Below are 144179 nucleotides of genomic sequence, written 5' to 3'. Positions count from 1 at the left end.
CTTGAACCAGACCTTGGAGATTGATACAGATGGTGTCATGGCTATGGAGAAGAGGAATCCATTGAAATATTTCGAAAATTATACTGTAAGGAAAGCGACAGAAAGGAAGGTAAATTATGCCAGGTTCAAGAATATTGAACATTCTGTGGGGAGACAGGAAACCTTCTCTTTTCAAGTAAATAGCAATCATAAGAAGGTACTTGACAGACTTGGCAGTACAGACAACAATAGAAGCTTCTAATACTTTTATATAAAATAATTAATGAATAGTGATATTGCAAGGCTGGGACCACAGTATCGGGAAGGAATAGGATAAAGGTAAGGAAAGAAGGAAAACACATCAAAATTCCGCAACAAAAATTAGAATGCAATGACAAGTAAATTAATAAAACATTACCGTTTCAATAGGAAGTAAAATAACTTAAATTAAGTAGACGCCAGCAGATGCTCAATAGTCATTTACTTGTTGTAGAGTAGGTGTGTCAAACTCAATTTCATTGAGGGCCACATCAGCACAGCAGTATGGTTGCGCTCAAAGGGCCAGATGTATCTGGGGTGTGCTACATACAGAGTACAGGGTTCAGGAGTGTATTCAGGGCCGGATTCCCCACAAGGCCACAGAGGCCTTAGCAATTTGTGTTACCAAGCATTTGAACAGGTGTACCTAATAAAGTGGCTGGTGAGTGTAACTGAGACCCGGTTCACACAGGGGCAACACGACTTCCAACGCCACTCTTGGAGGCAACTTGGACACGACTTGTCAACACGACTTGGGGCGACTTACAACAAGACCTCAGGTCGCCCCAGGCCAGGCGACTTTTGCCGTGGCCAATCAGAGAATGAGCTCTCAAGGGGGAACTCCACGCCAAAAAAAAAAAACTACGTGGGTTCCCCCTCCAGGAGCATACCAGGCCCTTAGGTCTGGTATGGATTTTGAGGGAAACCCCCTACGCCAAAAAAACAGCATGGGGGTCTCCCCCAGATCCATACCAGACCCTTATCTGAGCACGCTACCCCGCCAGCCAGGAAAGGGGGTGGGGACGAGCGAGCGCCCCCACCCCTCCTAAGCCGTACCAGGCCGTGTGCCTTCAACATGGGGGGTACCTTGGGGAAACCCAAACCCAAAGCACCTTGTCCCCATGTTGATGAGGACAAGGGCCTCTTCCCGACAACCCTGGCCGTTGGTTGTCGGGGTCTGCGGCCGGGGGGCTTATCAGAATCCGTGAGCCCCCTTTAATAAGGGGGCCCCCCCGGAATCCCGGCCCCCCACCCTATGTGAATGAGTATGGGGTACAATGTACCCCTACCCATTCACCTGTAAAAAAAAAAAAAAAAAAAAAAAAACAACACACAAGGGTTAAAATAGTTTATTGCACAGCTCCGGGGGTCTTCTTCCGTCTTCGGGGGTCTTCTCGCCGGACTCCTCCGCTATCTTCTGCTAGCTCTTTTACTAGCGGAGGAGCCCGGCTTTCTTCTTCGCCGCCGCCCTCTTCTTCTGACTTCGGGGGTCTTGTCCCCCTCTTCGGTTCTTCTTGCCGGGCCACCGCGCCTTCTTCTAGCTCTTTTACAAGCGGTGGCCCAGACTTCTGTCACCCGCTGCCGCTGTCGCTGTCTTCTGTTCTTCTCTTCTGGAGATGTTGCCTCTTCGCTGTCTCCGGTCACAATAAAAAAGGGCACGCGGTGTGACTTATATAGGGACATCACCAGATGATGTCCCCGCCCATTATGATGTCACAGTCCCAGAGGATGCTAGACCCCGACAACCAACGGCCAGGGTTGTCGGGAAGAGGGCCTTGTCCTCATCAACATGGGGACAAGGTGCTTTAGGTTTTGGGGGCCGTGCGCCCCCCCTACCCCAAGGCACCCCCCCATGTTGAGGGCACACGGCCTGGTATGGCTGAAGTGAAGAAAATAGTTTGTTTTGGCCACCTTGGCCCAAATAATCTATTTAACGTGATAGCAAAGTTGGAGTTTGGCTTTAAACCCAATCCAAAAAATCTTATATAATCTTTAACATGTCAATAGAATCTTAAGAGTCCCCTTCACTGGAACTAAAGGGCCAAGCTCAACCCCTGAAGTACAACCTCACACCATAATTTCCATAATAGTTCTTCCAACCCAAACTCACTCATCCATGTCTATATGGACCTTGCTTTGTGCACTGGTCTAAATCATTTGGTGGAGGGGGAATTATGATGTGGGGTTATTTTTCAGGGGTTGGGCTTGGCCCTTTAGTTCCAATGACGGAAAATACCAAGACATTTTGGATAATTTCATGCTCCCAACTTTGTAGGAACAGTTTGGGGATGACCCCTTCCTGTTCCAACATGACTGCGCACCAGTCCAAAGCAAGGTCCATAAAGACAGGGATGAGGGAGTTCGGGGTGGAGAAACTAGACTGACCTGCACAGAGTCCTGACCTCAACCCAATAGAACACCTTTGGGAGGAATTAGAGCAGAGACTGCAAGCCAGGTCTTCTCGTCCAACATCAGTGCCTGACCTCACAAATGTGCTTCTGGAAGAATGTTCAAAACTTCCCATAGAAACACTTCTAAACCTTGTGGACAACCTTCCCAGAAGAGTTGAAGCTGTTATAGCTACAAAGGGTGGGCCAAGTCAATGTTGAACCCTACGGACTAAGACTGGGATGCCATTAAAATTCATGTGCGTGTAAAGACAGGCGCCCCAATACTTTGGTAATATAGTGTAAGTGAACCAAGCCTAACCTGTGTACAAAAGATGTGTATACTTACCCATTTTGAGCCCACTGTGGTCCAGTCATATTATCATCTGTGTTAGTCAGGGGAGAAAAAAAAAAAAACAGTAAAGTTAGCCCAATTTTTGCATAAAGTGAAAGATAAAGTTATAAGTAAATATATATTGAACATGCCACTCTTCAAAATTGCACATGCCCGTGGAATGGCGCCAAACGTCGCTACTTAAAAAATCCCCATAGGCGACGCTTTAAATTTTTTTTACTGGTTACATGTTTTGAGTTGCAGAGGAGGTCTAGGACTAAAATTATTGCTCTCGCTCTAACGTTCGCGGCGATACCTCACATGTGTGGTTTGAACACCGTTTTCATATGTGGGCAGGGCTTACGTATGCGTTCGCTTCTGCATGCGAGCACATGGGGACAGGGGCACTTTAATTTTTTTTTTTTTTTATTGTTCATTTTACTTTATTTATTTTAGTTTGACATTTTTTTCCCCAAAAATAAATTTTTGATCACTTTTATTCCTATTACAAGGAATGTAAACATCCCTTGTAATAGGAATATGGGGTGACAGGTCCTCTTTACAGTGAAATCTGGGGGTCAATATGACCCCACATCTCACCTCTAGGCTGGGAAGCCTGAAAAAAAAAAAAAGATTAGAGTATGGCTGGGTATGGCAATTTATGGCAGGGTATTGCAGAGTATTGGCGGGGTATTGGCGGGGTATTGGTGGGTATTGCAGAGTATTGGGGGGTATTGCAGAGTATTGGGGGGTATTGCAAAGTATTGGGGGTATTGCAGAGTATTGGGGGGTACTGCAGAGTAATGGCAGGGTACTGCAGAGTATTGGGGATACTGCAGAGTAATGGCAGGGTACTGCAGAGTATTGGGGGGTACTGCAGAGTAATGGCGGGGTACTGCAGAGTAATGGCGGGTACTGCAGAGTATTGGGGGGTACTGCAGAGTATTGGGGGTACTGCAGAGTAATGGCAGGGTACTGCAGAGTAATGGGGGGTACTGCAGGGTAATGGGGGTACTGCAGAGTAATGGCAGGGTACTGCAGAGTAATGGGGGGTACTGCATAGTAATGGCAGGTTATTGCAGAGTAATGGGGGGTACTGCAGAGTAATGGCAGGGTACTGCAGAGTATTGCAGGGTATTGCAGAGTATTGGCAGGGAATTGAGGGGTTAAATTCGGTGAGCAGCGATGTGGGCACTGCACATGCAGCCCACAGCGCTGCTAACACCGATCTCTTTCCCCTCCGCTGTACCGATCGGTACAGAGAGGGGGAGGGAGGAACCGGCGTCATAACATGACGGCGGTTTGTTTACAAGTGATCACTCCGTCATTTGACGGAGCGATCACGTGGTAAACGGCCGCGACGAGCGGCCGTTTACCGTGATCCGTGATGCGCCGGGTCCACTGGACCCGGCAGTCACGAATGATCTTGTGTGCGCGCCCCAGGGAGCGCGCGAGAGCAGAATTCTGGGAGGCCGTTAATTAACGGCCTCTCAGAGTTAAACAACCGCCCTGAAGCCGTTAATCGGCAATGGACGGTTGTTAAGTGGTTAATTATAAAGATATTGATGGGAAGGTGACATTACATACTACCCTTGGAACTATTGTTATATAGAATCAAGTAACATTGCACTACAATACTTCAATTATCTCTGTGCTCAAGCTGGACCTTGAATATAAATATATATATCATTGTCAAGGAGAAAAGAAGTCAGTATAATTGAATACACTGTGTTTTTCATATATTTATTAAAAGCAAAAATAAAACCCAAAAGCAAACATTAATTATATTGCAGATTAACAATTCTTAGATGTGATGGCTGCATTTGTTTTCTTTTTTAGGCTTTCTTTCTTCTATTTTAATTTGGTGAACCAGCCAGTAATTCTGTTGTTTTTATAAAGCACAAATGCTTTAGCTCTCCAGCAGAATATATCCGTTTACATGGATAAGACAAACTAATTAACACTGGCAGGTGATTAAATCAATCATCTTTTATTTATTCATGCAAAACCTTTATCTCAAGAAAAACAACTGTTTGCTGTAACTGATTATAAAGTGCGAGCTGGAGTTTGGCTTACATTTGTTAGTGTATCTAAATCTGCTAGTACATCTAAAACTACCCTCCCCCCCAGTCTGACAATGGGGCTGTCTGGTGTACTCAGTCATCAAGGGTTGTGTCTGACTAATATAGGAGGTGTGTACTGGCCAGATCACCAGGTGAAACAGAGGGAAAAAAGCCAAAGAAAAAAAAACGGATGCAGCCACAACGATTAGTAAGCAGCAATATATTTTTTGTTTTGGGCTTAATACCACTTTAACCACTTGCTAACCGACGACGTACCTGTATGTGGCTGGACTTCAAACAGTTATACCAGAATAATGCCTGCAGCTGGAGATATCTCCCTCCAGTAGGGCTGATGAAAAAATCTATTTAAATCTTGAATCAAGTTGAGAGGTCAAAGCAATTCAAGATTTAAGCAAATTGATTTTTAAAAAAAAAAATTTCACCACCGCGCCGGTCCTGACACTCACACCGCGCCGGTCCTGAAGAGCTGCGGGCAGGAGTTTTTAGGCGAGGTCGGACTCCACGGACTAGGCCGAAGCCGTCGCCGCGCCTAAAAACTCCTGCCCGCAGCTCCTCAGGACCGGCGCGGTGTCCATAAAAAAAAAAAAAAAAATCGATTCAGATAGTGAATCAAGTTTTTTATTATTTTTTTTTAAATTGCAGATTTTTTATTTTTTTTTATTTTAGGAAATCGCCCAGCTCTACCCTTCCGTACTGCTTTTTGTTAGAGCCGGTGTTCTGCCTAATAGAGTCCGGCCATCCATATGTGTCCGCTCCGTACTGCGCATGCGCAGTACGGAGCAGATGAAGCTTCGGAAAATCTCCGAAGCTGAACGGCGCCTGCGCCGTGAGTGGAGGAGGAAGCCCCACTATCCAAGCGGACATAGGGTTTAGAATTTTAGAGGGCCCCTCGCGGGCGAGCTTCGCTCGCCACGCTTCGGGCTCGGCCTCGCTCCGCTCGGCTCTTTTTTTATTCTAACTCTATGTCCACTTGGATAGTGGGGATAGAACCTGGACTCACGGCGCAGGCGCCGTTCGTCCTCGGCAATTTTCGGAATCTGTGCTCCTGTGTACTGCGCATGCGCAGTACGCAGGGGACAGCATCTGATGGAGGACCCTATTTCACAAGACACCGGCAGCTGGCTCTTTTGTAAAAGCAATCCTAGCGGCTAAGTAGCCGAAGGATTGCTTTTGCAAGCAGCAGGAGGGGATGTCCCCCCCTCCCGTCGCCTTCCATGGTTTGCTCGAGCTGTCCCATCCCACCAGGAGACCCAACCAGCTTTTAATAATGCTTAAAGTGAAACAATAAAATTGTAATATTCCTTGAAATTTCGTACCTGGGGGGTGTCTATAGTATGCCCATGCTTAGAACTGTCCCTGCACAAAGTGTAATTTCTGAAGGAAAAAAAGTCATTTAAAATCACTTGCGGCTATAATGAATTTTCGGCTCCCCGTAATACAGAGAACAGTCATTAAAAGTCATTGATAAAAAAAAGAAAAAGCGTGGGGTTCCCCCAAATTCAATTACCAGGCCCTTCAGGTCTGGTTTGGATTTTAAGGGGAACTCCACGCCAAATAAAAAAAAAAATGGTGTGGAGTTCCCCCTAAAAATCCATACCAGACCCTTTATCCGAGCACGCAACCTGACAGGCCGCAGGAAAAGAGAAGGGACGAGAGAGTGACCCCCCCTCCTGAACCGTACCAGGCCACATGTCCTCAACATTGGGAGGATGCTATGGGGTCCCCATGTTGATGAGGACAAGGGCCTCATCCCCACAAACCTAGCTGATGGTTGTGGGAGTCTGCGTACCCCTACCATTTCACAATGAAAGTGTAAAAAATAATTTAAAAAGACACACACACCATTGCAAAAGTCCTTTATTAAAAATAAAAAATAAAAAAGATTCCAGTGATAATCCACTCTTACTGCCCGGAGGCGTATGATCATCTCTTCGGGGTCCAGCGATGGCTGATCTGATCCAGCGATGGGTGATCTCTCCCTCCAGCGCAGCACATCCATCCTCTGTCTCCACCGGAGTCACTGCGGGAATCCCGGCAGCCTGACATTTCTTATGTCACCTGACGGAAACCTGTGTTACATCAGAGGGTGCGGGGTCACCCGTACATCACTGGGAAAGCCTGGCTTTCCCCTTGTGTCAGAGGGAGGCGCGATCAGGTGACGGGTGGCCCCGCCCTCCTCAGATAAGAAGTGTCAGGCTGCCGGGATTCCCGCAGTGTCTCCAGTGGAGACAGAGGATGGATGCGCTGCGCTGGAGGGAGAGATCACTATTCGCTGGATCGGATCATAATCCACTCTTACCACCGCTGGAATCTTTTTTTATTTTTAATAAAGGACTTTTGCAACAGTGTGTGTGTCTTTTTTAACTATTTTTTACACTTTCTTTGTGAAATGGTAGGTGAGGTCCCCTTGTTAAAGGGGGCTTTCAGATTCTGATAAGGCCCTTGTCCTCATCAACATGGGGACAGGGTGATTTGGGGGGACCCCAAAGCATCCTCCCAATGTTGAGGGCATGTGGCCTGGTACGGTTCAGGAGGTGGGGCACTCTCTCATCTCCCCTCTTTTCCTGTAGCCTGCCAGGTTGCGTGCTCGGATAAAGGGTCTGGTATGGATTTTTAGGGGGAACTCCACATCATTTTTTTTTTATTTGACGCGGAGTTCCCCTTAATATCCATACCAGACCTGAAGGGCCTGGTAATTGAATTTGGGGGAACCCCATGCTTTTTTTTTTTTTTTTTTTATCAATGACTTTCAATGACTGTTCTCTGTATTACGGGGAGCCAACAATTCATTATAGCCGCGAGTGATTTTAAGTGACTTTTTTTTCCTGTAGAAATTACACTTTGTGCAGGGACAGTTCTAAGTACGAGAAACATGCGCCCCTTTACAGGCATACTATAGACACCCCCCAGGTACAAAATTTAAAGGAATATTACACTTTTATTGTTTCACTTTGAACATTATTAAAATCAATTCTCCCGAAAAAAACGACAGTTTTTAAAACTTATTTTTGCATTGATACATGTCCCCTGGGGCAGGACCCAGGTCTCCAAACACTTTTTATGACAATAACTTACATATAAGCCTTTAAAATTAGCACTTTTGATTTCTGCAATAGACTTGTACAGGGTGTTCCATGGCTTTTCGAATTTGCCGCAAACACCCCAAATTGTTCGCTGTTCGTTGAATAGGCGAACAGGCAATGTTCGAGTCGAACATGAGTTTGACTCAAACTCGAAGCTCATCCCTAGTCACAAGGATGTTTATATTTCTTGTGACATTAATGAAAGTGATCGAAAACATTTTTTAATTAAATGAACAGTGTAAAAATAAAAATATAAAATAAATGAAATAAAAAAAAATTTATGTGACCTCATTGTCATGTTCAAGAAACCAGTGGTGAGATGATTTGAGCTTTGTGACATGGTACATTATCCTACTGGAAGGAATCATCAGAAAATGGGTACACTGTAGTCATAAAGGGAGGGACATGGTCAGCAACAATACTCAGATAGCAGGGGCGTAACTATGGGGGGTGCAGCAGTCGCGACCGCAACCGGGCCCTGTGATGCAGGGGGCCCATGCAGCCCCCTCTACATATGGCCGGCAGCAGCATAGGCAGCTAGGGGTACCAGTGCACCATGCACACGGGTGGCTGGAGGTGGAGGGTGACTAGCAGAGCCCCATGCTCGACTATCGCACTGGCTGCTCTTTAGTTGTGCATTCCCCGCATGACCTGTGTCCTCAGCCGTCTCCTCAGAGTACCCCTCTCCTGCTCCATGCATTGCCGCTCAGTCCGATGTCTGTTCTCCCCAGCCAGAGTCCCCTCCCCCCCGAGTCCGGACCACACTGCACTGCATACTTCTCCCGGGTAAACAAACTTTAAGCACACAGATGCAGTTCAGCCCTACGAGAGCTCCCCGGAGGACACTGCAGGCTTGTCTGCCAGCCCCCCTCCTCCCCCGTCATACACAGATGATGAAAGGTCTTTCTGGGAAATATGCTGATCACCCGTCCAGCACAGTCCAACATGGATGAGTGTGCGGCCTACAGCTTGGTCATGGTGAGTGAGAGGACCCCATCCCCCACACACCATTACATACCCCCTCCATCTCCCCCTGGGGACAGGGACCCCTTGTCAAGTGGGGACAGGGACCCCCACCTGGGGACAGAGACGACTTCTCACCTGGGGGCAGTAACTTCATCTGCCCTGGAGAAAAGGACCTCATCTCTTCTGGGGACGGGGACCCCATCCTGCCAAGGGACAGTCCCCCAATGGGGCACCTAAAAATAAAAAATAAACTTATAAAAAAAAAACTACTGATACCAGTGGTGGAACTACAGGGCTCACAAAGGTCATACCTGTGATCACGCCCTGGAGTTCCACCACCGGACTTGGAGGGAAGGGCCCAGGCTGGGGTTCAGGGGAGCCCTTCATGGTTTCTTGCATCGGGGCCCTGAAGGTTCTAGTTACGCCACTGTCAGATAGGCCGTGGTATTTAAATGATGCTCACTTGGTACTAAGGGGCCCAAAGTGTGCCAAAAAAATACCAAAAACATCCCCCACATCATTACACCACCACCTCCAGCCTGAACTGTTGATACAAGGCAGGATGGATCCATGCTTTCATGTTGTTTATGCCAAATTCTGACCCTACCATAGCCTCAGTTTCCTGTTATTAGCTGATAGGACTGGCACCCATGTGGTCTTCTGCTTCTGCAGCCCATCTGACATCAACAAGGCATTTTTATCCACACAACCGCCGCTCACTGGATATTTATATTATAGATCAGCAGTTTTTAAAATACTCAGACCAGCCCATCTGGCAGCAACAACCTTTCCACGTTCAAAGTCACTAAAATCCCCTTTCTTCCCAATTCTGATGTTCGGTTTGAAATTCAGTAAGTCGTCTTCACCACGTCTAGATGTTCAAATGCATTGAGTTGCTGCCATGTGATTGGCTGATTAGCAATTTGCGTTAAAAAGCATCTGAACAGGTGTACCTAATAAAGTTGCCGGCGAGTGTAAATCATTAGTTTATAAACTTGTAAACTTTCAAAAAGTAAATATTAAAAATACTTTTCCTTTAAATAGCTTAAAAATTGCTAAGAGCCGCTACAGACAGGAAGGCAGCTTAAGCCACGTTCAAGATGATTGAACATACAATGGTGAAAACAGAAAACCTTGGCGTTTTATGTATAGAACACGCACAGAAAGGCACTTGACAGATGTGTCTGTATCGATGACAATAGCAGTTTCCAACACTATTGAAATAATTAATCTATGCAAATATTGAGTGGCTAGTGCGATCCTTTTGGATGCAGCTCAGAGACACACCATAATGAATACAACACCTCAGTGAAAGCAAGTCAGCAAGGGCAAGGTTTGCAGAAAACACAAATACGTATTGCGACATTACTAGTTGTTTTCACTTAAGTGGACATTGAAGGATGAATAATAGAAATTAATTCTTGTGACTCTCGTAGCACTCAACAACTTTCATGGACAATCAGGAGTTTTATTCTAGGACAAACAGAGCCCTTCATGGTCATTCATAAGTCTTAGTAAAAGAAAAATTAGAACCAAGCTCTGCTAAAAATTGAGATTTCAGCTTTCCATGGAAAATAGTGAGTTGAGTTTCACACTGTTGGAGATACATGAGAGTTGCCTTTTTCAACCAGGGTGCCTTTTTGGGCTCCGCAAGGGTGCCACAAACATGGCGCTGTTGAGCCCTGGATTAGCAATATGTTCTTCATTGGTTCAGGCACCAGCACTTTAACAACTAATGAAGCTCTAGGTCAGCAACCTTTTTCCACCGTATTTATCGGCGTATAACACGCACTTTTTTCCCCTTAAAATCAGGGGAAAATCGCGGGTGCGTGTTATACGCCGATCCTCCGCGATTTCTGATTGAATTTTGGGCGCTGGGTGGTTTTCAGCCGCCTTCGGCCCTTCTCGCGGCTTTCGGCCGGCTTCGGCCCTACTCGGTGTCCGAAAGCCGCCGAGTACGGCCGAAGGCGGCCAAGAGCCGCCGAGTACGGCCAAAGGTGGCCGAAAGCCTAACGGGCGCCGCCAAGATACACAGGACATCTCGGCGGCACCATTTTTAAAAATAAAAGCCGACATCACTGAGGGGACAACAAGGCTGCAATGACGGACAGGCTGCATGACGGACAGGCTGCATGACAAGGCTGCAAATGACACTGACAAGGCTTCAGATGGACACTGACAAGGCTGCATGACAAGGCTGCAAATGACACTGACAAGGCTTCAGATGGACACTGACAAGGCTGCATGACAAGGCTGGAAATGACACTGACAAGGCTTCAGATGGACACTGACAAGGCTGCATGACAAGGCTGCAAATGACACTGACAAGGCTTCAGATGGACACTGACAAGGCTGCATGACAAGGGTGCAAATGACACTGACAAGGCTTCAGATGGACACTGACAAGGCTGCATGACAAGGCTGCAAATGACACTAACAAGGCTTCAGATGGACACCGATAAGGCTGCATTGATGGGCATTTAAATGTAAGTTTTTTTTTTCCTTAAATTTCCCTCCTAAAAGTTTTTTTCCTTAAAATTCCCTCCTAAACTTGGGGTGCGTGTTATACGCCGGCACGTGTTATACGCCGATAAATACGGTAGTTGTAAACCCATGAACAGAGGTGGTTATGGCCAGCTCAGTAGATTGCTTTAAGAAAGGCCTGGAATATTTCCTAAGTGTACATAATATAACTGGCTACTGACTTTTTTCAGCCTGGCTAGCTATGTAACTATGTAACAAAACAAACAAAATAAAAAAACCTGCAAGACAAAGGCATAATGAGCTAGGATGCATAGCATACTAGCTCATTATGTAATACTTACCTGAGATCAAAGCCCCCACAGTGGTCCTCGTTCACTGATTCGGCTAGCGAAATCGCTTCCGGAGTTACTTTCGGGTATCGCGGGCTCCGGCGCTGTGATTGGCCGGAGGCACGATGATGTCACTCCCACGCATGGGAGCTGCCAGTAATAGCACAGTCTAATTGAATCGACGGCACGTACGTGCCGTTGCTTTAGTGCGAATGTGCCAATGGTGTTGGCACATGCAGATACAGGGGATATCTCCTAAACCGTGCAGGTTTAGGAGATATCCAGGGTAGCTACAGGTAAGCCTTATTATAGGCTTATATGTAGCAAAAAGTGGTTGTAAAGGGCTTACAACCACTTTAAGGGCCAGATTCAATGTATGTGAATGCATGGAGGGCCACATTCACCTGCTAATAAATGAAAATAACATTACGTGACCCCCGCACCACTGGCCCCTTTATGTTACACAGCCCTGCACCTCTGGCCCCCCTTTATATTACACACCCCTGCACCTCTGGCCCCCCTTTATATTACACAGTTTCCTGCACCTCTGGCCCCCTTTACATTACACAGCTTCCTACACCTCTGGCCCCCTTTACATTACACAGTTTCCTGCACCTCTGGACCGCTTTAAATTACACAGTCCCTGCACCTCTGGCCCCCTTTACATGACAAAGCCCCCTACACCTCTGCACCCCTCTACAGTACATAGCCCTCGCACCTCTGGACCCCTTTACATTACACAGCCCCCCTGCATATTACAAAGCCCCCCCTGTACATCATGCAACCCCCTCTACCAAGCCCCCCACATATTACACAACCCCCCCTCAGCTGTGTAAGCACGAGGGATGTGGCACTTTAAATGACAATTTTTTTATTTTGTTTCTTATTTATTTAATTTATTTATTTACACTATCTTTTTGTAAAAAAAAAAAAAAAAATCACTTTTATTGGTGTCAGAAGGAATGTAAACATCCCCTGTGACAGTAATAGGTAGTGACAGGTACTCTTTATGGAGGGATCTGGGGGTCTATAAGACCCCAACTCTCTCCTTTGCACTTAAAAGCATTTAAAACACCAGGTTTGGCTGTTTTGAATATTGCAATTTTTAAAAAATTTGGTGCCTTTAAGACCCCTTTCACACCACACCGCCCATAGCGTCGGCGGTAAAACGCCGCTATTTTTAGCTGCGTTTTAACACCACAAATATTTTGCGGCGCATTTCGGCCGCTAGCAGGGCTCTTTTACCCCCTGCTAGTGGCCAAGAAAGGTTTAAAACCGCCAGCAATACGCCGCAATAGCGGCGTTTTGCCAGCGGTATTAAAGCACTGCCCCATTGATTTCAATGGGGAGCAGCGGTGGAGGAGCGGTAAACACACCGCTCCTTCACCGCTCCAAAGAAGCTGCTGGCAGCACTTTTCCCTGACGTCCTGCCAGAGCACCGCTGTAGTGTGAAAGTCCTCTGCCCCTTATTTCCAGAAATAAGTCAGCTTATAGTATTCCTATACACACACAGCTGAATATAAGGTGTGCAATTTAACACAAAAAAAGGATGCACACCACACTTTTCAAATAATTTTTTTTTATTATTATTATTTATTGGGATTTTATGTGAAAGACCAACACAAAGTGGCACATAATTGTGAAGTGGATGGAAAATGATAAATGGTTTAAAATTGTTTTTACAAATAAATATGTGAAAAGTGTGGCGTGCATTTGTATTGAGCCCCCCTGAGTCAATACTTTGTAGAACCACCTATTGCTGCAATTACAGCTGCAATTCCTTTTTTGGGGATGTCTCTACCAGCTTTGCACATCTACCTGTGGCCATGAAGGTGATTGGAGCCTCCATCCTGACGCCCATGATTTGGAGGGGTGTCCCAATACTTTTGGCAATGCAATTTACGAAAGGCAAATCCACTTTGCACTGCAAGTGCACTAAGGCCGCGTACACACGCGGGGACTGTTCGCCCAACTTTGTCCGTCAAACAGTTTCGGCAAACAGTCCGCTCAAAATTAGCATGGACGGACATGGCCACACACGACGAACGAACAGTTTGCTGAAACCGTGCGCGGTGACGTGAACGGCACGTACGACGGGACGAAAAATACGACGTCCTATACACTGCATTATAACTTTCGGCGTGTAAATCCTTTCTGAGCATGCGCGGAACTTAGTTTGACGAACAAGCCTACACACGAGGGGACTGTTCGCTGAAATTTTGTTTCAGCGGACAGTTTTTCGGAATTTCCGAAAAACCTTGTTCAGCGGACTGTTCGCTGAAACTGTCCGCTGAAAGCCCACACACGAGCGGACTGTTTGCCGAAACACTGTTCAGCGGACAAAGTTGGGCGAACAGTCCCCGCGTGTGTACGCGGCCTTAGAAGTGCAGTTGCTCTAAATCTAAGGGGTAGATCTGAAATGAGGGGAAGCTCTGCTGATTTTATCACCCAATCATGTGCAAGCTAAAAATGCTGTTTTTGATTTTCCTTGCATGTCCCCCTCGGATCTCCAGCAACTTTACTTCCAAGTGCACTTGCAGTGCAAAGTGGATTTGCCTTTAGTAAATAACCCCTAATGCATCTTGCAGATATGCCAGTTACATACAGTGCCTTGAAAAGTATTCACACCCCTTGAAATTTCCCACATTTTGTCATGTTACAACCAAAAAAGTAAATGTATTTTATTGGGTTTTTATGTGATAGACCAACACAAAGTGGCACATAATTGTGAAGAGGAAGGAAAATGATAAATAGTTTTCAACATTTTTTACAAATAACATATCTGAAAAGTGTTGCGTCCATTTGTATTCAGCCCCCTTTACTCCGATACCCCTAACTAAAATCTAGTGGAACCAAATGCCTTCAGAAGTCACCTAATTAGTAAATAGAGTCCACCTGTGTGTAATTTATTCTCAGTATAATGACAGCTGTTCTGTTAAGCCCTCAGAGGTTTGTTAGAGAACCTTAGTGAACAAACAGCATTATGAAGGCCAAGGAACACACCAGACAGGTCAAGGATAAAGTTTTGGAGAAGTTTAAAGCAGGGTTAGATTATAAAAAAAAAAATCCCAAGCTTTGAACATCTCACGGAGAACTGTTCAATCCATCATCCAAAAATGGAAGGAGGATGGCACAACTGCAAACTTACCAAGACATGGCCGTCCACCTAACCTGACAGGATGGCAAGGAGATCATTAACCACTTCCATACCAGGCACTTTCCCCCCTTCCTGTCCAGGACAATTTTTAGCTTTCAGCGCTGTCGCACTTTGAATGACAATTGTGTGGTCATGCAACACTGTACCCAAATTAAATTTTTTCATAATTTTCTTCCCACAAATAGAGCTTTCTTTTGGTGGTATTTGACCACCTCTGCGGTTTTTAATTTTTTCGCTATAAACTAAAAAAGACTGTCAATTGAAAAAAACTAAAAACTGATGGGCATTGATAGGCGGCACTGACGGCACCAATAGGTGGCACTGATAGGCAGCACTGATAGGTGGCACTGGATAGGCAACACTGATAAGAAGCTACTGACATGCATTATTGAGTGTCACTGATTGGCACTTTGATGGAGCACTGACCAGCACTTTTTTGAGTACTGATCGGCACTATTGTGGGCACTGACAGGCATTTATTATGGGGACAGGCTGGTAGGTGTTGGGCACTGTTTGGCACCTTTTAATGGGGGCTTTGCTGATGATCAATGTGCTGATTATCAGCACAGACCCCCTCTCTGACAGGGAGAGCTGCCGATCGGCTCTCCCTGTCAGCGGGAACTGGGGAAAGCCGTTTACTGGCATTTCCTGGTTCACGATGTGATCAGCTGTGATTGGTCAACGACCCTAAACATACAGCCAGAGCTACAATGGAATGATTTAGATCAAAGCATATTCATGTGTTAGAATGGCCCAGTCAAAGTCCAAACCTAAATCCAATTGAGAATCTGTGGCAAGACTTGAAATTTGCTGTTCACAGACGCTCTCCATCCAATCTGACAGAACTTGAGCTATTTTGCAAAGAAGAATGGGCAAAAATGTCACTCTCTAGATGTGCAAAGCTGGTAGAGACATCCCCAAAAAGACTTGCAGCTTTAATTGCAGCGAAAGGTGGTTCTACAAAGTATTGATTTAGGGGGGCATTCTAATATTATGTTTTTAATCCAGATGTCCCCATCCCTCTGAGGAAGATTTTGATTATTGCAATTGAAATGTGTTGGGGACTTTTTGGGCATGAATGCTGTTTTGGAAATTCCTATACAAAGTTTGTCACCTGCCATTGTCTAAGGTCATCATTCAATGTAGTTGGGGTTATATATACCAGAGCTCATATTTTAAACGGTATGTGTTTATGAATTTTAATATTTGTATCAATAAAAATGGTTAATTTTACTTCTTGGTACATTTGTTTGATTTTTTTGCTGCATTAACCACTTGACCCTTGTAAGATTTACCCCCATTCCTGACCAGGCAATTTTTTGCAATTATGGCACTGCATTATTTTAACTGACAATTGCACGGTTGTGCGACTCTATACCCAAACAAAATGTAAGTCCTTTTTTTCCGACAAATAGAGCTTTCTTTTGGTGGTATTTTATCACCACTGTCATTTTTATTTTTTGTGCTATAAACAAAAAAAGACTGAGAATTTTGAAAATAAAAAACAATATTTTTTACTTTCTGCTATAAAACGTATCCAAAAAAAAAAAAAAAACTGAAAAAATCGTCTTCATCAATTTAAGCCAATATGTATTCTGCTACATATTTTTGGTAAAAAATAAAATCCAATAAGTGTATATTGGTATATAAATACAAAAGTTATAGCATCTACAAACTATGGGATATTTGTACTTCTTTATACTTATTTATTTATTTTATTTTTTATTAGTAATGGCGGCAATTAGTTAGTGACTTATGGCAGGACTGTGATATTGCAGGGGACAGTCGGGACACTAACTGACAATTTTGACACTTTTTAGGGACCAGTGACACTATTATGCCCCATACACACAGAAATTCCGAAGGAAAATGTCCGATCGGAGTATGTTGTCGGAAAATCCGATCATGTGTGGTTTCTATTGGACTTTTTCTGTCGGAATTTCTGCCAGAAAAAGTTTGAAAGCTGGATTTAAAGTTTTGCGACAACAAAATCTGATCAGACTTTTTCCGACTGTGTGTAGAGAATTCTGATGCAGTGCCATGCATGCTCAGAAAAAATTTGGAGATGAAAGCTATTGGCTACTGGCCTATACGTAGTCCCGTCGTACGTGTATAACATCACCTCGTTCCGAACAATTGGATTTTCCAGCAACTTTGTGCGACCATGTGTATGCACGACAAGTTACAGCCAAAATCTGTCGGAAAATTTTTTACAGATTTTGTGGTCGGAATGTCCGACCGTGTGTATGGGGCAGTATCTGTGCTAAAAAATTTGCACAGTCACTGTACTAATGACACTGGCTGGGAAGGGGTTAAACATCAGGGGCGATCGAAGGGTTAAATGTGTGCCTAACCAGTGTTTTCTAACTGTGTGGGAGGTGCTTGTACTAGGGGAAGGCATTGATCCATGTTCCTGCTTTGCAGGAACACAGTATCAATGCTTTCCCTACTGGCAGAACGGCAATCTGCCTTGTTTACATATGCAGATTGCCATTCTGGCCTTCTGCCTAATGATAGGTGGGTGCCAGTGGATATCATGTCTGCGCTACCCACAGATCAGCTTCCACTGTGTATAATCACAGCGGGAACAGAGCGTTGGCAGCACGCATGCGCACCCCAGACCCGGAGGTGTCGGATCACGTACTGGGTACATGGTCCGATGCAGAGTGGCCGCCCTGCCGCAGTATATGTGCAGTGGGCGGTCCTAAGGTGGTTAAAGCCCTCAGGAGAAACTTTAGGCTCGGTTCACACAGGGGGCGATGCGAGGTGACACGACTTGCCTCGCCGCGACCTGCCGCGACCTCAGCGGCGACTTGCAAATGACTTCTGTATAGAAGTCAATGCAAGTCGCCCGAGGTTGCCCAAAAGTAGTACAGGAACCTTTTTTCTAAGTTGGAGCGACTCGAGTCGCTCCTCTTAGAACGGTTCCGTAGTACAGAACGGGGGCGACTTGTCAGGTCGCGGCACGGCAAGTCGTGTCGCCTCGCGTCGCCCCCTGTGTGAACGGAGCCTTATTGTATTTGTTGTATATTTAATAGGGCAAGCAGCACCCTCCCACCCAGGCTTGTGGGCACTGTTTGCTAACCTTCCACCCATTTCCCCAGAACAATGTTTCAGCACACAATATTGTGGTCTTTCATTGTGTGTAATAGGTACGCTTTTATTTTATGCGGTATAAACAACTATTTTCCTGTACGCATCAAGCTGCCTTTTATCAAACCAGATGCAAGAGAGATATCTTTATTCAATTTCTTTTTTTTTTTTTCTTTGGGTAGCTTGTCTAGTTGTGAAGTTTGCCTTAGCTGCTCCATCTGCTTTCAAGGACTTATCCTCAGTTCCCGCTATCTCCTTTATTATCGGGTTAACGTTGAAAATGACACGTTTTCGGCAGCTCAAGTGTTCTGATCTCATCCTGCGCTCAAGAGGGTGAGAGGAAGGAAACAGTCATATATGAATTTCTAAATTGTGTTGGATGGAGGGAAGGGTGTTCTCAGACCTGAGCCTTGCCTGAGCTCTAATACAGAAAAAGGGTGTCTTATCGAGTGTCACTTGTACTCTGTTAGGAAATGAAGGTGACAAAAAAATGGCGATGACAAGATAAAGAATGGCTTCTACTTTTAGACTAAAAGAGGACAACAGAGAGAAAAAAAAAAACTATGGTCTACTTAACAATAAGTAGAGGAGGCAACCTTGGCTTCATGTGTGCAAGGGTGGGTCTTTCTACTTTGGACATTCATTACAGCCTGAGCCATGAATAGAGAGTCTTAAGACATTATGGTCATGCTAGCAACACTACATAATAGAGGCTTTATAAGCTGGATGTGGCAGAATCCTAGACTAAGTTTGAAAAAAAAAAAAAAGAAACATTATTTAGATATTACATTTAAATATTAAATTTAAATGAAAAAAAATATAGAATATTATTTTATTACAGTGACTTGAAAAAGTATTCATACCCCTTGAAATGTTCCACATTTTGTCATGTTACAACCAAAAATGTAGACGTGTTTTATTGGGATTTTATGTGATAGACCAACACAAAGTGGCACATATTTGTGAAGTGGAAGGAAAATGATAAATGGTTTTCAAAATATTTTACCAATAAATATGTGAAAAGTGTGGGGTACATTTGTATTCAGCCCCCCTAAGACAATACTTTTGTAGAACCTCCTTTCACTGCAATTCTTTTTGGGGATGTCTCTACCAGCTTTGCACATCTATGCCGCGTACACACGTAGCGGACTATCCGACGGACTTAGTCTGGCGGACTCCCCTCCAGACTTTCCGTCCAACTTTCCAAACTGGCTACTTGCCCACACACGGCACTTTTTCAGTGGTCTAATACAGTGTACTAAGTCCGCCGTACTATCCGCCCTACTTTTGAAATGAACGAACTCGCCCACACACGTGGAGGAAAGTCCGCTCATTTCGAGCGGGTCTCCAGGTAGGCGGGCCCGCGAAGGAGACGTCGCTGGCCCCGCTATCCTGGTATGGACTTAAAGGGGAACCCCAACGCTGAAAGAATCGGCATGGGGGTTCCCCCCAGGTCCACATCAGACCCTTGTCCGAGCACGCTACCCGGCCGGCCAGGAAAGGGGGGGGACGAGCGAGCGTGTCCCCCCTCCTGAGCCGTACCAGGTCGTGTGCCCTCAACATAGGGGGTGCCTTGGGGAAGGGGGGCCTCATTGCCCCCCCACCCCAAAGCACCTTGTCCCCATGTTGATGAGGACAAGGGCCTCTTCCCGACAAACCCTGGCCGTTGGTTGTCGGGGTTTGCGGGCGGGGGGCTTATCGGAATCCAGGAGCCCCCTTTAATAAGGGGGCCCCTGGATACTGGCCCCCCACCCTATGTGAATGAGTATGGGGTACAATGTACCCCTACCCATTCACCTGCTTTAAAAATGCACTGATTACTGTGTAAATGACACTGGCAGGAAACAGGTTAAACACTAAGGGGCAATCAAGGGGTTAAGTGTGTACTAGGGAGTGATTCTAACTGTAGGGGGGGTTGGGCTTCCATTGACATGACAGCGATCACTGATCCTGATGAGAGGGAGCAGTGATCTGTCATATCACTAGGCAGAATGGGGAAATGCCTTGTTTACATCTCCCCATTCAGCGGCTCTGTGACACGATCGCCGGGACACTGGCAGACATCGAGTCTCCGGGTCCTGCGGGCGCGGTCCCGCTGTACGCAGTGGGCGCACATGTGGCCCGCTAGCCCAACCAATTAAAGGGGACATACAGGTACACCCATTTGCCCACTGCTGCCATTATGCCGACATATATTGGTGTGCAGCGGTGACGAGTGCTCCAAACTTAAAATTAAGTGCCAATCACCTGTCTTCCTTTAGGGGAATTGCAATCCCCCTGAGGAAGACACATGATTCCCTGTGTTGATACGCGTGGGGAAGGGGACAGGACGGTGTTGGTAGCAGCAGTTGCTGTGGGACAAAACAATAACTCCACGGATACATGCTGTTTTGCCTGTACTAGCTTGGTGAGCTTTAAGCACCTGTTACATTTTACCACTCTATGATGATCCAAGGACACCTGAGCAGCCCAGGGGAGGCTCATAAGTGTGTTAGACCAAACTGTGCGGTCTCACAGAGTCGAAGATGAGGGCACTACCAAAGGGGAGCACCTAAGTTTGTCACTTACTTTTAAGTTTGGAGCACTCGTCACAAGGATTTTTATAAACGTCTATCCCATAAGGAAATTTTCAGCGCATTATTCATTATGGACTTTCACCATTAATGCATGTTTTGCAGGTTGAATGCTATTTGAATATAGAGCACATGAGCACTTTATTATAAATATCTGTCATGAATTTTTTTTTAGGTACATGACATCATACCAGGATTACACCAATGTAGGAGGTTGTTTAGTCATCAGAGTATTAGTTCAGCGTGACACTTCGCTGTTTTATATTGGAGCGCAGGAGCACTTTATTGTATTTGCACTTTGATCCTACTTCAATGATAGTCAATGGGCTGAAGTAGGATGAAAGTCGGACCAAAGTAGTAGAAGGAGCATTTTCAAAGTCGGAGCGACTTGTGTCGGACCAGTTAAGATGGCTCCCATAGGGAAACATTGATTTTCACATGCAATAAGAGCTCCCAATGTCCGAGCGTTTGTCGTACCAGTGTGTACCCGGCCTTAAAGGAGGGTATTCCACATTATTAAGCAGAGCACCATTTCAAGCAATATGGGGAAGAAAAAGGACCTCTCTGCTGCTAAAAAGAATGAAATAGTTCAATGCCTTGGACGAGGTATGAAAACATTAGATATTTCATGCAAACTTAAGCGCAATCATCGCACTATTAAGAGATTTGTGGCTGATTCAGAGTTTGACGGGTTTCGTGCAGATAAAAGGCACATTAAGGAACATTTCTGCCAGATCCATGCATCTGATCAAGAGAGCAGCTGCTAAAACACCAATACATAGCAGCAAACAGATATTTGAAGCTGCGGGTGTCTCTGGAATTCCCACTGACATCAAGGTGTTGAGTCCTCCAGAGTCTTGCAACTGTGCAGAAACCTTCCATTTGGCTACCACTAACCAATGCTCACAAGCAGAAATGGCTGCATTGGGCAGAAAAATACATGAACACTAATTTTCAAACAGTCTTGTTCACTGATGAGTGCCGTGCAACCCTGGATTGGTTGCAGATGGATGGAGTAGTGGATGGTTGGTGGAGGGCCACCCTGTTCACACAAGGCTGCAACGTCAGCAAGGCAGTGGTGGAGTCATGTTTTGGGCCGGAATCATGGGAAGAGAGATGGTCAGCCCCTTTAGGGTTCCAGAAGGTGTAAAGATGACCTCTGCCAAGTATGTGGTGTTCCTGACCTTCCCTGGTACAGAAGGAAGAACTATACTTTCCGTAATAAAATCATCTTTATGCATGACAATGCACCTCATTCTGCGAAGAATACCTTTGCACCAATGGCTGCTATGGGGATAAAAGGAGAGAAAGTCATGGTGTGGCCTCCATCCTTCCCTGACCTTAATCCTATTGAGAACCTTTGGAGCATCCTCAAGCAAAATATCTATGAGGGTGGGAAGCAGTTTACATCCAAACAGCAGGTCTAGGAGGCTATTCTGACATCTTGCAAACAAATTCAAGCAGAAATTGCCCAAAAAAACTCACAAGTTCAATGGATGCAAGACTTGTGAAGCTGCTATCAAATAAGGGGCCCTATGTTAAAATGTAACGTGACCTGGTAAAATGTTTAAAAAGTTAAAATGTTGTTCAAAGTTTGATTGAAATAGCTTTTGATTTCAATAAATATGCTGCAAACATAACAAATTAAAATTTTCAGTTCTTTACAAATTATAAAGTGTTTTGAAACGTACTGTGCATAATAATTTGGAACAGTGCATTGTAAGTTTTTTATTTAGGAAAAAAAAACAAAAAACTTATCATTAGGAGGTTTGTTCAATACAATTTGAATTGTACTCTTGAGAATTATGCTGACTGTTGTTTACAACAATTATTTAGATAAATGAGAAAAATATCATTGGCATGATAATTTGGAACATGGTGTAGTTTTTGATTATTCAGCACAACATTTTTTGTTTATTTAATCTTTCCACTAGATTTTAGTTAGGGGTATTAGAGTAAAGGGGGCTGAATACAAACGCACATCACATTTTTGAGATTTTAATTAGTAAAAAAATTTGAAAACCATTTATCATTTTCCTTCCACTTCACAATTATGTGCCACTTTGTGGTCTATCACATAAAATCCCAATAAAATACATTTACGTTTTTGGTTGTAACATGACAAAATGTGGACAATTTCAAGGGGTATGAATACTTTTTCAAGGCAGTGTATATTATATTGTATTATATTATTATATTAAATTACAATACATTTTCTAAAACGGTGGGTTGGTTAAAGTGTATCTAAACAAAAATGTTATATATTGCAGTTTATTATTATTATTAACGACTTGAACAATTTTTTGCTATTTAGCACTGCGCTACTTTAACTGGTAATCGCACAATCATGCAACGCTGCACAGAAACAAAATATGTATACATTTCTTCACACAGATAAAGCTTTATTTTGGTGGTAATTGATCACCACTGGGTTTTTTGTTATTAAATAAACAAAAAAAAGAAAAGACAGTTTGAAAAAACAATATTTTTTTTACGTATCCAATAAAAATGTAAAAATATATATATATATATATATATATATATATATATATATATATATATATATATATATATATAATTTCTTCATAAATTTGGACCAAAATTAATTTTGCTACATGTCTTTGAGAAAAAAAATATATGTGAATAAGTGTATATTAATTGGTTTGAGTGGAAAGTGTCTACAAACTATATGGTATATATACACATACTGAAATTTGTATATATATATATATTTTTTTTTTTATACTAGTTATGGCTGTCATGAGTGACTTATAGTGGGATTGTGGTATATGTGATATGGGATTGTGATACTGTATAGTGCAGCAGGAAATCTAACACTAACTGATACCAGTGACATTAACATAGTGATAATACTATACAATGTCACTGTACTAATGACACTGGCTGGGAAGGGGTTTACATTTTGGGGCAATCAAGGGGTTAAATGTGTGCCTAACAAACGTTAATGTGTGTATTATGTGCTGCTTTTTACTAAAATGTATTTGTTATTTCTCCCTGCTTTGCAGGGAGAAATAGCAAAGAGATCATTCCCGCTGTACAGAGCCCTGATCCCAAAAGAAGTCAGTGACATACAAGTTTGTCGCTGTGCCTGTAGCAGCCGGTTGCAGGCGGTTGTTGGTCCTAAAGTGGTTAATTGTGGTGGCTGCATTGGTTTTCTTTTTTTCCCTTTACTTATTTACCTGGGGATTAAGCCAGTAAAATGCTTTTAGCCTTCGGCCACGTACACACGGGCAGACTGTATGGCCTACTTAGTCCGTCGAAACACATTTCAGCGGACAGTCCGCTCGTGTGTGGGCTTCACCGGACTTTTTCAGCGTGCAGTCTGGCGTACTAAGTATTTCGGAATTTCCGTAATTCTGTCCTTCATACTTTGGTTTCAGCGGACAATCCGCTCGTGAGTAGGCTAGTTCGACGGACTAAGAATGGCGCATGCTCAGAAAGGATTTACACGGCGGAAGGGTGCATTGCTGTGTATTGGACTTCCTATTTCTAGTCCCGTCGTACGTGCTGTACACGTCATCGCGCAAGCTTTCGACGGACTGTTTGGCTATCTGTGTGTGGTCAAGTCCGTTCATTCGAAAGTATGACGGACTGTCCATCGGATTGTATGACGGACTAAGTAGGCCATACAGTCCGCCCGTGTGTACGCGGCCTTAGGGTTACAACACTCACTTACCCTTCTGTATCAGGATCTTGGAAACAAGATAGGACTACAGATCCCACCCCACTCTGTTGACCAGGGAAATCCACCAATTAGAGAGAGAGAGACCAGGACAAATAGGGAACTCCTCTGGGGGATTCACAGCAATGTTCCCTCACCCTTCTGTATCTGGACAACAGAATTTAGGACTACAGATTTATTCCTTCTTCTATTCTCCATAATATAGGGGTGGGGCACACATCTGTAGTTTACAGAGATAGCTTAAAAAGGATCTTCAGTTTAAAAAATAAAAATAAAAGTCAGCAGCTACAAATACTGTACTGCTTACTTTTAAAATAAGGACACTTACCTGTCCAATGATCCAGTTTGCGTCCCCAGCACAGGCATGTTTACTAAGGGAAGCTGACTGCCACTCCTTGAGGCTTAACAGTCAGCTTCCCACTGCGCATGCATGAGCCATGCTTTATAAATGGTCCCACAGCCTTCTGGGACCTGTGACATATCCCTGAAGATTCCAGACAGGGGAGTGGGAGAACTTACCCTCCACCCGCCTAGGCAGTCAGAGCGGAAGTTGGAGTGGGTACCTGACAAAAGTGGGAGAGGAGAGGTGATCTGGCAACACTATATTAGTGAGACACAACTGTGGAGGAATGAGCACAGGATGCACAGTAGACAGGAGGCACAGCAGACAGCAGCATTCTCAGTCTGGGAGGAGTGGAGTGTTGGATGTATTCGTGGATTTAGATACACTAACACAATGGAGACAAACTCCAGCTCATACTTTATAAGCAGTTACAGCAAGCTTTTTTTTTGTTTTGAGATAAATGTTTTTGTTTAATATATAAAAGCAAATCACCCCTGCCAATGTTAAATGGTTTGTCTCATCCATGTAACCTGATACATTCTGCTGGAGAGCTTGTGCTTTTTAAAAACAACAGACTTGCTGGTTGGCTCACCAGATGAATATAGAAGAAAGCTTAAAAAAGGAAAATTCAACTATCACACGATCGGACATTCCGACAACAAAATCCATTGGATTTTTTCCGACGTATTTTGGCGCAAACTTGTCTCAAACTTGGTCACACAAAGTTGTCGGAAATTCCAACGGTCAAGAACGCAGTGAGGTACAACATGTTTGACAGGACTATGAAGAGGAAGTTCAATAGCCAGTAGCCAATAGATTCTGTCTCGTAATTTATTCCGAACACGCGTGGCACTTTGTGCGTCAGAATTGTCTACACACGATCGGAATTTACACAATCAGATTTTGTTGTCAGAAAATTTTAGATCCAGATCTCAAACTTTGTGTGTCGGAAATTCCGATGGAAAAAGTCAGATGAAGCCTACACATGGTCGAAATTTCCAACAACATGCTCCGATCGCACATTTTCCGTCGGAAAGTCAGACCGAGTGTACAGGGCATAAGAATTGGTAAGCTGCAATATAATATATGTGTTCAATACTGCTTTAAGTCTGCATTCACACCTGAGCATATTACTGGTGATTTGAAAGTTTTTTGTTTTTTTTCTCCAGGGGTATTCCAGGCACTTTTGCACATGTATCAAGCTTCAGGAGTTTATTTCCTGGGCTGGGCAAAGGGAGGAGAGGGGTGTTATAGTGAAATTGAGGTTTGGGACAGCAACCGTAGAATGGGACTTAAGGACCCTTACACTATAGTCTCCATAAGACGCTTAGAAGGAAGGGGAGTGGTGGAATAGCTTTTAAAGTGGTTGTAAACCCTTACAAACCACTTTGACCTACAGGTAAGCCTAGATTAAGTCTTACCTGTAGGTCCAAGAAATATCTCCTAAACCTATACGGTTTAGGTGATATTTACAAAAAGACAGGCACCGCTGTCTGCCCCGTATACTAGCTCATTATGAAATACTTACCTTTGGTTTCTGTGCAGAGCTGCACTCGATTTTGCACTTTCCAATTTTAGTAAATCAACCCCAATATGTCAACCCAAAAATCTCATATAAACTCATAATGGCGCATGGACACCACTCAACTCATTCATTCCTATGAATGGGACTGTACTCATCACTGATCCAGCCATCCATTGGAGTACTGACCCTTGCTTAGAAATGTATAGGGCAAGGGGCATGCATGCTCAGTGATGGATGATCTACCTGATAAAAGGTTGTCTCTGGAGCGGAGCTAAAAGCAAGTAATTCACAGTGAATTCAAACTCAATCTCAACTCACTTCCTCAAACTCAACTTGTCCAAAACCAAGCTCATAATATTTCCTACCCCACATGCCCCTTCCCCTGACTTCTCTATCAAGAGCAATGGCACAAACATCAACCCATCCCCACATGCCAGGATGCTAGGTGTTATCCTGGACTCTGAACTCTCCTTTCAGTCACTTCCTATCCAATGAAACCACAAAGCTTCTGATTCACTCCCTGGTTATCTCTCCTTGACTACTGTAACTCTCTCCTCATTGGCTTATCTTTAAATAGGTTATCCCCCTTCAGTCCATCATGAATGTTGCTGCCAGACTCATCCACCTTACAAACCACTCAGCTTCTGCTATTCTTCTCTGTCATTATCTCCACTGGCTCGTACTTACCTAACAATTTAAATTCAAAATACTAATAACTTGCAAAGCCATCCACAACTCAGCCCCCAGCTACATCACTAGCCTAGTCTCAAAATACCAACCAAATTGTCCTCTTCACTCCTCCCAAGACCTTCCGTCCTTTAGCTCCCTCGTCACCTCCTCCCATACTGGCCTCCAGGTTTTCTCCTGAGGCTCTCCCATCCTTGGGAATTCCCTACCCCAATCTGTCCAACTATCTCCTACTCTATCCACTTTTAGGCAATCCCTGAAAACCTTTCTCTTCAGAGAAGCTTATCCTGCCTCCATTTAAAGGGGTTGTAAAGAGAATAAAAAAAAAAATAACAAACATGTTATACTTACCTCCACTGTGCAGCTCGTTTTGCACAGAGTGGCCCCCAAACCTGGTCTACTGGGGTCCCTCAGCGGCTGTCTCAGCTTCCCTCCGCAAGTACTTCTCATGTTCATGAGAGCTCCCTCGCATGGTGAGAAGCACTTGCGGGCACGCTCCCGTGATACAGCTGGCGGCTATAGCCGCTCACTGTATCATTCGGCCCCGCCCCCCGGCGCGCTGCGTCATTGGATGTGATTGACAGCAGCGCAAGCCAATGGCTGCGCTGCTTTCAATCCATGCACTCCAGCCAATTAACAGCCAGATTGAGTGGCGAAGAGGACGTCGGGGGTGAGCACGGGACTTTCAAGGGGTGAGGTAAGTAAAACAGGGGGCTGGGGGGGGGGGGCCGGCACTATCAGATGTTTCTTCAACTTAATGCATAGAATGCATTAAGGTGAAAAAATGTTTACCTTTACAACCCCTTTAACAACTGTACTTTCATCTTCTTCATAAGCTCATCCCTTACAATCATTACCTTTTGTATCACTTGACCCTCCCTCTTAGATTGTAAGCTCTAATGTGCAAGGCCCCCTGATTCCTCCTGTATTGTATTTTATTGTATTGTATTGTGACTGTACTGTCTGCCCTAACATTGTAAAGATCTGTGCAAATTGTTGGCACTATATAAATCCTGTATAATAATAAAAATAATGTTATACTCGGGTAAGGAAGGGACCCTTGACACGAAAACATTACTAAAATTAAAGCGTAACTAAAAAAAAAACATTCCCCTCTGGGTGATCTATGTACATTGCAAGGATTAGAACAACCTTTGTTGCAGATTCCTACTTTTTGTTATTCTGAAGAAATCCCTGTGCATTTGGCCCCTTTCAGACGGGACGGATCAGTAATGATCCGCCCCGTGATGATCCACTCGCTCAGCGGGGGTTTCGCTCCGTTGTCCCCGCTGAGCCGGCGGCGGACAGGGCGGTCCCGGCACACTGTGCAGGGACTGCCCTGTCAGCTCTCTGCTCTCCTCTATGGGGGATCGGATGAACATGGACCGTCCATCCGTGTTCATCTGATTCGCTCTGCAGACGGATAGAAAAACAGGATTTTCCTCCGTCTGCAGAATCGGACAATTGCGGAGGCGGACAATAGCGGGTGTCTGCGGATGTTCATCCGCAGACACCCGCTATCCCATAGGGATGCATGTATGTCCATATTTCATCCGCAAACGGATGGATGAAATACGGACATAATGTCGGCATGTGTGAAAGGGGCCTTTGTCTTTGTCTCTGGGCCGAGTGGGTCTAATGGCAGGGGTTTCATAATTATCAGTCAGGTGTGGCAGCTGCAGGGCACTAATGAGGAAAGCTGCTGTGCCTGCATCCCTTTAGACATGTTCCTATTGGAAGTATCTCAACATCAATAACAATATGACTTGCATCGCAAATCTACAAGCTATATTCTTTTTTTTTTTATTTGCTATTTTTCCCCACAAAAGTGGAGTTACCCTTTAAACCATTTATGGGACCCCAAATGCCCTGTACACACGGTCGGACATTCTGACCACAAAATCCATCAGATTTTTTCCGACAGATTTTGTCCGAAACTGGTGTTGCATACACACGGTCGGACAAAGTTGTCGGAAAATCCGATCGTTCGGAACGTGATGACGTTCGTATGTTACGACTGGACTACGTTGAGGCTAGTAGCCAATAGCTTTGGTCTCGTAATTTGATCTGAGCATGCGTGGCACTTTGTCCGATCGGAATTCTCTACAAACGATCGGAAAAAGTCAGATTGGATTTTTTTGTCGGAAAATTTGAGTCAGATAGAGCCCACACACGATCGGATTTTCTGACAATATAATCCGATCGGACCTTTTCCGTCGGAAAGTTCCATCCGTGTGTACAGGGCATAAGGCTTCCCATAAACAGGAACCAACTTAAACTCATGCAGGAAGTTGGGTTGTGGGTTCCTTTATTATTTCTTCTGCATTGGATAAATAAAATTGTCTCTCCGGTGGCTCTAGCCATCACCTTTGCTTTCCTTCTGTTCTGTATACGTCGGGCTAAACATGTTCCCAAGCCACACAGCACTAGATTCATTCAAAAGCTCTGCATGTTCATTTTGAAGAATTAATCAAATAAAAATATGCCAAGTTCACCAGCAAAGTCAAGCCGGCATGTTCATCACCCCCCCCCCCCCCCCTTCTATCATTTAGACTCGACATCTGGAATCAGTGAAAGTATGCAATCTGCAAAAGTCTCTTCTTTGTACTTTTTTAACACTTACAAGGCTGAGATCACAAGAAGCAGGATATGTCCTGTAGCTGCACCTCTCCCCTGGGTGGCACGCAACCCCCCCCCCCACACCACCACCCCTTGCGCTGGCCCTACTGCCACTCGACTGTACGTACTTTTAATAATCTCCGTAAAAGCTTCATTTTCAATCCCCAGGCTCAAGCTGACAGTGTAAATAAAATCACCCAAATCCAGCGGGGGCCAGAAATGAAAATGACAAGGATTAAAATTTTGCCAAACCTCTTTCTTTTTTAAAATTCTGCTTCCCTTCCAATTGGATGGCGACCTTGTGTGCGCAGGGGCTTAGAAGCAGACGGTACGCTTTCACTTTTTCTATTGCTTCACAGCTGGCTTACAGTATTTAGTGAAAGTCTGTGAAGAATGTGGTCTGTGTGGAGTGTTAATACTTTAATCCCCTATCGTTGGGGTCATATGCTGAATAGGGGAGAAGAGTTGGAGAATATGTAGCCTACAATAGCGGGGGGGGGGGGGGGGGGGGCGGGGGGAAATGCATCAGCATGCTATTCTGTTAACTGAGCATTCATTATCAGCGAGCAGAAAGGGAATGAGGTAATAGAGACCATTAAGGGATCGGCTCGGCTGCTCCCTTGCTGAAAACGCGAGCCCTTCGCTAATCATATCGATGAGATATAAGCCGAGGCATTTCTGACCATTGTGAGCATGGCTAGAGTCTATGAAAAAGGTTGCGTTGACGCAACGCGTTAAAGGGCAGCTCAACGCAAAACTGAATTTTTAAGCCTGGCAGCTGCTGGTTAATTGAATCATGTGTTGACTTCTTGAACCCATTGGGCTGCTGTGGCTGTATATCGCTATAAGAAATCCCAGGCCATACACATGGAACCAATAAATTGAGCACAAGCTGGTAGGACCACCGATAGGGGGTAGAGCCAGTCCTCCTATACTGAGCTCATGGGGCCCTGGGCAGAGAGGGGACTCTTTAAAGCAGAGCTCCACCCAAAAGGGGAAGCTCTGCTTGTTTGCCTCCCCCCCCCCCACTGCCACAATGGCACCTTTTTTGACAGGTATCCCATCTCAACTTCCAGGAGACCTTGTTTTGGCAAGGTCCCTCAGAAGTTTGGCCCCCCTCCTCCTTCCCCCGTCGCCAGGCCAATCACAAAGTGCAGCATGCTTCGCACATGCAGACTGGGGAACTTCCCTTACAACGAATGGCAGCGGCAGCACCTGAAAGCCGAAAAATCAGCTGGGGTGCCAACATTGCAAGATCCCTGGACAGGTAAGTGTCCCAATATTAAAAGTCACCAGCTACAGTGTTTGTTTTTGGTGGGGGGGGGGGAGCTGGAGCTCCTCTTTAAATACTATGCACAGTAATCCCACAGATGATGGCTCCCAGAAGTTAAATAACTGTTCCCCAGTCTTTATTTAAAGTGGAATTCTGGGATAACCCACGCTACTCTTAAAGTGGTTCTAAAGGCTCAAGGTTTTTGTGCAGCCCCCCCCCCCAGCCCCCTCTAATATTTACCTGAGCCTGATCTTGATCCTGTGGTGTGCACAAGTGCCTCAGCTCTCTGGGGACTCTGCCTCCTCATTGGCTGAGACAGCAGTGGCTGCTGTCAATCACAGCTACTGAGCCAATCTGGAACAAGAGAGCGCAGGGCTGAGTTGCAGCTCTGTACATGAATGGACACACAGAGCATGGGCTCAGGAGTGCTTCTGATCTGGTGCCCCCATTGCAAGGCACTTGCTCTGGGGGCAATCATCAGGAGGGTGGGGCCAGGAGCACTGGTGAGGGACCCGAGAAGAGGTGGGACGGGCAGCTCTGTGCAAAACCGCTGCACTGAATACGTGAGTATACAATGTTTGTCATTTGAAAATAAAAAAAAGAGACCTTAATATCACGTCCCCTCCAGCCTCCTAACACCTATGCTTACTAACCTGTGCAAGAAAGAGGTCTATACTTATCTATTTTCAGGCCGCTCTGGTCCTGTCACATGATCCTACTCCCCAGTGTCAGCAGCGGCTGCTGTAGGGGAGAGAAGAGAGAGCCGACAATGGGTGGGCCACTGAAGCTTATGGGTGGCGTCACCTCTCCAGGCTTTAGTAGCCATTGTCAGAATGCTCCCTCCTCTCCCCTGAGGCCGTCCCTGGCTGACACAGGAGAGATCATGTGACTACACCCGAGTGGCTGGAATATAGGTAAGTTATAAATCTTTCTTACACAGGTTTGTAAGTATAGGTTATAGAAAGGGGGAGAGGACAATTTTAGGACTAGTTGGGTTTATACCAGAATTATACTTTTTGTGTTGGGAGCCACAGCTGGCGGGATTACTGTGTAAGCGCAATAAGGTGTTTAGGCGGATCGACTGTTAGGCAGAAGGGAAGTGGTTCTGTCTGGCAGCCTGTATGGGGCCCAACCACTTCTAATGAGGGCCCTGCATGCTGGTATTATGTTCCCCAGAGGAATTCAGAAGAATATTGAGAACAAAAATCATGTCTTGACTAAGCCCTGGTGACCAGGGCGAAACCCATCGGGGGCCTGGTTTCTTGTTGGAGACATGTACGCTGAGGGCCGGTTCACACTGCAGGCGAGGCGAGGCGACTCCGACTTGCCTCGCCGCGACCTGCCGCGACCTCAGCGGCAACTTGCAGATGACTTCTGTATAGAAGTCAATGCAAGTCGCCCCCGAGGTCGCCCAAAAGTAGTACAGGAACCTTTTTTCTGAGTCGGAGCGACTCGAGTCGCTCCTCTCAGAACGGTTCCATTGTACAGAACGGGGGCGACTTGCGAGAGCGAGGCGAGGCGAGTCGTGTCGCCTCGCATCGCCCGCTGTGTGAACCGGCTCTGAGGCTGCTCCATATTTCTATGCCACACTGGACAGTCAGGAGAGCGGCATATTTTATTTATTGCATGAGTGTATCGGCACGCCTGCACCTCTTTATTTCTGTGGGTCACGGGATCAGAGTCCCCAGCTTTGAGCAGCGCCCCAAGTTTACATTGAGAACAAAAATAACTAATAGAATTGTTAAATTGTATGAAAAACTCAAGTATATAAATGTAATATATTGCAGCTTACCAGTTTCTAGATGTGGTGGCTTCATTAGTTCTATTTTTTCAGGTTTATTATTTATTGGTGATCCCGCCAGAAACACACTTCCTGTCCTACTACTGAAGTCACTCCGACTTTAGAAAAGGTTCCTGTACTACTTCAAGGTGACTTCTATACAACTTGTGCCCATAGACTTTAATGGAAGTCACCTCATCTTAATTGATGTGATTTGGATCCAACATTACAGGAAAATTACCAAGGCATTCCCTGAAGTTGCTTCAACGTTGCTTCAAAGTCGCACTCAAGTCACCTGGCAAAGTCGCATACATCGCAGGACGTTCAGGTTGCGGCAGTATGTACAGAGCAGTGCTATGCCGCGTACACATGGTCGGATTTCCCGACGGGAAATGTTCGTTGGGAGCTTGTTGGAAATTTCCAACCGTGTGTAGACTTAATCGGACATTTTCCATGGGAATTTCTGAAAAACTAAATTTGAGATCTGGATCTCAAATTTTCCGCCAACAAAATCCATTGTTGGAAATTCCGATCATGTGTACACAATTCTGACGCCCAAAGTTCCATGCATGTTTGGAATCAAGCAGAAGAGCCGCACTGGCTATTGAACTTAAATTTTCTTGGCTCGTCGTACGTCACAACAATTTCTGACAACATTGTGTGACCGTGTGTATACAAGACAAGTTTGAGCCAACATCCGTTGGAAAAAATCCCATGGATTTTGTTGTCGGAATGTTCGATCGTGTGTACGCGGCATTACAATGTAAAAATTATTCATACACTGACAAACTCAGTTAAAATGTTACTTTTCCCATTTAACATATTTAACAGGGATCTTCCATTTTAATTGTTAGTTCTTTGGTGACGGATTCCATTTAAAGGGACCAGGTCATCAGAAAGTGATATTCTAAATATAGGTGTAGCCTGATGGGCTTAATCAGACCCTGATTTCTTATATGTCTAACGGTAAGAACTCCCTACCATAATTCCCAGCTCTGTTCAAATCACAAATCAGACAAACTGAAGAAGCACCAGAGGAAATGGTAAAAGAGTTTAAACTGCTTTAATGATTATGAGTTAAAGTGTTTGTTAACCCAGCATTTCATATTCATGTGCCTGCTTTACCATGTACTTACATGGAAAAGTATCATGTTCTCTTTGTATTGCTTCCTTTATGTGAAATCTCTGGTGTTCCTTTCAGTCCCTCTGCTTTCCTATTATAAACTGACCACACCAGGCAGGAGAACAGACCATGATCATTTCTCTAGCTATGCCCCCGCTGTACAGCCATTCACTTGAGTGTTCAGTGTGCTGTTTCTTCTCCTCCCCCCAGCTCTTATGCAGCTGAAAACAGAGGGAATGTGATCACTTCTAAAAAAACGGGAACAGTGTATTTTTTTATGTTTTTTTTATATATCTATACACAAATGTTTTGCCTTTCATTTCAATTTTAAACTGAATGGGTTGTTTTACAAGATGATCGTTTGCAATCACTTTAACAGAACATAAAAGGAGTCAACACATTTCAGGGACAAAACCCCTTTGTTAGGGCTACAAAAAAAGTACACATAATATTAAAATACAGTAAAACCTTGGATTGCAAACATAATTTGTTCCAGAAACATACTTATAATCCAAAGCACTTGTATATCAAAGCAAATTCCCCATAAGAAATAATGGAAGCTCAAATAATTCATTCCACAACCATTTATTCATAAGTCCTTCAGTTTATAGTCCATATAAAAAGATTATAGCAATTTAATAGGTTGTGTAACCATAAAATGTCCATCCACAAATGGAAGCCTCCACAAGGGGATTAGAAGCAAAATCCAGCAGGAGCTACAGAGTATAAAAGAAAAGAGAGGCGCCTCTAAGTGTAGCAATATGGTTACATTTAATGAAGGTAAAACATTTAGCAACTCACATGGTTGATTAAAACAGGCACATTTAAGTATGCAGGCATCCGGGGTAAAGCTGTCTACAATGGTGACCGGAAAGACTACCCTGCAGTACAGTGATCTGAAAGCAAGGCTTGAACGGCTCATGGAGCGCAGTGTGGAAGGGACGACGTAGATGGCAGTGGGGAGGACGATCTATGTGGACAGCTTTACCCCGGACGCCTGCATACTTACATGTGCCTCTTTTAATCATCAACCATGTGAGTTTCTAAATGTTGTACCTTCAAGAAATGTAACTATATTGCTACACTAATGCCGCGTACACACGACCAGACTTTCCTGCAGACTAGGTCTGACGGGCTTCTCGACGAACTTTCGGGAGAGTTCCTACGGACTTTCCGAAAGAATAGACTTGCCCACACACGAACGGACTAAGTTCTTTCGAAAGTCCGTTCATTTTGAACGTGATGACATAAGATGGGACTAAAAAACGAAGTTCAATAGCCAGTAGCCAATAGCTTCCCTTTGTATTTGGTCCATCGGACCAGCATACAGACGAACGCTTTTCCCGATAGGAATTGAGTCTGTCGGACAGATTTGAAACATGTTCTATTTCTAGGTCCGTCGGATGGTTATAACGAAAAACGATCTGATTAGCCCACACACGATCGGATTGTCTGACGGACTGATTTCGTCGGACCTAGTCTGCCGGAAAATCCGGTTGTGTGTACGCGGCATTAGAGACACCTCTCTTCTCTTTTATACTCAGTTGTGACATGACGCTACTTGTATATCAATCATCGCTTGTATATCAAGTCAAAATTTATTTTAAAAAAATGTTGCTTGTCTTGCAGAACACTCTCAGACCAAGGTTTTACTGTATAGAGATTACACAAATTATATACATTTTAAAAAATTATATACATTTAAAAAAATAATGTACAATATATATATACTGTAAATATAGTTCACTGTAACTAGTTTACATACTGTAAATGCATCTATAAAAATGGTTATAATAACATTTAGTGTATATATATATATATATATATATATATATGTGTGTGTGTGTGTGTGTGTATATATGTTAAATTATTTATATACAGTACTTTTTAAATATGCCTAATATGTATAATCTCTATCTTTCTAATTATCTGTATACTATTTGCTGCCTTGATGAAGGAGTTTGGCCCCTGGAGCATGTTGACTTTTTTTTTGATCTTGCTAATAATCATAAAAATGATTTGGGCTCTTTTACCATGTGGTCTGGTGCTCCTCCAGTTTGTCTATGATTTGAGGACAGCTCCCCTTGTGACATTCTCCATAGTATAAAATAAATAAATCCAACAGAAAGTATAGGAGTCCTGTATAGGTATGCAGACCTGGGAACTTGTTTCCTTTAGGACCTATGCACACTTATGCACTGAAGTAACCCACATTTTATTGCATGGTGCAGTGCATTGCAAAGTGGCTTGCACTGTGTTAAAATAAAAAGGGACAGTTTTTAATTTTTTTCTTTGTGCATTATTATGTGCTGCCAGCCCATTCAAAATAACTGGGTCTGCCTTAACACATGTGCATTAACACAACACAGTAAATTAGTAAGCCCTTAAAAATTAAGAGGTTAATAGGTTAATATGTAGTGAAAAGCAACTTTAAAGAAGCATTACATTTTTGTAGCAAAGTCAAAGGATCTAAGTTCATTAACCACTTGCTTACTGGTCACTTAAACCCCTCTCCTGTCCAGACAAATTTTCAGCTTTCAGCGCTGACGCAGTTTGAATGCGCAGTCATACAGCACCGTACCCAAATTACATTTTTATCATTTTTTTCCCCACAAATAGAGCATTCTTTTGGTGGTATTTGATTTTTATTTTTTGTTAAAAAAATTTAAAAGACCGAATTTAAAATGTATTTATTTGTTTTATATTTTGTCATAAAATTTTGCAAACAGGTAATTTTCTCCTTCATTAATGTATGAGGATGAGGTGGCAGTGATGGGCACCGATGGGTGGCAGTGATGGGCACTGATGGGTGGCAGTAATGAGCACTGATTGCTTACACTGATAGGTGGTAGTGATTTGCACCACTAGTGAGCATTGATAGGTGGCACTTGTGGGCATTGATAGGTGACACTTATGGGCATTGTGGGCACTGGCAGGTGGCAATAATAGGTAGCACTGGCAGGGGGTACTGATTGGCACAGATGAGGTGCCTGTGATGCTTCCTCTTCGGGACCGATGTCCCTTTAACATAAGCCGGCGATCAGCTTTTTTTCTCCTCACGCTCTCAGGAGAAAAAAAAAACGATTGCCGAGCTTTTGTTTACATCATGTGATCAGCTGTCATTGGCTGACAGCTGATCATATGGTAAGGGGGCGGGACCGACCTCTTACCCGGATCGGTGATCACCCAACTCAGGGACTCTGTGATCACAGCCTGCTCCCCGCGTGTCCTGCAGGGTGCGCACAGGGAGCGTGCAAAGGGGAGGACATCCTATGACGGCCTCCTAAAAATTGAGGTCCGCACTGTAGCCGTCATTCGGCTATGGCCCAGACCTCAAGTGTTTAACCGCTTCCTGCCCGCCCTATAGCCGAATGACGGCCTTAGGGCGGGCGGCTTCCCTCGCCTGGCCGTCCCTGGACGGCCTGGTGTTTACTTCCGCAATGCGCGCCGCCGAAGTTCTGTGTTTGCCGTGTCCCCCGGGGACAGGCAAACACAGATCGCTGTAAACGGCCAATCACAGCGGCCGTTTACAGCGTGATCGGCGTGTCCAATGGGAGATGATCTCATATGTAAACATATGAGATCATCTCTCAGCGCCGCTCTCCCTCCTCACACAGACAGCGTGTGAGAGGGGAGAGAAGAACGGCTGCAGCAGCCGTCAGTGTAAAAAAAAAAAATAAAAAAAAAAAGTAAAAAAAAAAGTAAAAAAAAAAGTGCCATCCTCCCCCAGAGCCATCCTCCCCCAGTGCCACCCCCCCCCCAGTGCCATGCCCCCCCCCCAGTGCCATCCTGCCCCAGTGCCATCCGCCCCAGTGCCATCCGCCCCAGTGCCATCCTGCCCCAGTGCCATCCGCCCCAGTGCCATCCGCCCCAGTGCCATCCACCCCAGTGCAATCCACCCCACCCCAGTGCCACCTGCCCGCAGTGCTATCTGTCCCCAGTGCCACCTGTTGTCAGTGCCATTTGTCCCCAGTGCCATCTGTCATCAGTGCCACGTATAAGTGGCATCTGTCATCAGTGCCACGTGTTATTAGTGCCACATAGTGCCATCTGTCATCAGTGCCACGTATTAGTGCCATCTGTCATCAGTGCCACGTATCAGTGCCATTTGTCATCAGTGCCACCTGTCAGTGTCACGTGCCATCTGTTGTCAGTGTCACGTGTCATCAATGCCACTTATCAGTGCCATCTGTCATCAGTGTCACGCGTCATTGGTGCCACGTATTAGTGCCATCTGTCACCGGTGGCGCGTATTAGTGCCACGTGTCATCAGTGCCACGTATTAGTGCCACGTGTCATCAGTGCCACATATTAGTGCCACGTGTCATCAGTGCCGCGTATTAGTGCCACGTGTCATCAGTGCCACGTATTAGTGCCACGTGTCATCAGTGCCACATATTAGTGTCATCTGTCATCAGTGCCACGTGTCATCAGTGCCACGTATAAGTGTCATCATTGCCACGTATCAGTGCCATCTGTCATCAGTGTCACGTGTCATTGTCCTGGTATTTCAAAAGTGTAATAAGTAGTCAACAAGTTAGATGTGTAATTTATGCTTCTAGAACACGTGATGGCGCTCCCTGCATGTTGGGCCTCTCTATGTGGCCAGGCTGTGAAAAAGTCCCACACATGTGGTATTGTAATACTCAGGAGGAGTAGCAGAATTTTTTGGGGGGTGTCATTTGTGGTATACACATGCCACGTGAGAGAAATAACCTATTACAATGACAATTTTGTGGAGAAAAATAAAGAAAATGAAAAATCTTCATTTTGCAAAGAATTGTGGGAAAAAAATGACAACATCAAAAAGCTCACCATGCCTCTTACTAAATACCTTGGAATGTCTACTTTCCAAAAAGGGGTCATTTGGGGGGTATTTGTACTTTCCTGACTTGTTCGGGTCACAAGAAGCGAGATAGGCCACCAGTACATCAGATGTGATCAATTTTGTGCGATTCGCACCACAGCTTGTAGACTCTCTAACTTTCACAAAGACCAAATAATATCCACTAATTTCGGTTATTTTTACCAAAGATATGTAGCAGTATAAATTGTGGCCAAAATTTATGAAGAAAAATTAATAATTTGCATAATTCTGTCACAGAAACAAAGAAATATGCGTTTTTTTTCAAAATTTTCGGTCTTTTTTCATTTATAGCGCAAAAAATAAAAACCCCAGAGGTGATCAAATACCACCAAAAGAAAGCTCTATTTGTGGGAAAAAAAGGACACAAAATTCATTTGGGTACAGTGCTGCATGACTAAGTAATTGTCATTCAAAGTGTGAGAGCACCGAAAGCTGAAAATTGGTCTGGGCAGGAAGGGTGTTTAAGTGCCCAGTAAGCAAGTGGTTAAGAAAGAATAAAATGTCCTCCTGCTCATAGCAGGTGGGTGGAACTGGGAAGGTATAGACATGACTATGGCTATTATAGCAACAACCGGAGTGCGGATAATTTTTTTCCACATAGACACCTCATTGCTGGAAGCACAGGGAAATTTAAAGCGGAGTTCCACCCAAAAGTGCAGCTTCCGCTTTAAAGAGTAACTTTTGTTGAGAAAAAAAACATTCCCCTCTGGGTGATCTATGTACATTGCAGGGATTATAACAACCTTTGTGGCAGATTCCTACCGTTTGTTATTCTTAAGTAATCCCTGTATGTTCCTCTGAGCCTCAGTGATGAGTGGGTCTAATGGGAGTGGTTTTATAATTATCTATCAGGTGTGCACCTGCAGTGCACTAATTAGTAAATCTGCTGGGCCTGCATCCATTTAGACAAGTTCCTACAGGGAGCTTCTCACCAAAAATTACATTTTTGTTGCAGGGAACGCCTGAAATCTGACTAAGGCTGGGTTCACACCGCTGCGGGGGGAGAACCGGATGTGATTCGCACAGCAAATCACATCCGATCTCCGTAGCACTGCGAGTTCAGCCATACAGATAGTATGGCTGAACTCGCAGCTGTCCCGCAGCAAACTCGCACAGGACCCTTTTTTGGGTCCGCAACGGAATCGGATCGCATGGGGGTTCACACCATGCGATCCGATTCCTGTGCGAGTCGGCAGATCGCACTGCGATATGCCGACGGATCTGGGGGTGTCATTAACATAACATTGACACCCCCAGCCGTCCGCATAGGGCAGTGTGAACTGCCGGCGGGAGGTGAGCGATGCGGGAAAACGCCGCGGATTCGCGGCGTTCCCGCATCGCAATAGTGTGAACCTAGCCTTATATCTTAGGCAGACTTCTGGGAAAATTGGTGAGCCAATCACACAAGCAGGAAATTATGTTTCTGGGAGTGGCCAGTACAAAATGTAGCCATTATGCAATGCATTCTCAGAAAATTACAGTGGCTGCAGATTGAGAAGGAAAGATCATTTTTAATAACATTCAATTACAATATGACTTGTGTCACAATTGTACACACTATATTATTTTTTCTTTATTTACAATTTTTCTTCCCAACGAAAGTGGAGTTACCCTTTAACCACTTCAGCCCCGGACCAATTAACAGCCTAAGGACCAGAGGTCTTTTTACAATTTCGCACTGCACTGCTTTAACTGGTAATTGCGCGGTCATGCAATGTTGTACCCAAACGAAATTTGCATCCTTTTCTTCCCACAAATAGAGCTTTCTTTTGGTGGTATTTGATTGCCTCTGCGATTTTTATTTTTTGCGATATAAATGGAAAGACCGAATATTTTGAGAAAAAAATATATTTTCTATTTTTGTTATAAGAAAAATCGAATAAACTAAATTTTAGTCATACATTTAGGGCAAAATGTATTCAGCCACATGTCTTTAGTAAAAAAAATGTCAATAAGCGTATATATTTTGCTTTGCACAAAAGTTATAGCGTCTACAAACTAGAGTACATTTTCTGGAATTTACACAGCTTTTAATTTATGACTGCCTATCTCATTTCTTGAGGTGCTAAAATGGCAGGGCAGTACAAACCCCCCCCCCCCAAATGACCCCATTTTGGAAAGTAGACACCCCAAGGAAATTTCTGAGAGGCATGTTGAGCCCATTGAATATTTTTTTTTTGTCCCAAGTGATTGAATAATGACACAAAAAAAAAAAAAAAGTTTACAAAAAGTTGTCACTAAATGATATATTTCTCACACATGCCATAGTTATATGTGGAATTGCACCCCAAAATATATTCTGCTGCTTCTCCTGAGTACGGGGATACCACATATGTGGGACTTTTTGGGAGTCTAGCCGTGCACGGCACCCCAAAAACCAATCACTGCCTTCAGGGTTTCTAAAGGCCCGTACACACGGTCGGACTTTTTGACAACAAACATGCAAATTAGCTGTTTTGGAGCAACATCCGACTGTGTGTACGCTCCATCGGACAAACTTTTTTCCGTTTTCATCGGACTTTTGTTGGCTGTGCGAACGGACAAACTTTCTGGCAACAAAAGTCCGATGGAGCAAAGTCCGACCGTGTGTATGCAAAAGCATCGGACTTTTGTACAAGGTACAAACACGCATGCTCAGCACCAATGCAAACGATCGAACTACAATACAGAAGTTGACCAAAGGTGGCGCTGGAGTCATTGAACGTCCTCTTTTGAAGTGGCGTCAGTACGTTGTGATGTCACTACCTTCGTGTTTGTTGTCAAAAAGTCCGATCGTGTGTATGCAATACAAACTTGTGGACCACGCCCTTTGTACAAAAGTCCACTGGAAAGTTTGTACAAAGTACGATCGTGTGTATGGGGCTTAAGGGTGCAAATTTTTGATTTCACTCCTCACTACCTATCACAGTTTCAAAGGCCATAAAATGCCAAAATAACACAAACACCCCCCCCCCCCCCAAATGACCCCATTTTGGAAAGTAGACACCCCAAGCTATTTACTGAGAGGCATGTTGAGTCCATGAAATATTTGATATTTTGCCACAAGTTGCAGGAATATTACAATTTTTTATTTTTTTTGCACATTGTTGTCACTAAATGATATATTGCTCACACATGCTATGGGCATAAGTCAAATTACACCCCAAAATAAATTCTGCTGCTTCTCCCGAGTACGGGGATACCACATGTGGGGGACTTTTTGGGAGCCTAGCCACGTACTGGACCCCGAAAACCAAGCACTGCCTTCCGGATTTAAATATAAAACGCTACCAAAAAAAACTGTTAGCGATCGCAGGGATCAGGCCTGACTCTGCAATCGCTGTAGTTATGTGTTTAGTGTTTTGTAAGTGACAGTGATCGATCGATACTGCACTTGGGTGGGCTGGGCGGAGGGGCAAAACGCAGGTGCTAGCAGGTATCTGGGCTGATCCCGCTAACAATGCGTTTTTTGGAACCCTAAACTGCTGGGGACGCTAGTAAAACCTAATTGATATCACCCGCCGGGTGATCAGGGGGTTAAACCTTTATTGGGTAATAAATGGTGGGTGCCCTATGCTATAAAAATCAAACTAACTAACCAGTGTCACCCGTAACACTTATACGGTGATCACTGGTGAAAGGGTTAACTAGGGGCAATCAGGGGGTTCAAATTTTTATTAGTTAGTATATGGGGGTCCCTGGCGCTATATAAAAACCTGACGGGGAACCTAAATAACGAACTGGATAACCAGCGTCACCAGTGACACTTATACTGTGATCGCTGGTGAAAGGGTTAACTAGGGGCAATCAGGGGGTTAAAACCATTATTGGGTAGTATATCGGGGTACCTATCGCTATAAAAACCTGGCGGTGAACCTAAAAAAATAACTAGCTACCTAGCGACACTAGCGACACTAATGCAGCGATCAGAAAAATGATCGCTTAGTGAAGCTGGCAAAAGGGGGTGAAAGGGTTAACTCTAAGGGCAAACAGGGGGTTAAATCTTTATTGGGGGGTGATAGGGGGCTACCCTGGACCTAACATTAACTGCCCTGACAGTTTTTACTTTTACAACTGACACTGAATGCAGTGATCAGTAAATAAATGATAACTGCAATCAGTGACACTGTGACTGGGGGGGGAGGGGGGGCGGGGGGACATCGGGGGGGTGATGGGGGGGGGATTTGTGTGCCTATGTGTTATTTAGTGTCAGTGTAGTGTTTGGTGCAGACTTACTGTGTCCTCTCCTTGTAGTCCGGTCAATAAGACCGCCCCGAGGAGAATGACATCACTTCCTCCCTGCCTGTGTATACAATACACAGTGGGAGGAAGCTTCTCATTCGCCAGGAGCGATTGAGAGGGGATGGCCAGAAACCAACGGCCATCCCCTCATCCCGGATCGCTCCTGAAGCGAACTGGACCGCCGCATTCCAGCAGGAGGGGGTCCAATCGGACCCCCCACCCGCTGGAAGGCAAGCACGTACATGTACGTGCTTGTGCCTGTACATGCCATTGTAATGATGTACAATGGCATGCGGCGGTCCTTAAGTGGTTAAGCACTTTTTGCCACATTTGGCACCTTGTTTTGACAGGTACCCAGCTCCCACTTCCTGCTCTTTTCGGCTTGCTCCCCCTAGGCTCCTCCCCCTGCCCCCCCCTCTGCAATCTTCTGGGACATGTCACAGGTCCCCGAACATTACCTGGCCACTAAGAGAGAGCGCAAAGTGACTCACGCACGTGCAGTGCACACCCGGCTGTGAAGCCACAAGCTGTCACAGCTGGGTGCCCACACTTGCAATGCCGGCGCCCCGGAGAGGGGAAGAAGAGCGAGACTTCAGCAGCCGCATTGCTGGACTATTGGACAGGTGAGTGTCTGTTTATTGAAAGTCAGCAGCTAAACTTTTTGTAGCTGCTGACTTTTAATAAACTTGCACATGAGTGGAACTCTGATTTCAGGAACCAACCGTTGTTAATGTGGACCTAGCATAAAATATAGTCATAGAAATCATGGTGCCTGTGCAGTTCTTGGTTGTTTTTTTCACAAATGTCTGACAAATGTCTGACACAGATCAACACCTACTGCAAAATTACAAAGTTTTAAGCTAATTGTTGAGAAGAGGAGACTGAGGAAATGTTTTCTACTGCCTGCAGCCGACTAATAATATCATCTTATCTCCACTGTGGTTCAACCAGTGGCGGCCGCTCCCCTAATCCATGCACCCGGCCACTAATCTACATGGAATGTTTTGTTTAGTTTTCGAAGCACATGATTAGAGCCTGAGGTTCTGATTGGTTTCAAAAAGGGTGGGCTCGGGGCACAGAGCAGTGTGCCCCAAGCCCACCCAGTTGTGTGACAATAGTGAATCAATATTTGCTATTGTCTTTCTGCTTCTCCTATTGGCCATTCAGGTCTTAAGCCCAGATTAGCCGAGAGGAGAAGTGAACATATTGGCCGGGAGTTGAAGCAGAGGGGAGGCCACCGAGGAGGAGATGCAGGGGGAAACCGCCAAAGCTGCCTGCCACCTGGATGGGGTAAGTGTGGGTCTGGTGGGCGGATGGCAAGTGATGGGGGGTGGGGTTTGTTCGCTGATCAACCAAGCCACAGGGGGGAAGGTGTGGTGGGGGATTTGACTTACCGACTGAACAGGATGGAGAGGGTGGTTTGTTTGCTGCCCCCCCAAAAAATTGAGCCGCCACTGGGTTCAACTATACATTTTTGTATCTCCCTCCAACCACAAAAGTAAATAAGGGCAAACACTATGACAATCACTAAAATTGGAAGATATCAGTTCTAATGGACTTATTCTTTATAGAACCCAAATCCCTGCTGTTTTTCTTTGAAGGTGATAGTTTTTAATCAGCACACTGGAACATTCACATGAAATCTCGATGGTTTGATACCCTGAGGTTGTAGTTTTTTTTAATGGTTTGTAGCATTTGTGTCTTTTCAATCTCTCCAGGATGTTGAGTGTCGTAGAATGGAATGGTTTCCTGGACTGGACTATTGACCCATGTTTCTTGTTCCTCTATTTGCTCTCCTGGCCAGGATGTTCTGTTCTTCACATTCCGGAAAGACAGATGGAGAGAGGCATCGAGGTTCTTCTCTTCCTGTATTGTAAGGTGTTTGGACAGTAGTGGCCCCTGGTTCATGTTGTATCAGCCTAGGTGTGTGATAACTCATGTGTGAGAAACTAAAAAGGAATTCCCCCTGGGACAATTTTTATACTGATAAGATAACCACCATGCAGTAATTTAGATAAACAATACCCTTTCTGTAAAAGAAAAAAAATCATTCATTGCTTTTGGGATCCTTGAGCTTCTCGTACATATTTAAAGGGTATCCAAGCGCAAACTTACCAGTTCTTAATAGCGGTAGCTGACTGATTTATTTTCACACACTTATAAGAACACACTTCCTGTTTTAGAGTGACAACTTTTACTCCTCCACTATATCTATGGAAAGAGCCAAGGTTGTCACCCCGGCTTGACTTCAACCATATCTTTCTCATTTAATCTCAATTAAGCCAGCCATAGATAATGCGATTTGCTTTCCTGCAGGAAAGAAAATAGCTTGATTCCCCCCATCAACACAGTCAGTGTTAATGAGAGAATCCCTTCCATGGAGCTATTGTGTTCTTCCGGTGGGGGGAGCAATTTCTGCTCAGAGAATATACAATGATCATTGCTAGCAGTTATAGCTGCTGGCAATAATCACATAGAAAATCCAACAATTGATTGTTCAACTTTGGTACAATCAGCTTGCCCATACATGGTTTAAATCTTGGCCGGTCTCTGTTGAACCACCCGACATTCAAGCAGTCTATGGTTGACTTTACATGGGGAGATAAAAGGAAGAAAGATAACATTGTATTGTATAGCATCCCTTACAGGTGAGGTGAGTGAGAACCCTCAGGTAGCTTGGTGGGCTGGCATTTCAACCCTCATGGCACAATTCTTGATAATTCTTTGTGGTTTATTAAGGCACAATAAAGGCAAGAGAAAAGATTAAGCCAAAAGATACCCTAAAAAAAGACAAACATGCAACTCAAAGCATCCCCACTAGCAACATTCATATAAATTATGGCCTTTTAGTCGAGACCAGCAATCAGTGTACTTTTCAGACAGTTAAGAAGCTTCAGGCAATGCAAATCATGGCACAAGTTGACACAACTCCTCATGCAATGTCCCCATTCGTATACCGAGCAGGGCACGTCTTCCTCATATGCTCCAGAAAGTTAGAGCCAAGTATTCTAGGTCTCAGACCCAGGCCCCTCTAGGCTGCAGGCTTGGGAACCATTGACCTCCAACACTGCCTCCTCTCCTGGAGCAAGGGGCAAGGTCCTTTCTTGAAGGTCACACCAAATATTTATATTCTTTCCCAGCATGCACTACTGGAAATAACCATTCAAATAGTTGACCAGGGAGACATAAATGGCAACTGCCCCAATTTATAACTATTTTTTAAAGTAGGATAAGAGGAAGAGCTTTTCAAGGAGCAAACAAAACCATTTTTTTCCCAGCACACTTACCAGCTAGCTAAGAAGAAAAACAAATTACGCTGTTTAACCATTTTCTTTAAAAACTGAGGTTTTAGTTGCATAATGAATATTTATAACTCAGCAATATATTTGTTATTATCCTAACTGCTGAGGAACACAATTCAATCAATTCAAGCTCAGGCTGATTACAGTCTAGCTGCAACATTAAATTTAGACTAGGAACACCCCAGCCTATGGCAGTGTCCCTACATTTGTTTTCAAAAACAAGTGACAAGGGCACTGCATTTTTGCCAATATCAGCAGGTATGTTCTTAGCCTTGTAAGCTGCAACTTACTACATTTTTGTTCTTGAGTTTAGTTATCCTTTAAAAAACAATGTAAAAACAACTACTAGCTCTTGCATGTCAGTCTGAACAATTGCCACATCCAGGTAATATGTGATGCGCATGTGTGTTCCTGATTGTGCCAAATTTCCCTTCAATTGTTTCACACTGTCCTCTTCCCAGACACTGCAGCTCCCAGTGGGAGGGTTCAATCCAGAAAGCAGTGGCCAGCACTAGGTGTGGACAGTTGGCAATTAACATACTACATGCTTGTTAACCACTTGCCGCTCCGCCACAGTACATTTACTGCGGTGGGGCGGCACATGCAGGCTCAGTCAGAAATGAGAGTCACGAGAAATCACAAATGACAGACATATCAGAGGTCTGCCTGCCTGATGAGGTGATGTGGAGCATTTCTGCTGGTGCAGTCCGAGGTCCGGCTGAGCAGTGGTTAGTAAATGGAGTGGATACTCCCTCATTTGGTAGACCCCATAAGAAGAAAGGGCCCAGGATACACGGCAACAGAAAAGACTCCATCCGTCAACCACAAAGTAATACAAGTTAAGGTACCTGGAAACAATAGTTTGGTTGCTGAGGGTAGCTTCAACAGGGTTGAACCTGAAAAATCACCAATGTTGCATACAACTGGTACAAATGTCAGGGAAGCCAGAGCAACCCCACAAAATGTGGAAAAGCCCAGGAACTCTGTGAAAAGTGGGAGAAGACTTAGTACAAAGGCCAGGATGACCTTGTACCTGGAAACACACCAAGAAAAAATGTTTGGCTTATATGGCAGGCACAGAGGTGTCCCAACTGCAATGGCGGGTGCAGGTGTCCACCCTCTGGATCCAAACAAAGGGGCTATGGGACAGTGTGAGGCCCTGCCACTAAGGAAATTGATATAGGAATGACACAGGGTGAAGGACTCCAGTATGTTTGTTATGAGCGGGGAAGACTGTGTTCAGCTTTCTCAGGGTTTGGAATCCTAGCTTAGGGCCTGGAGCTTAAAGGCACCAAATTGTCTTTGGTGGGATAAAGCCGTCAATCTTGTGTTAAAGTCTTCTTGGAGACCTGCAGTGTGTGTGAGTGTGCAGGTGTGCATGATTGTTATAAGTCGAGCCTGACCATAGCTGAAGGCTCCCGTTTGTCAGGGCTGGGCTCAACCCTTTCTTTTCTGAGATGCCTGCTCAGCTATCGGCTAATATCCAGCTTCTATCTCTCCACAGTGATTCACCTGTTGATATTCTGCTCATCAGTCCTGCCTACTTAAGCCGTCCAGCCCAGATGATCTCTAATTTCACCTTGGTCACATCTCTAGGGATGTGTTCCTGTTAAAGACTTGCTTGGCTGACATTCCTTCTGGCTCCAGATCCTGCTTGCTGAACTACTATGCTCATCTATGGCTCCCTGACATTTTGACTTGTCTGGCTATCCCTTCCAGTTCCTGAACTCTGGCTATATTTTGACTATGTTTACTTGGTGTCACTTACCTAACGGTAGAGCCTGATATGCAGCGGATGGCCTCTCTTGCACCTCTGATTCGAGGCCCCCCAGTAGAGCAGACAGGGAGCACAGGAATGCAGAGTCGCACGAGTGTCTGATTGGTTGCAGACTGTGGAATCCGAAGCAGCTGTAGGAAGAGCGGTAGCTCAGCAGGATTCTCCAGGCAGAAGAGAGGGATGGTACAGGCAGGCCGGGTCTTGCATAGTCAGGATACAGGCCGGGTCGGTAATGGGCTGGCAGTGAGGTAGCAGAAGGAGCAGGCAGGTGCAGGCAGATAGCAGGAATTGTCAGAGGCAAACCGGGTCGGGTAACAGGAACAGGTAACAAGATGCAGGTAGCAGGAACACACGAGAACGCTGTAGAGCAAACAGCACCGAGTCTGTGCACTGGCAGTTTTTAAATAGGTGCCAAAAGCTGTTACAGGGTGCGTGCACACGGCGTGCTGATGCGTGCAAAGATGAGAGCATGCGCACGGGTGGCAGTCTGACAGGTTGCCTTGGATTCTCATGGGCACGGAGGTGTTCTGACAGGGGCTGAGGTCACAAGTCATATTCTACGGCCGCTATCTTGGATATTGGCTAGCCCTTCCTGACACCTTGTTTACCTTTTTAATTATTATTAAACAAGTGAGATTTGTTTAGGGATAGGAGTGTTCTCCAGCCAACAGAGATGATCCACTTCGGTGACCGAATTCCATGTTGTGGGGATTTCTTGTCATGAATCTGGGGTTCTTGAGAAAGCTAAGGTGACTAGTGAGTCCAGGAAACTGGAGAAAGTCTGTATGCCTTGGGAGAGTGAGAGAGCCCGGGCTGTCAGGAGAACCCCTATCCAGAGGCCAGGAGATGGCCCATGGAGAGAGCTGCTGCAACTAAAGGCTGAGTGAGCCAGGAGAGCCAGATAGCTGGGAGTTACAGCTACAGGCTGATAGAACCAGGTGGCTCTGTATCTTCTTTTCTGTTTTTTTTGTTTTTTTTTGGTGAAGAAGAATCCCTGCATTGGCAACTGTGTCTGTGGGCTTTTCTTTTCTTTTGCTTAATAAAACGCTCAACACCACTGAGCATTATTACTATATATACACTGCTCAAAAAAAATTTAAGGAACACTTTGAAAACACATCAGATCCTGCAATGGGGAAAATATCATGCTGGATATCTATATTGATATGGACTGGGTAATGTGTTAGGATTGAAAGGAGGCAACATTGTTTGATTGAAATTAAAATGATCAACCTGTTGAACTGAATTCAAAGACACCCAAAAATCAAAGTGAAAAAATGATGCAGCAGGCCAATCCATTCTGCTGAAATTTCATTGCAGTAGTTTGTATGGCCTCCACGTGCTTGTATGCATGCCTGACAGTATCGGGGCATGCTCTTAATGAGACAACGGATGGTGTCCTGGGGTATTTCCTCCCAGATCTGGACCATGGCATCAATGAGCTCCTGAACAGACTGCAACCTGCCAGCATCAGATAGACCAGAGGTGTTCTGTGGATCAAGGTCAGGCAAGTGTGGGGGCCATTCAGTGGTATCAATTCCTTCATCCTCCAGGAACTGGCTGCATACTCTCACCACATGAGGCCGAGCACTGAACCCAGGACCCACTGCACCAGCATAGGGTCTGACAATGTGTCCAAGGATTTTATCCCGATACCTAATGGCAGTCAGGGTGCCATTATCTAGCCTGTAGAGGTCTGTGCGTCCCTCCATGGATATGCCTCCCCAGACCATCACTGACCCACCACCAAACCGGCCCTGCTGGATGGTGTTACAGGCAGCATAACATTCTCCGCGGCTTCTGAACAGCCTTTCGTGTCTGTCACATGTGCTCAAGGTGAACCTGCCCTCATTTGTCAAAAGCACAGGGTGCCAGTTGAGGACCTGCCAATTCTGGGGTCTAATAGCAAATGCCAATCAAGCTCCACAGTGCCGGGCAGTGAGCACAGGGCCCACTAGAGCAGTGGTCATCAACCCTGTCCTCAGGGCCCACTAACAAGCCAGGTTTGCAAGATAACTGAAATACATCACAGGTGATATCATTTGCTGCTCTGTGATTGCAGTATTCTAGTCTGCATCTCCCCAAGGTAATACATAAAACTTGGCCTGCTAGTGGGCCCTGAGGACAGGGTTGATGACCACTGCACTAGAGGATGTCAAGCCCTCAGGCCACCCTCATGAAGTCTGTTTCTGATTGCTTGGTCAGAGACATTCACACCACTGGCCTGTTGGAGGTCTTTTTGTTTGCTTATCCTGTTTCTCCTTGCACAAAGGAACAGATACGGGTCCTGCTGATGGGTAGAGGACCTTTTACGGCCCTGTCTAGCTCTCCTAGAGTAACTGCCTGTCTCCTGGAATCTCCTCCATGCTCTTGAGACTGTGCTGGGAGACACAGCAAACTTTCTGGCAATGGCACGTATTGATGTGCAATCCTGGAGAAGTTGGACTGCCTGGGCAAACTCTATAGGGTCCAGGTATCGCCTCATGCTATCAGTAGTGACACTGACCCTAGCCAAATGCAAAACAAGTGAAAAACAGTCAGTAAATATTAGGGGAAAAAAAAGTCACTGGCCTCCACCTGTAAAACTGTTCCTCTTTTGGAGGTCGTCTCATTGTTGCTTATCTAGTGCACCTGTTGTTAATTTCATTAACACTAAAGCAGCTGAAACTGATTAGCAACCCCCACTGCTACTTAACTAACAATATCCCAGGAGTTTAATTGACATGATGCTTTGAGCGATGTATATTTGTATGTGTAGCGCTGGCTCCTCACGAGCATGCGCTATATGTTTTTCAAAGTTAAATCTCCTGAAACCACATTTGGGTTTTGGGGCTCGTTTTACTAAATTTATGGTTTCAGTACCAGTCTGGCTGGATTGCACTGGGTTGTCCTTGGCCACAGGTGTCGCTGTCACCGCCGGCAAGGTTGAGAACGCAGTCTAGCTGGGTGTATCTTTCGGAAACGGCCCAGTGGGAATGTTCTCCTGCTGTGCATTCTGGGAGGTGGTATTTAAGGTGCTGACATCACGTGCTTCGGGGTTCTGTTCTGTTCTGTTCGGGAGATTGTTTCCTGTCTGTTTGGCTCTGGTACTCCTGACCAGCCCCCATGGCTCTCCTGGCCTGGGGTGCGGAACAATGCATTTCCGAGTCTTCGGGCTGGCTAGCCCGAGGCGACGCAACTGCAGGGACAGACCTGAATGGATATCAGGTCCTATTGATTCAAAGGTGGTCTGGTGCTGTCTCATCTAAGGGAGAGGCCCAGCAACTGGAGAAGCACCCAGGTGAAGACTCTTCAGGAGAAGGCCCTGCGCAAGGCTGGCTTCTCTGAAAGAGCCTGGAGGCTTAGTTGAAGGACACTTCATGGATCTACACTCATACGGTATTGCCGGATTTGCTGACAGATACTGGTACCGTATGATAGCTCTTTAAAATTTATCTATGTCCCTCAGTTACACTCCAGTCTGTGGCAGAGACTTTTCTCAGGTATTCTACATTCAAGTCCGTGGCACAGACTTTACTTAACACCCCACCGGTTGCTAGGCCTAGTGACAGGAGGTCTATCCGGGGGTTGTAAAATCCAGCTGTGAAACGGTTATTCTCTGGATTTCTTCTATAAGAGACTTGTCATTTTTGCAGTCCAAAGTACCTGAACTTCCTCCTAACCCTCTACCCTAAACTAAGAGACTCTGTTTATACTTCAAATAAATAACTCAAAAGAAGATTCAGTGTCAGTTTCTACATTTCTTTGGGCCATTAGAAACCCTAGACGGAGAAGCAGTCAAGAAGGTAACGGTAAGCCCAATAAAACCAGCAGCTCCTTCGGGGGTCAGTGCTACATATATATATATTAAAGTATTTTATTTTAGGGTCTTCTTTATTATTTTTTATCAAATAAAGCCATGCTCTTGTTTTTTTACTTTACTCAAGAGTCAAAATCAAAGTAATTTTTTTTTTCCTCTTCTGTCTATCACTTCCTTATTTGAACTGTGAGGTGTAAAGCAACACATCTGTTCTCCATGCCTTTCAACCTTGGAATGTTGCTTAAAGGAATTCACCAGAGATTACCGGAGTGTAGGATTCTGGGAGATTCCAGAGCTCTCATTGGTTGATTCCTTTAGTCACAGGAAACATTGGAACAACTCTTGTTACTTGAAACATATCAAAGAAACGACATACCATACTATATGACGATACTTGTGATATTTGTAGAATAGAGTCCTATTTTTGTTCTGTGAATTTATCCCCTTTTTCAATTCAACTTTCCCTTTAAAGCTCATTCAGGTATTATCGGAAGGTAGATTTCCTTTTGCAAGAAAGGAATTTAAATTCAAGATGTTCTGAACAACAGAATAGTGCTTTTTATTCAAAGCCATCAATGGATGTAACAAAGTCGGGTGCGCTCCTGTTTTGTGTCCATTATGCAGGTAACATTACAATCAAGCCTTTTATTAAAATGTCATAATTTGTACAGTGCTTTCACATCACTGAGCATTGAAAGATTTTATATGTAGCATTCCTCTTTCTTAGAGATGGTATAAGCAATCTTGATGGCCTTGAGAGGCAGATGGTAAACTATTTTAAAAGGTTTGGCGTAATGAGCAGCTCCATGTAATTTGTTCTGACTTGAAAAAAATTTATTTTTAGGAGTGCAACCTTGTGAGCTGAAGTCTCCTTCCTTGCTTCTCCAGTGATTTCTTTCTTTTTTTTTTCTTTCTCTTTCTTTCTTTCTTTCTGATTCCTCTATTCCTTCTTTCCTTCCTTCTTATCTTACAACCTGTTTACACCCATCCTTCCAGCTCTTTTTCCTTTTGCATCTCCTCTTCCCTCAATTTTGCCTTCCTTCCCTCCTTCTTCCCTTCCTCTCTTCCTTCTTCCCTGCCTACCTTCCTTCTTGCTTCTTCCTTCTTTCTCTGCTTTCGACCATCCTTCTTCCTCCCTTGTTACTTTTCCCTTCTTTCATTATTTAATTTTTTTTCCAATTTCTCCCTTCCTTCCTTCTTTTCTTCCTTCCCCTCCTCCTTCTATCCTCCAACCTGTTTCCAAGTACAACCCTTCTCCTTTTACACTGCCCTTCCTTCTATACTTTTCCCTTTGCGTCTTTCTTTCTTTCTTATTTTTTTATTTTTTTACTCCTGTTAGTTCTTCTCCGATTCCTCGGACTTCCTTTCATCTCTCATTCCTTCACGCCATCTTTCTTTCTTTCTTTTTCTTTTTCTTTTTCTTTCTTTCCTTTTCTCTTTCTTTCTTTTTTTTCTTTCTTTCTCCCTTGTTTTTTTTCCTTCCTTCATATTTTTTTTTTCCCAATTTCTCCTTTCCTTCTTTCCTTCCTTCCATCTCTTCTTCTAAACACCTTATAACCCTTCCCCTTTTTACGCTTTCCTTCCTTCTACACTTCTCCTTTTGCTTTTTTGCTTTCTTTTTACTTTTTTGCTCACTTCCTTTCATCTTTCCTTACTTCACTCCATCTTCCTTTCTTTCTTTTTCTCTTTCTTTCTTTCCTATTCTCTTTCTTTCTCCCTTATTTTTTGTCCCTTCCTTCATTATTTTTTATTTTTTTCCCAATTTCTCCCTTTCTTCTTTCCTTCCTTTCATCTCTTCTTCTAACCACCTTATAACCATTCTCCTTTTTATTCTCTCCTTCCTTCTACACTTCTCCTTTTGCTTTTTTGCTTTTTTTTCTCCTATTGCTCGCTTCCTTTTATCTTTCCTTCCTTCACTCCATCTTCCTTCCTTCCTTCCAACACTTATCATCTTGGATCAAGAGGCAAGAGTGCCAACCATTTAATTAACATGCTAGAACAAATATGCTGGGACAAAAACAATAAAGATTACTTCCACCTAATAACAGTATTTTCTTTTTGAATGGCTATTGAGGATCACATTATTTGACAGCTTTTCATATTCCTTTTGGAAATTCAGTCTTGGTATTTCCCAAAAGTAGTTTTGATTTCCTCCACCTTCCACAAGTCTAGTTTGATTATGTCTTGCGAATAGACTCTCCGGTTATTTATTCTACACTATTGGAAAGTCCAGTGAGGTAGAGTGATATCACCATTTGGCATTATTATTGCCATGGCAGTTGGCCAATGCTGACAACACTGTCTGAGATATGTTATCAAGACTTAAAGACATTAAAGCCGCATACACACTATTAGTTTTTGTGCAGATTTGTGTCTTCATATTTACCAAAACCATATAAAATGAGGTCAAACCTTTAAGCCCCATACACACTATCAGTTTTTCCTTCCGATTTACCAAACCCGTGTAGTGCAAGGGCCTGCCTGATTGCATAAAAATTGAAACTCCTAAGGTTTGACCTCATATTATATGGTTTTGGTAAAACTCAGCAGAAAAACTGATAGTGTGTATGGGGGCTTAAGAGTTTCAATTTGTATGCAATCAGGCAGGCCCTTGAACTACAGCACATGGTTTTGGTAAATCTGAAGACAAACATTTGCAGAAAATCTAATAGTGTGTATGGGGCCTAAGAGTTAAAAGAAATCAATGTAAGTTTTAAAGTGATGACAATCGAACAACATGAAAATATCACAATTGTATGAAGTCATCTTTAGTATTAGAAGTAAACAGACAGACTTGCTGAACCATTGGCTCTTTTTTAATGGTCTTTAATCCCCTGAGGCTTTATTATGGGACCTCTCAGTACACAGTAACTTTCTTCATCTCCATATCATTTTTTTTAAACAAAGGCTTTACTGTCAGCAGTTGAATTTGGGTCAATACGTTTAAAAGTCACAGGCTAAAATTTCTACATATTTAGTTACTAAGGATATCCCCAATAATGCAGCATTTCAGCCTAAAACATTTTTCTAAACATTTTTATTTTTGTGGAATGAGACGGATTAATATATACTTTAGTCAAGTGAAATGTTTCGTGTGGTTTAATTGTATTTGAGAGTGTTATTAAATAAGCCTGCGTAGCCTTTAATGACCAGCTGCTTTCGTCTCTTTCCATATGTCAGAAAGGGTTTCCACACTCCCATTTTCGGACTGTAAAATTGAGTAATTAGATAACGCAGGAATAACACTTGTATATTTTACCATATACGGTGGAGGTTTTCTTAATAACACATGATGATCTGAAGCCAGCTTGGCTCAGTGAATAATCGCAATCTGCCAAACTACGACTCATCTATACAGAACTATATGGTGCATTGTCTTTTTCTATACCCACGCCTTTCTTCATCACAGTGATGACCTAACGCTTAGTGCCTTGCAATGCCAAGGCTGGCATATATTGGTATTAATTGATATAGCACCATCATATTCTGCAGCACTTACTAACAAATCATTTCCTGTTGCCTAAGATCCTGTAAAAATGGCATTTAATGCCATAATGTGCACATGTGTCCAGTAACAACGTTACCTTTGCACAAGATTTTCTGCTAAATCAGCGAGGTCATTTATTTAGATCTAAAATGAAAGCATAGCTAAATACATCACTGGTACATCAAAAAAAAAGTGTGCAAAGACTTACAGCTCGTTTTCTTTAGTTGCCAGCTGTCGCCTCACTAGAAAAGCCTGTCCCCTAACAGAATACTGCAGATAAAGATCTTTGATCTTTGTGGGGAAGCAGTGGTCCCTCTGCAGAGGTCCTCCTGCTGACTTATAGCTAAAGCTCTGTAATCACTCTGTAATGCAAACATAGTACAGGAGATGGTCAGAAACTGCAAACATAGTACAAGAGATGGTCAGAGACTGAGAACATGATACAAGAGATGGTTAGAGACTGTAGACATGATAAAAGATAGAAGAGCACTACTGGAGCGGAGAGCACTGGGGGGTGGAGGGGGGTCTGGAGAGCACCATGGGGGCTGGAGAGCACTGAGGATCAGAGAGTGTGGGGGGTGGAGAGCACTGGAGGAGCGGAAGGGCACTGGGGGGAGCTGGAAAGTATGGGGGGGGGGGGTCTGGAGAGCACTATGGGAAATCAATTGCATCGGGGATAGGAGAGCCTGGGAGGTAGAGAGCACCGGGAGATGGGCGGTTGAAGATCATCTGGAGGCGCTGAGCACTGGGGGGGTGAACGGAGATCACTGGACGAAACTGAATAGCACTAGGGGAACTGGATATCACTGGGGGGTGGGGCACACGATGGCAGTGAGAACTCGCGGGGGCACCAAAGATCACTGGGGAGCAGGAGAGCACTGGGGGGAACTGGAGAGCACAGGAGGGGAAAGGGAGCACAGGGGGGAACTGGAAAACACTGGAGGGAAATATAAAGCACAGGGGGGTGGAGAACACTGGGGGGAACTGGAAAGCACTGGGGGAAACTGGATAGCACGGGGGGAGCATGATGGGATGGAGAGCACTGGAAAGCACTGGGGGGAACTGGAGAGCACAGGAGGGGAAAGGGAGCACAGGGGGGAACTGGAAAACACTGGAGGGAAATGTAAAGCACAGGGGGTGCTGGATAGCACTGGGGGGGGGGGGCACAGGGGGGTGGAGAGCACTGGTGGAACTGGAAACCACTGGGGGAAACTGGATAGCATGGGGGGAGCATGGTGGGATGGAGAGCACTGTAAAGCACTGGGGGGAACTGGAGAGCACGGGAGAGGAAAGGGAGCACAGGGGGAACTGGAAAACACTGGAGGGAAATGTAAAGCACAGGGGGGCTGGATAGCACTGAGGGGGGCACAGGGGAGTGGAGAGCACTGGGGGGAACTGGAAAGCACTGGCGGAAACTGGATAGCATGGGGGGAGCATTGTGGGATGGAGAGCACTGTAAAGCACTGGGGGGGGGGGGATTGGAAAGCACTGGGTGGGAAAGGGAGCACAGGGGGGCAGAGAACACTGGGGGAGATGAACAGCATGGGGGGGGGGGGGGGCAGCAACAGAACTAGATAGGAGGAATGGCAGGAGCAGCGGCATATAGAGAAATTGATCTTTCCATATTTATCCTGCGGCCACTGAATGCCTGCAAAAGGGACAGGAGGAGGCATTCAGCGGTTGCAGGGATAATCAATTCCTCTATATGCCGCTGCTCCCGCCACTCCTCCTATCCAGACACACAAGGAGGCTGCTGCATGGGCGAGCACCTACTTTTTCCCCATCTGGCTGGTGACAACAGGTGTATCGATCGGGATCCATCGCAGCAGCTCTTTCCCTCTTAACACCGTCATAGGGCAGCTGAGTAGTTTCAGCTCCCTGCCCCGCCTGCGGAACCGAATAGGCAGGATGAGCAGCGCGGGCTGAAGGAGCAACCCAGCTGCTTTCCCCAAATGGACATGAGGCCAGGCGGGCACCTCTGAGCGGCACCGGCCAGAAACCCCCCAATCTGTGGCACCCCACTGATAGCAGTCGCATCCTGCAGGAGGGATGCAAATGGCGTTAATGCTGCGTTAAAAGTGCATGAACTCCATTCCCATGCATTCCCACAGGACTCGACTCCTGGTTATAGGTGTTACTCAGCAGGGGACGTGTCAGACATTTGCAGACTACTGCTTCCATACAAAGACCAAAGGTTCTTCTTTGCAGTATGCTGGCAGGGTAGAGGTTTCTCTATTCAGGCTGGTGCACGCCTTTTGTTTTGATGTGTCTGAAATATATTTAGCTTACTGAAACAAAAAGTTTAGTGGTGAGTTGGCTGGATTACTAGAATTAGATGAAATTTACCTGGTCTCACAGAACTTCAGTTTTCAGTCACAAGACCTAAACATGGCATGTGGTCATATAGCATGCAGCAGTCCTGCTTTTGGGGCCTAGCTTTATTAGAATCTACATGGCTTTGATGGCAAACTCTACTGACATCAGTGATATTGTCAGTGACTACCATAGCATTAACCACTTACCTACTGGGCACTTAAACCCCCTTCCTGCCCAGGTCAATTTTCAGCTTCTTAATTTGAATGATATTTGCTCGGTCATGCAATGCTGTACCCAAATTAAATTTTTATAATTTTTTCACACAAATAGAGCTTTCTTTTGGTGGTATTTAATCACTACTGGGGTTTTATTTTTTGCTAAACAAACAAAAAAAAGGTTTCATAGTTTTTTTATAAAATTTTGCAAACAGGTAATTTTTCTCATTCACTGATGTGCACTGATGAGACTGCACTGATGGGCACTGATATGCACCGACAGACTCCGATAGGCTTCACTGATAGGCACGGATGGGCTCTAATAGGTGGCACTGATAGGTAGCACTAATAGGTGGCACTGATATGCACTGACAGGTGGCAATGATGGGCACTGATGGGCAGAACTGATGATGAGGCACTGATTGGCAGCACTGATCGGCATTGATAGGTGGCACTGGTGGGCACTGATAAAGCGGCATTGGTGGGCACTGATGAGGCGGCACTGGTGGGCACTGATAGGTGGCACTGATGGGCGACACTGAAGGCCACTAATAGGTGGCACTGATAGATGGCACTGATGGGCACTGATATGTGGCAATAATGGGCATTGATAGGCAGAACTGATGATAAGGCACTGATGGGCATTGATTGGCAGCACTGATCGGCAATGATAGGTGACACTGGTGGGCATTGATAGGTGGCAATGGTGGGCACTGATAGGCAGCACTGTTGTGCACTGGTAGGTGGTACTGGTGGGCACGAATGAGGCGGCGGTAGCTCTCTGTGTAAGGGACAGATGTTCCATTGACAGTAGCCTGTGATCGTGTTCTTTTTTTTGCTCCTCACGCTGTGAGTGTGAGGAAAAAAATAGCCAAATAGGGGCTCTTTTTACATCATCACTTGATCAGTTGTCATTTGCTGACAGCTGGTCACATGGTAAGGGGTCAGGATCGGCCCCTTACTCCAATCTACAATCAGTCGAGTCTCTGTACATGGATGCCCTTATGGCTATTTAGGCCCGCGCTGTAGCCATCTTTCATAACCTCATGGAAGTCCTCGATCACTTTAAGCTCTGATCCAATCTGAAGATCTTTTGCACCAAATATCTCACTACCTAAGGAACTAGCCAAGCAATGCCAGACTAACTTTCCTTGGAAACCAGATACTATCACCTATTTAGGTATACGACTCCCGGCAGACTTCTCAGAACTCTATAACAGGAACTTCTTGGTGGAACTGCAAGCCTTGCATCGCAATCTACAAAAATGGGATGCTCCCACCATCTATGGTTTGGGAAGACAGTCCTTCCATGCTTGCTTTATAAGTTTCAGACTATACCAATTTGCATACCTCCTGCCTTTTTTGCATTTTACAAATCCATGTGTAGAGCTTTCCTGCACGTATAAGTTGGTCAAAACTTGGAATGCCAAAGTCTTGTGGCGGGATTGGGTTTCCGGACTTGCAACGCCACTACTGGGCGGTCCACCTTGCCCGCGTGGTTGATTGGAGGGTTCATGCCCAGTGTAAAAGCTGGGTGACCCTGGAGCATTTGGTCTTGAATGCTGCTTTGCATGAGACTACTTGGCTCCCTAAAGACCATGCCTCAGCACAGCTTTACTCTCACCCCCTGATAGGAGCTACCCTTCTTGCCTTTGATAGAGCATGTGCCAAGCATGCAGTATCCACTAAAGTTTGCTCGATCACTCCAGTGTGAAACAACCCAGACTTCCCTCCAGGCCTAGCTGGGACCTTTCTAATGGCAGAATGGTTGTATGTGGAGATGCTGGCTAAACATTTTTTCTATAGAGGCTGATTCATAAGACTCAAGGAGCTCTATCAGTTATCCAAAACAAAGGCCTTTCCCTTCTGGTCATACATTCAACTCCAACATTACATGGATTGTCCATCCCACTTCACCAAATCTCAGTGTTTGAGTCCCTCTGCTCCTGATCTTGCCCCCAAAATCATGTGATTTCAAGACTTTATGCTACACTGTTTGAGAAACCATCAGATCTTTTGAGCACTTCCCACACATTCTGGAAGAATGCACTAGGGATCAAGTTAAATGAGGCTAGCTTGGAGCGCATCCATTTATATATCCACAAAGGATCCTTGAACGTCTCAACCCAAGAAAATGGGTATAAACTGAAGACCCAGTGATATAGAACCCCAGATCTGATTCACAAATTTGCCCCCTTGGTACTGGATTGTTGTTCAAGATGTAGCAAAGAGACAGGCACTCTCCTACACATTTGGTGGGAGTGCCCAATAATCCAATCTTATTGGTATAAGGTTCATGATACGATACTGGTGGTTTCATCACTTACACTGGAGTTTTATCCAGCCCAGTACCTTCTACATCACTCCAAGATATCTAAAAAGCGCTACTACAAATTGATTGCTATGCATATGATCAAGGCTGCAAGGTTATGTGACCCAGTAGATTGGAGATCCACAGAACCTCCCTCACTGAAAGAGTGGCTCTGGCATATTGACCGTATAGCTGAGATGGAGGAGCTGATCCATATTACTCTAGATAACATTTCCAAATACTCTGATATATGAATGCCCTGGACAACCTTTTTCGAGGTTCAGGCTCATCTCAAGATCTACAACAGTCTGCCAATTCATATGTCTGATTACACCAACACGACAGAAAATATTTCATCCATTGCATCCATACATTTGGCTATGATAGATGGAGAGGGCAGTTAGTTGTGTCTCCACCCCCTTCCCCATCCTTTACCATCTATTTCTTGCTTCCCCTCTCCCCCCCCCCTCCTTTTTTTTTCTCCAATAAGCCTACCTGCATGCTTGCAGTCTTCCTTAAGGCCCGTACACACAATCAGACTTTTTGACAACAAACATACAAATTAGCTGTTTTGGAGCAACATCCAACCGCGTGTACGCTCCATCGGACAAACTTTTTCGGTTTTCATCTGACTTTTGTTGGCTGTGTGAACGAACAAACTTTCTGGCAACAAAAGTCTGATGGAGCAAAGTCTGATCGTGTGTACAGAAAAGCATAGGACTTTTGTACAAAGTACAAACACGCATGCTCAGAACCAATGCAAAAGATCAGACAACAATACAGAAGTTGACCAAAGGTGGCGGTAAAGAGCAGAAAAAGCACGTGATTTAGTGAAAGTTGGCTGAAAAAGTCCTGCCGTGTGTGTGCAATACAAGTTCTCGGCCGACACCCTTTGTACAAAAGTCCACAAAAAAGTTTGTACAAAGTCTGATCGTGTGTATGAGGCTTTAGAATGTTAACTGAGCTGTCTATTACAACCTTTCAGGTCACACTGCGAGAATGAAAGCAAATCTCCGAATTGTAAACTGCCTTTTATTAAGACATTTGAAGTAATAATGTTCCTTATAGTTCTCTAGTTTCCAGGATTGGATTTGACAGCTGAATACCTGGACCTCTCTTGCATATAGATATAAAAGGACCTTTTAAAACTTCCCATGTTGCCTTTGCTCCTCAAATTTAAAGATTTGCTGAAATTTTTGGCCCTGAGAATATGTCTGATTTTCTGTACTGGTTCATCATGTCATGAAGTCCAATCTTTAATGTCTTCTATGTTAAACTTTTTCCTATTAATGGCCCACCAAGCATAATTTATAAGATGGTTTATGTAAAAGAGGTCTTATATTAATGGATATATATGTAAAGTTATGCAAACTGTCAGAGCAAAAGATCTTGAATGCAAGGTGGTGAAGTTTTCGAACGCACAGCTTCCTCTCTAGTAAGCCTCCCCTTGAAGAGTACAGTGATGCAAATAGTGCAATCAGCTACACAGCCCTGCTATTGGCATTAGACAACAAAAACAGCAATATACAAGAATTATGTGACTTCTTATGCCCCTCCTCAACATTTTTCAAGAGTTCAAGCAATGCAGCCCACTCAGCACTGTCATTGTCAACCTCTGAAATTCTAATTGTTTCTTTAGATGCTGATAGAGCCTGAAAACTTAAGGTATATCTTATCTCAGGCATTGAAAAATACCTAAAATAGTTTACCTTTAAAGTCCAACTAATCTGGTACTTATGGTGTTTTGGCCAGTGAGCAAGCAACAATGGACAAGAACTTTGCTGCCTCCTCTATCCATGGAAGCAGGTGAGTGGCTGACTTAGTGATCATGTCACTGGCGAGTCGTTACCAGACATACTGTGTAACTGGTGTATCCAAGCCATAGCCGAGAGCTTGACCAGGAAGCACTGTTGGCCCCACATCCTGATTTCACAAACTGAAGGGATGTCATTTTGGCCAGTGAACCCTAATGCCCTGAACACACGGTCGGACTATCCGACGGAAAATGAGTGATCGGATCTTGTTTTCTGAAAATCTGATCGTGTGTGGACTCAATCTGACTTTTTCCATCGTAATTTCCGACACACAAAGTTTGAGAGCAGGATCTAAAATTTTCCGACAACAAAATCCATTCGTTTAAATTCCGAACGTGTGTAGACAATTCCGACGGACAAAGTGCCACGCATGCTCAGAATAAATTACGAGACAAAAGCTATTGGCTACTGGCCTGTTTATAGTCCCGTCGTACGCGTTCTACGTCACCGCGTTCTGAACGATCGGATTTTCGACAACTTTGTGTGACCGTGTGTATGCAAGACAAGTTTGGGCCAACATCCGTCGGAAAAAATCAGAGGGATTTTGTTGTCGGAATGTCCGACCGTGTGTACAAGGCATTAAAGTTAGGCTGTAATTAAGCATTTTAGCAGCCTTCACTTATAATGCCCTTGAATGCAGAGGGCAGCATTCAATATTAGGTGCTATTAGGCTTCATGAGCCAATTAAAAATAAACTGTGGGTTGCAGAATTAAATAGCCTGTGGGGAGTAAGACTATAATGAATTGCCTATTTGCTCACCATAATCAGGCTCTGTAACCCCCAATAACACACAACTTCTCCAGAATACGCAGCTACTGTGGCAACCCCCCCCCCCACCCCCCTATTGCTACCGGTACACCAGTTCCAGGGGGTATACAATTGTCCTTAGGTCTTGAATGTCCCCAGTTGTTTGTCTGTTTTATCAGCACTACCCTGGATTACCAAACTGCTTTACTGAGGCAGTGATTCTTAGTTAGACTCTCTGTGGCTATAGCAACCTTTTTCAACCTGGGTGCACAGGCACCCTGGGTTGCCTTAAGATTTCTTCAGGGGTGCCTTGGCATAATGCCTAAAAATTGCCCCAAAATTGTACACAAACCCCAGGGTGGATGAAACCTGCCTTTTGGTTACACAAAGCCATAGGTTTTCATTGTATACCATTACAACCTTCTAGCTGCCAACCTCCTAACAACCAATTATATCATCAGTTGCCTGCATATCATCCTTGTATGACCCTCCCCTGTCTCTCTCCATCAGCGTTGGGGTGCCATTAGCTAAGTGATGGAGAAAAAATGAGGGAGAAGAGAAAAATTGGAATACCAGTCAGTACCAGTTTGCAAAAGTGTATTTGCTTTGGAAGACTAAATCACCTCTAGGGTTGGGTGTCCTACATGTACTGATGTTGCTGCATTATGTAAAAATATTAGAATAATTTTTACATTTTAGAATGGGGAATCTCAAGACTGTCCATAATTTTGGAGGGTGCTTCGAGATGGTCCATAATTTTAAAAGGTGCCATGACTGAAAAGAGTCTGAGAACCACTGGGCTATAGAGTCTTATATGGAGTAGACTGTGAAGAGTCCATATTTGAGCAGCTTTCATAAACTGTTTTGTATTATTATGTAGTATATACATGCTCTTTGTCACCTTGCACAGAGATTTTCCAGTTCACAGGACAGCAATTTACGTGCCAGCAAGACGGAGAGTGATGGTCACTAGGGGTCGGTTAACTCAACCGTTAAACTTCTATAAACTCAAACAATACAGCCGATGCCACCAAGTGTTTATAATGAAAACATACACCATTCACCGTATCTGCTGTAGGAATTCTGGCCTCTAGGAATTGTTTCTGACATTTACTGCCACACAGCCAAGAAATGTTTTTTTTTACCTTTGTGCAAATTGAGAACTGTCAGTTGGCAATTGTAACAGTTTGTTTTTTGGACCTGTTAGACAGTGTCACTGAGTCAATCCTCATCCAATCAAGAGCTGAGGGGTGGGAAGTAGGAGTGCTGAAACATTAATGATATTTCAGCAAACCCTCCCTCAGTGGCAGTTTTATAATTGTATCAAAGTTTCCAATCTGACAAACAACATGAAATCAGAATATGATAGATATCAAACATGATTTTGATCTAATGCCCATTCTCCTTAGGAGATGTAATATGCCCAACCCACCAACTATTTATTATAGCACAGGCATGTCTATCAAACTGATTGTTATTCTGTGATACGTTAGTGTAGCCATGAAAATTATACTTGTCTGTGGGCTCTAAAAATTGTTGTCCCTTGCTGGAGCACAATTCAAATGTAAATGTTTTGTTGTAGACTTTGGTACGGTGTGGAACCTGGCTTTATATTTCTCCTTACTCAGTTTGAAGTTCATTGGACCTCCATATTGTCACACACCTGGTTACAGGTAATTTAAAATTTGCATATGATCTCTTCTTCATTATCTAAGTCTAGCACCACTGTATTAGAGAATTGAAAAACCAAGCTCTGGTTATAAAACTATCATAATCTTACAGCAGCGGCAACTCTGTTGTTCATCACTGTGTCTTCAAACAGTGCCCGACACATGTCATTATCAAGACATCATTTGGGCTTCATAAGAAACGTGTTTTAATTTAGGCTACTGACACTTACATTAGATTAACATAAAGCAGCGCTCCCCTTTCCTCATATCACTCTTACTAATTGCCCCAATTCATATAATTTATGTACATACATAAAAATCATATATATGGACATTCAATAATATATGTGATCAACCATTAATAATAGTTTCAATATTTTACACAGTTCATATACACTGTATATACAGTGGGGAAATAATTATTTGATCCCCTTCAGATTTTGTAAGTTTGCCCACTTGAAGGGTCTATAATTTTTATCATAGGTGTATTTTAAATGATAGAGACACAATACCAACCAAAAACACAGAAAAAAACACATGATACAAATGTTTTGCAGTTCAGTGAGTATAATAAGTATTTGGTCCCCAAGCAAAACATGACTTAGTACTTGGTGGAGAGACCCTTTTTGGCAAGCACAGAGGTAAGACATTTCCTGCAGGTGGTGACCAGATTTGCACACATCTCAGGAGGGATTTTGACCCACTCTTCTTTATAAATCTTCTCTAAACCCTTAAGGTTTCTTGGCTGTCACTTGGCAACGTTTCAGCTCCATACATTTTCTATAGGATTAAGGTCTGAAGACTGGCTAGGCTACTCCATGACCTATCTTCAATGTTCTGGCTGAGGGAAGAAGGTTCTTATACAAGATTTTACAAAACATGGCCCCATCCATTGGCCCTCAATGCGGCAAAATCGACCTGTACCTTTAGCAAAGAAACAGCCCCAAACCATAATGTTCCCACCATTGCGCTTGCCTGTAAGGATGGTGTTCTTAGGGTCACAGTCAACATTTTTCTTCCTCCAAACACAGACTAGTTAATGCCAAAGAGCTCAATTTTGGTCTCATCTGACCACAGCACTTTCTCCCAATCCTTCTTTGAATCATTTAGATGTTCATTGGCAAACTTCAGATTGGCCTGTACATGTGCCTTCTTGAGGAGGGGGACTTGGCAGGCTCTGCAGGATTTCAATCCATGATGGTGTATTGTGTTACCAATGATTTGTTTAGTGTCTGTGGCCCCAACTGCCTTGAGATCATTCACAATCTCCTCCCGTGTAGTTCTGGGCTGATCCCTCATTTTTCTCATGTTCATCCATACCTCATGAGGCAAAATCTTGAATGGAGCTCCAGACCAAAGGCAATTGATGGTTATTTTGTATTTCTTTCATTTGCTAATAATAGCTCCAATAATTGTCTCCTTCTCACCAAGCTTACTGCTGATGGTCTTATAGCCCACTCCAGCCTTGTTCAGGTCTACAATCTTGTCCCTGAAGTCCTTTGACAGCTCTTTGGTCTTGCCCATAATCGTGAGGTTTGAATGGAAGGAAGAAATTCTGAGGACAGGTGTCCTTAGGTTAACCTTCTTAACCTCTTCCCGTCCACATTATAGCCAAAAGACGGCTACAGCATGGACCCACTTTGCTGGGAGGGCATCCAGAGATGTCTTCCCATGACCCTGTAGAGTGCACGTGGTGCGATCTGTGATCAGCGAGTTTATGAGACTCGGCTGATCACAGATCAGAGTAAGGGGTCGATCCCAACCCCTTACCACGTGATCAGCTGTCAGACAATGATAGCTGATCATGTGATGTAAACAGAGCCGGTAATCGGCTATTTTTTCTCCTCATGCTGGTAGAGTGAGGAGAAAAAAAAAGCTGATCACCGGTGGCTGTGAGAAGGACATCAGTCACGATCATGGAGATCTTCTGTGCCCACCTGTGCCACCTACCAGTGCACAACCAGTGCACAACAGTGCACCTACCAGTGCCCACTGGCACCAGCTACCATTGCCGACAGTACCACCCATCAGTGCCCACAGTGTAAGCTATCAGTGCCCACAGTGTCACCTATAAATGTCACCAATCAGTGCCTCATCACCAGTGCTGCCTATCAAAACCACCCACTAGTGCCTTTCAGTGCCACCTACCAGTGCCCATCAGTACCATCTACTGGTGTCCATCAGTGCCACCTATCAGTGCCCACCAGTGACATCTATCGGTGCCCATCAGAGCCACTCATCAGTGCCACCCATCAGTGCCCATCAGTGCCATCTTATCAGTGTCGCCTAATCTGTGCCTATCAGTGCAGCCCATCAGTGCCCATCAATGCAGCCTCATCAGCGAATATCAATGAAGGAGAAAAATAACCCATTTGCACAATTTTATAACAAACTATAAAACGTTTTTGTTTTGTTTTTCCAAAATTTCTATCTTTTTTTTGTATGTTTAGCAAAAAATAAAAACCCAAGTGGTGATTAAATACCACCAAAAGAAAACTCCATTTGTGTGAAAAAAATAATAAAAATTTAATTTGAGTACAATGTAGCATGACCGCACAATTGTCATTCAAAGTGTGACAGTGCTGAAAGCTAAAAATTGGTCTGGGCAGGAGGGGGGGTTAAGTGCCCAGTAAGCACGTGTTTAAATTGACAGGACTAATCTGTGTATCACATGAGCATATACTATAGACCAGGCATGTCCAAAGTCCGGCCCATGGACCAATTGCAGCCCACATTCTGGTTTTGAACGGCCTGCCTAGTTATTTGAACATATATATCCGGGGCCACAAAAGATATATATGCTGGCTGCCTTGGAGGGAACAGGAAGGAGGCAGGTCAACACACAGGAGTATTTCATTTATACACGGCAGCCTCTGTAATAGGAAGTCCCATCTCTGGCGCTGCCATTGGACGACTGTTCTGTCCATCAAAGGAGGCGGGACTTTCTATTAAAGAGGCCACCGAGAAAACAGGAGAATTTCCTGTATGTAATCTTTTGGCGCTCGTCATGCACCCTCCCTGTCCCCTCTGAGGCTGCAGATGGATGGGCATCAATCAGGCTGCACTGACGGCAATGGTGAGTCTGCATTCATGGCAATGGGGGTGCGGCATTCCTGGCAATGGTGGGTGCTGCATTCATGGCAATGGTGGGTGCTGCATTCATGGCAATGGTGGTGCTGTATTCATGGTGCTTGGGAGGCTGCAGATGGGCACTGATCCCTATTTTGCTTCACAATTCTTTATTTAAAACTTTCTTTTTTTTCCTGAAACTTCCCTCTTAAAGTGAAGGTGCGTGTTATACGCTGATAAATACGGTATATCCAAATAACACGCCTGAGATCATCTCTTTACTTACACACAGCCACAAAGGCAAGATAATTCTTGTTGGGTCATGTATTAGTGTTCGGACGAACACACTTGGACCGAATTTTAATGGTTCAAAGAATGTCAGGCAAAATGGTTGGCCCTCACACATGTTCACGTCATCAAATCTGGCTGTTTTTTTTTTTTTATCTTTATTTAGCAAAACATTTTTTACAATTCTTCTCATCCGACATTTACAGATTCATTCTCTGCTTCACAGTATTATTGGGATACATTTTATTTTACATAACTATCAATTACCAATCCTTTATTATCTCAGTTCCATTTATTGATCTTTTATTAATTCTGTAACTCTATTACTTATCTATCCCATTCATACTCATTCACCCCGCCCCCTTTCACACAAGAAAATAAAGAAACCCCCTCCCCCTCAATCTTACCCCCGTCCCCTCTCTCTTATACCTCTCTCCTCTAACTTTAACAGGGTTATCTTCTTAAATTATCACTAATAGTGATGATGTTATTTTGTATTCTTCCCATTTTTGCCATGCTGTCATTACTTGCCCCCTCAGACTTGTTTCAATTAACAATCTTTCCTCCAGAAAACGCATCTCGTGCATCTCTATTATCCACACTTGGACATCTATACCACCTCTATACCACCTCACTAATAATTATGTGTTAATGTAATTGCCTTATCCCATCTATCTTGAGGGATAACTATCCCTAGTTCTTCTTCCCATTTTTTTTATATAGCTCAGCTCTAACTCATTATTCAATATTAAATATTTATATACGTTGGATAGATTATGTATTGGTTTCTGTTCTTGCAAACATAATAATTACAGTGCTGTTGGTGCTCTATTTAGTGTCCCCATTTTCTTAAGGGCAATGATATATTCTTGAAGTTGCCTGTATTGGATCCATTTCTTTTCATGTTCCCTGCCCAGGGCTTCCAACCGGGGAAGTTTACCATCCTCCGTTGTCTGTATAATCCTTGTGTCCTCCCCTCTCTGCCATTTCAGGAAAGTCATGGCCTCTCTAGCTGGTGGAAATTCAAGATTGCTAAAGAGGGGTGTCATTGGGCCCACATAAGTGGATCCTATTCCCCGCTTCATCAAACCATCCCATACCTTCAGTGTCAACATAACCAGAAACTGCATCTCATTCCTTTGGGGACCTGTTCTCTCTCTTTATCCATGGCAGTGATTTCAATTTTATAGCCACAATTTCCTCCTCAAGTTTCACCCACTGTTTACAATCCCTATTGTGAAACCAGTCCATGATCCTGGCTACCAACACTGCTCTTAGGTAAAGCGACAAGTCTGGGAGGGCCATGCCCCCATCCTTTTTTAACCTAGTTAGGACTTCCCTATTTATCCTAGCGTTTTTACCTGCCCATATAAAGTTCCCAATAGCTTTGCGTAGGAAATTTAAGATATTTTTTTAAAGGAAAAATCGGAATTGTCTGAAAAATATAAAGTATTTTTGGCAGTATATCCATTTTTATAATATTTATACGGCCTGTCCATGAAAAACGCCCCCCATCATACTGTTGAAACAGCTTAAAATGTTATTCTTTATTGGAAGGTAATTATAATCTTAGAGTTTCTCCAATTCTGCAGGTATATAAATACTGAAATATTTAATTACATTATGCTGCCATTTAAAGGAAAAATAGGATTTTTATATACAGCTTACCTGTAAAATCCTTTTCTTGAGAAGTACATCACGGGACACAGGAGCTTCATTACATAGTGAGTTATATAGGCACCTCTGGTGATTGGACACTGGTTAACCCTCAATTAAGGAGAATTTCTCCCCTATATAACCCCTCCCATATGGGAGGCACCTCAGTTTTGTAGCAAAGCAATAAGAAACCACGTAAAACCCAAGAGGGGCAGGAGCCCTGTGTCCCGTGATGTACTTCTCAAGAAAAGGATTTTACAGGTAAGCTGTATATAAAAATCCTATTTTCTTGATCATACATTACGTGGGATGTCCCAAAGCAATGCTCAGTTTGAGGGGAGGGAGACACAGATCAGAAATATAGACAGCCATGGACCGGAGGATCTAAACTGCAGCCTGCAGTACACTGTGCCCAAAGGCAATATCCTCTTGCCTTCTGACATCCACCCGATAGAATCTGGTGAATGTGTGGACTGATGACCAAGTTGTAGCCTTACAGATCTGAGCCAGGGAGGCCTGGTGATGCACTGCCCAAGAAGCACCTACAGCCCTGGTTGAGTGTGCTTTCACTTGAAAAGGAGGAATCTTCCCCTTTACACTCTAGGCTTGAGAAATAACCTGTCTAATCCACCTTGAGAGAGTGGATCTTGATGCCGCTTGGCCCTTCCTAGGGCCTTCCGGCAGAATAAATAAGCAATCAGTCTTTCTTATCTGAGCAGTTGCCTGAAGACAGGTACTGATTGCCCTTACCACATCTAAAGTGTGCAAAGATTCTTCTGCGGACTGTGGATCCGGAAAAAAGGATGGTAGGATTACATCTTGATTCAAATGGAATCCCGAAACCACCTTAGGCAGAAAGGACCTGTTGGGACCCATTACCACCCGGTCCTTATGAATAATTAGATACGGTTCCTTGCAGGAGAGAGCTGCTAGCTCTGACACTCTCCTAGCTGAGGAAATGGCTACCAAGAAAACCAATTTTTTTAGTCGAAAGAACTAATGAAGCGAGATGCAAAGGTTCAAATGGTTGCCCCTGCAAAGCTGAGATAACCAAATTCAGATCCCATGGGCATACCGGAGGTTTGACTGGCGGTCTTATCCACATGGCCCCCTGGATGAAAGCCCACACCAGGGAATGTGATGCAAGTGGCTTCTGAAAAAACACTGACAAGGCCGAAATCTGCACCTCGATAGTGCTTACGGCCAAATTCATTTCTAGGCCTGACTGGAGAAGGGCCAAGATCCTGCTAAAGACATACTTTCTAGGATGCCATTCCCTGAGTTCACACCAGGAAACATATGCCTTCCAGATTTTGTAGTAAATAAGCCTGGAGGCTGGCTTTTTGGCATTGACCAGAGTAGAAAGCACTGGCCCCGAAAGCCCGCGATCCCTCAGAATGTGGGTCTCAGCAGCCAAACCGTCAAATTCAGACTGTGTAAAGCAGGATGGTAAATTGGACCCTGTGAGAGCAGATCTGGCCGGAGAGGAAGGATCCATGGCCTGCCTACTGCCAACTTCATGATCTCTGCGTACCAAGGTCGCCTGGGCCAAGCCAGGGCTACCAAAAACACTGACTTTGTTTCCCTCTTGATTCTTCCCAGGAACCGTGACAGAAGCGGGCAGGGAAACGGCGGGAAGGCATAAATTAGATTGTACTGATCCCAGGGAACTGTCAGAGCATCCGACCCCTGAGCAAGAACATCTCTTGTCCTTGACACGAATTTGTCCAGCTTTCTGTTGAATCTGGACGCAAACAGATCTACATCTGGAGTACCCCACCTGCGACATATGTTCTGAAACATGTCGGGGTGCAGAGCCCATTCTCCTGGTGGCGGCTCAGAAAATCTGCCTGCCAATTTTCCACTCCTGGAATGAAGACTGCAGAAAGGGATGGAACATGCCTTTCTGCTCAGGCAAGTATGCAATTCACCTCTTTTTGTGCAACCAGACTCCTGGTACCACCCTGGTGATTGATATAGGCCACTGCTGTGGCATTGTCGGACTGAACCCGAACAGGGAGACCCTGTAGTCTGTAAGACCACTTTATGAGAGCCATATAAACTGCCCAGATCTCCAAGACATTTATTGACAATAGCTTCTCGATCGCAGACCATTTCTCCTGCGAGCACGTCTCCTCCAACACTGCTCCCCAGCCTGTCAGGCTGGCATCTGTCGTAATAATCTTCCATGGAAGAGGAAGAAAAGTTTTGCCTTTCAGCAAATTCTCGGTTTGTAACCACCAAACGAGACTCTTGCGTGTCCCTGGGGACAGACACATAGGAAGATCCAAGGCCTGGGGCTTCCTGTTCCCCGCCACAAGGATGCATCTTTGCAGAGGCCTTGAGTGGAACTGGGCGAATGGAACGGCCTCGAAGGAGGCGACCATTTTCCCTAACAGTCACATGCACAACCGAATGGGGGAAGATCTTCTGCCCAGAATTAGGCGCACCAGACCCCCAAAGGCCAAGGCTTTTGGCCTTGGTAGAAACACCCCGCCTTGAGCGGTGACGTTGACGATACCCAGGTACTCCAACCTGGTAGCAGGCTGTAGGGACGATTTTTCTAGGTTTCTAATCCAACCTAGGCGTTCCAGTCTAGTGTTCTGGTAAAACTGTGGTTCAGGAGCGCTACTGTTTTCTCTATGAGAAGCAAATCGTCTAGATAAGCCATGACGGCTATACCTTGAGCTCTTAGGTTTGCCAAGAGAGGGTCTAGAATCTTTGTGAAGACTCGAGGAGCCGTAGCGAGCCCAAACGGCAAAGCCACAAATTGAAAATGGCGCCGCTCTACCGCGAACCTTAGATACTTTTGGTGTGCGGAAAATATTGGCACATGAAGATATGCATCCTTGATATCTATTGATGCCATAAACTCTCCCCCTTGCAGGGAGGAGACCACAGCGCGTATTGACTGCATTCGGAAGGACCGGATGCGTAAAAACCGGTTCAGATCCTTCAGATCCAGGATAGGTCTGACACCTCCATTTGGCTTTGGAACGGTGAAGAGATTCAAGTAAAAGCCTGAACCTTGTTCTTTTGGGTCCACTTCCACTATCACCCCCGGGATAGTAAGTGATCTAAGGCCAGGAATAGCGGTCTTTGCTTTACTGGATCCCTGGGGATCCTTGACCTTAGAAAGCGAGAAGGTGGAATCTCCTGAAACTCTAGCTTGTAGCCCAGAGATACCGAGGAGACTACCCACTTGTCCCGGTTCTCTTCCCGCCAGGCTTCTACAAACTGCAGGAGCTTTCCCCCCACTCGGCCGAGCGGAGGCGCCCCTTCACAAGGAAGCTTTTGGGCTCTGCTTGGCAGGCTTTTGCCCTCAAGTCTTTTTCTGCCCCTGGGCCCGGCCTTTTCCCTTTCCTGTAGAGGGAGGTTGGGAAGGCCGTCGCCACTGCTTAGAGCTTGATGCTCCGGGAGAGAGAGAACGCCTAAATGATGGACGTTTGCTCCTTTTGATTGGAAGGAGAGTAGATTTACCCCCTGAAATTCTTTGGACGAACTTGTCTAATTCTTCTCCAAATAAACGTTCCCCCTTAAACGGGAACCCAATCAAATGCTTCTTGCATGATAGCTCAGCTGCCCAATTTTTTAGCCATAGGGCCCTTCGCATGTGTACCAAAAAGAGAGACAAATGAGATGCTTGTTGGACAGAATCCAAAATCGCATCAATCATAAAACACAGAATTTGAGGTATTTCTGCATAGTTTTCCACTTCCTCACTGGGAAGGAGGCCAAGCATCTGCTTAACTTGTTCCTTCAGGAACTGACACAACCCCACGGCTGCGACTGTAGGTTGCACTACTGCGCCAGTCATGGAAAAGGAGGCTTTCAATAAGGTTTCCAGCTTCTTATCAGTTGGATCCTTAAATACCTGAGCATTATCCAAAGGACAGGTCAGGTTTCCATTCACGCAAGAAACAGCCGCACCGACAGATGGGACCCCCAATTTCTTGGCGAAACTTTCCTCCAGAGGATAAAGCATAGAAAACCTTTTAGGAGGAGCAAACAGTTTATCGGAATGTCCCCAATCCTCATACAACAATTTATCCATTAACCACTTGAGATCCGCGCTATAGCCAAATGACGGCTACAGCGCGGATCTCCTTTTCTGGGACTACGTCTATTGTCATCGTCCCGTGCACGAGCGGCCTGCGCGCCCGCTGAGTGGAGCGCGCGGCGCGCTCTGTGATCGGCGGGTCCATGAGACTCGCCTGATCACCGATCCGTGCAAGGGGTCGATCCCGACCCCTTATCACGTGATCAGCTGTCAGCCAATAACAGCTGATCATGTGATATAACGGAGCCGGTAATCGGCTATTATTCATCCTCGCGCTGACAGTGCGAGGCGAAAAAAAAAAAAGCCGATCACCGGCGGCCGTGATCGGGACATCAGTCCCGATCACGGCCAGCCCTGCTAGTGCCCACCTGCCCCCTGCCAGTGCCCACCTGCCCCCTGCAGTGCCACATGTATTAAAAGTAAGTGCCCCCCGTCAGTGCCACCCAGCAGTGCCCATAGTGCCACCCAGCAGTGCCCACAGTGCCACCCAGCAGTGCCACCCACAGTGCCACCCAGCAGTGCCCACAATCTGCCTCAAAGGTGCTGCACCCCAGTGCCACATATCCGTGCCCATCAGTGTCATCTACCAGTGCCCAGCAGCGCCGCCCATCAGTGCCCAGCAGTGCCACCTATCAGAGCCACCTATCAGTGCCACCTATCAGTGCCCATCAGTCCCATCTATCAGTGGTACCTATCAGTGCCCATCCGTGCCACCCATCCGTGCCACCCATCCGTGCCATCTTATCTGTGCCCATCTTTGCCTATCAGTGCCGCCTTATCTGTGCCCATCGGTGCCGCCTTATCTGTGCCTATTAGTGCCACCTTAACTATGCCTATCAGTGCCCACCAGTGCAGCCTATCAGTGCCCACCAATGCAGACTATCAGTGCCCACCAATGCAGCCCATCAGTGCCCACCAGTGCAGCCTATCAGTGCCGCCTAATCAACGCACTTCAATGAAGGAGAAAAATGACCCGTTTGCTAAATTTTATAACAAACTATTAAACATGATTTTTTTTTTTTTGCATCTTTTTTTGTTTGTTTAACAAACAATAAAACTCTGAGCTGTAATTAAATACCACCAAAAGAAAGCTCTATTTGTGGGAAAAAAATGATAAAAATTTCATTTGGGTACAGTGTTGTATGCCCGCGCAATTGTCATTCAAAGTGCATCAGCGCTGAAAGCTGAAAATTGGTCTGGGACTGAGGGGGGTTTAAGTGCCCAGTAAGCAAGTGGTTAAGGGATGAATTGGAAAGGAAAAGGCAGTCTGTGGGGTTTTCCTGACCCACAGGGAAGAAACAGAGGATGTTGCGACCTCAGCAACAGGCATTCTGAATGTGGTACGCACCAACTCAGTATAATATTGCACCTGTTTTCTGAGCGCCTGGGAGGAGGGGACTCTCTCCTCTTCCTCTGATTCATCCAACTGCTCATGATCCCTGTCCCAAGATAGGGATCTCTCCTCATTGTCAGAGGTGTCATCTGAAAGAGGAATCTCAGCAGAGGGAGGAGATCTACCCCTTTTCCTGCTATCTTTTAGGGAAGCTGAAATAAAATTCATGATTCTCCCTTCAAAACCCTCCAATGTAGCCCTAAGGGAGTCCTCAGTGACACATACCGGGGCTGAAATATTAGGGGAGGCTGCAAAACCTGACAGGAGCACTGACTCATCCTGTGAGGCTGGCTCCAGTTTTGCAGGGGGGGGGATGGTAACCTACAGGCATTTTTAGAACCCCTAGACCTAGGCGGTGATTTACCAGTGCCTTTGTTACCCCCCTCCGAGACCCTCTTACGAGGAGACATAGTCCTAAGCTACAAAGCAGAGGTACTAGTACAAAGTGCAATCACTGTTGTGCTCAAAGTCTCACAATAAATATATATGCTTAAACTGCACAACCTGATGCTGAGTAGGTGTCTTAGGTTTGCCTGGATCCAATCCCTTAGGATGCTTACTGCCCACAGCTCCTGTGTCTTCACTTACAGCCCCCTGGTGCTCTGGGCTTTTTTTAAATTGCCGCATGGCGCCTGCGCAGTACAGCGCCGTGCACACCGACGTGCACGGCTCGCAGCCACACTCCCTCCCTCAATTAGCACGGGAGCGCACTTAGCACGCGTGCACGAGGACCACCAGACGTCCTGGGGGTAAGGGGACCACCATCTGAGCTGCGCGGGACCCCCAAACTACGTGGGACCCCTGTATTACCTTTATTGTGGCAGGGAGTGCAGTGCAAACGTGAGTCATCTGGAGGAACCAGGCTTCACTGAGCGTGTGTATCTGAAAGGCATGTAAGTATGCATCAGGCTGCTCTTACTCCCTCTAGTGGTGGAAACCAGGTAAGACATACAACTACTCAATGAAGAAATCCATAATATACATTTATATAGGATTAACTTCCCTTACCTGTCCTCGCCGCAGGAATTGCTGAAACAGACAGATTCCAGCCTTCACCCATCACGGCGGGCAGAGTTGTGCCAACCTTCAGGATTTTTTGGGGTTCCTTCTCAGAGGAACCTCCTTCCTGGACCTTGTAAAAGACTCTGCCAGAAACTTTCGTGCCACTATGTAAATAGTACACCAAGTCTGGTTTTCCCAGAGCCCAGTCTTCCAATAGGAGAGGACTTACAGGCAAAACCTTGTTTCTTCGGATGACGAGGCCCGGGTGCCATGCCATCTTGGGAGTCAAAAAATCGGCCCGAGATATGGATCCAGTTTGTTGTAGCCCTTAGGCCCCCGCAGGTACCTGCACAGAGCTTTCTTCATAGCACATGTTTTACGTGACCAACCACCAAAAAACTGAGCTGCCTCCCATATGGGAGGGGTTATATAGGTGAGGAATTCTCCTTAATTGAGGGTTAACCAGTGTCCAATCACCAGAGGTGCCTATATAACCCACTATGTAATGAAGCTCCTGTGTCCCGTGATGTATGATCAAGAAAGTTCTTTTTTAGGTGTTCAACAGTATTAGCGGGAGTGTAATATTCAAGGCTTCAGATTTGTTATAATTAACCTTAAAATTACTTAATTTGGTGAAACGTTTGAACTCCCTAATTAAATTTGTTATTGTTACTATTGGGCTTGTGATATATATTAGCAGATCATCTGCATATGCTGATATTTTATATTCTTCAGCTTTTACCTTAATTCCTTGTATATCCTTGTTGTTCCAAATTGCTGTCATCAGGTGTTCCATGGCTAAAACATATAAATTTGGCCCTCTTTTAAAAAAGTTTGGACACCCCTGCTGTAGACAGTCTGTGGGAGCACAAATTATCGTTGGGTGGTAAGGGATCAAATATAGAAAAACAGTATCTCACCAAAGTGAATACACCCTTCACATTTTTGTAAATATTTTATTATATATTTTCACGTGTCAACACTGAAGAAATGACACTTTACTACAATGTAAAGTAGTGAATGTACAGTTTGTATAACAGTGTAAATTTGCTGCCCCCTCAAAATAACTCAACACACAGCCATTAATGTGTAAACCGCTGGCAACAAAAGTGAGTATGTAAGTGAACATGTCCAAACTGGGCCAAAGTGTCAATATTTTGTGTGGCCACCATAATTTTCCAGCACTGCCTCATGAAGTTCACCAGAGCTTCACAGGTTGCCACTGGAGTCCTCTTTCACTCCTCCATGACGACATCAGGGAGCTGGTGGATGTTAGAGACCTTGCGCTTCTCCACCTTCCATTTGAGGATGCCCCACAGAGGATCAATAGGGTTTAGGTCTGGAGACATGCTTGGCCAGTCCACCACCTTTACCCTCAACTTCTTTAACAAGGCACTGGTCATCTAAACCCTTGTACACACGGTCGGACATTCCAACAACAAAATCCGTCGGATTTTGTCCGAAACTGGTGTTGCATACACACTGTCGGACAAAGTTGTCGGAAAATCCGATCGTTCGTAACGTGATGGCGTTATTTAGTTATGATGGGACTATGTTCAGGCTAGTAGCCAATAGCTCTGGTCTAGGAATTTGATCTGAGCATGCGTAGTACTTTGTCCGATCAGAATTCTCTACAAAAGTATCATGTTATCGGAAAATTTTTATATCCAGCTCTCAAACTTTGTTGGTTGAATATTCCGACGGAAAAAGTCAGATGAAGCCCACACACGGTCAGATTATCCAACAACATAGTCCGATCGGACATTTTCCGTCGGAATGTCCGACCATGTGTACAAGGGCTTAGAGGTGTGTTTGGGGTCGTTATCGTGTTGGAATACTGCCCTTCAGCCCAGTCTCCAAAGGGAGGGGATCATGCTCTGCTTCAGTATGTCACAGTACATGTTGGCATTCATGGTTCCCTCAATGAAGTGTAGCTCCCCAGTGTCGGCAGCACTCATGCAGCTCCAGATCATGACACTCCCACCACCATGCTTGACTGCAGGCAAGACACACTTGTCTTTGTACTCCTCACCTGGTTGCCGCCACACACGCTTGACACCATCTGAACCAAATAAGTTTATCTTGGACTCAGTAGACCACAGGACATGGTTCCAGTAATGTATGTCCTTAGTCTGCTTTTGTTTGTGTGCTTTCTTGTGCATCATCTTTAGAAGAGGCTCCTTCTGGGGCGACAGCCATGCAGACCAATTTGATGCAGTGTGTGGCGTATGGTCTGAGCACTGACAGGCTGACCCCCCAACCCTTCAACATCTGCAGCAATGCTGGCAGCATTCATAAGTCTATTTCGCAAAGACAACCTCTGGATATGACACTGAGCACGTGCACTCAACTTCTTTGTTCGACAATGGTGAGGCCTGTTCTGAGTGGAACCTGTCCTAATAAACTGCTGTATGGTCTTGGCTACTGTTCTGCAGCTCACTTTCAGGGTCTTGACAATCTTATAGCCTAGGCCATCTTTATGTAGAGCAACATTTTTTATTCAGATCCTCAGAGAGTTCTTTGCCATGAGTTGCCCTGTTGAACTTCCAGTGACCAGTATGAGAAAGTGAGAGTAATAACACCAAATTTAACACACCTACTCCCCATTCACACCTGAGACCTTGTAGCACTAATGAGTCACATAACACCGGGGAGGGAAAATGGCTAATTGGGCCCAATTTGGACATTTTCATATGCCAGCGGTTTAGACATTATTGGCTGTGTGTTGAGTTATTTTGAGAGGACAGCAAATTTACTCTGTTATACGAGCTGTACACTAACTTTTTTACAAATTAATATGTGAAAAGTGTGGGGTGCATTTGTATTCAGCCCCCCTGAGTCTAAACTTTGTAGAACCACCTTTCACTGCAATTACAGGTGCAAGTATTTTTGGGGATGTCTCCTCTCTAGATGCTTTGCACATCTAGAGAGTGACATTTTTGCCCATTCCTCTTTGCAAAATAGCTCAAGCTCTGTCAGATTGGATGGAGAGCGTCTGTGAACAGCAATTTTCAAGTCTTGCCACAGATTCTCAATTGGATTTAGGTCTGGATTTTGAATGGCCCATTCTAACACTTGAATATGCTTTGATCTAAACCATTCCATTGTAGCTCTGATGGTATGTTTAGGGTCGTTGTTCTGCTGGAAAGTGAACCTGCACCCTGGTCTCAAGTCTTTTGCCAGGTTTTTTAAAATGATTGCCCTGTATTTGGCTCCATCCATCTTCCCATCAACTCTGACCAGCTTCCCTGTCCCTGCTGAAGAAAAGCATCCCCACAACATGATGCTGCCACCACCATGTTTCACGGTGAGGACGGTGTGTTCAGGGTAATGTGCAGTGTTAGTTTTCCGCCACACATAGTGTTTTGCATTTAGGCCAAAAAGTTTGATTTTGGTCTCATCTGAACAGAGCATCTTCTCCTTCTTCCACATGTTTGCTGTGTCCCCCACATGGTTTCTCACAAAGTGCAAACGGGACTTCTTATGTCTTTATTTCAACAATGGCTTTCTTCTTGCCACTCTTCCATAAAGGCCAGATTTGTGGAGTGTACGACTAATAGTTGTCCTGTGGACAGATTCTCCCACCTGAGCTGTGGATCTCTGCAGCTCCTCCAGAGTTACCATGGGCCTCTTGGCTGCTTCTCTGATTAATGCTCTTCTTGCCCGGCCTGTCAGTTCAGGTGGACGGCCATGTCTTGGTAGGTTTGCAGTTGTGCCATACTCCATTTTCGGATGATGGATTGAACAGTGCTCTGTAAAATGTTCAAAGCTTGGAATGTTGTTTTAGAACCTAACTCTTCTTTAAACTTCTCCATAACTTTATCCCTGACCTGTCTGGTGTGTTTCTTGGCCTTTATGATGCTATTTGTTCACTAATGTTCTCTAACAAACCTCTGAGGGCTTCACAGAACAGCTATATTTATACTGAGATTAAATAACCCACAGGTAGACTCTATTTACTAATTAGGTAACTTCTGAAGGAAATTTGTTCCACTAGATTTTAGTTAGGGGTAGCAGAGTAAAGGGGGCTGAATACAAATACACACCACATTTTTCACATATTTATTTCCAAAAAATGTTGAAAACCATTTATCATTTTTATTCCACTTTACAATTATGTGCCACTTTGTGTTGGTCTATCACATAAAAAACCAATAAAATACATTTATGTTTTTGATTGTAACATGACAAAACGTGGCAAATTTCAAGGGGTATGAGTGCCTTTTCAAGGTACTGTATATATGTATATATATATATATATATATATATATATATATATATATACATATATATATATATATATATATACATACATATATATATATATATATATATACATATATATATATATATATATATATATATATATATATATATATATATATATATATATATATATATATATATATATATATATATATATATATATACATATACAAATATTGTAACCCAGTCTTTCATTAAAATCAGTCTATGCCAAGCAAAATCCGAAACCATAGTGATATATTTGCAATCTTCTTTTCAGCATAGTCTACCTGCGTGCCACACAGTGGGAGTAACACCGCTCATTTAACAGAATGATATTCCCCCTTATCTCTAAGGAATAGATATGTGCAGTTTGTTTCATTCTGAATGGAAATTCTCCTTTTTTGAAAATTTGGATGTTTTTTTGAATTTCCAAATTACAACAGTCCGGAATTTAAACGAATCCGAAATAACGAAAAAAGATTTGGATGGAATTCACATTTTTTTAAATCAATTAGAATAGTTTTCAAATCAATTTCAAACAGTTTTTGATTTTGAATAGTTTTACAATTTACAAAGAGAATACAATAGAATAGAAAATAAAGGAATATAATAGAAAGAAATAAAATAGAAAAGGATATAACAGAATTTGAAAATATATAACAATAGAGTATAACAGAACAAAATAGAAAAGAAAAGAATAGAAAAAAAAATGAAAAGAATAGAATAGACTATAATAGGATAGAAAATAATAGAATTACAAAAAAATGAATAGACTAAAATAGAAAGAATATAGATATTTCCCAAAATTCAAATAGAATTAATTTTAATTTTAATAGACTAGAAAAGAATAAATTAGAATAAAATAGAAAATAACAGAATAGCATAGAAAAAACAACAGAATAGAAAGAACATACGGTAACCATCAAATTTGAATATAATAAATTTGAATTTGAATAGAAAAGCATAGAATTAAATAGAATAGGATAGAATAGAAAAGAATAGAAAATAAAAAAAATAGAATAGAAAGTAATAGAATAGGATAAACAAATAGAAAAGGCATATAATTAAAAAAAGCAAAAGAATAGAATAGAAAGAATATAACCATTTCCCAAAACTCAAATAGAATCAATTCAAATTTGAATAGAATAGAGAAGAATAGATTAGAATAGGAAGATAGTTATATTCTTTCTATTCTATCCACTTCAACCCCGGAAGGATTTGCCCCCTTACTGACCAGGTCATTTTTGGCGATACAGCACTGTGGCGCTTTAACTGACAATTGTGCGATGTTATACCCAAACAAAATTGACGTTCTTTTTTTCCCCACAAATAGAGCTTTCTTTTAGTGGTATTAGCTCATCTCTGCAGTTTTTATTTTTTGCGCTATAAACAAAAAAAGAGCGTCAATTTAAAAATAAATATCCAAAAAAAGTAAAAAAAAAATGTCTTCATCTGTTTAGGCCAATATGTATTCTTCTATGTATTTTTGGTTAAAAAAATTGCAATAAGCGTATAATGATTGGTTTGCGCAAAAGTTATAGGGAATAGATTTATAGCATTTTTATGGGATTTTTATAATTTTTTTTTACTAGTAATGGCAGCGATCTGCGATGTTTAGCAGGACTGCAACATTGCAGCGGACAGATCGGACACTTTTTTGGGACCAGTGGCATTTATACAGCGATCTGAGCTATAAAAATGCACTGATTATTGTATAAATGTCACTGGCAGGGAAAGGGTTAACACTAGGGAGTGATCAAGGGGTTAAATGTGTTCTCTATGTATGTTTCTAACTATGGGGGGATTGACTAGAGGAGGAGCCAGATCGTGTGTTCTTAGTAGGAACACACGATCTGTCTCTCCTCCTCTATCGGAACAGAAATGTATGTGTTTACACACACAATCCCCGTTCTGGATCTCGTGCCTGTGATCGCGGGTGGCCGGTGGCAATTGCGCATGCCTGCTATGGCTACATATATAGCTATTAGCGCAGGAGATCCTGCTACCTTATAAGTATGGAAGCCGGTCGGGAAGGGTCTTTTCTTTTCTGTGGTTTTTGTCTATACTATTCTGTTATTTTCTGTTATATTCTCATCTATTCTTTTCTATTCAAATTCAAATTTCTATTCTAGTCTATTGTTTTTTTAATTATATTATTTTCTATTCTATTCTTTTCTATTTGAATTTCAGAAGATGGTTATATTCTTTCTATTTTATTCTATTCTTTTTTTATTCTATTTGTTTCTATTCTATTCTTTTTTGTTCTTTTATTTTCTATTTTATTTTTTTCTGTTTTACTCTATTCTATTCTATTATTTTATTTTCTGTTATAATTCTGTTAAACAGGTTAAACATATTTAACTAAACAAATCTGTGTAAATAAGAATCGAAATGAAACGGAACACATTTTTTCGTTCTGCATATGTCTACTAAGGAAGGTCATAAAAAACACTGACCCCTGCTATGTTCTTTGCCACTGTCCTGCAGTTCAAATGCTCATTCCATATTGCAGCACCACATATTAAACTATGAGAATTATCCTCATAGTGTAGTAAATAAAACAATGCTTTATTAGCATCCAGGGTAATACAATCAAATTCAGTATACTTGTTAAAATCACTCCCAACCCATATACTTGCGTCTGCTTTGTTCAGGTGGGCAGCATCTGACATCACACGTAAGCCCCACCTTCAACGCATTTCGTCCAGTGGACTTTCTCAAGCGGTTGTATAAATATATGAAGATTCTTAACATTGTCTTTGTCCTACTAGGGACATTACCCTTCAAGTCCTGCCCTAGGATGCCTCTGTTACCAACAAGGGGACTGTTGCTGTCTGAATATCTTCAGTTAACCCATTCTCCTCACGCATCACTAATTTACTAACTCACATATCAGTATGGATATCACACTTCAACTTAATCTTTTCAAAATTGAGCTTATACTATTTTCTCCCCTTTATGTCCCCTACCTGGACTTTTCCGCCCAGATCTAAAACGCATCTCTCCTCATACCAGAGTGCTAGGCGAACTCTCCTCCAAATTCAATCCCTGTTAAAATCTTGCAGACTTAACCTCTGTAACATTTCCAATGTATTCCCCTTCTTAAAGTGGAAGTAAAGTTCACTTTTTAACTTCTACCTACAGGTATTCCTTATTACAGTAAATATCTGCTAACCTTGCATGCGCTCTGAAGGGATGGCATACCTGTGCCATCCCTTCAGAGCTTTGTGCCGGAGCAAGAGTAATGTAATTGTGGTCCCAGCCATTCATAGAGCCAGAATTCTGCAAACCTGGAAGGAAGACCGGGTGAAGACGGAAGCGACAGGGAGCCGTGACAGCACTGTACTGGAGGTCTCAATGTCCAGGTAAGTCTGTCATAATGTGCTAGCATGTGGCGCATACTAGTATATTATGGTTTAACATAACTCCCAACTTTCTGAGATGGCAACGAGGGACACCTACTAGCAAAACTATGTAGGCATAGGACACACCCCATGCCACAGCCCCTTAAAGGAGAAATACACAAAACAATTATTAGTTAAACCCACAAGTGCTTTTTGTTTACCACTACTAATCCTTTATACTGTCTTTTAAAATTTACAAATGCAGCAATTTAGAAATTGGATGAAAGGTTTAGCACTGGGAAAAACTTTTTGAAAGATAAAAAGTCAATTTTTATACAACTATATAGATCAGACCAAAATGAGGGACAAATGAGGAGGAAAGACATGTACACAAATATTTTGTTTCAGAATTTAGTTTTCGTCCGAAAAATACATTTAGTTCGTTACTCCCGAAATTCGTTTTTATTTATTTAGTTTTTCGTTAAAAATTGCTTTCATCCGAAAATCCAAATTAACTAAGCTTGAATCTGTCATTGAAGGCTTATGGTGTCTGTCGAATGTTCAAAGACAATTCGATGGAGCAGCTAAACTGTATAACTGTGTACTCCATATAGTTTAGCTGCTCTGTCGAATCCTCTTAGAAATTTCAACAGACACCATAAGCCAAAGATTCAACGTTTGTATGTTTTTCTCTGCTTTGTCGAATCTTTGTCGTTCATGTTGAATGTATATAGTTCAAACAGAAAATGGACTGGTGATAGTGATCACTGATCAGACAGGTAACAAAATAGGGTATATAGAATCTATATAGAATCTCAATCTATAATATAGAATCTATAATAATAAATCCCCCCCCCCCCCCCCCCCCACAACACGGGCAGCCTCTGAGGCTATCACAACACTAGCAACACTAGTATCACTATCAAGTTCACAACACTAACACAATAGCAGCAGATTATTATGAAAAGGTTAAGTTGAACTGTAGCTTACTTCACTATTGTTCTGCTGCTGTGCTTATGCTTAATTGCTAAATAATTTAGGTTCTCTGACAAACGGACCAGCTAAAGCCGCGTACACACGGGCGGACTGTATGGCGTACTTAGTCCGTCGAAACACATTTCAGCAGACAGTCCACTTGTGTGTGGGCTTCAGCAGACTTTTTCAGCGTGCAGTCTGGCGTACTAAGTATTTCGGATTTTTCGAAATTCTGTCCGTCGTACTTTGGTTTCATTGGACAATCCGCTCGTCAGTAGGCTAGTTCGACGGACTAAGAATGGCGCATGCCCAGAAAGGATTTACACGGCGGAAGGGTGCTTTGCTGTGTATTGGACTTCCTATTTCTAGTCCCGTCGTACGTGCTGTACACGTCATCGCGCAAGCTTTCGACGGACTGTTTGGGTATCCGTGTGTGGTCAAGTCCGTTCAGTCGAAAGTATGACGGACTGTCCGTCGGATTGTATGACGGACTAAGTACGCCATACAGTCCGCCCGTGTGTACGCGGCATAAGATTGACTGTCTTCTGAAATGATTCAGTGTGTGTGTCTCTCTCTGCTAGCAATTGTAAGTGAAAGTAAGTTGGCTGTACGTGTGTACTTAGTTCTAGCTATTTTACTGCTCCTCCTCTTTGGTTACAATCAGCCAATAGCATTCATCATCATCATTATTTTTATTTTACTTCCCCCACCCAATTCCAGGAATAATCTTTTCTCTCTCTGTCGAATCTTTCTCACTCTCAAATCTTTTCTCTCTCTCAAATCTTTTCTCTCTCTCAAATCTTTTCTCTCTATGTAGAATAATCTTGGACTAATAGAGTTAAGGTTAGGCACATTCGACCACAGGTTAGATAGACACAGATTGTTATTGTCAGTGTCATGTCGAATCTTCTATCTATATCAAACTGTTGTCACAACGAAAGCGAAAATAAAGCATTTATTTATGTCGGATCTTTCATTTTTCGGATTCTGCACTTTGATATTACCTGAAATTCGGACAAAGACAAATGCACATGTCTAGAGGAAAGAGGGACAGGGGGACTTTGTTCCAAATCAGGGACAATCCCTCGAAATCAGGCACAGTTGGGAGCTATGGTTTAATCCTTCAGGTGGGCCCAATTTTTAGAATTTTTCTGGTGGTTTACTAGCGCTTTAACAAATAACACCACAAAGCTACTAATTCATTCCCTTGTTGCCTCGACTATTTTAACTCCCTCCTCATTGGCCTACCTCTACAGAGCTATCCTCTCTTCAGTCTCTAAAGAATGCTACTGTCAGACTCATCTCACTCGTATTAATTGTCCAGAGCCCCCCACCAATCCTTCCACTTGCTTCTGATTGCCCAACAAACAAAATTTAAAATTCTAACAACAACATACAAAGCTATCTGCAACTCTGCGCCAAGCTACATCACCAGTTTTGTCTCTAAATATCACCTAAACTGCCCTCTCTTTACTCCCAAGACCTCCTGTTTTTAGCTCCCTCATCACTTCCTCCTAAGCTTGTCCCAGGACTCCTTTAAAGCTTCTCCTGTCCTCTGGAACTCTCAACTCCATTCTGTATAATTATCTCATTCTCTGTCCACCTTCAAGCGAAAACTCATCTCTTCAGGGAGGCTTATCCTGCCTTTACCTAAAAATAAAACTTTTACTTTCTACGCAAAGTCACCCCCACACTGTTTTTGCATCTTTGTATCACTTTCCCTTAGGTTAAAAACGCTTACAAGCAAGGAGCCAAGGGCCGTTTGAAGGAATTTGGGGGCCCAAAGCAAAATAGACATGGAGGCCCCCAACCCCCCCCCCCCCCGCATGCACGCATGCACGCACGCACGCACGCACGCACGCACGCAAAGCCTACAGGAATCACAGCATAGCCATACAGTTTAAGTTCACCAACACTTTATATAAATAAAAAAGGTTTACAGTACAAATACTGCTGTTGCATATAATGTGAACATTTTCAACAATTGAACATTTGCACAAAAAAAAACACTGTACCGTAAAATAAAATATACATTAAAAAAGTGCACAATAACTAAATCCAACATACTTAAAACACACACACACACTCACCTTAACAGATTCAGTTTTCTGTTCCGAGCCGGCCAGACTGAAAGGAAGTGAGCACTCAGTGTGTGCACTTCCTGTCAGTCCGGCCGGGAACAGGAAACTGAATCTCCTGTACCGCACAGACAGGGTCGTTGTTAGAAATCATGGGGCCCCGCACAGCCTACCCGACGGGGCCCCTTTTAACCCTATCCTCGACCCCACCCCAGGCTCCTTACCTGACCCAACCTCTGCAGATTTGTCACTGTTTACATATGCATGCATACTGTGTCCCAGGAACTAGATGTTGCTGCTCACATCTTTAATGGGACCCCTGAGGGCACGGAAGAGCCCAGTAAAGGTGATGGAGGGACGGTGGTGGAACCCCCTTCCACTGCCTGTAAAAGTAATCCAGGGGCTTCTTAGCCACTAGAATTACTTTTACTTTGTGCAGACTCGTCGCGGCTAAAAAAATTATATCTTGATCATTGCTGCAGTGATGACAAAGATATCACCCTTCCAAACCAGCAATGTACCAGTATGTTGCTGGACAGGAAGCAGTTAAAGGGGGTGGTTGGGGGGCACATGTTTACTGCCCCCCACTCCCAAACGCAAGTGTAAAGTAGCATCACACTATGTCTTATGATTATCAGCATTATGATACTAACGCAGGCAGCACAGTCAGCATGTGCTCTGTCATGGATCTCACAGTGTCACTTGGCTTTTGGGAGCTGACTTTGTTAACTTATGGTTGTACTGTGTGTTAAAAACTATAACCCAGTACAGTCATACCAAAGTAAGCACCAAACAGCAATAGGACACACTGTAACAGATCCATGACAGAACACATGCTGACTGTGCTGCCTGGATGAATCATAACCTGCTATGCTGTGTGTTAAGCCCAAGTGAGGCACAGTGAAGGATTCAACTTCTGTGCTCCACTCACTGTGTGCAGTGCATGTGCAGCCATGCATCGCTGTCCTCCAGGTTCTTGCTCCCTCTCTCTCATCCACTGTCACTTCGCCTGAGTCTCAGCAGTAGGCACCTGAAAACGGGAGGCAGAGCTAAGCAGAGCCTCGTAGTATCATTCCGCCAGGGACGGCTGTGGGCAGTGGCAGCTGGGACTAATTAACTAGCAAAACAATGTGCGGGGCGGCTTTATGTACATGTGCCCGAAAAAGGCGAAATAGTCTGAACGCTGCGCTCATCTCCTGGGCCCCTCTGTCTACCAGATGGGGCCTAGGAAAATGTAATTAGAACCCCCCCCCCCCTTCTCTAAGCAAGTAGTAGCAGGGGTACAATTTTAATATGCATAAATTAACTGTAAAGTTGCCCGGGCCCCTCTGTGGAGCTGATGGGGGCTGGCCAGGTACAACAGGGCTGGTTGTACTGCCCTATCAGCGGCCCTGTGCGCGGACTGCAGGAGGAAGGAAGAGGAGCACGGCCACGCTACAGGCTGCCTGCAGCTTATAGGAAGCGGCGGCCGGCGGCGTGGCTGGGGCCCCAGGCCAGCTCGGGGCCACAAGAAATTGCTTGTTTTGCCTGTCCTGTCGTGACGGGCCTGAGGGCACTCCTTACACTCTTGTCTTGTATTGTATTGTAACTGTACTGTCTCTCTTTATCTTAAACTGCTGCACAAACTGGTACACAATATAAATTCCTGTATAATAATGACAATTATGTAGGACTGGAGCAGTTTTAAATACAAAATGTTTTTTTGATTGGAATATGAAGCATATTTACAACGTATATTGTTACATCTTATATGTGAAAACTCTATATCCAGACATACAGTAAAAGCAGTAGAAATTACTTCATACAGTTCTTAACAACTGCCAGAAATATGGGCTACCTCACCTAAAACCAACAAAACCCAGGATCACTCACCTCTACTCGAATGGTCTAAACCCAGTGTTACTTACCTCTACTCAAATGATCTAAACCCAGGGTTACTCACCTCAACTGCAATGGCCTAATCCCAGGATTACCCGCTTCTACTCCAATGGTCTAAACCCAGGATTATTCACCTCTACTCCAATGGTCTAAACCCAGGATTACTCACCTCTACTCCAATGGTCTAAACCTAGGATTATTCACCTCTAATCCAATGGTCTAAACCCAGGATTACTCACCTCTACTCCAATGGTCTAAACCCAGGATTACTCACCTCTAATCCAATGGTCTAAACCCAGGATTACTCGCCTCTACTCCAATAGTCTAATCCTAGGATTACTCGCCTCTACTCCAATGGTCTAATCCCAGGATTACTCGCCTCTACTCCAATGGTCTAAACCCATGGTTACTCACCTCTACTCCAATGGTCTGAACTCAGGATTACTCAACTCTACTCCAATGGTCTAAACCCAGATTTACTCACCTCTAACCCAATGGTCTAATGCCAGGATTACTCACCTCTACTCCAGTGATCTAATCCCAGGATTACTCGCCTCTACTCCAATGGTCTAAACCCAGGGTTACTTACCTCTACTTCAATGGACTAAACCCAGGATTACTCACCTCTACTCCAATGGTCTAAACCTAGGATTACTTGCCTCTACTCCAGTGGTCTAAACCCAGGATTACTCACCTCTACTCCAATGGTCTAAACCCAAGATTACTCGCCTCTACTCCAATGGTCTAAACCCAAGGTTACTCACCTCTACTCCAATGGTCTAATCCCAGTATTACACGCCTCTATTCCAATGGTCTAAACCCAGGGTTACTCACCTCTACACTAATGGTCTAAACCCAGGATTACTCACCTCTACTACTCCAATGGTCTAAACCTAAGATTACTCACTTCTACTCCAATGGTCTAAACTCAGGATTACTCACCTCTACTCCAATGTTCTAAACCCAAGATTACTCACCTCTACTCCAATGGTCTAAACCCAGGATTACTCACCTCTAATCGAATGGTCTAAACCCAGGGTTACTTACCTCTACTCCAATGGTCTAAACCAGTAACCTACAAACTGTGGGCCAGATGTGACCCTGTGCTTGCCTTTATCCTTTCCTTCAGACACGTATCCTCCAACTGACAACAATGATGGGGCACCATTCCTCCACTGACACCAACAACGATGCACTATTCCTTCCACTAAAGCCAATGATGGGCCATTGTTTATTACCACTGACACCGGGGCATTTTCTACTTCCACTGGCCACCTAAAGTCTGAAGGGCAGTAAACTGTCCCTTTGTTTATAAAGTTTGAAGTCCCTGGTCTAAACCCAGGATTTCTCACCTCTACTCCAATGGTCCAATGCCCATAAGGTCCCCCACCATCTTTTCCCCAGTTTCTTTCAGGTGCTGGTCTTTGGCCACCTGGATTGGCTCTCACGGAAAGGCATCACTCTTGCGCTTGCACAAGAGTCATTCATCCTGGCACACTTGTACCATGCCTGAAATATAAACTGAGCTGCGCTTATGCATTTTGCATAACATTGAGAACAGGCAGGTCTGTTTATTTTATTGGAGAAGAGACATCGCGTGTCTCTCCTGCAATAATGAGCTGCCTGTTCATTATTTTATTTTTTTCTGATTTAGTTCTGCTTTAAGTTGCACATTAAATAACTCCTGTTTTGAATATATTTACTTTGTAACCATTATCGTAAATGATCCTCACAAATAAATAAAGAAATATTTTAACTCAGGAACATGCTGCATTTTTCCAGTAAATAATAACAATCTGGCCCAGTAAAAAGATTGCCATACTTTTACTTGAGAATTCCGTCAGCCTTTCAGAGGGAGGGAGGGGAGACTTTGCTTGTTTTGCAACAGTTTTTGTTTAAGCTTGAATTCCCAACGACTTATTTATGTGCAAGCAATGACAGCTGTAATCATGTTTTAAATCTTGCTTTGTGTCCTTAGTTATAATGTTGTTCAATTAATATTCAGTATAATGGAAGTGATGCACCCCTTTGAACGAGACTTGAACGCGGGCCAAAGCTTTGGGAAGCTGATTCTCCAGAGGATTAATCAGCATTTAAAACTTGCATTAATAAAAAATCTCATCTTGCTCTGTGTGGCACACATAATACTTTCGGTTTTTAAGCATTTTATTTTAATAGTGTTGCATCCTTTTGTCCTGATTTTTAAAGGGATTGCAAAATATAACTCCTTCAAATCAATGCTGCTTTGATGGAATGATAATATTTATAATAAACGGACTTTAAAATGCATAGTAGGCAAGTGGATTTTTTTTTTTGTCATGATGTAAAATGGTTCCCACTGCATATTTAAAGGGGGAGTCTAGTTGAGAATGAAAACCAAGAATTTTAATGATCTTGCATCATGACTCTTTTTTTTTTTTTTAAATTGCAAGCTTTAGTTCTGACATTATGCCCCATGTTACAGCTGCCTTCGCCTGCGTGCCTTGGAGTGACACCAATTCTCACTGCCTGCCATTATTATGCAAAACAGTTTCCAGCAATTTTAAAGGAGAACTCCAATGAAATATTGAATTTGTAATGGTCACAAGTCTAGCTAGTAATCCCAGGAGCCAGCATTCATTATACCCGGTCTCCCACAGTACACAGAACATGGAAATGCAATTATTTTAATGAATATAAACTGCTAATAACCTTTTCTCATCAGCAGCATATAGCAGTCTTGTGAGTTCTATCGGTGTCTGCTTAAAGCTTGTAGGAGGAGTTTTCATTCTACTCTGACTGTCCTATGACTGCCCTAAGGCTGCAGGGCCCCTGACACTCTGTCTGAACAGTGCTGATTGGCCCTGTGCTGATCACATGCACTCTCCCAAGAAAAAAAAAAAGCTCTAGCAATACACACCAAACTGAGCATGTACAGAGTGACTCCAAAGGCTCTGTACTTTCAGGAGATGGATTGGGGACAGTGGAAGAGGGAGAGGATCAAAGAAGACAGGATCAAACAGCCTTTTTACACAATGCAGAGGATCCACTCCTTAGGTTCCACCGTGAGTATAACGAGCATGCTTTACTGCATATACAGACTAATTTTACTGTTGTTGTATTAGTAACAGTTTAAAGCATTATTAAACCCAAAAGCAAACATGTATTACATTGCAGCTTACCAATTCTTAGATGTGATGGTTGCATTCGTTGTTTTTTTTAGGCTTCCTTTCTTCTCTTTTTATGTGGTTATCTGGCAAGTAAGTCTGTTTTTTTTTCAAAAGAAAAGCTCTCTTGCCAGTACAAGAATGAGCCAAACAACGTAACACTGTCAGGGGTGCTTAAAATGATCAGTTTTTATTTATTTATGTAAAACTTCTATCCACGAAGGAAATATATCGTTTGTTGTAACTGATTATAAGGTGTTAGCTGGAGTTCAGCTTCAATTTGTTAGTGCATTTAAATCTTCTAGTACATATAACACTCCCCTCCCCCCAAACTGACAATGCTGCTGTCCAAAGGTGCCTCCTGTGCTCATTCACTCAGAGTGGCATATAAAATAGAAGAGGTTGCATGGATCTGCTTAAAAAAGGCCACATCCCTGGTATGAATAGAGAAAGAAATCCCCCCTCAGAAAAATTGGGACATTTTAGGCTCAAGGAATGTGCAAAGGTCAGGAATAATAATATTAAATATATTGTATTTATTGGTATCAAAAAAGTATTTAACAGAAATGAACAGTATAAAACATGCATACAAAGGCATGAAATATGTAGCCTGTGACTACAAGGCAAAAAAAACACTAAATGTGAGTACAAATTCTACATACTGTAGCTACATAGTAGGTGAGGTTGAAAAAAGTCCATCAAGTCCAACCAATGTGTGTGATTATATGTCTGTATTACATTGTATATCCCTGTATGTTGTGGTCATTCAAGTGCTTATCTAATAGTTTCTAAACTTTTTTAGTTTTTAGAAACTATTGATGCTCCCCGTTGAGACCACCATCTGTGGAAGGGAATTCCACATCCTTGTCGCTCTTACCGTAAAGACCCCTCTACGTAGTTTAAGGTTTAACCTCTTTTCTTTTAATTTTAATGAGTGGCCATGTGTCTTATTAAGCTTACTTTCGTGAATTTTTTTATCCCTATATCAATCATTGATTGGTTTACATACATTTGTACTTAAATTTTTCATGTCTTTTGTATGCATGTTTTATACTGTTAATTTATTTTAAATACCTTTTTGATACCAATAAATACAATATATTTAATACTATTATTCCTGACCTTTGCACGTTCCTTGAGCCTAAAGAGTCAAAATTTTTCTGAGGGGGGAATTTCTTTCTCTATTTATCCAGAGTAGGGACACTGTAATAGAGGAGATATGTTACTGGCCAGATTACAAGGTAATAAAAGAGGGAAAAAAAAGAAAGAAAACCAATGGCGCTACCACATCTAATGATTGGTGCGCTGCAATAATTATATCTTTGGTTTTGGGTTTACTACTGATTTAACCACTTGACCTCCGAAAGGTTTTACCTCCTTCATGACCAGGGAATTTTCTGCTATTTAGCGCCTTGCCACTTTAACTGGCAATTGCTTGGTCACGGAACATTGTACGCAAATGACATTTATATCTTTTTTAACACAAATAAAGCTTTCTTTTGGTGGTATTTCATCACATACTAAAACTTTTGAAAAAAAAACATGTTTTTCTTGTTTCTGTTATAACATTTTGCAAATAAATAATCTTTCTTCATAAATTTAGGCTAAAATGTAGTCTGCTACATTTTTTCGGTAAAAATAACCCAAATCAGGTAATGAGATTACCTGTTACAGTGATGATAACTTTAACAGCAATCGTTAAAACTGTTATGAATGGCTTTCATTCATGATTGATTGTTTACTATTGTGATGCTGTGATTGGCCCACAACTATCACATGGTACAGGATGCTGTGATGGCCCATGTACTATGTGATCACTGGTGACCAATCACAGATCACACGCAGTAGTAATAAATTATGTTTACTACATGACGTGGTCGCATAGCGGCCCAATACCCAGCACTTCAATCCGTTGTGACGGGTGGACAGAGTGTACTGCTGCATACCCCAGGGGAGGTGAACAGTGGACATGAGCACTGTGGCATATGGGTATGTTATGGTGCCTGGGGTAGCCGTCCGCCAGCAATAAATGTCCTGTTGGTGGTAAGCAAGAGTTTAAGCAACTTGAAAAAGAACAGTGCTACCATTGACCAGCGGTAGTAAATCCCGCCTTGTGATTTTTACCTACAGATAAGCCTATAATAATGGGCAATGTTTAGGAGATATTCAAACTGGATGCAACCAATGATGTCCCTCACATCCCATGCCAGACCTTCAGAGCATCGTGCTGGAACTGAGGGCTACTGCGCACACGCGCAAGAGCGATGTCATCGCGGATCCGGCCAATCACACAACCGGTGTCCACAAACCCAGAAGGAAGACCTGAGGAAAATGGAAGCCATGTCAGGGGTGACAGCGTGCTGTTGAAGGGCTTAATTTTAAGGCAAATATTTCATAATGCCATTACACCATTGTCTTTCAGGGGAAAGTCTTTTGTTTTTTTTAATGCAGCAGTTTACAACCAACTTAATTTGAACCTCCACAGGCATACTAGTGATGTAGAGGCCAGAAGATGGAACCACAGCATGCAGCAGGGGACCCCGACATCCAACACATGCAGAAGTGTCAGATACAGAAGACTCTAACGGAACATGTAGCATTCCGGTAGAGTCTTCTGTATCTGACACTTCTGGGTGTGTTGGATGCCGGGGTCCCCTGTTGCATGCTGTGGTTCCATCTGGCCTCTATATCACTAGAATGCCAGTGAGCTCCTCACTGGCAGTACTTGGGCCTAGTGGCCAATGGCCAGGCCCAATTTGTGTCTTATGAAGAACTAGATGTCATCGATCCTTCTTCCCCTACAGCTGATAAATTGAATCTTTTCTCTCTTGCAAAGATAGCCCTTCCAGTAGAGTCTTCAGAATCTGATGCTTTCAGGTGTGTTGGATGCCTGGGTCCCCCTCTGCATGCTGTGGTTTCATCTGCTGGCTGCTACTTCATTAACCACTTCAATACCGGGCACTTAAACACCTTCCTGCCCAGACCAATTTTGAGCTTTCAGCGCTGTCGCACTTTGAGTGACAATTGCGCGGTCATGCTACACTGTACCCAAATGAAATTTTTATCATTTTTTTCCCACAAATAGAGCTTTCTTTTGGTGGTATTTGATTACCTCTACGGTTTTTATTTTTTGCACTACAAATAAAAAAATATCGAAAATTTTGAAAAAAAAATGTTTTTTTTGTTTCAGTTTCAAAACTTTGTAAATAAGTACGTTTTCTCCTTCACTGATGGGCACTGATGGGGCTACACTGATGGGCACTGATAAGGCGGCACTGATGGGCACCAATGATGTGGCACCAATGAAGTGGCACTGATGAGGTGGCATTGATGGACACTGATATGTGGCACTGATAGGCGGCACTGATAGGCGGCACTGATAGGCGACACGGATGGACACTGATAGGTGGCACAAATTGGCACTGATAGCTGGCACGGATTGGCATGGATGGGCGGCACAGATGGGCATGGATAGGCGGCACAGATGGGCATGGATAGGCGGCACAGATGGGCATGGGTGGACACTGATAGGCGGCACAGGTGGGCACTGATAGGCGGCACAGGTGGGCACCGATAGGCGGCACAGGTGGGCACCGATAGGCGGCACAGGTGGGCACTCATAGGCGGCACAGGTGGGCACTCATAGGCGGCATTGGTGTTATACTGTACTAATGGATGCCAATCAGTGCCAAACAATAATGCATGCCAATCAGTGATGCCCATTGTGGGCACTGATTGGCATCCATTATGGGCACTGATTGGCATCTATTGTGCTGACTGGCATCCCTGGTGGTCTAGGGAGGATTACCTTTTCCCTGGTGGTCTGGTGGCATCCCTAGGTGGTCCAGTGTGGGCATCCTCGGGGGGGGCTGTGCTGATAATCGATCAGCACAGACCCCCCCTGTCAGAGGAGCAGCCGATCGTCTGACAGACGCGAGTGAGGAAAAGCCGATCACCAGCTCTTCCCATTTACACTGTGATCAGCCGTGATTGGACACGGCTGATCACGTGGTAAAGAGTCTCCGACGGAGACTCTTTACCGAGATCGTAGTTGCCGGGTGTCAGACTGACACCCCGCAACAACGATCACCGCGATGCGTGCCCCCGGTGGCGCGCAGCGGCTCATAATCCTGATCACGTCATATGACGTCCGATCAGGATTATGAAACCACTTTGCCACCGTCAATTGCCTATAGGGCGGGCGGCAAGTGGTTAATGTGTGCCTGTTAGCTGCTCATAAGATGCAGTGCTTGGGCCTAGTGGTGAAGAGTCAGACATCATTAACCCTTCATAAAATCCGACACCATTTAATAAGGAGCTCACAAGGGGTTGACTAGGACAAGGGGTTGAAAGTTTTTCTTTGAGTCTGCCCCCTTTTTAAAATTTCTAGTTAGATATATACATCAATGTATTTTTTTTTAAATCACATTTTTTTTATTGATGTGTTTAAATTCTTTTTATTCATTTTTCTTAAGAAAAACATTGCAAAAATAACATTCAAAGTCTACATATATATATATATATAGTACTCCTAGAAAAAAAACAAAGAAACAATGGCGCTACATGCAAGTAGGCAAACAGTCAAGTGGCAAACAATCAATTTTTTTATCACGGAAATACCAATTCCTCCATATACTTTCATGTTCTGCTCACCAATCCATTATTGTGCTGATTTAATAAAGGCAAATAGGTTGTTCACTTTCCGATGGAAGTTGCACTTTGCAGGAGACACAGCTTGGCGAATGAGGTGAAGCTCTGCAGATGTTCTGCACATGATCCTCCAATCATGTGCACATGATTTTTTATTAATTTCAAAGTGAAATTTCAAAACATTCACTAAACTCTGCAAAAAATTCCCTTTGCAAAGTGCACAGCCTTTAGTAAATCAAATCAAATGCCTTTAGTAAATCAACCCCCTAATGCGTGCGTGATGGTGGATTGGGGAGAAGAACATCAAAGCATATGGAGGAATTGGTATTTCACTGATCAAAAAATGGACTGTTTGCCTTTCCATGTCATTGCTTCTCCTTGCACTGCCACTGTATATAATTCTTGGTACATCGATTACGTCCTTTGGGTTATATTTATGGCTCATTTCCAGCAAAACAGCACTCTATAGGCAGAGCATTAAATTTACAAGCTATGCAAAGTTCTGATTGGGTGGTGTGGCCAGGCTACGATTGGATGGCTCACCCATTTACTTTGCTCATTATTTGCATAATTAAACAAAACAATGGACAATCTGTTCAGACTTTCCTTGATGAAACAGCAATTAACATTCTTCTAACTGATCAGTAATTACAGTATAATCTCAATGTAATGAGTAATGGAGACCCTCTGCTAGAGCATACACACCACGCAATGAATTATTGGAGGTGCCTACAGGCACCTGATAATGACGTGCCGAGCTCTCAGTGTCAAGTATCACCACTTTTCATTATTGATAAGAAGTGATAGTGAGCACGGTCCAGTTGGAGAGCCTTACTGGCCATACACTGGTAGATCCTGCTCCTTCATATTTTTTGTCACAAAGGCCAAAATAAATGTAAATTTTACTCTACTATCCAAAATCAAATTTTCATTAAACTAAACATCTCAAATTGAATTCTCCTTGTGCATGGCCAGCCTAATAGACCAGTAGTGGACTGTTTAGTGGTTTCAGGGCTTATCTCTGGAAGGAATGGTTTTGTCTTGGAGCAAAAATCTGGGGCTGTGTACAGCAAGACCGCAGAACATAGGAGCTCCCCAGGTGCACAGAAAATGGTCTTTGATGTATCTAAATCAAAAAATCCAAAACATTATGTATTACAGATTTCTTGTCTGTAGATGTGGTGGCTACGTTCGTTTTATTTTTTCAGGCATTTTTTACTTTATTTTCACCTGGTGATCCTGGGAGTAGCATATTTCCTGTCTTAGGGGGCAATGCTCACTCTTTGTACTGTATCTCTATAAGAGCATTGTTGTCACCCTATTTTTATAAAATAATTCAACATTATGTATTGAAAATATGCATGGTGCATAATTAAATCATAACTACACTAGGCTATCTAATAAATTTTTAATTTTCAAAGAAAAATCACCCATCCATCCATGTTTCCATGCTTTATTTTGAAAAACACACCCTAGTATTTCTGGTGGTGGCCATCTTAGGGCAGATGATTCAATTAAATGTGAATACCAAATATATAAATAAACAAATGTAAACCAAATAAAAAAAGTCTCTGTGTGAGTTCTTTATACTGCTTCAATTGCTTCTTCACAAAATTCATGCACAACGTACTATATATTTCCACCTTTTACTATCACCGGATTTGGATTCCACCAAATGTGCAAGAGGGTCCCAACACCTTTAATATATTACTCTCACCTTCCACCATGGACTCGGTCTTCCATCAGGTCAAAAGCACTTTCGCTTTCAAGGACCTATCATATTCCACTTAAGGAATGATAAACACAGTTGTCTTAACTCCGGTATGTTCCAATATGATAATACCAACAATGCAAATTTTCACTATGTACACCCCTTTAAGAGCTCAGATATCCAAATGAGCTCCTCTATAAAGAACTTTGGAAAACCAAGGGACTCGTAGTGTTTTAAAACTTGCATATTTTGTAATAGGAGAAGTATAGTCAACGCTCATTTGGCTGTACTTCTCCTGTGGATAACATGAGTGCAGTTCATTCTGCACTCCTGTGACCCCTTTTCAGCAGACAGCAGACAGCAGGCCGAAGCCCGCTGTCAGCTGACATCACAGAGCCAGTCCAGACTCGGGCAATATAACGACAATGAAGTCAGGATGAGAGGCTGAGGCACACACCCCCCCACAGCCCAGCATTTCAGTGAGAGAGGAGGGGGCAGAACAGAGAGCAGTGACTGACAGTTACCATCTCTTTGCTCATGGAGCTCAGTGTTAGAGCCGGCGGGGGGACAGATGCAGCTTCAGGCCGATGCTGCATCCACCTAGGTAAGTATAATTTTGCAAAAAACAAACCACATACTCTTTTGAAAAAATATATTACAATTACAATAACATAGTAGTTTGGTTCAAGCGCCACTTTTGTTTTTTCACAAATACATCACTGGGCTCTGTCCTACGCGTGTCGTCACACACCACACGACTTCCTCTCGGGATCCGCTGAGAAAGTAATGGAAACGGAAGTGGCGACAGTGCAGGGTCTACCTAACTCCAGGAAGCCTTACCTTTGCATGTGGACCAAACAGGCCACATTCCACTCCTCATTGCAGATGCTGTCGGCATCTTTCAAGTCTACAGATCGCTGTTACAGTTCGGAAGTGGCTCTGGACGGTCATGTCTACCCACCAGGTCTAGCTGTACTGTGTTGAACCTTTCTACAATATATTGATCTTGACTATCTTGGACTGTGTGTTTACTGCCCACTGCACCACTCTGCACTTTTCTCACATATGGAAAAAAATGCTCTGCAGAATATTTCGGGATGGGCATAGAAGTATGCTCGGTATAGAGGATTGTCACAACTGAGTGTATGTTTAAGAAGTTTATTGGAGTTGACATTAAAGTATAACTAAAGACATTTTTTTCTTTTAGTTTTTGAGTGGAGAGTAATTAGAACACCTGTCCATATTCATTGCTGTTTGTGCCCCTGTTAGGGAGATTCATCCTTTCTACTTGTCTTGTTTAACATTATCACCGAAAGATAAAGTAAAAGAAAGGTTTTGGGTGGTAATAGATAAATGATAATAGTAAAAGAGGGGGACTCTTCCGATGGGGACACTAGTTCCCCTGACCCTGGTGAGAACCAGGAATTCCTTCACTTAGGAGGGATTTCTCATAATTTCCTGTATTGACTATGGGACAGGACATGAAGGGAAATCTCCACAATAAGACACAGATTGCAAAAAAATGAAAATAAATGATAGGCTTATAGCCTTCTCATACTTTACTATACTATATACTATACTATTCAACATGAAAAAAAAAAAACATGTCACTACTGGTTTGGATACTCTGTATCTCTGTACATATGTTATTTTGTTATCTTTTGAAACTCCAATAAATATACATTTTAAAAAAAAGTTTTTCCTTTAGTTCTACTTTAAAATTACCCTCAACCTTCTACACTGAGCATGCCTCTTTACCTATGTAAAAGTGTTATGTCTCTTAGAGAGGAAGGAAAAAATCCCACTGACATGACACAGAAAGCAAAAAAAAGCAAAGATGTTTTAACCTAAGAAAGTAATAAACAATTATGACTTTAGATTAACCTAAAATATAATAGCAGAAAAATATAATAACAGAAAGAGAGCTACTATTAGTGTATACCAAAAGAGAAGACCACACTTTTTCAGTCTACCAACCTAAGTATAGCAAAATAGGCAAAAACAAAATATACTTTAAATCAATCTGAATAGTTCAGTCTGATGAAAAACTCATTTATTTTAAATAATATTATTATTGTATAAGAAAATAAATAAATAAAATTAAGCCAAATAAGACAGACATTCCTAGCCGCTAAGCAGTTAATAAAGGCAAACTAAGGCTAATAATCATTTTCTGGTTCAACAGGATATTCTAATTTTTTAATGGAGAAAATGCATTCTTAATTTAAATATGCACAATAAGTAGAGCCAATAATAAGAAAAAAGTAGTATACAGTGGGATGAATGCCGAGCTCTGTGCAAAAGGCATATAAAAGCTTGGAATCTGTAGAAATCAACGCAAGAAGGGGAAAAAAAAAGAGAGCTACATAATGTTCACAAATTGTCCATAATTGTATGGATTTTAAATATAAAAGTTGGCGGTGAAAAAAAAAAAAAAAAAGCTAAAAGCCATTAGGAGAGACACTATTGTGAAATACATCAGCAACATCAATTCAAAATCTTATTAAAAAAAATACTATCTAGAGATTTCTTTTTTTTTAAAAAATATTATTTTTTGATAACTATACTTAAAAGTCTTGTCTCGATGTTTACGACAATGCCAATATTGTTCGGATTGACATGGCCTAATGCATATATGAATCATATTTGAATAGAGCTACTAATTAGCATGAATAGCCTCCTTCCCTATGAAGGTCGTTCGTTTTCCAGAGGAACATTGCAGAAGCAGTCACCCTTAGTAACAGTGATTTGGATTGGAGACTTAACACTCTCTTATCTTCCCCAATACTGGGTCAGCTGATTAATTAAAACAAGGACAAAGGGCAAAGGAAAATATCTGTATGTAATAAAAAGGATGTTTGTTCTTCCAATGTTTCAGAATTTGCAATTATTTTTTTATAATTATGTTTTCGTGACGGTGTCTCCTTGATTTGATTAAGGGAAAGCAATTGTAAGGTTGACTTTTGCTGACCTCTTTCTGGAAAACTTAGCTGCCTGGTTGCCTCTAATTTAGAAAAGTGAAGTTAGAACTCCTGACATAAAGACATGGTTCAGGGCAATGACTCATAAATACTGAAGCCATTGGACCAGAATGTACAGATCACCGTTCACACTGTCCGCACTCTAAACCACAGCCAACTTTAGTTTTCAAACCAACTTTATTTGAAGTGACATTCCATTTGTGTCACTGTACAGCAGCGCAGTGTGTTGCACTGCTGTACAGTGACATGCAATCCTGTCTTTTGCTCTGCAATAAAATGCAGCGTGTCTGTATTTTATTGCAGCTCACTGCAACGCACCTCTAGGGTGCTTTACAGTGTGAATAGGACACATGAAACCCAATTGTTTCCTGTGTGTCCTAGCAATAACCTGTGTTCCTCCAAGTTCATCTTTAAAAAAAAAGAAACTACAATTATAAATATAAATATTATAATATTATTATATTATATATTTTTTAAATATAAATTTATAAATAAATGCATATTTTTTAAATTGTAGAGTCCCTGGAGACCATTAGGTGTGGGTCAACACATTTCGCGGGACAACCCGCTTCCTCAGGACCTTGGATCTCCACCAATAGAATAGTCATTACAATAATATCAAAAAAACACACATTAAACATTTTACAAAAATGTGTGAAAAAAACATTGCCCCCATGAACGTTTGTGTAGGACTGTATGAGGGTATCTTATAATCATTAGTAAAACAGACAGTTTTGTATTTTAGCAAAGCTCACTGCAACGCACCTCCGGGCTGCTTTGCAGTGTGAATAGGCCACAAGGGGGGTTATTTACGAAAAGGCAAATCCACTTTACACTACAAGTGTAAACTACAAGTGCAAAGTGCACTTGAAATTGCACTGAAAGTGCACTTGGAAGTGCAGTCGCTGTAGATCCGAGGGGGACATGCAAAGAAAATAAAAAAAACTGCATTTTAGCTTGCACATGATTGGATGATAAAATCAGCAGAGCTTCCCCTTGAAGTAGAATAATAACGTATGGATCGAGGCAGGACTTCAGCAATGCAGGTTTATTAACAGTTGGTAACATACTGGTTTATGTTCAAAGTATTACAAGATACAGGTGTAATTTATACAGTTTCTTACAATGCAAGCATATTAGATATAGGTATTATTGTTGCTCTAACCAAATTGAAACAATTGTGAATTGTTCTCACCTTGAACCAGAATGGGTGTTTTCTGCCAATTCCTGGGAACCCGTCACCTGATAGGGACCAGTCGGTTGACCAGTGGTCCGGTCCCCTCACAGAGGGTTCCAGCTTGACCAAGTTTGTGAGGGAAATTCACCTGAGACCACACTCTGGAACATGTTAAGAAGTTTTCTCTATTTGACTCGTATGAGGAGACAAGTTACAACAAAAGGACAGATATTTGCCTATTGGTTCTGACTGTCTTTCGCCCGTGCAATAGGGCTGCATAGACAAACAGTCAGCCTGATAGACGCCTATCTGAACAGATAATTGTCCACTGGTTCTGACCTCTATGATCCATGCAATAGGGCAGCATACATAGAGTTCAGCCTCATGAGCTCCTATCTGACTTTTCTGTCTACCAATTGTAGAACTTGCATTTATATACCCTTTTACAAGCCTTATCTTAACCATCTCTCCTAGATATAATTGGTTGCTAAAATCTATGTCAATGTAACTAACTATAAATCTGACACCTGTTCTACAACCAGACAAACTTATTCATTCCCTGAATGTTCATTAAAGTGATTTATAACTGGTTTTGTTCAATTAAAAACACCTGTGTAGAAGACAGTATGGCACCCAGCTGTGCTAAATCAAACCCTCCTTGCTCTGATAAGACAGATTTACAACTTTGGGAGAATGAACTTTCAAAAGCCCCAGCTTTATGTTATGTCTTATTGTTTCTCACTATGCAATCCTATGTGCATGTATACCTAATATGGGTTTCACAAAAAAGTACTGTATCATCTACATAAAAAATAAAAAATAATATATATATATATATATTTTATTTTTATTTTTATTTTTATTTTTTTTATACAAAGTCTTTATATTATACTTTATTCAATACTGTCAGTATTTCCTTGTTCAATGTATTTTAACAGTTTTAATGTGGGCATAAGCAGACCTTTGTTTAACCCTGTCAAACTTCATTTACTGTAGTGTACATAACTTTCCCATTCTACATAATTATTTCTAAACCACCTGTATAAGATGTTCTTATCTTATCAGGCTGTAATTCATCTGCTGCCAAGTGTTTTCTTTTCTAATTAGTGCTTACATAAAAACTAAAAATGAACTATCCTAATGAACTTTCACCCAGTAAACTATCTTATAAAAATATCAGAAAGAAGCAGAGAGGTCATCTAAAGTTCAACATTTAACAATTAAGATTTTCTATATCTATGGAAAACAGTATACATTAATAAAGTAGTTGATATGGATAGGTGACAGTGTCAACAAGAAGGCACCACCATTTCTAAGCAGAATGTATATATAGAGGGGTGATTTAATGGGACTTTCAGGGTGCCTGGTAAATAGGATGAACTGAAAAAATGCAAAAAAATATATAAAAAGATATCAACATTTATTGAACAAAGAACAAAAGTTTTTCTTAAAAACAATAATGTTGGTTATACAGACATTACACAGACATGAGTGCACATCTAATGAACGGATGAAAAAAAGTCTTTCAGCAATAGTTTCCTGACATGTTTCACCCTCTAGGGCTTCCTCAGGGGATGTTTGTTGAGAGACAGAAGTAGATGTGTCATTGCATAAGACAAAATACAGTTAAGAAAGTACAAAACAATATACAAAGATACAGAAGAGTGTGCCATTGACCGTCCAAAGCCAATGTTCATTAGCCACCCACCAACCGGTGTTTACCTGTGCACTGATGTTAAGCCAAAAAAAGAAAGATGGACACTGAGCTGCATACAGAGAACTGGCCAGGAGGAGCCCCAGGACAAGGCCAAATGCCAAAATCTACCCACTAAAAAAAGGAGAATGAATAGAGATCCACAAAAAAATGTAAGGAGGGAAGGGGGGGGGGGGATGCATGGGATAGAAAGTAAATAAGAGGTGCTTGGGTGGTGCAGGAGGTGAGAGTGGCTAGAGTGAAATAGAGAATAGAAAAGGGTGAAAGGGGAAAAGGGGGAAGGGGAAGGAGAGGGAGGGGAAAGGGAGAAGGGGAAGAGAATATGGGAAAAAAGTAAGGGACGGATAGGGAGAAGTAGGGAAAAAGGAACGGGGGGAAGGAAAGGAAAGGGGAAAAAGGGAATGGGAAGGAAAGAAAGGGAGAGAGAAAGGGGAATGTAGAAGGGAGAAAAGAGAGAAAGAGGAAACTGAAAGTAAAAGTGAGAAGAAGGGGTAAGAGAAGGCAAAGGGAATGAGGAGGGGAAGGGGGAAAGGAAGGAAGAGGGAAAATTGTTTGGAAAATGGGGGGAAGGGAGAAGGAGAAAAAGGGGGGAAGGGGGGGAATGGGAAAGGGGAATGGGGGGGAGAAAGTGGAAAGAAAAGGGAGGAAACGGGAGGGGAAAAACAGTGAAGGGAAATCAAAAATGGATGAACTAAAGAGTGGTGTAGTGAGGGTGGGGGGAGCGAGGATTAGTGAAGTGAATGTGAACCAAGGGCAATCGTGAACAAAATAGTGCAATGTAATGTACTTAGAGACCACACAGCTGGGTCAAAGAAAGGGCCAGGGGTGCCAAAATAGAGCAAAGTGTTATCTAATTTAGAGTATATATAAGCCAGGATAAAATAGAAATTTTAAAATTGATTCCATGAATAAGGAGTATCTGTTAAATGTGTATTGTAACGAAACAATCAATTTGATAGTAACCATTCTCAATAGCTATATAAAATGCACATATATGTATTTTGGTCATCTTTTATATTTAGAGGACCATGTATCCTATATACAGATCGTCTGTCCCCACTAAACAAAGGTGGGGAAAATTTAATTCAGACATAATAGATAATTAAAAATTGGTTAGATACCATGCATATATTGGCTAACTTGGTCAAATGCAACAGCACTTACAAGGGAAAACAAAAGGACGAGAAGGCAGGCTCAGAATAGTAAAAAACAAAAAGTGCTGGATTGGATAAGCTACCTCAAATGAAGAGATGTGTCTGCGTGGCAAACCCATCCAGTTTCTAACAGATAGAAGTGTGGGGAGTTGCTTTTATGTGTGTACACACTGCACATACTACAAAGAGTGACGCTGGGTAGAGAACTACACTACCCATAGAGCCTCGCGGCCGGTGAGCGGTATACATTAATAAAGATTAATAACTATTGCTATACTTATTGAATAATAATATTGATAAAACCACTACTATATAATAATAATAATATCAATAATAATATCAATAATAATATCAATAATAATTATATTATTATAATATCAATAATAATTATATTATCAATAAAAAATATGCAAATTAATATGAATAACATTAAATTCTACTACACCCTCATTTCAGATCTACCCCTCAGATTTACAGTGACTGCACTTCCAAGTGCACTTTCAGAGCAATTTCAAGTGCATTTTGCACTTTTTGTTTGCACTTGTAGTGCAAAGTGGATTTGCCTTTGGTAAATAACTCCCATGGAACACAATTGTTTCCTGTGTGTCTTAGCAGTGACCTGTGTTCATCCAGTTCAGTAAAATGCAGGTCACTGCACTATATGTGACCAGGACCTAAAGGTTATCTTTAAAAAAATAATAAATGCATACTGTATTTATCGGCGTATAACACACACTTTTTCCCCCTAAAATCAGGGGGAAATTGGGGGTGAGTGTTATACGCCGATCCCCTGCTGTTTGTAACCCTTTCTGCCCCTCTCGGCGGCTTCCAGGTATTTTCGGCTGCTCTCAGACGTTCTCAGCTATCTCCGGCTGTTCTCGGCTACTTTCGGCCATTCTCGGCTATGTTTTCGGAAAGCTGAAAGCCACTGAGAACAGCCGAGTGTGGCCAAAAATAGCTGAGAACGGGCGAAAATAGCCGAGAACGGCCGAGTGCGGCCAAAAACAGCCGAAAGCCGCCGAGAACTACAGAGCGCCGCTGAGATACACAGGACATCCGCTCTGTATCTCGGCGGCACCATTTATAATGTCAAAGCCACAGACAAGACTGCAAATGACTGACAAGGCTAAATGCAAGGCTGCAAGTGACTGACAAGGCTGGAATGGAAGGCTGCAAATGACACTGATAAGGTGGCATTGATGGGCATTTAAATGTAAGTTTTTTTCCTTAACCACTTTCAGACCGGACCATTTTGCTGGTAAATGACCAGAGGTCTTTTTACACTTTGGCACTGCGCTGCTTTAACTGGTAATTGCGCGGTCATGCAATGTTGTACCCAAACAAAATTTGCGTCCTTTTCTTCCCACAAATAGAGCTTTCTTTTGATGGTATTTGATTGCCTCTGCGATTTTTATTTTTTGCGATATAAACGTAAAAAGACCGCAAATTTTGAAAAAAAATGATATTTTCTACTTTTTGTTATTAGAAAAATCCAATAAACTCAATTTTAGTCATACATTTAGGCCAAAATGTATTCAGCCACATGTCTTTGGTAAAAAAAAAGTCAATAATTGTATATTTATTGGTTTGCGCAAAAGTTGTCACATCTACAAACTAAGGTACGTTTTCTGGAATTTACGCAGCTTTTAGTTTTACGACTGCCTATCTCATTTCTTGAGGTGCTAAAATGGCAGGGCAGTACAAAACCCCCCCAAATGACCCCATTTTGGAAAGTAGACCCCCTAAGGAAATTGATAAGAGGCATGTTGAGCCCATTGAATATTTTATTTTTTTGCCTCAAGCGATTGAATAATGACAAAAAAAAAATTTTTTTTTTTTTTTTACACAAAGTTGTCACTAAATGATATATTGCTCACACATGCTATGGGCGTATGTGAAATGACACCCCAAAATAAATTCTGCTGCTTCTCCTGAGTACGGGGATACCACATATGTGGGACTTTTTGGGAGCCTAGCCGCGTACGGGGCCCCGAAACCAAGCACCGCCTTCAGGCTTTCTAAGGGCGTAAATTTTTGAGTTCACTTCTCACTACCTATTACAGTTTTGAAGGCCATAAAATGCCAAGATGGCACAAAACCCCCACAAATGACCCCATTTTAGAAAGTAGACACCCCAAGCTATTTGCTGAGAGGCATGTTGAGTTCATGGAATATTTTATATTTTGCCACAAGTTGCGGGAAAATTACAAACTTTTTTTTTTTTTTTTTTTTTTTCACAAAGTTGTCACTAAATGATATATTGCTCACACATGCCATGGGCATATGTGAAATGACACCCCAAAATAAATTCTGCTGCTTCTCCTGAGTACGGGGATACCACATATGTGGGACTTTTTGGGAGCCTAGCCGCGTACGGGGCCCCGAAAACCAAGCACCGCCTTCAGGCTTTCTAAGGGCGTAAATATTTGACTTCACTCCTCACTACCTATTACAGTTTTGAAGGCCATAAAATGCCAAGATGGCACAAAACCCCCACAAATGACCCCATTTTAGAAAGTAGACACCCCAAGCTATTTGCTGAGAGGCATGTTGAGTCCATGGAATATTTTATATTTTGCCACAAGTTGCGGGAAAATTACAAACTTTTTTTTTTTTTTTTTTTTTCACAAAGTTGTCACTAAATGATATATTGCTCACGCATGCCATGGGCATATGTGAAATGACACCCCAAAATAAATTCTGCTGCTTCTCCTGAGTACGGGGATACCACATATGTGGGACTTTTTGGGAGCCTAGCCGCGTACGGGGCCCCGAAAACCAAGCACCGCCTTCAGGCTTTCTAAGGGCGTTACAGTTTTGAAGGCCATAAAATGCCAAGATGGCACAAACCCCCCCCAAATGACCCCATTTTAGAAAGTAGACACCCCTAAATTTAGGGGTACACTAGTGAGACTAGGTAATAAATGGCGGGTGCCCTGAAACTATAAAAAAATAACTAACCAACCAGCGTCACCTGTAACAGTTATATGGTGATCACTGGTGAAAGGGTTAACTAGGGGGCAATCAGGGGGCTTTATGCGGTAGTATATGGGGGTCCCTGGCGCTATAAAAAGCTGCGGCGAACCTAAATACCTACCTGCCTAACTAGCGTCACCTGTGACACTAATACAGCGATCAGAAAAACGATCGCTTATTAGGCTGGGTTCACACTGGAGCGATGCGGGAACGCCACGAATGCGCGGCGGGTTCCCGCATCGCATGCCTCCCGGCGGCAGTTCACACTGCCCTATGCGAACTGCTGGGAGTGTCAGTGAAATGTTACTGACACCCCCAGATCAGTTCGCATATCGCAGTGCGATCTGCAAACTCGGATCGCATGGTGTGAACACCCATGCGATCCGATTCTGCTGCGGGCCAAAAAAAGGGTCCCGTGCGAATTTGCGGCGGGTGCGGCGGGTGTGGCGGGTGCGGCGGGTGCGGCGAATGGCTGAACTCGAATCGCACAGAGATCGGATGTGATTTGCACTGCAGTGCGGTGCGAATCACATCCGTTCTCAAACCGCTGCAATGTGAACCCAGCCTTAGTGACACTGGCGACGGGGGGTGATCACGGGGTTAAACCTTTATTGGGGGGGTTAGGGGGGTACCTTAGAACTAAAGGGGGCTAACCCTAACTGCCCTAACAGTTATTAGTCACAAATGACACCCGCCGGGTGATCAGGGGGTTAAACCTTTATTAGGTAATAAATGGCGGGTGCCCTGAAACTATAAAAAAATAACTAACCAACCAGCGTCACCTGTAACAGTTATATGGTGATCACTGGTGAAAGGGTTAACTAGGGGGCAATCAGGGGGCTTTATGCGGTAGTATATGGGGGTCCCTGGCGCTATAAAAAGCTGCGGCGAACCTAAATACCTACCTGCCTAACTAGCGTCACCTGTGACACTAATACGGCGATCAGAAAAATGATCGCTTATTAGGCTGGGTTCACACTGGAGCGATGCGGAAACGCCGCGAATCCGCGGCGGGTTCCCGCATCGCATGCCTCCCGGCGGCAGTTCACACTGCCCTATGCGAACTGCTGGGAGTGTCAGTGAAATGTTACTGACACCCCCAGATCAGTTCGCATATCGCAGTGCGATCTGCAAACTCGGATCGCATGGTGTGAACACCCATGCGATCCGATTCTGCTGCGGGCCAAAAAAAGGGTCCCGTGCGAATTTGCGGCGGGTGCGGCGGGTGTGGCGGGTGCGGCGAATGGCTGAACTCGAATCGCACAGAGATCGGATGTGATTTGCACTGCAGTGCGGTGCGAATCACATTCGTTCTCATAAACCGCTGCAATGTGAACCCAGCCTTAGTGACACTGGCGACGGGGGGTGATCACGGGGTTAAACCTTTATTGGGGGGGTTAGGGGGGTACATTAGAACTAAAGGGGGCTAACTCTAACTGCCCTAACAGTTATTACAGTCACAAATGACACCAATGCAAAAAAAAAAAAAAAAAAAAAAAAAATGACATTGGTGTCACTGTGACTGGGGGGCAGGGGTAATTGGGGGGGTGATCGGGGGGTAAAGGGGGGGTGTGAGTGTGCCTGGCATGTTCTACTGTGTGTGTAGAGTGTTGGTGCAACTCACCGATCCGCTCTCCTCCGTGTCGGAACGGAAAATACCGACACGGAGGAGAGAATACATCACTTCCTCTCCTGTGTTTACATTACAGGAGAGGAAGTGATGTCACGGGGGATTTCCATTCGTCGAGAGCGATCGCGAGGGGGTGGCCATGAATGAATGGCCGCCCCCTCATCCCGGATCGCTCTCGAAGAAATGCCGACCGCCGCAGGCACCGGGGGGGGGCCCGATCGGGCCCCCCACCCGCGGGCAGGCAGGGACTTATATATACGCCCATATGCCTGCCCGTGCCATTCTGCCGACGTATATCGTCGTGCGGCGGTCGGCAAGTGGTTAAACTTCCCTCCTAAAAGTTTTTTTCTTTTAAATTCCCTCCTAAACTTGGGGTGTCCATAAAGCATGGATAAGCAAGTTTGGGGTGGAGGAACTTGACTGGCCCGACCTCAACCCGATAGAACACCTTTGGGATGAATTGGAGCAAAGACTGTGAACCAGGCCATCTTGTTCAACATCAGTGCCTGACCTCGCAAAAGCCTTCCCAGAAGAGTTGAAGCTGTTATAGCTGCAAAGGGTAGGCCAACTCAATATTAAACCCTACAAACTAAGAAGAGGATGCCATTAAAGTTTATGTGAGTGCAAAGGCAGGTGTCCCAATACTTTTGACAATATAGTGTATAACACGTTGCAAAAAGTGAAGTAAGCCATTATAGCCTTTTAAACACAATTAAAATACATATACGGGAGCTGTATTACTTGTTAAAGTGTTTCTATTTCTGCCTATCCAGTCCTGAAACGTACACAGCTCTGCCACACAAAACAGCCCTGTCTGGCAAAGGGAGGCGACCTGGTCTTTCTCTTTTGCAGTTATATAACACTTACAGGTCTAGTCCCTCCCCCAGCTTGTTACTGGACAGTAAAAGGAGAAGCAGCAGACTGACCATCTCTCTGTTACTCTATGCTCCAATCAGCATGTCCCTTGCTAACATTTGGGCACTACATCAAGGGTGACTGGCTCCTTTTGCTGTTTCTTCTTCTCTTAATCTGAGCTCTGCTCTACAGAGGATTTCAGGAGGCTGATTCCATGAAGGTATTAGTAAATGCAGAGCTGCATTAATTTGTGTCTTTTATATTTGGCCAGACTTCAACTTTAACAGGTAGTAGATCATCTTTTCTTGACTTACATTGTTAAGCAGTCTTGCCCCAGCCTGGATGGAAAAGCAATCAGATAGAATTTTCTTACCTATCTGATTGCTTTGTCCCCCATGACCAAAATATTTGTATAATAAGAAGGACTTTAAATATATCTCCAATGTATTTACAGAAAAAGGTTAAACATAATTAAACGTAATAATACATCTTTATCAATACATTAAAATCTTTTAAAATGTGAATTTGCCACCAGTTAGATTGTAAGTAGTGTAGGGACTTAAATTATAGAGTTCCCAGAGACCATTAAGTGTACTTAAAGCGGGAGTCCGCCGGGACTCCGCGTTTTTTTTTTTTTTAAAGCCAGCAGCTACAAATACTCCAGCTACTGACTTTTAAAATAGTGACACTTACCCGCCCAGCGCGCCCGCGATGTCGGCACCCGAAGCCGATCTCTCGATCGTCTCTCGGGTGCTGGGCCGCCATCTTGGATATGGGAATCAGGAAGTGGAGCCTTTCGGCTTCATTTCCCGGTTCCCTACTGCGCATGCGCGAGTCGCGCTGCGCAATAAGGATGGTCCCCGCTGTCTCTGGGATCCGTGTGTTTCCCAGCAGGCAGCGGGGGACTTTCGGAAAGGGGCGTAATCCCGGAAGTGGGTGCAGATACCTGTACTGTACAGGTATCTGCACCCCCCTCCCCCCTGAAAGGTGCCAATTGTGGCGCCGGAGGGGGGGAGGGTTCCGATGAGCGGAAGGTCCACTTTAGGGTGGACCTCCGCTTTAACATACTTTACGTACTTAAAGTACACTTTCTTTTTGGATACATTTAAAGCACAAGCCTTTCAACTGGACTGTAGGAGTATTTAGGTTCTACTGTTCATGAGCGTCCCAGGTAAAATAGTATGAGGGTTCCACCATAATTCATAGCAGGTCCTTCAGCTCTGGTTAAAATTTTGTGGGGGTCCCCAAGCAAAAAAAAAAAAAACTGCTTGAGGTGCCCCAAATTCTAGATTGTAAAGAGGGAACTCCATGGAGAAATAAAAAAAGCATGAGCATCTCCCCAAAAAAATTCACACCAGACTCTTATGCAAGCATCTTCTGGGCAGACTTGTGTTTGAACCCAACCTTAAGCTCATCTCAGGGAGAATGGATAAGGTACTACAAGATTCAAAGAACCTCCTCAAATTCCTACATTTACTTAGGGCCAGAGATGTGGAAAAACCCCATGCTATTCAGTATCAGAATAGTTTTTTTGAAAATAGGTCCAATTTTTGTGGGGCTGCCCCCTTTCGAAGCAATCACCAAAAGGTAAAAAGCATATAAACTAGTATCAGTATGGCACTGAACCAACATGACAAATCGATTCACTGATCCCTATACCAAACCCATGTGCATTTTGTTTTATTTATATTTTTCACAGATCTCTCTTGCAGCTCAGAACTGCAGTCTGCCATGAATTATATAGATGGCTGCCTGTTTTATATGTACGTATGGGAACGAGTCACTGTCATCTTTAAGACAAATAGTAAGAGGAGAGGTCCCTGGATGCCCTGAATGGGAGCAGATGTCTAAATGAGAGCTGCTCCACTAATGCCCTCTTGGATTTTCATTCCTCATCCTCTATAAACACCACATTTGTATCACTTAGTGCACAATGAAGCTCTCTCAGTTTCCTTTAGATCTTAATAGGGCATTTTAAGGCAGAGAATGAGGAAACTTGCGGATTAATAGGATGCCAGTACAGATTCATAATCTGCCTTGATGCCATCATCCCCAACCACGTGAGAATCAAAGCAGATAAGCCCACTACTAAACTGAAAAGATTGTCTAAAGCTGGTCATCGATATTTAGCTGCTCAGACATCTTAACTCTTCATTTTTAACATGTTGAAGCCCAGTGGGTAAGTATAGATTCAGACATAATTACAGACATCCAAAACTGCCAGATTTATAAAAGTATTAATGTAACCATCCACTAAAAACCCAACCCCACTTTTCTGAACAGTTTTAATTTAACATAACATTTTACATGGTTTTGCTGTACTGCTTAAAGTGGTTGTAAACCCTTACATATACACACTGAAGTGACTAGCGCCAGGTGATATAGAGAGAAGAAGCAAATTCTCCTGCATAAGTTGTACCTGTTTTTCTGCAGATCTCCCTCCTCTACAGCTCTTTAAAGTATTCAGATCAAAGGCTATTTCTCAAATCCAGAAAGCAGGAGGCGGGAATATAAAGTCACACACTGCACAGCATAGAGCAGTGTTTCTCAATTTTTTTATTTTTTTTATTTAAGGCACCATTTAAAATTATAAAATGATATTATCATCACTATGGTGGTGCTTCCTGGATGTCAAGGAAGCACCAACAAGGCATCCGCATTGGAGGTCAAGGATCTGTCTGCAATGCTAGAATTACAAAGTGAACTTACCTTAAGCTGGTAAAGCAGTATGTATTTCATGTATTGGATGATTGTCTAGAGTTCAGCTTAAATGGATAATAGCTTAATATTCTTTTTTTATTATTATTATTATTATTGCTATTAGGACATTTTAAGACGAACCCTTATTAAAGAAGAAACATACAAGATGCCGCCTATGGATTTTAACATAGCAGCCTCGATGCTCTCAGAAGGCGCTAATTAGCATCCTAGTTTAGAGAGGAATCCAGAAAAACTTAACTGGCATTTAAACAATTTTTATTTATGTCAGTGACAAATGTAGAAATTACAGATCCGTTGCTACTTAATGCTGCTTACATTCTTGACACGTTTGGCAATGAAGGGATTGAATGAAATTTTAATTAAATGTTTATGTACTCTGGGGCCAATTTAGATGGAATTTTCAGAAATAAGATGCTGTACAGGAAAAAAAAGGCAGGAAAAATAAATGTAGTGATCTGTTAGCCAATAACTGTAATGAACAGTGCACATTTTTTAAATGTTGGGCTCAATAATGTAGCAGTATTGTGAAATAAAACATATTGAATATAAAACACATAAACAAGTACAATTAAAAAAGCGCTTAAACGTTAAATAACAATAATGACCTAAAAGCCAGAATGAATTATGCCTTTATACCGGAGAGCTATTGACTTCCACCGATTTGTTTATCAGTACTGGCATAGTCGGACGGTTGGGCCAAAAGTTCTGTTTCCATGAATCATTCGATGTACTAGAGGATTTTGGCTTAAAGGTACACTTCAGTCAAGACATTAACATTTAAAGGGAATGTACTGTATATTTAGGTTACATATATTTTCTTTACTTAGTTATTTTAGTCAAAACTACAGAAAATATAAAAAAATATATATTTTTTTTCCGGTAAATGTGAACTATTGCATAAAAAATGTAATAAATGTAATAATGTAGTATAAAATAAATAAATGTAATATTTTCCCCAGCCAGCAGATGGGTCATCAGGTTCCTTGTTATGGTTCCCTCTCTCTCCTTATTAGCTGTTGGGAAAAGGCTGTTGTTTGTGGAATTCAATAACTCAAGGTGACATTTACACACACAGGAATCAGGAATAAGTTAGCAAAGTGACTTATCCATGATCGGATTCCAATCAGACACAGCAAGCCTAATAGCAGGCAGCCATAGTTGTGCTCTCTTTAAAAATAACCCAGAATATGCTGGAAGTAGAGGAAATTTTAAAACCTAGGGCTCTTTCATGTGTGAGCGGATCCCCCACTAAACCTGAACTGAACAGTATGGATGTCAGTTTTTTCAACTGTGCCCATTCAGTTTCTCTGCATTTTGACAGTGGATAAACCATAATGGCTGTAAGGGTAGTTAGATGTAAGCAGACTTGTGTTCATTTCTATTAGGCTACCTCTAATCCATCTAATTTAGGCTAGAGGATGCAATCCTTGTCCTATTTCTTTTCTGAATCTGGATGGATTTGGAGGTAGGCGGGTGTACACGGACACAATTCTGTTTATATCAGGCTGCCCATAGTCCCACGAGGCGCCACTGATTAGGTCCACCTGAAAAATGGATAAGCAGACCTGATTGGAATGCCCATGTGAAAATGACCCTTATTTATTAAAATGTATAAAAGGTGTGGCTAACTAGTCCTTAGTTGTGGTGGGTGAACCCACTTTCATTTTTTAGACTAAGAACATTTTCGGCAAGTACAGAAAATACATTTTGATCTTGCCAGAAATGTGGTGCCCTTATCACTTCCCAGGAGCCTAAAGAAAGAACTTTATTGTGTAAATTACTAGTCCTATCAACCCACCCATGGCATGAGGATGAACATGTGTGAAATATAGCCAGTGTGCCAACCAGTATTACCTCCATATACACAATAAAAAAAAAAGCATAGACGCTAAGGGGCAGGAAGTGTGTTATTCACATGATTACAGAAAAACACCTGAAAAAATAAATAATGCAGTCACCACATTTAAGGATTGGTAAGCCGCAATATATAACGTTTACAGTGCCTCGAAAAAGTATTCATACCCCTTGAAATTGCCCACATTTTGTCATGTTACAACCAAAAATGTAAATTTATTTTATTGGGATTTTATGTGATAGACCAACACAAAGTGGCACATAATTGTGAAGTGGAAGGAAAATGATAAATGTTTTTTCAAATTTTTCACAAATAAATATCTGAAAAGTGTGGTTTGCATTTGTATTCAGCCCCCCTGAGTCAATACTTTTGTAGGACCACCTTTCACTGCAATTACAGCTGCAAGTCTTTTAGGGGATGTCTCTACCAGCTTTGCACATCTAGAGAGTGACATGTGTTCCCATGCATCTTTGCAAAACTGTACATATTGGGTTTAGATGCACCTCAAAACATATGTGTGAGAGCAACCTTATCTTTATATATACAGTAGATAAATAGATAGAGAGCTACAGTATATACTGTAGCTATAGATTTATATATATATATAGTATTTATAGCCTTACTGCAAGAAAACCCAACTTCTTTGTCTTTGTCTATGTTTCAGCCTTGTAGCAGAGATGGTTAATGTCTGGCCAAAATACCTGACAATCCATATATAACTCCTCCCCTCAGTCTAGGCACAACTGCTTACCAGTTTTTGGTTTCACCTATGTGAATTTTTTTTACCACTCCTCCTTGCAAAATTCCTTAAGTTGCACAACATTTGTGATTTTCTTGCATGAACTGCCCATTTCAAATCCCTCCACAACATTTCAATGGGATTTAAATCAGGGCAATGACTATGTCAGTCCATAATTCTCTACTTTTTCTATTTAGTTCATCCTTTGTGGAGTTTCTATTGTGCTTTAGATCATTATCATATTTAGGGATGCATTTCTGATTTAACTTCAACTTTTGGACAGATGGCCTCACATTCTCATTAAGCACACTTTGATATGCAGTATATTTAAATTAAAGCTGAAGTCTGGGAGAACCGAAAGTTAACTAATGTCTAGGGAGAATTACCTGATCCTCTGCTCCCACAGACTACTTTGCGCCACTAGACCGGTCACTACAGCCTCTTCCCCATGGCAGTTCAGCAGTCTAAAGCCTCGTACACGCGATCGGATTGTTGGCCAAAAAAGCATCAGACTTTAGTCCGAAGGGTGTATGCCATGAAGTTGTCTTGCATACAAACGGTACACAATTGTTGGCCAACAAACACGAACGTAGTGATATACTAGGCGTACTACAAGCCGATAAAGAGGAAGTTAAATTGTAATGCGCCACCTTTTGGGCTCCTTCTGCTAATTTCATGTTAGTAGAAGTTTGGTGAGTGTTGATTCGCGCTTTTCATTTTGTGGTTATCAGTTTGTTTCTGAACGGCCATTCGTCAACCAGCCATGTTGCGGAAACGGAGGAGAGAACATGCTATTATTGGCCTTGGAGTTATTGCTTTGACCCAATCCAGGAACAGAAGGAGGAGGAGTTATTGGACCAAAAACTGGTTGCTTAATTGTGACCAATTATGTCATGTGCCTTTGCTGTGGGAGCTTCAGGAGAATAATCTGGATGATTTTCGGAATTATCTCCAGATGACGGACCCCTGCTTTCACCAACTCTTGGTGTTGGTGACCTCCCATATTACGAAGCAGGACACATGAATGAGGCTTACCGTCACTCCTTAGCAAGGCTCATAGCCACCTTGCATTATTGGTGATGGGGAGAAGTCTCCAGGACCTCAAGTTTACCACTGGGATCTCCCCCCAGGCTCTGAGACTCATTATTCCAGACACCTGCTCAGCCATTATTTAAGTACTGCAGAAGTACTATATTCTGGAAAGTTTTTACCTTTAAGATCATATGCTATGTATTAATGTTTGCTAATTAGGGATGAGCCGAACACCCCCCGGCTCGGTTCGCACCAGAACTTTCGAACGTACCCCAAATTCGTACGAACTTTAGAACCCCATTGAAGTCTATGGGACTCGAACGTTCGAAATTAAAAGTGCTAATTTTAACGGCTAATATGCAAGATACTGTCCTAAATAGGGTTTGGGGACCTGGCTCCTGCCCCAGGGGACATGGGTAAATGCCTAAAATGTTTTTAAAAATGTCTGTTTTGGCGGGAGAACTGATTTTAATGACGATTAAGGTGAAAAAAAAGTGAAATATTCCTTTAAATATGGTGCCTGGGGGGTGTCTGTAGTATGCCTGTGAAGTGCCACGTGTTTCCCGTGTTTAGAACAGTCCCTGCACAAAATGACATTAAACGGAAATAACATAATTTAAAACTGCTTGCGGTTTTAATGTTATATCTGGTTCCTGCAATATGGTTGAAAATCATTGAGAAAAATGGCATGGGTAGCCCTCCCTGCCCATTACCAGCCCCTTTGGGTCTTGTACGCATATTAAGGGGAACCCCGTACCCATATTAAAAAAAGGAAATGCATGTGGCCCCCCGGCCCTATATACTCAGAATACCAGTATACAGGTGGTGCAAACAAGACAGGGACTGTGTAGGTTTGTTGTGTTAAGTTGAATCTGTTTGCTGCTGCTGCTGATGCTGAGTGCCAGCCTCCACCTCCATGCTGACCCAATCATCCTCCTCCTCCTCTTCCTACTCCTCATCCTCTTCCTGTGTGATGGGTGGCGCAGCAGGAACACTGTCTGGATAAAGGGGGCCTTGAGAGGCAAGGAAGTCCTCCTCTTCCTGCCTCTGTTCTGCCTCAAGTGCCCTGTCCATTATTCCACGCAGCGTATGCTCCAAGAGGTGGACAAGAGGTACAGTGTCCTGCTTGCCCTTCAGACACATTCACTTCTAGGAATGTACACACTGCAACTACTCAGTACTACTCAGTAATCTTGGCCCTGGTGCCTGGGTCTCCAAAACTTGGGTACCTAGCAAAAATGATAGCTTCTTCCACAGCTTCCTTCTACATGCTAATGTTAAGGCACTACATACTTTGCTAATGTGTGGAGTATGTGTTTCGTTTGTTCAGATAAACACTCGTCATGTAGACACATTTGAAGCCAGATTCCAAGAATAATTACTTGCGAAACAAGAGGCTCCCGAAAACTTTCTTCCTCTTTGGGGTTGCTTTGGCCCTCAGTGTGGCATCAGGGGATTTGCCGTCCAAAACAGACAGGTCTGTGCTGGGGCCAGGAGTCAGATCCCATGCCTCAAAACCAACATCCTGGGTGAGATGGCCACACTCATTTTCCTCTAAAAAGAAACAATACACCATTCTTTAAGCCACCCCTAGTCCCATCTGTTTCTAGCATCCATTTTGCTACATTAGTTGACCATCCTTGCACTTGGTCTGATGACAATGTTTGCTCCTGACTAGTGGACTCCACCATGCTGCACTGGTTTTTTTTTACAGTGAAAAATGCATAGAAAAGGGAAGGTGATGTCATTTTACAGAGGGCAAACACTGGACAAGTGCCAACATTGAAAAAGTCCTGCAGTTGCCCCCCACCCCTCTTGTCTCCTATGGGATAGGGGTTATATGATGAGCATTCTATCAGGCATGACTCTGTGTGACTGTGATCCCTGGGGCCTCTCCTCTAGCCACGTCTACACTGGAAAGGCTGCATTAATGGGCACTGATGAGCCAGGCAGCAACCAGAAAGTGTTCTTTACCCCTTAATTTCTTCCCTAAGCCCATGGCCTTTGGCCCACCTTGAATCACCCTGTCACCACCCTGTCAGTGGCTAAATGAGTGTGTTTGAAGTTGTCACTTACATTTTTGGTGTGAAGATGGCTTTGTTGCCTCCTCTGGTGGGGCCTGAGCTGGGGGTACCCTCCCTTCGCCCCTTCTGGTGGCTTGACTGGAGCCTCATTTTTTGGTGACTCCCTGTTGAAAGAAAAGAAAAAAATGATGTCCAAAAAAAATAAAAGCTGGATAAAGCACATATACAGACAACTAATCACACATATCCACACGTATCCATATTGGTTAGCTACAAATATTGCTTACTTTTTTTGATGATCTTATGTATGGACTCCATCTGGTCTTGCTCACAGTGTTTGAGATCAGACCATCGTTTTCTGATTTGGTCCTTTGTTCGTTGCCCCTGAAAATTCGCCCTGCAAATTGCCGATGATCTTCTCCAAAATGCCATCCTTTCGGCTGTTGGGCCTTTCGTAATTGCACAGCTTGCAGTCGTAGTCGTGCTTCTCGAGAATGTGCACCATCTCCACCATCTCATCCATGCTCATGGGGGTTGCTTTGTGCCTCCTATGAGCTACACCACTGCGGGGCTGCCTGGAATTCGTCAAATCCGCCATGTTGTCCCTCCCAAATGTTCCTCTGTGTGTGTTGCATGCAGAAGAGAGATGGTCACGCCCCAGAGTCATGACGCACTGAGAGCATTTTTTCACACATGCACAGTGTATATAAAGCCATAACGCACGGTCGATGGAACAGCCGTAGGAATGATCTTGGAGTAGAGGACAAACAAGGCCATCGCCAACACACGAAAGGAGCCAGAAAACGAAGGGACAATTAGAAGCAGCTTATGAGTTAGGCCAGACATTATTTTTTGTCTTATGTTCTGTCTTGCAGGCATCATATCATTTATCATAAATTTACTGCGCCTAATTTTTTGCCCCAAGTCATTGACCTGTACCAGGAGCTGCCCTGTCTCTGGAAGGTCAAGAGTCGAGACTACTGAAATAAAATCTCGAGGAAGTCAGCGTTGGAGAAACTGCCTGAGTTGGTGAAGCCAGTGTTATCCAGGGCAGACATCAACTATGTCAAGACCAAAATATCAAACCGGAGGAGTAATTTTAAAAGGGAGCTCAACAAGGTGATGGACTCACAGAGATCTGTAGCATCAGCAGATGACATATATGTCCCCAGGCTGTGGTATTAATACAACCTGCGGTTTTTGTCAGACAGAACCCAGGCCATCGCTGTCTACAATCTCTTCAACGTCTGCTGAGGCCACAGCTCCAGAGGTCCACCCAGGTCCTGCTGCACAGGATAAAGATGTGGAGGAGCCCAGCCTGACCCAGGTATAGCATCGTTGAACATATTTGTATACAAATTACAATGATGATAACTAGACGTTATTGTTAAAATATTTCTACCATAACAAAGGGGTTTCCATATCATTAGACAGTAGTGACCAAAAATGATTTGTACAAGAATAAAAAATGCTGGTGTCAGAATGAATTTGCAACAGTGAGGAGCTCAAAATTGTGTGTGATTGATGGTCAAACCCTAAAAAAGTTTCTAATTATGTCCCATTTTCATACACAGGAAAGTGTCAGTCAGGGGGAGCCCATGGCCAGCATCCAGGCAGAGTCCCAGATCCCTGCCCTATGCCCTCCTGCTAAAAGGGCCAGGAAGAGCAGGAATCTGGATGAGGCCACAGCTACCTTCCTCAGCCAGGCCACTAATGCCATCAGGACAGACCCAAATGAGGTTGAGGGATTTGCCGTGGTGACTGCCAATAAATTAAGGCAGATGGATGGTGAGTAAAGGAGCAGGTGTGAGGAACTAATCCTGCAGCTCCCTTAACAAGGGGGTGAGGGGCCAAATTAAAGAAAACACACACCTGTGTGATTTTGTGGCCCCACATCCAGCACCTCCACAGCCACACCACCCACCACAGCAGCATGGCGGACAGTGGCAATACCAACCACAAGACCCCCAACAAGGCCACTGGACTGGGGATTTTCAGCCCTTCACAAATTACTAATTTCCTTTTTTTGTTGTTTTGGAATAATGATTTTATTTGTTATATTTTCTCTATTTTGGTTAAGTTCTTTATATTTGTATGGCCGATAGCATCTCTAATTTAACTTTTTTTTTTTTTAATGTACAATAAAAAAATTGTGTAAAATAATACTTGGCTATGTGTTTGACTTCAAATGACAGTTTGGGAGTAGGCAGTTACATTCAAAAAAATACAATGTAAAATTAACGAGGGACACCAACATGGTTGTATCTTTGATCTTAAAAACTATGGGATAATAGTGTTGTGGTAACTTGCACAAAAAAAAAAAACAACAAGCATAATAATATTATTCTTGATATCACTAGGAAAAAAAGCCTTTGAAAACTCGTTTGGCAGAACTCCATCAGTATCACCAGCAAAGCAGCTTCATTATTATCCCAATAAAGAAGAAGAGAATTGCACTGCATTTCGAGATTTCATAATTTGCCGCATCACGAATGTTAATTCTCCATTACGAATACTAGCTTACAAGACCGACTGCTTCTGTCCTTTGCTTCCGAACATGCATGTTTGTACTTTGGACTTTTGTGTGACGGGCTTGTGTAAACACGAGATGAAAATCTGACAACAGGTCGGTGCCCACCGAAAATTTACTAGCCTGCCATCCAGCATTTGTTGGCAGAAAGTTGGACATCAATTGTCTGATGGAGTATACTAACAGTTGGATTTTAGGCAAACAGTCTGTCATCACATAATTCCCGGACCAAAATCCGATTGCGTGTACAAGGCTTAATGCTCCGTACACAGATCGGACTTTCCTCCAACAAAACCGGGGATTTTTGTTTGAAGGATGTTGGCTCAAACTTGTTTTGCATGCACACACTCACACAAATGTTGGCCAACAATTACGAACGTGGAAACATCATGACGAGCCACGAAAAAGGAAGTTCAATAGCCAGTATGGCTCCTTCTGCTTGATTCCGAGCATGCGTGAACATTTGTGCATCGGACTTGTGTACACACGATCGGAAATTCCGACAACAACGTTTTGTTGGTGGAAAATTTGAGAACCTGCTATCAAACATTTGTTGGCATAAAGTCTGACAGTAAATGTTCCATGGAGCATACACACGGTCGGACTTTCAGCCAACAAGCTCACATCCAACATTTGTTGTCAGAAAATCCGATCGTGTGTACAGGGCATAAGAGTTACTTGCATATCCCTCAATCACATTTTGGTGTTCTTAAAGACATTTAGCATCAAACCGTTCTTGGGCTGAATTTGCTGGGTCCTGGACAAGTTGGCAGTCATTTGAAATTTTCCTTATAGTGGATTGATAGATTTCAAATAATTTGTCAACCTTTTTAATCCCTTGCCATAATAATATTCAATATCCACAACCTTCGTTCTGAGGACCTTAAGCCCCTTACACACGAGAGGACTTATGTCCGACAGACTTCCGAAGGAGTTCCGTCGGAGTTCTGCCGGAGTTCCGACAGAGTTCTGACGGACTTTTCGGCTGAGCGGACTTGGCCACACACAATCACACTAAACTCCGACGGATTCGAACGTGATGACGTACGACTGGATTCGAATAAGGAAGTTCATAGCCAGTAGCCAATAGCTGCCCTAGCGTCGGTTTTAGTCTGTCGGAATAGCATACACACGAGCAAATTTTTCGAAGGGACCGGGTCCGGCGGAGTTCCTTCGGAAAAATTTGAAGCATGTTCCATATTCTAAAGTCCTTCGGACTTTGGCGAGTCAAAAGTCCGTTGCAGCCCACACACGATCCAATAGTCTGACGGACTCAGTCTGTCGGACTTTGGATGTTGAAAAGTCCGCTCGTGTGTACGGGGCTTAAGAGTGCTCTTTTGACCTTGGCATGATGACATCATACATGTCACTGCAAAGAGAACACCAAACCCTAGATTTACAGAATGTGGTTTTAAAAAAAAATGCAGATTCTACCTTCTTACTCCATAAGGAGGTTGGATTTGAAATGGTGGTAAATGTAGGGGCAAACTTACCTTTTGCATGTGACAAATCAGTTTTTTTTATTTATTTAGGTTATGACAATGAGTACACCACATCAGTTGTATGTGTTATTTGTCCAAGGTTACCACTTTTATCTGTAGGCCCTGTTTGAATGAAGATCTAATTTGTCATTTAAAATATGATGAAAAACATTAACAATTTCCTTTGGGTGTACTGTACATATACTGTACATGACTGTAACTACATATATTTATATATATATATATATATATATATATATATATATATATATATATATATATAAAGATTCCAAATAAGCAATTAGGACACATTCCTTTGAGATTTCTTCATGCAAAATGTAATGTTCTTGTGGGGTTGCAGTGAAGTATGATGGGTCCACAGATGCAGCTTTAAGTTAGGAAAGCGAATGTGCTCAGCTGCAGTAGAACCTTCAAGTCCCAGGGGTCCATAACTCCTATTCACACAGATCAATTGAAATCGCCTTTAATGTCTCAAAACAAAAAATGAAGAATTAAATAGAACGTTCAAAAATACAAACATACTGTACATGTATATTTCTTTGTATACATTTGTTTTTTATTATTCTGGTTAAAATATATATATATTTTTAAGTTTTACTAAACCCACAACAGTAAAATCAGTCTGTATATGCCGTAAAGAATGCTTGTTATAGTCACTGTGGAACATAAGGGGTTAATCCTCTGCATTGTATAAATAGGCCAGTGATGGCTAACCTTGCCACCCCAGATGTTTTGAAACTACATTTCCTATGATGCTCATGCACTCTGCAGTGTATTTGAGCATCATGGGAAATGTAGTTTCAAAACATCTGAGGTGCCAAGGTTCGCCATCACTGAAATAGGCTGTTTGATCCTGTTTTCTCTCACCCTCCTCCTCTTCCACAGTCTCCAATCCATCTTCTGATAACATAGAGCCTTTAGTGTCACTCTGCACATGCTCAGTTTGGTGTGTATTGCAAGAGAGTCTTTTTTTTTTGGGAGGGTGCATGTGATCAGCACAGGGCCAATTAGCACTGTCCAGACAGAGGGTCAGGGGTCCTGCAGCCTCACAGGACAATCAGAGGAGAATAAAAACTCCTCCTACAAGCTTTAACCAGACACTGATAAAAATCATGTCTGCTATATACTGCTGATGAGAAAAGGCATTTAGCAGTTTATATTTACTAAAATAATTGCATTTCCATGTTCTGGGAGACCAGATGTAGTGAATGCAGGCTCCTGGGTTTAGTAACACTTTAAGTTTTCATATATTTGTCAGATTGTATACCCATATTTCTCCTCATAATGAATTGTGGGAGCACGTTTTTTTTTACTTGATAAATGACGTTTTTGACTTTGTAATAATATTGATGACAATATCAGCATAAAAGTGGTATATGACAATATTATAGCCACTAAGATTATGAATGAGCTTGAGGTTTAGGTTGACATCAACAGTTATGCCCTGTACATATGATCGGACAATCCGACAACAAAATCCGTCAGGTTTTTTCTGCCAGATTTTGGCCCAAACTTGTCTTGCATACACACGGTCGCACAAAGTTGTCGGATAATCTGATCGTTCAGAATGAGGCGACGTACAACACGTACATTGGAACTATAAAGAGGCTAGTAGCCAATAGCTTTCGTCTCGTAATTTATTCTGAGCATGCGTGGCACTTTGTCTGTCGGAATTGTCTACACACGATCGGAATTTAAACAATCAGATTTTGTTGTTGGAAAATTTTAAAGCCAGCTCTCAAACTTTGTGTGTCGGAATTTCTGACGAAAATATCCGTTGGAGCCCAGGCACGATCGGATTTTCCGACAACACAATCCGATCGCACATTTTCCATCGGAAAGTCCGACCGTGTGTACAGGGCATTCGATTTAAGGTTTGAGTTAAGTATTTGATTTAGGGGGTAAAGAATTTAAAGTTAAAACAACTCTGTTGCTTCCAAAAAAAAAAAAGGAAATTATTGCTCATGCAATAGACTATGAATACTTACTACTCCAGTGGTGGTTGCATTTAATCCATACTGCATTCAAGTAGTAGAGCCTCTGGCACAATTTTCAGCATTTGACACTTCTGGGAGTGTTGGATAACTGCATCCCCTGTCGTGCACTGTGATTCAACCGCCCAACCCTCGTCGGTACAGGACCCATGTGAGGAACCAAGGTGGTCCTCTATTGTAGAAGGTAGGTTTGTCCCAGTACTGATACTAGTATCGGTATCGGTCATGATACGGAGCATTTGCAGGAGTACTTATACTTAAATTTATTAGCAGATTTACTTATACTCCTGCAAATGCTCCCGATGCCTGGATACCTGGAATCTCAGGGATGATCGGTGCGGTGGGGGAAGTTATAATCACCGATACATATTGGTCTAAATTTATGAAGAATTAAAATTTTTAAATTTTTTATTGGATATGTTTTATAGCAGAAAGTATAAAATATTGATTTTTTGTGGGAAAATTTTTTATTTGGGTACAGCGTTGTACATCCATGCAACTGTCAGTTAAAGTAATGCAGTGCCGCATTGCAAAAAATGGCCTGGTCGTGAAGGAGGGTAAATCTTCCATAGGTCAAGTGGATAAATACAAAAGGCATGTGTATTGTTACTGAGATCTTGGTATCCTTTGTGTATTTCTTTCATATCTGTGCAGTAATGCAGAATGAAGTGACTTATGCATATTACTTCTGTGCAGGAGCTCCCTTTAACAAAGACCGGTCACTGCTGCTCTCTCTCCTTGTGCAGGGTGACTGATCTCGTCTCCGCCCCCTCCTGTAGTTTTCTGCAGGAAGCCTGTAGTGGGTGGAGCCTGTTGGGTCCCTCCCACAGTTCTGCTCTCTGCACAAGCTACACACAGCACAGTGATGATGTCATCACTACTTTTACAGTAGGGTCAGTAAAGGCATTTGGTGCACACAAAATGTGTATCCTATGTGGCCATTAAGGAATATATTTAAAGCCAAAACCAAAAATGTAATATATTGCTGCTTACCAATCATTAGATGTGACAGCCGCATCAGTTTTTTTCCCCTCTGTTTTCCCTCTGTTTTCACCTGGTGATCTGGCCAGTAACAAACCTCCTGTATTAATGAGACACAGCTCTGGATTAATGAGAACAGGAGGCACATCAGGCAGCAGCATTGTCAACGTGAACGGAGGGTAGTGTTAAATTTATTAGCAGATTTAGATACACTAACACATTGGAGTCAAACTCCAGCTCAGATTTTATTAACAGTTACAGCAAACAGTTTTTTTTTCCATTTGGGATAAAGGTTACACATGAATAAATAAAAACTGATAATTTTAACCACTCTTGCAAGTGTTAAGTGGTTTGTCTCACCCATGTAAAATGATACAATCTGCTGGAGAGCTTGAGCTTTTGAAAAACAGACTTGCTGGCTGGATCGCCAGATGAAACTAGAAGAAAGAAAACCTAAAAAAGAAAACAAATGCAGCAATCACATCTAAGAATTGGTAAGCTGCAATATAATAAATGTTTGTTTTTGGGTTTATTGCTGCTTTAAATCAACCATTTTTGTTCATGTTCAAAATTATAGGGAGTAGTTCTGCTTTAGGTCTTTAGCAACAATGATAATTTATTAGTTTACTATTTACTTAATTCTTTAGATATTTATTTTTAAAAAAAAAATTACAGGAAACACCTATACTTTTGTCAAATAAATAAAAAAATAGCACATGGGAACTGATTTTAACCTCCAATAAAGGAATTTTGAAGTTCACAATAAAAGCACAAAGAATGGAAAACCAAGGACACATCACACAGCCTTAAATGCATTACAGTTTGTATGAGAGATGAATTGCACTTAGAATCAGTTTTTTTATGCCTAGTTACATTGGTCCAGCTTGGACCAATAATATGTATACAGTATCTCACAAAAGTGAGTACACCCCTCACATTCTTGTAAATATTTTATTCTATCTTTTAATGTGTCAACACTGAAGAAATTACACTTTACTACAATGTAAAGTAGTGAGTGTACAGCTTGTATAACAGTGTAAATTTGCTGTCCCCTCAAAATAACTCAACACACAGCCATTAATGTCTAAACCACTGGCAACAAAAGTGAGTACACCCCTAAGTGAAAATGTCCAAGTTAGACCCAAAGTGTCAATATTTTGTGTGGCCACCATTATTTTTCAGCACTGCCTTAGGCCCCTTTCACACTGACGTCCCGTTCAGGCCCGCCTGTCAGTTTTTCAGGCGGACCTGAACGGGTGCTCCATAGAGCTCTATGGAGCGTCGGATGTCAGCGGTGACATGTCCGCTGACATCCGACCCGCTCCGATCCGAAAAAGTGTAACGGAGGAAAAAGCTATTTTTCCATCCGTCTGCGGATCGGATCGGGTGACGACGGGCACTGCGGTCCGTCGTCATCCGATCTCCCATAGGGGAGAGCGGCGCTGTGACAGGTCCGTCCCTGCGCAGTATGCAGAGACGGACCTGTCATCTCCCTGCTCAGCGGGGATCGGCGGAGTGATCCCCACTGAGCAAACGGATATCCACGGGGCGGATCAGAACTGATCCGCCCTGTGTGAAAGGACCCTTTACCTTCTTGGGCATGGAGTTCACCAGAGCTTCACAGGTTGCCACTGGAGTCCTCTTCTACTCCTCCATGTCAACATCACGGAGCTGGTGGATGTTAGAGACCTTGCGCTCCCCCCCTTCAGTTTGAGGATGCCGCACAGATGTTCAATAGGGTTTAGGTCTGGAGACATGCTTGACCAGTCCATCACCTTTACCCTCAGCTTCTGGGGTGTACTCACTTTTGTGAGATACTGTGAGATACTGTATATGCATATTGAATACCTTGCTGGCCCTTGTGGAAGTGGAGAATCACTGTTAGACATGTACAATTCATTCCGGTCCGAATGTAAATTCCGGTTAATTTTTGGCTATTCAGAGATTTGGATTTATGTAAATGTCCAAATGAAATAGTGACACATTTTGTTGAAATTCATTTAATTTTATTTTGTTTATTAGTTTTCTAATGGTTTCCAAATTTTCAGAATGATTGGAATTCGGATTGGTCTATAAATCGATCAACCGATTCGAATTCTGTGTGAATAGCTGGTTGTAAGGGAGCAGACCGGGAAGCCAGCCGCCTCACTCTTATCAACCGATAACTCAACCTCCAGTCTCGTTGAACGCTCCCGCCGACTGCTTGCTCCGCCTTCTGACATCTCTTAAATAGATAAGGGGTGGGATCACCGCTTTGATGTCAGCATGTGACCCCGCCCCTTATGACATGAATTGGCCCAGCATGCCCCGTTTGGAGATGTCACAAGGGGACAGGGTTGTGGGGAAGAGGCCCTTGTGCTTTGGGGTGGGGGGGCAAAGTCCCCCCTGCCCCAAAGCACCCCCTCCATGTTGAGGGCATGTGGCCTGGTATGCTTCAGGAGAGGGGGGAAGACAAGCGAGCCTGCAGGGCTAGAAGCTTGGATAAGGGTCTGGTAAGGATTTTGGGGGAGACCCCATGCCTTTTCTTTAAAATTTTGGCTGGGGAGTTCCCACGCTGTTTTTTTCAGACTTTTCTATTCGGCTTGAAATTCATACCAGACCCACAGAGCCTAGTATGGATTGGGGAGGGGGGCATTTTTTCCCTGACTTTTCTATTGCTGGAATTCTGTTGTTTCATTTCAGCTCTCAGCGGAGAAGCCCGCTGACAGCTGATGAGTCATTGGTTGTTAAGGATTCCCGGCCCACTCCTTAACAACCACTATTCTTCACACAGAATTTAAATCAGTCGATCATTTTTGATGGATCCAAATTCGAATCATTACGAAAATTTGGAAAAACTATTAAATGAAAAGGAATTAAACAAACTAAACTAAAGGAACTACGAGACGAATCGACAAAACCAAATTACTAACATAGTAACTGTGATCTGACTTCCAGTTAGAGGGTGGCAAAATTTGTTCTCCACTGTCCCAGTGTATGTAGGAACATAGAAACGATTCAGTCCTGTGCACAAGCGAACCACCGGACCAGCAGTACACAAGCACAGGCCTTGTTGCCCTCAAGAGTGGGGGAACCCTAAGAGTCAATAATGAAAGAAAAACAAAGAGGGAGCACCAGCCATGTGCATTATCCTTAGATGATATTTATTAGAAAGATAAGAAGAAAACTACTCAATAATGAAAGTTCTTGCCATAAGAGTGGTCAACAAGTAGAAGCTTCCAGTCACAAAATAACAAGACCTCTCAGAAAGTGTCACAGAAACTGCCTAGCAATGAGATATATATATATATCTGTGTATATATATATATATATATATATATATATATATATATATATATATATATATATATATATATATTGATTTGTTTATTTGTGTATATTATAGATTGGCTATTCGCTTTTAGTAATGGCATAGAATGGTGTTTTTACCCCTAAATAATTTTTTATTTATTTATTTTTTGTGGGAGGGGTTTGGGTGTCAGTGTGCTCCTCCTGGCTGATCTACTAACTGACCTACTAATTGATTACAGGTGCCGCTGTGCACACACATGTGTGCAGTGCAGGGGTGTAGTGGTTAGCACTCTCACCTAGCAGTAAGATGGGTTGCTGGTTCAAATCCCAACTACGACACTACCTGCCTGGAGTTTGCATGTTCTCCCTGTGCCTGCGTGGGTTTCCTCCGGGTACTCCAAAGACATGCAGGTAGGTTAATTGGCTTCTGTCCAAAATTGGCCCTAGTATATGAATGGGGACCTTGGATTGTGGGCTCCTTGAGGGTAGGGACTGATGTGAGTGTGCAATGTACAGGGATAGGGACAATTGTAGACACTCACTCGGGTTGAACTGGATGGACTGGTGTCTTTATTCAACCTAACTAACTATGAAACTAACTATGGTGGGTGTGCTATTATTCATAAATACTGGGGTCGCTGAAGAGGTGCTCACTGCTGTGCTCTGAGGAAGAGGGAATTGTCCCTCGAAACGCATCAGCTGGCAGTGACCTTTGTGGGTTTTCTGTGACACTTTCTGAGAGGTCTCGTTCATCTGTCACTGGATGCTGCTACTTGACCACTCATATGGCAAGAACTTTCATTATTGTTTGTGAGTAGTTTTCTTGTTATCTTTCCAATAAATATCATCTAAGGATAATGAACATGGCTGGTGCACCCTCTTTGTTTTTCTTTCATTTATGTAGGAACATAGCCACTTTCTCTTGCTCACTCCTGAGATGGACTATGTGATTTGTAGTGTATAGAGCAGTGCTCTTGATCACAACTAATGTACACTGATTGTTCCAAACAAATGAAAGTGAGAGAGAAAAGCGGAGGTTCGAGAGATTGTGGAGGAGGCAACAAGGAACCAGAAAAACAGAGTAAGAAATTATTTCATAAAAAATAACTGACAGGGTCATTAAAGTGTTACTAAACCCACAACAGTAAAATCAGTTTGTATATGCAGTAAAGCATGCTTGTTACGCTCACCGTGGAACCTAAGGGGTTAATCCTCTGCATTGTGTAAAAAGGCTGTTTGATCCTTTCTTCTCTGATCCTCCCCTTCTCCCACTGTCCCCAATCCATCTTCTGATAGTATAGAGCCTTGGGGGCACTCTGCACATTATATGTTTGGTGTGTGTTGCTAGAAAGTTTTTTATTTTTTATTGGGAGAGTGTGTGATCAGCACAGAGTCAATCAGCACTGTCCAGACAGAGAGTCAGGAGTCATGCAGCCTCATAGGACAGTCAGAGGAGAATGAAAACTCCTCCTACAAGCTTTAACCAGACACTGATAGAAGTCAAACGACTGCTATATACTGCTGATGAGAGAAGGTATTTAACAGTTTATAGGTACTAAAATAATTGCATTCCATGTTCTGTGTACTGTGAGAGAACAGATATAGTGAATGCAGGGTCCTGGGTTTAGTAACACATTAAAGAGGAAGTCCAGCCTCCCCATGAAATAATTAAGTCAGCAGCTACAAATACTGTAGCTTCTGACTTAATATTAGGACACTTACCTGTCCTGGAATGCAGCAATGTCAGCACCTCAGCCGATGTTTACATTGGCTCTCGGGTGATGTTGCCGCCATTGCCTGTAAGGGAAACCTGCAGGGTAGAATTGTGGCTTCACAGCTGGTTCCTTCCTGCGCACGCGCGAAGCGCGCTGCACTTTGTGAATGGCCGTGAGGTGAAGGAGGAGGGTGACCTAACTTCCGGGGGACGCTGCAGCCAGATCTCCCAGAAGTGGTGATGGGTACCTGTCAAATCCAGGTACCCCCCCCCCCCCCCCAAAAAAGGTTCCAAATGTGGGAGCTCCACTTTAAGTAGTGGACATGTATGGATTATTTTGGAAGAATTTTGGAAGGATATTGTTAAAAAGTAACTCCACTTTTGTTGAGAAAAAACATTCCCCTCTGGGTGATCTATGTACATTGCAAGGATTATAATAAACTTTGTCGTAGATTCCTACCTTTTGTTATTGTGAAGGAATCCATGTGTGATTGTCTGTGCCTCTGCACCGAGTGGTTCTAATAGGAGGGGTTTCATAATTAACTGTCAGGTGTGGAGCTACAGAGCACTAATGAGGGAAGCTCATTAGTGGCCTGCATCCCTTTAGACGTGCTCCTATTGAAAGTATCTCTCAAAGAATGATATTTTTGTTGCAGGGGATGTCTGAAATCTGACTTGTATCTTAGGCAGACTTCTGGGAAAATTGGTAAGCCAATCACACAAGCAGGAAATGATGTTTCTGGGGAGTGGTCAGGACATATTCTGTGTACAGAACAACTAAAGGTAGCCATATTGTATTGCATTCTCAGAAAATTACATTGGCTACAGATTGAAAAGGAAAGGTAATTTTTAATAACATTCAATTACAAAATGATTAGTGTTGCAATTATATGTGCTATATTATTTTTTGCTATTTTCTTTCCCCATAAAAGTGGAGTTATCCTTTAAGCGCCACATTAATTGTTAGTGCTTACATACACTATACCTATAGTTTAGGTACTAATTGATTCCTTTAAAAACTTTCATGTAAAAAAAATATATATATATATTTTCTGTATTTTAATAACTGGTATTGTTTCTGGAAAAGGAATATCCAAAATAGAAGCAAACCATTTTATATGAAGTTCATCTCTATATCTAGATTATGTCCCATTGATGTCATCTTTAGATGAGATCTAAAACAGAGTTTCTGGACAATAGTGAAAACACTTTTGCCAAAATAAAATGGTTGATTTCAAATTGACAGTAATTTGAAGTCATTAACGCTGGTAAATGAGTCAAATAACAGATCATTTCATTGTGAATTAGAGTGTTAGGCATTATGTTTTTTTAACAATACAGATTTCCTATTCCCATCGGTGAATGGTAATTTATCTATACTGTAGATTTGGAGCATATAACTCAACTCAATGAATTTTATTTAGTGACACGGTGCAAAAATTTCCAACGTGCAGTAAGTCCCAGCAACCAATTGGAGAGTAGCTGACAATCTTGTTGTATAATCAGGCTGTTGTTATAACTCCTAATTACAGGCTGTGCACTGGACAAGTGGATTCTGGTTAACCAGGGCAAGGGGAAACGCTGGATCTGTCCTTCGAGGCTCGGTTCACACTTGTTGCATCAGAAGTCAGACCATATTCTGTGCAATGGAACTGTTCTAATTAGTGCGACTTGAGTCACTCTGACATAGAAAAAAGGTTCCTGAACTACTTTTGGTCCAACTTTGGTATGTCCGACTTTCGGGTGCTGGGCGCCTGAATTACCGGGGGGGGGGGGGGGTTAAAGCACCTGATTCAAGCCATAGGCTCTAATTGGCTTCAAAAAAGGGTGTGTTAGCAAGGCAAATTAATATTTGCTTTGCTAGCACAGAACCGCCTTTCAGCCTATCAGGGGGCGCAGATGTAATACCTGGCAAGCAGCCACCTGATTGGCTGAAGGCAGAGGCAATCCCATTGGCCGCCTAGTAAAGCAGGAAGAAGACATGCACGGAGGACACAGCATCCATCGCCACTCTACCCGTCCCACAGCTCATTGCCTGACCCTCCACCACGATGGAGTAAGTGCTGGGCAGACAGCAGGGGGGGGGGGGGGGCACAGTGGCTGCATATAATGGACACAAAGGCTGCAATTGATGGAGCACAGTTGGCTACATTTGTGGGGCACAGTGGCTGCAATTGATGGGGAACAGTTGGCTGCATTTGCCGTGCACAGTGGCTGCATATTATGGGCACAGTGGCTGCAACTGATGGGGCACAGTTGGCTGCATTTGATGAGCAGAGAGGCTGCATATGATGAGCACAGTTGGCTGCATTTGCTTTGCACAGAGTCTGCATATGATGGGCACAGTTGGCTGCATTTGATGAGCACAGAGGCTGCATATGATGGGCACAGTTGGCTGCATTGCTGGGCACAGAGTCTACATATGATGGGCACAGTTGGCTGCATTTGCTGGGCACATAGTCTGCATATGATGGGCACAGTTGGCTGCATATGATGGGCATGGTTGGCTGCATATGATGGGCGCAGTTGGCTGCACATGATGGGCATGGTTGGCTGCATATGATGGGCACAGTTGGCTGCACATGATGGGCACAGTTGGCTGCATATTATGGGCACAGTTTGCTGCATATTATGGGCACAGGTGGCTGCATTTGCTGGGCACAGTTTGCTGCATATGATTGGCACAATGGCTGTATATGATAGGCACCATGCCTGCATATGATGGGCACAGTGGCTGCATTTGATGGCACAGAGTCTGCATATGATGGGCACAGTTGGCTGTATTTGCTAGGAACAGAGTCTGCATATGATGGGCACAGTTGGCTGCATTTGATATGCACAGAGGCTGCATATGATGTGCACAGTTGGCTGCATTGCTGGGCACTGAGTCTGCATATGATGGGCACAGTTGGTTGCATTTGCTGGGCACAGAGTCTGCATATGATGGGCACTGTTGGCTGCATATGATGGGGATGGTTGGCTGCATATGATGGGCACAGATGGCTGCATATTATGGGCACAGATGGCTGCATATTATGGGCACAGTTGGCTGCATTTGCTGGGCACAGGTGGCTGCATTTGCTGGGCACAGAGTCTGCATATGATGGGTACAGTGGCTGCATATGATGTGCACAGTGGCTGCATTTGATGGTACAGTGGCTGCATATGATGGGCACAGTGAGGCTGCAATTGATTTTTCTTGTTTCAGTATTTTTCAGAATTTTTCAGTTTGTTTGCGCCCCCCAAAAAATTTTGAGCACCAGCCGCCACTGGGTGGAAGTGTGAACCTGGGATAAAGGTAACGTTTTTACTGAAGCCTTCTTATGGAGATTTACAGCTAATAGCTGACTCCATCAAGCGGCTGATTTTTCAGTGAAGGAGTAGCAGCACATATATAAATGAAGCTTCTGCCCTTGTCTCCTGGCAGTATGTTCCTTATCAGTCAGGGCTCAAGTCCCGTACTTTTTCCACAACAGGAACTCAGTTCCCGTTAGCAGCAGTGTCCTGCAAGACTTTGAAGTATGTGAGCTGTGTGGCAGGTGCTACACCAGCAGCCGTCGACACAGCTCGCAATAGTAAGTGCCGCACACCTGACCATTCAGGCATTGCCAGTAGGGGGCCCCATGACAGCTTCCGCTTCGATCTACCTGTCAATCATAGCTAGCTGACGGGTAGATCAGGTCTAGGTCTAGCTGACAGGTAGATAAGCTATTCTGCTCACAGGACATGCCGGGAGAGAGGTGAGCTGAGGGAGGAACATCAGTTTGGGGTGGTAAGCTGAGCACAATACCTGGCAAAGTTTAATGCCAGGAGGGAAGTTTATGTGGAAATATGTGAAGGGTTGGGATAGCAGCGAGTGTGTGTTGGAGCCCCTGCAAAGTTTGCAGCCACCCCAAGATAACATACATCTCCTAAGCAGGAACACATCACTATCTCCCCCAAGCATTCTGTCCAGATAATGTGCAGTTCATTTATGACCTTTCCTTTTTAACCCTGTGCTATCCAAACTCTGTTCAATAAAACGTGTAAACTCACCACATAAACACTCTATACGCAAAATAAAATTCCCCAATAAAGATCAGAACGTGATATTCACATTTGCATGGAAGCAAAATTGAATGAATGCTGATTATTTAGAGAATTACCGTATTTATGTTTATTGAGGATTGTTTTTTTTAATTTACTAACAGTTAAGCTTCATACACACAATACAAAAATTAGATGAAAAATACCACTTTTTAAGCGTTCGTGTATATGAGCGTATCATTTTTTTTTTCTTTTTTAGGTGGGGGAGTGGATCTTGGGTGGGAGTTCCCACACTTTTTTCCCCAGGACTTGACCCCTGTTATCAGTTTATGTGTATTGCAGCAGAACTTGATTGGCTCCAATATCTAGTCCTCCCAGTCTCCCAGAGTGCTCTTGTGATGGGAATTACAGTACGTTACGACCAAGAGAAATCCAGATGCTTAGACCACTTGCAATTTTAATGGATCTATACAGTAAGTGCTGGCATTATAGTATTTCTGCACACACTCGATGTGGATGGGGTAATCCCTCCTTCTCTGCTAATTTATTCTGACAGTGGGGAGACTTCCCTGCAGTCAGAATACACTGATCAACACCACCAGCTATAGCTGGCAGCCAACAGGCTGGTTGTATATATGTTAGAATGGTTCTAAAGCCTTAAAGTGATTGTAAAGTCTTTTTTCTATAAAAATAACAAACATGTTAAACTTACCTGCTCTGTTGGCTCCCACTGCTGTCAAGCAAATCTGGTGACATGGCAGCAGGGGGCAGGGACGAGTCCCACTGTCTGTGTCAATGGACGCAGCAGCAAGACTCGGGAGCGAGCATTCATGGGTGCCCCAAGGGAAAGTAGAAGAGGAGGGGCCTGTAATGCCAGTGGGGGACCCTAGAACAGGAGAATTGGGGCTGCTCTGTGTAAGACCATTGCACAGAGCAGGTAAGTATAGGGAAGTTTATTATTTTTATAAAAAAAAAAAAATGAAGCTTTATAACCACTTTAAATGATAGATCAACTTGTGTACCGGCCTGCCCATTCGTGGTTTGGAATTCAGATGGTCCCAGCTTTACTAGCCAAATTTTGATCCATGTATGGCCAGTTTAGGACTAGGTTCACACTGCTGCAATCAGATTTTGATCCAACTTTCAATGTGGATGCTACTTTGAAGTGGTTTGTATATCTATGGGGTCCAAATCATGCTGGAATCATACCCAAGTAACCTTTTCTAAAATCTTGCCATACTGAGTTGCATTAAAGCATAATTTTACCCTTTGTAACATGTTACATCCATATTCAGGGTGTAACATGTAATATGTTACCAATGTCCCGAACCCTACTGGCTTCCCCATTTTGCAGATCTTCTCCCCTCCCCCTTTGTGGCTGTTGGCTTGTAGTTCTCAATGAACAACCATGGCGCTGTTAAGCGCCGTGGTAGTTCATTGATTCTTCCTGTCAGTGTGAAACTGCCTGCCCGTACGAGGTACAGCGGGCAAACAGCTCACACTGACAGTCTGCAGGAGAAAAGCATACAAAAGAAGCTGACAAGCTCCATTATATACGTCAGTAAAAACTTGGGACACAGCGGTGACAGCTGCTGTCCCGTAATATGTTGCCAAACCCCAGTTTGTGCAGCACACTGTACAAGGGCGGAAGAGGCAAAGCATTCATTTTTTGCATTAAAAATCCTGCCTGCCCACCTATTTTAATTACCCAGCATAAAGTTTCAGTTTAACCACTTAAGCCCCAGACCATTTTGCTGGCCAAAGACCAGAGCACTTTTTGCGATTCGGCACTGCGTCGATTTAACTGACAATTGCGCTGCAACATTTTTTCCCACAAATAGAGCTTTCTTTTAGTGGTATTTGTTCACCGCTGCGTTTTTTATTTTTTGCGCTATAAACAAAAAAAAGAGCGTAAATTTTGAAAAAAACGCATTATTTTTACTTTTTGCTATAATAAATATCCCCCAAAAATATATAAAAAATAATAATTTTTCCCTCAGTTTAGGCCGATACGTATTCTTCAACAAATTTTTGGTTAAAAAAAAATCGCAATAAGCGTTTATTGATTGGTTTGCACAAAAGTTATAGCATCTACAAAATAGTTTTATGGCATTTTTATTAATAATTTTTTTTACTAGTAATGGCGGCGATCAGCGTTTTTTATCGGGACTGCAACATTATAGCGGACACATCGGACAATTTGGACACATTTTTGAGACCATTGGCATTAATACAGCGATAAATTCTATAAAATTGCATTGATTACTGTAAAAATGTCACTGGCAGTGGGGTTAACCACTAGTGGGCCGGGGAGGGGTTAAGTGTGTCCTGGGGAGTGATTCTAACTGTGAGGGGGATTGGACACTGATCGCTGCTCCCGATGACAGGAAGCAGACGATCTGTGTCCTGTCACTAGGCAGAACGGGGAGATGCTGTGTTTACATCAGCATCTCCCCATTCTTCAGCTCTGTGAAACGATCGCGGGCGCCAACGGCACGTGTGTGCATGGCAGGAAATTCAAAGTAACTTACAGATACGTTACTTTGCCCAGCGGCGCCATTCTGCCGACGTATATGTACAGGAGGCGGTCGGCAAGCCGATAAGGAGGAATGGGCTGCCTCAGGTATACCTGCTCTCCATGTATCCGTTGTATTATATACTTCAGCATGGACACTCTTGTAGACTAGAGTTAGGCAGGCCATACACGGTGCAAATGTCTTTCTCCCATCAACACAGACAGTGCTGACAGGAGAGTCAGCAACTGTCTTCTCCCGGCGGGGGGGGGGGGGGGAGAAAAGTCAGAGAAGACAGTTATTATCTCAGGTGGCTATAGCAGCCGCTTGTGATAATCACAAGTAAATCTGGCACTAGGTACTAGTTGTACCCAAGCTGATCAATCGATCAGTTTGGTAAATTCAACCTGCCCATAACGGTTCGAAACTAGGCCATGCATGGCCTGCCTTAGGGCCACACAAAAGCAGAAAGGCTTTATCGAGGCAGTGCGTTCTTCTACACATTTTTACAAATGATGTGCAATTAAAACCTTTGTTTTTAATACAAATTATTAGACACTATCATTTTGCTGATTAACTGGTAAGTGTGATAGGAAAATTTTTGTTTTGTTTGTTGTATCAAAACTCCAGGCAAGCAACTAAATACACAATTAAAACCCTTGTGTGGGATCGGTTTTACCTGCCAAGAGATATGCATTTCACTCCACATGTCCTGGAATGTATACAGCTTTGCTAGACAGCTGAGCCAGGTTTATCACTGCAGTACAAAAAAGTACTGCAATTGTGCAATAAAGCTTGGTCACCTGCCTGCCTCCATCCATGGGATTAGACCATGAAGGAGCTGCAGCATATTGATAAGGTCACCTGCTTCCTCACTCTTTGTTGTTGACAGCACATGTGCAGTGCAGCAGAACCTAATTGGCTCTTGTTGCTGACCATCCATCTTCCAGTCTGATTTCTGGAGTGCAGGAGATAACAGGAGACCAACTCAAATTCAGGTGCTGAGGTTGGGTATATATGGTTAGTTTTTTTGTTCAGGTGGCAGGCTAAAAAAAAAAAAAAAAAAAAAACCTCCGACCTACATGTAGCAGGGCGCCAGCGGGATGTTTGGATCCCTCACTCCCTCCCCCTCGTTTGCCACTGTAAACTGCTGGCTGGGCTGTTTCTTTCCCCCCTCTGAAGTCGGTGCACAGTAAACAGAGCAACAGGGAACACATGAGGAATAGGCTAGACTGTTCTATTTAGATTCCCCACTTGCCCACCTCCCATTGCCACTGCAGGGAGATACAGAATGTGCAACAGCCGGATGCATGTGTCTGCTCAGTTTCCCCCAATCCCTCTCCCTCCCGTGAATAGTGGATAGACCAATCAGTAAACAGCAGTGATGGGACATGTAGTCCTCTAGGGAGCACTGTCCATTGCAAATTTTATATTTCCCCACAATATCTAAGAAAGCCTCCAATATCCTGATTACCTTAGCTGACTTCATACTAAAGGAATGTCATTTCAAACTGACCAAGTCCTTAAAAGTCCTGGGGAGTTGGCTGGGGGTTGGCCATTTCTTTACACACAAGTGCTATATACTACAGCTAAAACTTGGAATAATTGTCTCACCTCAGAGTTGCTATCATGCATGAGTCTGATTCTGATCATCTGTGCCACACCATATAAGATGGACAGACCTGTGGCAGAAAAAACACATATAGTTAAGTATTCTTTCTAATTTTCCTAATATTATTACATTTGCTATATGTATCTGTATGCTGAGTGATTGTGACCTACCTGTCACCTTGCCCAGCCCAGAATTCACTTCCAGACGCTCCAAGACAATGAACATGTCCATCAGCTTTGTTTTGTTGTATTTTATTGAGGGATTAGAACTTGGGTGGGGTTAAGAAATTCATGGGATGCACAAGAACAAGATTCATGCATGGTTTGAGACATCTAGATATTTTTCTCCTGCACAAGACTTGCTGTAGACTATCTGTCCTTCTCCCTCCAGCACAATTCTTCAGGCGCAGATAGCACATGGTTAGGCCTGACACTGTTTTCAGCCAGACCTTAGTTACATTACCTTATTACAGGCAGGCCCCTATGATGTAGCAAAGAAAGTTATTTGGTGGGCTACTGCCCCCAGTCTTCTCCAGACCTTGACAGCCCTCCTGGCTGCAGCTGTCTGTCTCTACTGCCCTTGACACCACAGTCTTACCTGCTGGCTCTACATGTAGGGTTGCCACACACACACACAGACAGGAGAGGAGAGAGGGCTCGATCTGCACCTCTCTATCCCGCCCCTACCCCTTTTTGTCTGCCCACACTCCAATCCCCAGCGCTGTGCCTCAAAAAAGGAAAGTGGGGGACGGAAATTTGAAGTCCAGCTTCAGATACATCTGGATGAGAGGTGCTGACTGCCAAGGGGTGAGTGAGGTCACTATCCTTCTCGCTCCTGCCTCTGAGTGAGTACACTAATGTAAATCAGGGTTCTCAGAGCACCCTTTACATCAGAGTTCCCCTTTACACCAGAGGCCACAGTGTTCCCTCTTACATCAGAGTTGTCCGTGTTCCCCCTTAGATCAGGGTTCTCAGAGCATCCCTTATGTTAGAGTCCCCAGGGTTCTTCCTTACATACAAGACTGCAGAGTCTCCCCTTACATTGTAAGGGAACTATTCGAGTTCAGATGTAAAAGGGGAACTCTGTGGATTCTGATGTAAAAGGGGAACTCTGTGGATTCTGATGTAAAAGGGGAACTCTGTGGATTCGGATGTAAAAGGGGAACTTTGTGGACTCTGATGTGAAAGGGGAACAGTTGTGATTAACTTCATATGATTAGAAGTGTTATTTAATTGCTAAATATATGTATAGTTTATACTATAAAAAAATAAAATAAAAAATGCTGTGTGCCGCTAATGTGTTCGGGTTTGACTTAAAGAAAAGGTGGCAACCCTATCTACATGCATCTCAGACTGCACACTCCCAGTCCTCTCTGGCATGCCTCCCAGCTCTCCCGATTGTGCCTGCTACTCACCAACACCTTGTGGATCCCCCCTGGAGACTTGCCCAGTAGTATTCTCTGCTGTCCTCTCCTGCACCTGTTCAGGACACCCCTTGGCTTGTTTGGGGTTCCTGTATAGCCCCGCGCCCCCGTTCTCCCGCCAATACCCCAACAGCCTAACTCTTCATCTCCAGTTTTTCAACCCGAACAACAACTCCCCAGCTAGGCTGACTCTAGCTATTTAGGGAGGCCTGTCCCCTGCTAATCCAGCTTGGGGATTGGTCAGAGCCCCTTAGAACACCCAAAACAGCTCCACCCTTCTTCCCCACCTTGTTTCTAGAAGCCTCTAGAAGCAGAAGGGAGGTAACTGAAAAGTGAAGCTAGCTGTGAATCACCAGCCTACTTTAGGCCACTCCCAGCCCACAGAGCAAAACAGTTTTTGACAAGGCCTGCTTAAATTTACCTGCACTACAAAGAAAAATCTTACTCTAGCACCTACCTAGAGTAGAGGGTGCTACACTTAATTAAATATTATACCTACAAGTGTTTGTGTGAGCTCTCTTTGCACATCTCGAATACAACCCCAAAATTGTAAACTATCACAAAACCGTGGTAAAATAATTGAAAGTAATGGGGCCTTCAAGCAGTAGTAAACCGATGGATGTTTTTTTTTTTATCTTGCAGGGTAAAGGCATAATGTGCTTGTATGCATCTTAAACTTACCTTAAAATGAAACCCTTCCAGCGCCGGGCTGTCATCACTGCAGACGCTTCCATCTTCACTCGGGTTCACGGATTCTGGCTGTGTGACTGGCCGGAGTATCGATAATGTCACTCGGGAGCTGCAGCTTACAGCACAGGGCTTTAAAGGAATGGCCCGGGTAAAAGAGATGGTAGTTTACTCCCAGTTTCACCAAACCTTGCCAAAGAGGAGGGGAGAGCACAGTTACCCGGGCATAAATAATCCAGGAGAGTTAGTGCAGTGAGAGCCTGTGAGAGGAATGTGCTGGGCAGTGGCATTCCAGAGAGAATGAGACTGAGCCAATGGAAACCCATTGCAGTGAGGAGAAGCCAGAGAGGACAGAGCTGTGACCTGGGTGCAGAGAGATGAAGCCACTGCCAGGGCATAGACTTCATGGTGCTACATACCAGAGTCACCACAGGCAACCCAAAATAAGCAGACACCTAATCAGAGGGACCACCGCTACTATGCCACAGGGTTTGGTGAGAGGCCTTGCGGTCAGTACTTGTTGCTACCACTAGAGATGACCTAAACAGCTACTTTATAGCTCTATTACTGTCTGCAGGCCTTGTTTATTGTCTCCAAGCACACCAATGGTTATTGGGCCACAGCATTAGCCAGCTGAAGAGTCAGTACTAAAGACTGCACCTTTACTTTTGCTACCCAGAGACCCCTGCCCTTTTGCTTAGTTGAAGAAGAACCTTTTAGGAGATGTTACAAAGTACCCTAGCCAATCCCATAGAAAGCACTCAGATTACGCGTAGTATTATTATTCATATTGCAGTTAACTTTAATTTGCATAATTTATTATTGATTTGCTGATTCACAAGTTGGTTCCAGTTAAATGGCATAGTACCTGATTCTTAATTACTATGGTATAGTCATGATGCTGTCTAGTAGACTATGCTAACTAGTAGACTGTGCCCAAATGTACCTATTGAGTGCTCATTTTGTTTCAAATCACCATCTAATCCTATTCATATCAATAGATTGAATACATCTACCACTAAATGGATGTGTGTCTATTTCTGGTAGTAACCTACAGCCAGGTTAAAGGTAATTATACTTGTGCCTTTATACATGTTTACAGTGACTTTTATTCATCCAGGTGTGTCAAAGGTTGCTCTTGAAGTTCAGGCACAAAACAGGGAACTCAAAATTACCAAGCATCTCCTTCAGGGGTAGCGCTGCACACATGTGATGTGGATGGAGGATTTCCCCTACCTGGACATTGTATTCGGACTCTCCGCTGTCAGAATACACCGGCAGCCGCTGATCAATTAAAGTTTTCCAGTGTCCTTGTTCAACAGAATTTGATATAACGATTGACTTCTGTTGAACAGGAAGGGCCACACACAGAACGGAATTTGACTGGTTCCTGCTGAACCCAGCCTTCTATTAGTTGCATTTATAAACACAATTATTGAATACATAACTGGATTACATGGTGTCTTTTATAACTACCTGGCATTTAGCCTAAAAGCAGGTTGATCATAGATGAAAAATTATGCCTATTGTTTGGTTTTTAAAAAATGGGATAATTTATATACTTGCAGCCCTTTCTTCCTCACAAACCGAGATCACTTTATCAATGGGTTATATTTAGAGAGCTAAACAGCACTAGAGCAGGTCTCCTATTAATAAACGCTGTTTGTTTTTCACTTTTGAAAGATCTAATTAACTTTTTGCAAGCAAATTATAACATGTTCTAATGTATTTTATTTGAAAGTTTGTTATTTTCAGTGCTACCTCTTTTGTTTTAACCACTTGCCGACCGGACGCCATCATTATACTGCGGCAGGTCGGCTCGTTCCCGCGAATCGTCGTACCGGTACGTTGGTCCCTTTGACAGCTATAGCAGGCATGCACGCGTCTGCTGCACGGGGCGGAGCGAATGCGCATGGCCGATGGCTGCGATGTCCGCCAGCCACCTGCAACCGCTCCATAGAAAGCCAGAACGGGGATCTGTCAAAATAAACAAACAGATCCCCGTTCTGACATGGAAGTGATCGTCTGTTCCTAGTGATTAGAAACAATGATCTCTCAGGTAATCTCAGTCAGTCCCCTCCCCCCCAGTTAGAAACACCTCCCAGGGAACACATTTAACCCATTCATCACCCCCTTCCCTGTCATTTATACAGTAATCAGTGTATTTTTATAGCGCTGATCACTGCATAAATGTCACTGGTCCAAAAAAAGTGTCAAAAGTGTCCGATTTGTCCGCCACAATGTTGCAGTCCCGCTAACAATCGCTGATCACCGCCATTACTAGTAAAAAAAAGATATTAATAATAAAAATGCCATAATGCCCTATTTTGTAGACGCTATAACTTTTGTGCAAACCAATCAATATACACTTATTGCAATTTTTTTATCAAAAATATGTTAAAGAATACATTTTGGCCTAAAGAATACATATTGGCCTTTTTTTTGGGATATGCATTATAGTAAAAAGTAAAAAGAAATTGTTATTTTTTTCAAAATTGACCGTATTTTTTTTATAGCGCAAAAAATAAAAACCGCAGAGGTGATCAAATACCACCAAAAAAAGCTCTATTTGTGGGAAAAAAAGGATGTTTTTTGGTTGGGTACAACGGCGTATGACCGCGCAATTGTCAGTTAAAGCAACTCAGTGCTCTATCGCAAAAAATGGCCTGGTCATTAAGGGGGAAAATATTCCAGGGCTGAAGTGGTTAAACAATGGGCCTGATTCTCCCTGAAAGTCAGGTCAGTAATATACTTCTCAGTTTTTGCACTCCTGCCTAACTTAAGCTACAAATACGGTAGATGCTGACTTTTACTATTAGGGCATTTACCTTTCCAGGGATCCTGCGGTGTCCTCACACAAGCCGATTCTAAAATCGGCTCTCAGGTGCAGCCACTGCCATCTTTGGTAAAGGAAACCATCAGTGAAGCCTGGCGAATTTACAGCCAGTTTCCTACGGCGCATGCACGAATTGCACTGTGCTTTCTCAATGGGCCGGTTGAGGCGAGGGCCAAACTTCCAGCTAAGTTCGCAGCACCAAACCTGCAGGAACTGGGAGCAGGTACCTGTCAAAACCAGGTACCCGCTCCCCACAAGGTGCTAAATGTGGCAGCAGAAGGGATGGGGAGAGGCCCTTCTGGACCAAGTCTATTTTTAAAATCAGTATTTTTTGCTAGAAAATTACTTAGAATCCCCAAACATTATATATATATTTTTAGCAAAGACTCTGCAGAATAAAATGGTGGTCGTTGCAAAATTTTATGCCACACAGTATTCACAAATCAGTCTTTCAAGCGCATTTAAAAAAAAATATATATACTTCACTAAATGTAAAAAAATGTTACGCAGAGTAAATAGATACCTAACAGTTACAGTTTAAAATCACGCACACTCGTGGAATGCCTACGAACTACTTTACTTATAAATTTCATTAGGCGATGCTTTAAAAATTTTTAACAGTTACC

This window comes from Lithobates pipiens, unplaced genomic scaffold (assembly GCF_037356315.1).
Source record: "Lithobates pipiens isolate NorthernLeopardFrog02 unplaced genomic scaffold, aLitPip1_a1.2 Scaffold_18, whole genome shotgun sequence".
Lineage (NCBI taxonomy): Eukaryota > Metazoa > Chordata > Amphibia > Anura > Ranidae > Lithobates > Lithobates pipiens.
The sequence above is the reverse complement of the archived record's forward strand: the minus strand, read 5'-3'. Positions refer to the sequence as shown.